We start from the raw sequence: 144,179 nt of genomic DNA, 5'->3' as shown, positions 1-144,179 counted from the left end.
TAAAGGGGAAATAGAATAATAGATTAAGTTAGGTAAACACTTTGTCAATTTGATGGGGATATATAATCGATGACAATTAGAATCGGCATCTATTTAACTAAAATATATAAATATAATATGAATGTATCATAATTCTTATAATAGTAAATAACTTAATTTAAAATAATAAATATTAATATTTATTTAAACTGTTAATTAATTTTTTAAGACAACAAAAATTTTAAATTATAAATAATATATTTAATTAATTATAGGTAATTATTTTTGTGTTCGATGTTATACGATGTTAATACTGTTTTTCATACTTGATCGATTTCTGAAATCAAAATTCTAATTTTGCAAATAACCTTTTTAAATGGTTCTATTAATATTTATTTTATGATAAGTATTGGTGTGCAACTGCATAATTTTTTTTGCCATAGTAATATTTGGCTGCTTTTTCCAGCACTTCTTCTGGCACCTCCATAAATTTCATAATTCTACAAATGTCTTAATGTAAAAAATCTAAAAAGCATGAGGCATTGGTTTTGATTGTGGAGGTGTGGAGATGTGGAACTGTTGGTGAGTGATGAGAGTATGAGTGTTGAAGACGCTAGTAGTTGTTGTTTTCGTGGATTGTGTTGGCAGTGGTTCATGATAATCTACGTGAGTTTTTTATGTTGTATTTTTTGTCTGTGTTTTATTGGTACATTTATGTATGTATTTTGGATTGGGTATTCTGGTAAATCTCCGACTTAAACAATCTGTAATCAAATTTAAAGATACTTGTTCTTTGAATTTAATTATGGATTATATAATTTAGTATATGTTTTATGAAAAATATTGATTTTTTACCAATCCAAATGAACAAAACTCCAAAGTTTCAGTATTTAGTTCTAATCGATTGACATGTGCGAAATGCATTAAGATAAGAAAAAGATTAAGAAGTTTTAACACTAAGAAAACACTAAATAATATATTTTTAATTATAATTCAAAGATTAATATTGTCCATTAATAATAAACTCATGATAAACGTATAAATAGTCACAATCTTTCGAGAAGAATGGATTTCATTATCGCACATTAATTATATCAAACACCGAATACAAAATACTTACTTGAGTGTCAGAGCACTTTTTCCAGGTATCCTTCGAAAACCCACAAAGAAAATGAGAAATTCACTGAAGTGAAGAAACGAGAATAAAGGAGGAAAAAGTGAAGGAGTTTGACTCATTCAAATACAAAAAAAAGAAGTAAACCAACTAAACGAGAACATCACACCACTTTTATATGAGAACAATTTCAAATCACATAATCCAGTATTCAATCCCAGTTCAGATTTATCTTCCGATTTACATAATTCAAAAACTTTTTTGAAAAAATAAAAAACACAACAGCGAAATAAACATTCAACCCCACAATTCAAGAGAACAATAATCAACATCTTCAACCACACAATCACAAACATGCCGAATATTTGTCAAGAACCACACAAAAATTCCTTCAACCAAAGCAAATGCAAGCTTCGCGGGTACTTGGGGTGCCTCGCGGTGAGAGAAGAGAGAAGAAAGAGTAAGGTAAAATCTATTTTAGGGTTTTAAATTTTCAATTATTCACCAAAGAAAAAACAGTAATTTCATATATAGTGTGGGGGTGCTGAAGAAGATATGGGTTGCAGGAAGAAGCAACCGTAATATTCTAGTCTGGGAAGTCGTGATTAAAGATACTTCTTTATTTCGAAATAGTCTATTAAATATTTTCTCTTTGTTAAAAGAAAAGAAGTAAACCCCAAGAAAACATTGATTAACAGAAAATTAATAACAAAGATATAATAAATTTAAAAAAGAATTTAATTAAGGTAAATTTTGATATCATTTTAATAAATAAATGTATCTCTAATTTACTTTTATAGAACTAATTTATAAAATAGTATTTATAGACACATTTTAAAGTTTATTTGTCTTTTATGTGGAAAGTTTATTTTATGTTGTGAAATAACATTATTATATGTGACACAACTGTCATGCAGAACCGCGTGCCATGCACCACCTGCGGGCCATACCACCGCGAAAGCGCAACCTGTGAGCACTACAGATTATGACTACCACCACCGTCGCCACCAACATCGCTGCCAGTACGTCCTCTTGCATTGCGTCCTCCTTTTGTTTCCGGTGCTTTTGCCACTCCTGCTAACACCTCCTCTTGTTCCACCTGTTACCAATGCTCCTGCCATCCTTTTTCAATAATTTTAATTTAACTAATATAATTTATAGAAATATATTACAAATATCTCTTAATAGAAACACAGATTTTTATATTAGATGGAATATATATTAAAAATTATATCTTAAATTAGAATTCAAGCTTCATTCAACTATTTATTAAAATTCAAGCTAAAATTGAAATGATACAAGCATATTTAAATTTTGGCCAAATTATTTGCCAATATAATGTGTATTTTTATCACTTTTTAAAGTAAAAAGCTATGCAACATAGAAAAATAAGTATTGTAACTATACGAGAAGTTGCATAAAAATAAGAAAAACAATTAATGTTATATGGAGTGCATTAAATGCTTTTCAACATCCAAGCTCATTACTTCTTCATGAGTCTATTTAAGAATATTTCTTAATAAGAATACAAAGAACATACCAATTTCTTACAAGTGCCAAAACTTTACTGAAGTTTTCCCTTTCCTAAAAAATCTTTGTAAGAACATTGTTGTGTCTGTTTTAGTAAACTAGTAGAGAAAACTTAAATATTGGGTACGTTGAAAGACATTACCCTTTCTAGTGAGTCCAAATTGTGACCGTTTGATTACAAAGGTGTTGTACTTGTTTTGAGTCTGGAGTGACTTATCAAAATAATACTTAGTTGAGCCAAAAGTGTGTTGGGTATGAAGTCAGGACCAATTGGGTTGGGCTGACAAGACACCATGTTTAGTGAGTGAGCTTAATCATTGTATCCCTTTATAATTTCTATTTAAAGAGATCATTGTACTTGTAATTGGTGTACAATAGGACAGAATGAAAACCTAATAGTTATCCGTGTGGAAGTAGGTTGCAATTGGCGATCGAACTACGTTAAATCCCTGTGTTGTTTATTTTCTGCAGTTCATTCATGATTATGGGTGTTACTTCCGTGTGCGTTTTTTTCCCATCAAGTGGCATCAGAGCTTGATTCCTTTACACACTAGAGATTCGATCAACAAAAATTAATCGACGAGACGTGAAAATTGCGGTTGTAGTGGCGTCCCAAAACTAGGGTTTTGTAGGGGCGGCAACTGCGTCCCAAAGTTAGGGTTTCGCAGAGGCGGCAACAACGTCCCAGAACTAGGGTTTCGCAAGGGCTACAGCGGCGAACCAAAGTTAGGGTTTCACAGTGGCCCAAGAGTGGTGGGTCGCGACGTGCAGTGGTGTGGGTCGCGATAGGAGTGGTGACAGCTCGCGACGTGTGTAGGTGACTTGCTCGTAGTAGGGTCGTGTCCAGGCAGTGCGGCGGAGTGCGCCAGTGCGGCGAACAGGTGTAGGTGCTTGCGGTGAGCGAGACGGCACAAAGGTGCAGTGCGATGGCAGTGACGAAAGACGCAGGGTGGCGCATGCATTTTTTTGCTGGTGCAGCAGTGACGGTGCGGTGGTAGGCGCGGGGTGTGGCTGTTTTTCGCTGCGGCACGTAGTTATGACAATTCAGTTACTGAGCACATCAATATTCGATCTTAGCCAGACTTACGTCAATGGGCATTAAGTTCGATGATGAAGTTCAAGCTTTACTATTGCTATTGTCTTTGCCTGACAGTTGATCCGGAACGGTTACTGCAGTTACCAGTTCAGCGGGATCCGATGGATTCACTTTTGAGAAGATTCGTGATCTCATTCTTGGCGAGGATGTTCGAAGAAGGAGTTCTGGGGAATTATCTAGTGAATCGCTATATGTCATCAGAGGTAAGAAAAATATCAGAGATAGTGGGAGCAAGAACAAAAGAAGGAGTCACTTAAAGACTCGGGATTGCTCAAGTGTAACATGTTGGAACTGCAAGGAGGTGAGACATTTCAGGAATCAATGCCTAAATGATAAACAAGTCAACATTGTAGAAGACTTCGCGGACGATGACCTTTTAGTCTGTTGCGCGGATAGTAGTGTGGATTCCTAGGTCATGGATTATGGTGCTTCATTTCATGCTACCCACAACAATGAAGCATTACAGAATCTAGTTATTGGAGACTTTGGAAAGGTAAGACTAGCAGACAACATAACTCTTGATGTTACAGACATGAGTGACATAGTGTTGAAGACACCAGTTGGTTTCTGGACTTTGAAGGATGTCAGAGTTGTTCCAAGTTTGACGAAAAGTTTGATTTCTGTTAGGCAGTTGGACGAACATGGACATGAAGTAAAGTTCGGAAATCAGCAGAGGAAGGTCGTCAAGTGAAATCTTGTCATGGCCTGTGGAAGAAAGAGAGGTTCGTTGTATATGGTCGGATTACCGTCTGAGGGAGTGACCATCCCAGTTCAGAAGATAAACAAAGTCTGGTTCACAGTGAGTGGGCTTAATCATTGTGTCACCTTTATAATTTCTATTTAAAGAGATCATTGCACTTGTAATTGGTGTGCAACAGGACATAATGAAAACCTAATAGTTGCCCGTGTGGATGTAGGTTGTAGTTGGCGACCGAACCACATTAAATCATGTGTTGTTTATTTTCTGCAGTTGATTCGTGATTATGTGTGTTGCTTTCGCGTGCATTTTTCTCCATCAAAGTGGCTTGTGAAAAGAATACTTGTATGAGGTGAGCCAGTAGTGTTTGAGAGCTGAAACAATACTTGGGTTGAGCTAGTAGTGACTTGTTGAAAGAATACTTGGTTGAATTAAAAATGACTTGTTGAAATAATACTTGAATGTGGTAAGCCAAAAGTGGTTGAAAAAGAATACTTGATTGGTTGGTCAAGAATTGAACGTAATTTGGTTGATCAAACGAACTAGTATAAAAATATTGAGCATCTTTTCTTTCCTTAACTAAATTCAAATCGTTTGACTCAACATACTTAGATGATATAAGTGAAAAACTATGAAAATTTAAACATACAATTCAAATATTCCTTCTTGTGTTAGTTCTTGTTCTTCACATGCAATGTCTTAAATGTTAACACCATTTCATCTTCACATAATCTATATTGAATTTATCCTAAGGTATTTAATTTTTCCTTTAAACTACTATAATCATTCTTATAAGTTTTTCATTAATTAACTTTAACTAAATTTCATATATTAATACAATAGGCAATAAATAAGATTTGAGTGCCGACACCATCATACATTAGACGCGGACCATAACTCGAGTCAATATTGCTGATTCTCGAAAATTGTAATAAAATACTTTTAAGTATTATAAAAAAACTTATTTTTGGTTTGATATGTGATATCATAAAAAAAATCTAATATTTATTCTCTATTACAACTTTTTACCCATAACTAATCATTGGGTTCAAATACAATGGAAGAAATTTGTCACAATTAGACAAGATATTTTTTACATATGAAAAATTAGTATTTGTCTTTAGAATAATGTGATATTTAGAGAAAGTGTTTTGATCTAGTTAATTTAGCTTTTATTAATGGTTAGTTTATATGATTTGATCTATGAAAATTTTGATGTTAATGTAGTTAAGTAAACGTTGATATTTAAGTAGATTTTTAGTATTTATTACTCTAAATGAATCCCACATTTTACTTTTTCACAATCTATTATGACTGCTTCAAATTATTTGTGATTACATATTAAAATCATATAAATCATGCTGTTATTTATAAAAAAACATTATATTTGCCATCTATTATGACTAAAATCGATATAATATCTTACAAATGAAAAAAAAAAACTTGATAAAAGATATATTACATTAGTATTTTAAGGTAACCAATGTAATATACCTTTCATCAAGTTTTTTTTTTTCAATTTACAAGGTACATATTACATATATTATCTCAAGGAATCTATATTATATATTGTTCTTACAACAAGGACTAAGAACACTAAAATTAGGTTGACAAGATTAACTCTTATACAAATCTTTCGAACTTTGGGCTGGACTCTCTCGGTCTCTTCTCACATTGGGTGCTCTAGACTTCTCCTCAAGGTAGATGCTCTCGGCTTCTCTTTCGGCTAAGTGCTCTCGGCTTCTCCTTCGGCTAAGAGCTCTCGGCTTCTCTTTCGGCTAAGTGCTCTCGGCTTCTCCTTCGGCTAAGAGCTCTCGGCTTCTCCTTCAGCTAGGTGCTCTCGGCTTCTCCTTCACCTAGGTGCTCTCGGCTTTTCCTTCAGCTAGGTGATCTCGGCTTCTTCTCGGGTTGGGCTCTCGGCTTCTTCTCCTCACAGGTGGGTGTGTGTACCTGCAAGGCGCTCCGATGCCAAAGTCAGATATAGTTTTTTGCTTATCAGATCAATTGAAATTCTCCTTACCTTTTGAGCTGAACCTCTATTTATAAGGCTCTCTTATTGGGCTTAAGAGTTACTTAGGTCTTTTCTTTTTGCACCTAACATTTTGAAAACACACACCTATATATTTGGGCCCATCTTATGGGCTTTGCTATAATCACTAATTTAATTTTACGCACAACCTTTCGGTCGGTCGAGACTTTCGGTTGACCTTTCGGCCGCACAACCTCTCGGTCGGTCAAGACTTTCAGTTGACCTTTCGGCGTCAGAGCCTCACGGTCGGTCGAGACTTTCAGTTGACCTTTCGGCGTCGAGACTTTCGATTGACCTTTCGGCCGTACAACCTTTCGGTCGGTCGAGACTTTCAGTTGACCTTTCGGCCTAGACAGTACATATACCTTCAACACATTTTTTTATTTCATTTAGAAAGTACATACTACATCATATATGATAATAACTGTTAGTATTACTGGATGTTGCATTATTAATTCAATAATCAATATAAAAACTATTAAACTTACTATCCCAGTGACATATATATCAGATCTAAAATCGATATAAATACTTATAAATAATTATGATAAAATATTATTTTTAGAGTAGTCAATATTTTAAAATAATTATATAATATGACTTAAAAATAAAAATATAATTCTAATTGTATCATAAATTTGGAAAGATGGTAATCATAAGTAACATTATGTGAAAAATGTGAGTATATTACCAGAGTCTTTTAGTTTTATTATTTCAATAAATATTTTAAGAACACTCACAATTTTTTTCTCCTCTAAAGCTTTCTACAACTTCAATCATAATCAATTTTTTTTTTCAAGTTAAATGAGATTGTTATACAAAATGATCAGGAAGAAGGTATCAATCCAAGACTCGAGGACGTGAAAAAGAAGGAAAATAAAGTTTTGCATTAGTACTACAAGTTGGAATCAAATTTGCAAGAAAATTTTGAAGAAAAATGATTTTGTAAAATTTTATTTTATGTTTGGTGGCCCAAAACAACTTTAGATAAAAGTTAATTAGTTTTAAAGCTTATGTTTAAAAATATTTACTTTATAAACATATTGTTATAAATTATATTTAGTTTTTTTTTTTAGTTTTTGTTTTGATCAGCATTTAGTTTAAAATATAATATTTATTTTATAAATCACTGTCACATGACATAAGTTTAATTACTCGTTCAAGGTTTAAGGGAAGTAGCTGAGGGCTAAAGATTATCTTCGACTTCACGGTGGATGCTAACATTTTGACTTCAAGTTCAAGAGATAGTATTGTTAGAATCAATCACCGCATTCAATGCCGTTTGAAGGTTGGTGATCCGTCATGATTTTATCCTTAAAAAATGTTTTGATGAGTGGAGGTGGAGGAACTATATAAGAATATATATATATATATATATAAAAGAATTGGTTAACCAAATGAGTTGGATCAAAGGTAATGATTCTCCCTTTATAGGTGCAGGAGCAATGTACCATAATATTATCAGCGATATGTACCATTGTTTGCATGTTCTGTTATTCTCCCAATGAGAGTTAGTGGCATCGTGCCTGCATGCTCAAGTTATAGCTGGATTACCAACCCTTTACGTTATTTCAAAGTGTAAAACGTAAAAATGCACTTACATTAAAATAAAATATTTTAATAAAATAACATTAGTATTTTTTTTTTTTAAATTTTAGATAAATATTTATTTTCTTTATATTTTCAATAGATGACATCTCTTTTTATATTTATAAACGACAATGACATTTTTGGAGGATTTTATGATATTTTTTTGGCTATATATAGTTCTATTGGTGAGGGTGTTTTTCGGGATTTGGAGTGGTTTTCAAGTTTTTATGTCCTTTTTCACATAAAAACAAAATAATCATGCCCATGTCCTTTTCTTTCTTGACAAAACAAATTTTTTTATTTTATTTAAATTAACTAAAACTTGAATAAAAGAATTAGGAAAATTAAAATTCCAAATTTAAAAACATAAAAATTATAAAAAGGAAATTGACTGATTAAATTATAGAAAGATTAATATCCTTTTAAAGAACTTTCACCTGTTTGTGTTGTGAGATGGGAAATTCGTTTTTCAATTTTCATATGGAAATTATTAACAATATTCCTTTGTATACGAAACTTAACAATATTCCTTCTTATCTGGAAATAAAAATTACCAAAAACTCTACTTATAATTAAAGCAGCATTTGATTACAAATTATTTTTATTATATATATAATACATTTGTTAACATTTTTTAAGAAACATTCTTATTGATTTAAATTCATTAAAAAATATAAATATATATATATATATATATGTGAATAAGCTTATACCTTTTGATTTTGCAATTTTCATAAATTTTATCTCATAAAAAATAGTTAAAAGGTGTGATGCTGGTCCTCTGAGTCAAATATTAGTAAAAGTTTGATGGAGACAAAAAAGTTACTGCAGTGGAAATGTTGAAAAAGTAAATAATGGTAAAACATAGGAAGTGTCGGTGTCGGTGGATACTGGACTATTCGAAACGGTGGTGAGTGGTGGTGACAACGGGATTTCGGAGTTTGTCCAACGTTCATACGCAAGGTAAAGGGTATTAATGTAATTTGCAAATTCTTCCTCATCGCAGTGACCAGCTCTCTAAGGAAAGTGAAACAAAACCAACCATAGATATTTAAACGTGCAATATCTGCTGCACAGTCTACATTGCTTGCTTTTGCATTTCATCCAATCCGATTCTTCGCCCTTCCTCTGCAGCGCGTGAAGAAAATATTCATTTCTTTCATGCGCTCAGACTTTCAATCCACACGCCACTTTGTCTGTGCATGAGGTCAGTGATATCAAATTTTAATTTTTCATATTTGTTTTTGTTCATCTTTGTTTCTTCCATTATCAAATCCGTATTGCCATTATCTTTTCTGTTGTGTAGTGTACTATTTTGTATCTTGCCATACAATTCCCATTATCTTTTCTACTGTGTAGTTTATCTTATCTGCATTTTTTTTTTCGCTCATTGCTATATCTGGGTCTGTCAGATCTGGCACAAATCCCTGTGAATCTTGCAAAGATGGAATATTTTGCGCAATTTGGGTTGTGGGTGATCTTGATCTTGTGCTCATTTCAAATTCAACCCAATTATGGGTTCTACCTTCCGGGTAGTTATCCCCAGAAGCATGGTGTCACGGATGAGTTGTGGGTGAAAGTGAATTCCCTTACTTCCATTGACACAGAGATGCCATTTAGCTATTACAGTTTGCCCTTTTGCAAGCCCGAGGGAGGTATCAAGGACAGTGCTGAGAATCTTGGGGAACTCCTCATGGGGGACAAAATAGAGAACTCTCCTTACAGGTTTAAGATGCGCAACAATGAATCTGAGATTTACTTGTGCCAGGTGGAGGCATTGTCCGGGGATCAGTTAAAGATCTTGAAGGAGAGGATTGACGAGATGTATCAGGTTAATTTGCTTCTTGATAATTTACCTGCTATTAGGTTCACACAGAAAGAAGGGTACTTTATGAGATGGACGGGGTACCCTGTTGGTGTTAAGATTGAGGATGCTTATTATCTGTTTAACCATCTCAAGTTCAATGTTCTTGTCCACAAGTATGAGGAGAATGTGGCTCGAGTAATGGGGACCGGCGAAGGCGTAGAACTGATCCCAGTTGGCAAGGAGGGATCTTCTGAGAAGCCTGGATACATGGTTGTTGGGTTCGAGGTGATTCCTTGCAGTATCATGCATAGTGCTAATTTGGTTAAAAACTTGAAGATGTATGACAAGTATCCGTCGTCTATCCGATGCGATCCGGCCACTGTGGCAATGCCTATCAAAGAGGGTCAGCCTCTTGTTTTCACTTACGAGGTCACCTTTGAGGAGAGTGATATCAAGTGGCCATCTAGATGGGATGCCTACTTAAAGATGGAGGGAGCTAAAGTGCATTGGTTCTCTATCCTTAATTCGCTTATGGTGATCACTTTTCTTGCTGGTATTGTTCTTGTGATCTTCCTGAGGACTGTTAGGAGAGATCTGACCCGTTATGAGGAGCTGGACAAGGAGGCTCAAGCACAGATGAATGAAGAGTTATCTGGTTGGAAGCTTGTTGTGGGAGATGTTTTCCGTGCTCCATCAAATCCTTCTTTGTTGTGTGTGATGGTTGGGGATGGGGTTCAGATTCTTGGTATGTCTATTGTGACAATTTTGTTTGCCGCACTAGGATTCATGTCACCAGCATCTCGCGGAACACTGATCACCGGTATGCTGTTTTTCTACATGATACTTGGTATTGCGGCTGGTTATGTCTCAGTTCGGATGTGGAGGACAATTGGGTTTGGTGATCAGAAGGGCTGGGTTTCGATCGCATGGAAGACTGCGTGTTTCTTCCCAGGAATTTCCTTTTTGATCCTCACAACCTTGAACTTCCTTTTGTGGGGAAGCCACAGCACTGGCGCCATTCCATTTTCACTCTTTGTAATACTAATCTTGCTTTGGTTCAGCATATCTGTTCCCCTTACCCTTGTTGGTGGGTACTTTGGAGCCAAGGCACCCCACATTGAGTATCCAGTCCGAACCAACCAAATTCCTCGTGAAATTCCCGAGCAGAAGTACCCATCATGGCTGTTAGTTCTTGGTGCTGGCACCCTTCCATTTGGCACTTTGTTCATTGAGCTCTTTTTTATCATGTCTAGCATTTGGATGGGTCGAGTTTACTATGTCTTCGGGTTTCTCTTCGTTGTTCTGATCCTTCTTGTGCTGGTTTGTGCTGAGGTATCTCTAGTTCTTACTTACATGCACCTGTGTGTGGAGGATTGGAAATGGTGGTGGAAATCTTTCTTTGCCTCCGGTTCTGTTGCCATGTACATCTTTTTGTACTCCGTTAACTATCTTGTGTTTGATCTCAAGAGTTTGAGTGGTCCTGTGTCTGCAACTCTGTACTTGGGATACTCACTCTTCATGGTCCTAGCAATCATGCTCGCTACAGGCACAGTTGGGTTCCTCTCTTCATTCTGGTTCGTGCATTACTTGTTCTCTTCAGTCAAGTTGGATTGAAGACTTAACTCGCTCACAAATTACCCCTACAGAGATAAGTTTTTATCAAGAGGACCCTTTGAATTGTTCAATTTTATGTTACTTTATTTCAGTTCATTTTGTTAGGGAACATAGTAAATTAGTGCAGCTATTTCATTCTGTTTTGCTTAACTCTTTGCCAGATATAAAAAAATATATTCATTGCATGATGTAGTTAGCAATTGATAAGTTTCTTGGCATTCTGAAGCATGTAATTTTGTTGTTGGTAGTTGATGTTTGGGAATGTAATTCATATCTGCATGGCAGTTGCCTGCTTTGAATAAAGTGCAGCAAGTTGCGATTAACACCTAGGTAAGAATAAGATCTCTGAGCACTCGTGGACGTAATAAAAAAACTACAGTCGTTTTATGTTTAAAGTAATATAACAAAGCTGAGAAATATATAGCTTCGCAATCACATTATTCGGATCAGAACCGTTTTCTTACGAAAATGGTGTAACTAAATGGATAGATATGCAGGAAATTTACAAATTTCTTAGATATGCACCTTGACACGATTTTATTTCATGACCACTTTTAATCAGAAGAAAGTGGTGCATATTGAATACGACTTTGCTAGAGAAAAGGAAAGCAAAGTCGTTGATTTGTAATGCCGGTTTTGAAATTCAAGATACTAAGTTTATTTAAATTTTATAATATAGAAAACAATCCAATTTTATAATCTAAATCGATTCTTAGAAGACACGTGTATATTGTATTTAATTTTAAAAATTATTCCGTACAAATTAAAATTGGGGATTAGGGATTTGTTACAATAAAACACAAATTAAACTCAAAATGTAACAAAAATTAAGATGAAAAGTTCAATTCACATGTTCAAGAACTAAGTATTTCTTCCTCTTATCACAATTAACTAAAAATTAACCAAAGATTCAAATTTAAGATTAAACAATTAATTGATTCAATTAATTTTAAATTGATTATACAAATCAAATGAGAGTATCATTCAATCTAATTTATATTTAATCATCAAATTAAGATTCAATCCATTCTTAATTTAAATTCTAAAATTAGAAACGCAAATTGTAATCACAAAATACAAAACTGAAATTACAGGGAGAATAACAAACCTAAACAATCAATGCAAGACTCAATTCGGCTTGTTTGATCTTTGATTGGTTGAATTGATACTCAAGAATTAGTTTTCCATTGATGAAGAACACAAAATGCATATGAAAAAAGAGAAAGAGTCCCAACAAAAATTGAGAGAAAAGGAGATGAAGAGACAATTTCTAAAACTAAAAAATTAATCAAATGATTTACGTCTACAAGTTTAGAAAAAATTAAAGCTATTTTAATGCTATGAAATTTGAGCTAAACACTGCACCTAAATAGAGACTCTAATTACACCTATACAGAGGTTCTAACTAGATCATAAGCTTAATTACAAAAATCTAAACTAAAACCAAGAGAATTGAATATTTTTTTTTTATCAGCAAGAGAATTGAATATGCAAGAGTTATTTTACAAAGATTCTTCAAATTTGCCTCCACTTCTTAAAATCGTAGAAATAGCAGGGAGCTCCAAATCCAACAAATCATATGTTCATTTTGAAATTCTAAAAAATTATAGTCCGATGCAACTAGAATAAGCTAAGAGTAATATCTATATAAAATTTATGGTTGAAATAATGAGCAAATGTTAAATCAAAATTGCAAAATTAAAGCAAATATGTACAATAAACCCAGTTTATTACTATTGAAAAGAAATAAGTTAAAAATTGAAAATAAATCATATGGAAGTGTTTTCCGTGTACAATAAAGCATATGAAAATTATTTGGAATGTAATAGTTTCCGATTAAACAATCCAAAGTATTTTTTGAAATTTAACCGCTCTTAGCTAAACTTGAATGTTGTTTGAAAGTAGTCACTCCTAAATAAGGGTTTTGCAAAGAGAGAGAGTGATGTATAAGATCAAAGGTTTTTCTTAGAGTAGAGAAATGTGTCTTTCAATGAATTACTAGTTTCTAAATGAATATGAACAATGTTCTTGTGAAGTTTGGGGAACTAAAAGCTTTGAACAATGATATTGACTACATTTTATAGCTCTTGATCACTTTGTTCTGTTCTTTAATAAGGATATATGGAGTTGCGAAAAGAGCCGTTGCAAATCTTTTTCTGCCGGTTAAAAAACTTAACTTTAAAACTCCCTTCATCTAGACATACATGAATGTCAAGATGCACTAAATGTACTCCATACAGCATTAGATGTTTATGTCTTTTTTAAAAAAATATATTGATAATTGGCATGACTAATCATATCTCGTTAGAAAGCTTTCAACCTAGGAGTGGCAATGCGAACTACCTCGCGCTCTGCATTTGACCGACAAAATGCATTGTATATTAAAATTGTATATTATATAATTATTATCATATTTATAATGTCAACTTTATCTTGTGTTCATAATGAATTACTCTTATATTTAAAAACTATAACAAAAATTTGTCGTTTTTATTGATAAATATAAATATTAATAAATATAAATTGTTGGTGTAGAGTGATGATACGTTGCATCAGATTATGACGAAAAAGAAAAATACTTTTTTTACTGTAGAACAATTTTAAAAATTGAATTAAGCAAATCAAATTTATTATCTGTTAAAATAACATTTTTTTAAAATTCTACAATAAAAGTAATAGTGGCATTTGTGAGAGGGTGTAGTGAGTGCTGTGAACCACTCAACTAATTCGAGTGAGTGGCTCATCATCGCAAACGAAAGCAGACAATGATAAACTCCACACCCACCTCCTTCCACCGCACCACCACCTTCCACCGCACCACCACCTTCACAACCTCTCATTCTCTTCCGTTCACTCCCCTTCGCCGCCATTCATGTCTACACCTCTGCCATTTCTCTTTCTGCACACAGCCTCTTCGTTTAAGCAACCTCCGCTGCCACACGCTATCGCGGTTAACAACCAAGGTTACATTTATTTATCATCATTTACTAATTTATTCCTAATTTTCTTACACCACGCAAGGATCCTTACATCTCTCATTATCTTTAACAAGACGCTCAAAGTGAATTGTTCCATCAGCGATCCTCTGAAGGTGATGATATCAGGTGCACCTGCATCCGGCAAAGGCACGCAATGTGAATTAATTGTCCAAAAGGTTCGTTGCTTCCACATGTTACGTGCCATCCCTTTTCAATTAATAAATGCCTCACTGTTTTTCTGGAAGTAATTTAATGAAGAAAAGCAAGAAGAATTAAGGTTTGTTTGCACGGAAAATATAAAAAGTATTAAAAGTAATTTTTCACTGTTAAAATTTTTGTATATATTATTTTTTTTAAGAAATAATTTTTAAACTAATTTTAACTTGCAATTTGTTTTTCTTTAGAAATATTTGGTAGAAAATTAGTCCAAAAATGACTAAAATTAGTAAATAAATAAATTATGTAATTGATGTTGTAATAAATAAATGAATAAATTGTTTGTTTGTTTTCTGCTGTGCAGTTTGGATTGGTGCACATATCAACAGGGGATTTGCTAAGAGCAGAAGTGGCAGCTGGGACTGAAATTGGAAATAAAGCAAAGGAGTTCATGAACGCGGGTCAACTGGTTCCTGATGAAATTGTGACAGCTGTATAATATTGTCAAACCTAGCCTTTCTGCCATGAAAATAAAATGCATGGTTTGGTTAATGTATGTTCTTTTGTAGATGGTGGCAGCACGATTGTCTCGCGAAGATGCTAAGCAAAAAGGGTGGCTTCTTGATGGGTACCCTCGGAGTTTGGGCCAGTCCCAGAATCTGGAGAAAATGCAGATACGACCTGATGTGTATATAGTATTGGATGTATGTCAAACGTTTATTTTATTTTGTTTTTTTCCCCTTTCCAAAAACTCCACCTGCTAAATTTGCAGTTGTTTATGGGATTGTTTTTAAAAAATGGTTGTCAATTTGAAGGCTTTTGGGGTCTCGCAAACCACAATCATAGCATAAAATATTGAAAAGAAATTTCATATGATTGCAATGGCAATTTAAAATCCCGTTTAAGGTTAATAGGATTTTATTTGTTTTTTTAAAGTTTTTCATGGTTGGTGCAAATGTGACCTGTTTGTAAAGAGAAATGGGACATACACCTCATCTTTTGGTGCTTGAGGGATGAGTTATAATGAATGAAGAAAAAGAAGAGGGACAGTGAAAAATGTGTGATAGATGAGATGAGTTGAGAAAGGAAAAAAATGAGATGAAAAGGAGATGGAAGTGAAAGTGTGTTGGAGACCCATATCTACTAGAAATTAAATTATTTTATAGTATATAAGTGGATGCAAACCTGATCATATAAATCAGTTTTATAAGGTTGGTTTAAAGTCCACTTCTTACTTAAAAATATGTGAATAATCTTGTTTATAATAGGCATAGGACATAGTATTTGGTGTTATTGACATGTTACATGTTATATACTTAAATAGAATCAGTAATCTTTAGATTCATCTTCCTCGCTAAGTTATTAAATTTCTAATACTCAGGTTCCTGATGAAATTCTGATCGACAGATGTGTTGGTAGAAGGCTTGACCCAGTGACAGGGAAGATATACCATCTAAATTTTTTTCCACCGGAGACTGAAGAAGTTAATGCAAGGGTGATAACTCGACCTGACGACACTGAGGAGAAGGTATATGCACTCCTTTTATTTGTTTATTTTTGCTCTCTTTGTGGGTATTTCACATAAGCTGCATCATTTGAAAATGTATTTGTTATTTATACTCATTGGAAGCTGGAAAAGATGGACTCTGAATGAAATGATTTCCTAAATACTTGTCGCCATTGATGAGATTTTGATTTTGTTAATGGCAAGTTTTATTACAATATTTATGAGAAGTTAAAGATCTTAATTATCATATAGTCATAGTGTGCTTTTAAGACTATTTTCAACTGAATCAACAAAGAAGTTTATCAGTCAGCATAATTGCATTATAATGATGGTGTCAATCATGTGCATAAACTGCTCAATGTGTGCTGCATATCAGATTTACATATAACTCTTTCAGATTTTTGTTTCTTTCTCTCCACATTTCTACAAGCAAGGTGTGGGTTAACCATAGCCATTAAAATTTTTCTTTTCTAGGAAGTAGTAACAGGATTCAGAGTCCGAAGTTATATGAAAGGTGAATTATCACTTATGTTAGTAAAGGGAGGAGTTCTAAAGGATCACTGCGTGTAATTTATTAAAATACTTAAATTCTACAGTGTGACATTGCATTAGCTTTTTTGTTTTATTTTATTTCAATGCTACTTTAGAAGTAGAAAATGTATCATGTAGTTATTATCTTAAAGGGAAAAAAACGTTTAGCGAGCTTCGGTCATATTGTTATTTAAGATTACGTGGATCTAACATCCTTGTGAAATACCTTGTGTATACTTATCTATTGCTTTTCAGGTCAAATCTCGCCTAAACATATATAAGCAAAATGCAGAAGCCGTATCTTCCTCTTACTCAAATATAACTCATAAGGTCATTGGAGACTATTAGCATTCTCATATGTCTATCTTTTGTCTTGACGTTCACTCACATTTAACTTATTTGTCATGCACAGGTTGATGGCAGCCATTCGAAAGAAGCAGTTTTCAAAGAAATTGAATCTTTGTTATCTCAATTGCAATATGATAAAGTAAAAATAATGAAATCTGGAGGTATGAAGCTTCAAGAGCATGTATTAAAACCATCAACCATTATATATTTGTTGGGAATTGTGAGTTTAGAGTCTATTCAGTTTCAAAAAAAAATCTACTTTTGTTCTTTTGACAATTAATTTGAAAAGAATCACATTGTTTCCAATTTTTTCGTTTTAAAAAATTTGTTTGAAAACTGTGAAAGCAGAGTGGTATATATGTAAATATAAAAAATGAGAAAAAATATTTTATTTGTTTATACAAAACGGCCCTTATATTTGGAAGTCAGGTAATTCATCAACTTATACGGGAGTGTATTCCAGATTCTTAACCTTCACATGATATTTAAGAAACAAATTTTAGGCTTGCATTTTTGTTCCTTGCACAGTAGCCAATGCACGATTTTGGTCATCTAATAATTCGTTGTTCGAACTTAACTCCCCAATTTTAAAAATTTTCAATCTAACTCTAGTAATATTGCATTACCTAAACCATCCACAACCTTGTTATCTGGTCAAATAATTAGGGGTTTTGGAAAAAATTGAAATAGAAAATTATGTAGATGTTCAAAATCCGGAAACTGGGTATAAATTTGAGGAAAAATCTTAATGAATTTTCTGACATAAGGTGTTTGTAGAAGGTGAATTTTGTGATTATTTTAGGTGAAATATAATGCTTTGAGGATTGGATTTTGAGGAAAAAGAGGGTTTTCCTTTCCATTATTCCATTATTCATGTTTTGTAAGTTCATTTACTAACTTCTTTTAACTCAGAAAAATCAATTCTTGATACAAAGAAAGGACGTACATCTTTGAGCCAGGTAGACAGTTGTGAGCATTTGTCTGTTTAGTTTTTAATACTTTACTCCTTTATGCACTATAAAAACCTCCTCGGTATATTGTTTCTTATTTTTCCTTAGCTTATTACAGGATAAGTGGAGAGGGATTCCTACTAGACTAAACAACATTCCCCATTCTCGAGAAATCAGGAAATATTTCTATGATGACGTGCTACAAGCTACTGAGAGGGCTATCAGTGATGGTAAAACTAGGTTGAAGGTAAGACACTACTACTGTCACAAGTCTGCAAACTGGTTAATGCTTTCAAATATTTGAGTGACTCTAAATCTGTGCAATATCTTTAACCATTGTCATTCTTACTTAGTTTGCCCCAAGAAAAATGTTGTATATTTAAATGTAAAAAATAAAGAAAGTTAATGTTGGGATCCCATGGATCCAATGGTGCCAGGGATTTTCCTATGTGACCTACGCCTTTGGTGGCAACTAACAATCAAGCTTCAAGCGAGCGGGATAAACCTTCGTATGTAAATTCCTTACACGGGTCCTATTTCAATGTCTCACAACTGCCTAAATTGTGTATGAAGGGTGATGAAAATTCTATAACAATTCCGAAGGAAGAATACCGGGATGGGTTAGCAAGTTGCCAACAAAACTTCATGTCACAAGTCCTATTATCCTATCAAAGGGAGAAAGACCCAAGAAGCTCATGGATTTCAGCTTAAGTTAGAAGGAACTTGGAAAATTAATGGATCTTGGTCCATTGTTCCCCTTGGTCGTGGATATTTTGAATTCTCTTTCTCTAATGATGAAGATTTAAAAACTATTCTGGCCGCAAGTACTAGGCAATTGAATCCAGGGATCTTGGGAATGTTTCTTTGGCCACCTGATTTCAATCCTTTGAGACAAAACTACCATTCCCATGTACAGGTTTGGGTGCGCATTCTAGGATTGTCTCTTCAGATTTTGGGGTCTCGTATATTAATTGCCATTGCTAATGGTATAGGTACACTGCTGGAACTATGTTAGGAAAAATAAAATGGGTAAGAAGGGAAAACAAAATACGTTGTAATGTTTTGAGCTGCAGTCAAGGAATCTGATATTTTATTGATCAACAATGGTTATATCTATAATGATTGAAAGATAAAAAATAACTATAGGAGACTAGCTTTAGAAGGAAGGTTGAATAGAGCCTAAAACTTTTTCGCAGATCACTAGACCGTCTAATGACTGATGGTCTATAGTCTATATACACACAAATATAACCGAATAAAGAATGAAGGGATTTATTCTGGTTCAACATAACTATGAGTTATATCCAATTTTTCCTTTAGACACTCTTAAAGGTATCTGCTACAATCAATCAGATTACAAAGACAAGTATTCTCAACTTCACTTCTTGCTGTAATGTGTACACCAAGCACTAGTGACTATCCTATCTTAATCTCCCACTGAGACTAAGCACACAAGTATTTTAACTACCAGTTTTGGATACAGATAATCAAGGTAGAATCCTCACTTTGGTATTGTTTTTTCTTTTTTATGAGATTTGTGGTGCTGCAATAGTGATGCAGCACTTCCTACTTTTAATAAAATAATCAACATTCTTATTGCACGCATAATATTCAATGATAAAGAGTAATGAAGGGTAGGAAGAACAGAAGGAAAAATATTAAGCTTTTACCATGTATGTTGAATGGTATTATATTTAATTCCCTTGGATCCTAGGCTAATATATGCTTTGTTTGTCATTCCAAATCAAACAGGTTGACATCAACATTCCTGAGCTGAACCCAGACATGGTATGGACATCTTTGTTCTTTATTTTATTTTTCTAGATGTATTGATTTGACCATATATTGTGGTTTACAGGATGTTTATCGAATAGGTACCTTGATGGAACTTGTTCGAGCTCTTGCCCTCTCTTTTGCGGATGATGGAAAACGGGTTAAGGTATATTTCATACTCCTTTTTTTCCAACATAGAATATTTTCATTGTTTGGGGAATAAAATGATGCTATTGTCTGTAAATGCTAGATGTAATTCTTTTTATTTAAATTATCTTCATCTTCATCGTGCAGGTTTGTATACAAGGGTCGATGGGAGAGGGTGCTCTTGCTGGAATGCCATTGCAGCTTGCTGGAACTCGTAAGATTTTAGAGTTCATGGACTGGGGTGATTATGGAGCAAAAGGAACCTTCATAAATATTGGTTCTATAGGTATATCAATTAGTTTTACTATGTATGGTTTGGCAGATGCAGCTTTTGATCCAATGCCCCTGATGTATTTACATATTGCACACCTTTTGGAGGGACTTGGTAGTCGGGAAGTTTTTTCCGTGCTTGGGAATCATGAATCCTGAGAGTTATGATTCCTAGAAATAAGTAAAATATGTTTGGTTAGTCATAAATATTCCTAAGAATACTTTTTTTTAAAAGTTTTCTGGTATAAAAAGTAACATTGGTATTTTTACTAGAAACTACTATTTATCACATTGGAACAATTTTGCAGAAAAGATACCTGGAAAAATTCCAAAGAAAACACTGTTTTCTAGGAATGTTATATTTTTAAAAAATAATCCAAATATGGGAAACAAGCTTTCCGAACTAGACTCACAGGAAACTGAAAATTCCCTGTGTACAAAAGGCCTCCTTATATTTTCGTATTCCAGATTCTAACTTAAGTCTTAATATCTAACTATACTTCTCTGTATTTGCTTTGTCATCCATTTCTCTAATTCTATTTCAAGTCAAGTTCAGATTCTTTTTGCAATTCCTACATTAAATGCTTACTTCACACACAGAATTAACTGCAGGCCATCATATATGTATGCCCTATAAATGTAAAAAAGAAAAACATTCATATGTGCAATCCGGATTGAAAGAGATCTTTGCTTCCTAACTTCATATTGAGAATATCTATCTAACTCTGCCTTTTTACAACAAATTAGTTTTGCTCCTGCTGTAATATATTTGGCATCTTATTTATGCATGAATTTCCAATCTCAGGTGCTGCTGAGGTTGAGGAGCAAGATGACATGTATATTTTGGTGGCTCCTCAAAATGCTGTTGGGAATTGTATTATTGATGTAAGTGAATACAGTGGGAGTTTTACAGATATATTTTAGAGATTTTTGTTGACCCTTTTTTCCCCTTTTTCATGAGGGATTATACATGCTTTTTCAACTTTCCCATGCTTTTCTCTCTTTTTTCTCTTTAATGTTTGAGGTTGTAAATACAGGATCTAAGAGCCATGACCAATGCAGCAGAACACAGACCAGTTATTCTAATCAATGCTAGGCTTAAGGTTAAGTTCCTAGTTCCTATATTATAGCTCAAAATTATTTAATGAAATAGTTGAATGATTTACAGCTTGTTGTTCAGATAGTCTTGACTTAGTGAAATGAAGATAACCTGAATCTGACACAGTTCTGTGTCATATAATCAGTTTATGCACCGAAAACTAATTGCCAAATAGTCTAGTCAGTACAATTGCATGCTGATAAATGATTTTGAATGATTTCTATCTTTTTGAATAATTGATTAGATATGTAAAACTGCTGAAAGGAACACTGGACGTGTCTTGATTAGAGGCTGTTAGACATACTATTAAGTGTGTGTAATGTTGTAAATAGTGGATTATTACAAAAAAAATATCCTCAATATTTCCATATTGATTAGGAGAAAATATTTTTAGAATCTTCCTGTTCATTTCAACATATTTTCATTTCCTTATGTTAGAGAGCTTGATTATTACTGTCATAGCTTGGACGATGACCAATGACTGATACAGTAAATAGTGGATTATTAGGATAAAATTATCCTCCATATCTTCCTATTGATTAGGGAAAAGTATCTTCAGAATTTTCCTATTCTTTTCCACTTATTTTTATTTCCTTATTTAGAGAGTTTGATCGCTAAAAATAGAGGTCATGGTTGCTGATACAAAACTAATTTCTAGAGTAGTTATTTTTATACACATAACTACCATAATTGTCATTGACTATCCGTTCCTATCATTACATTACTGACTGCCAAAAAATCTGCTTTCAGCTTGTTGGGCCTTTAACCCATGTTTATAAGAGGAGTGATAATTGTTTCAATTGTGTTCAATTTTCAAAGAAAATCTATGTTTCTCTTCTAATGTGGTATAGGGTCAACCTAGGTCGAATCTTAGAGAAAACATGTTGATTGAATTCATTGTGTAATGTTTTTTTCTTTACAAGTTAAATGGGGAGATTTTGAATTTGGGTTTTTGAAACGTAAATGATCCGAAGGTAAGACAAAGTTTAGAATATATTGCCTAATGAAACAAATAGACCGCCTACCAACACTTGAAATGTAAAGAATTGAAAAGTAAAGGGCAAATTATAATCCACTGGAATTAGCTAATATTCTGAACTGGAAACGTGAACAAAATGAATAGAAACAGAAATTGTAGTAAATGACTGAAACAGAAAATGTATTAGACACTTAAAAACCCTGTACCAAATGACTGTGAGAATCTAAATCAAATTGAAATTAAACCTACTCTAAAAACAAAAGAGCAATATGAATGAAGGTATGTGAAGAAAAAGATTAAGTACAACTATTAGACCATCTAGGTGACTATCGTCTACTAGACTATCTAGTAGTTATACAAAAGATGAAAAGTGAAAAGAGAACGTCTAATAAAGAACAAACTAAATTGTAGAAAAGTAAAATGACTTGTAGAAAAGAAACCAAGTACAACTGTTAGACTTTTTAGTTAGCAATTGCTTATTAGACTGTCTAATGGCTTTACTTAGAAAGTGTGACAGAAAAAGAAAGGGATAATGTCTAAAAGTAAATTGCGAGAACTGTAAATGGATGAAAAATAAATTGCAGGAAATGTAAATGACTGCAAATGTAAAGGGCAGAAAAATAAATTGTAAATTACAGAAACGTAAAGACTATGAATGTAGAATAGAGCATGATGAAAATGTAAATTGAAATTGATTTAAGATGGACAGAAAGCCAATGAGAATTGTAAACTGAAAATGTAAATTGCAGAAATGTAAACAAGCTCAAATTGAATGGAAATACAAAAGAGAAAAGTGAAACCTAATCCAGGAACATAGAGCAGGGACCGCAACGATGGTTCAGTAATCTTCAACTTCGAATGCTAGGGACCCAAATCTGGATTCATTGATAATGAAGAAACCCACTTTCAATCAAAATTTAAATTCTAAAATGAATTTTAGAGAAAAAAAACTAAAACAGAGCATCGTCTAATATGGTTTTCGGATCACTGTTACCCAATTCCAGAATCAAAGTTCAATTATAAAGATAGACTGAGACAATGCGAAAAGTTCAATTATAATCTTGTTTCCTCTTAAATTAAATATTCTGTTGTGTACCTCTATATGTTAAATGTAAATATTCTTTCCTGATTTTCAACAAAAAGCTTGCACCTGATGCTTAATTTGAGGTTGCAACCCACCCTAAAAACAACCCAAATATTGTTCCATAGGCAAACGATTAGCTTGTGATGAGAGAAATTGAAAATGATTCAATAAAGATTCCCTCCTGTTTCAACTAGCCAGTTCTTGAAAAAGATTTTCATATTGTTCAGCCCCCCAAACCTTGTCACATATCCTGCTTCAACTTCTCCTGCAGAAGTCCACCTTCTATTTTTCTAAATAAATTAACCGATTGGTAGTGGAATCCTTCATGATTAACTTAGCTAATATTCTGAACTTCAAAATAAGTTTCTTCCCTAGATGGCAGTTCAACCACCTTAACTTCCTCACAAAATTAACATGTAGTAGTTATTTTCTACAGATCAGTGATTTTTGTTGGAGTTTCTGGAACAAACTATTTTCTAAAGTAGTTATTCTCCACAAATAATTTCTATAAATGTCCATAACTATCAATTTCTATCAAAATGGAGCCCAAAGTCAAAAAACATTGAGAGGAAGTTCGGTTGTTAGAGTTGTTACAGCTATGTGCTCCTACAAATAGGAGTATGTTCGGGCAAAGGGAGTTATTTTTGGATAAGAAACATTTGGTTGTCAGTGAGAGAAAGCTTTCAAAGTTGAATACCTGAGTAATGCCTTTTATCTTCTTTAGGAACCCACTATTTCAAAGAAGGGGTACATTGAAGTAAATGATTCTCTGTATCTTTGTATTATGTTAGTATGGTTGCTAACTTAGGCTCTTGGGCTATCTTGGATTTCAATTCTTAGATGTTAAGATTCATCGTTAAATAGCTGACTTCTTTGTAGAGCAATGTGTAGCACCACTTGATGCACATTTGGGTCTTTGTATTAAATTAAAACATCTATTTTAGTAAAATTGAGTAAATTACATCTTGCTACTTTTCTACAAATATGCTTTACACTATTAACGTTTTAAGGTGATGAAACCAGCAAATAAACTAACGTTACAAGTATAGAATATATTCAGATTGTTTAGTTTTCTTAAATTATCTTTGGTTGCATGGTCCTTGGTTAATTTTATGTTTATACTGCAACCCGTCTTTAAATGATATTTTTGCATTTTATTTTGCTCATTTATTAAATTGACAAATTTCTATGAATTCAGGATTTGCCCGGTTCTAGTGGTGTAATGCAAGTGAGTACTAAATCACCCAGTTGAAGATAACAAATTATTCTTGTAATAGTATGCTTATAACTTTGCCTTCTTAATCACTAGACGATAGGGAGGGACAAGAGACTCAAGTATGCAGCATCTTTTGAAAGTTGCTACTTCTTTCGACTTCTGTATTATGCAGGAACCCAGTATCCCATAATGGGAGCTATCAGGTTAGACAATACCATATTTGCATCATTAAGTTTTTCTATAAATCTAATGTTTCATTGCTCGACTTCAAGAAGAAAAGGAGACATAGTGTACTATGACAGATAAACATGCATGTCTGGGCTTGCTCATTGAGTAGCCTCTCAAAACATCCAATGAGATTGTCTGATCAGCAGAAAGGATTTTTAGGAACTGTAGGAAAGTTAAAGATATGTTCATAAAAACCAATCAAATTGATTCATGTTTATTCTGGCTGGTGCTATCAGAAAACATTATCATGTTCTCTTCCTTCTATAAATGGGTAACTAGATGATGGAATTGACAATGTTGTTAAATATTTGCTTTATGTATTGCACATGACTATATTTTTGTTTTAGTTTGATGAGCAACTAAATTCGTAATAGTCTGACATTTTTACTTGAGGAACAAGTCTGTCAGTTACCACTTTTACTTGAGGAGCAAGTCTATTAGTTATTGATAATTATATCTTTTAATTTGTTAGTCTATATTTTGTCTCTTTCTATAATTATAAATGTAAATATTGTTGATCAATAAAATATTAAATTACTTGCTTTTAGCTCAAAATATACCAACATATTTTGTTTCCCCTTCTACCCTATTTTATTTTTCTCTGCCATAGTTCCAACAAAGAGACATAGAGCCCTCTTCTTACTAGACCTCTAAAATAGAATGGGAAAAACGATGACCTTTGGGCAATTTATGAGGAGGCATTTGATTTTTTGGAAACTGTGGAAGAGAATTATGAAATACTCCTACTGTCGCATAATCATACCACAGCCCAAATCAAAGTCATAAGGATAGAAAAAAAAAAAAAGGTAAAAACAAAGTCATGTTTTTTTTTTCTAGTGTTTTTGAGACCATCTTCACAAGAATTATGGATTTCAAAATAACAAATGAAATTTGGGATTATTTCAAGGAGGAATATGTCTGACATGAAGGGGTACTAAGCACGCGGGTGCTTTTTTGAGTTGCAAAGATGAAAGAGTCTTAGAGAATAAAGGAATATTCAAACAAATTAGATAATTATATCTTTGATATGCTCAAAATACAAAGATATTTTTTTATCTTCTGCCAGTACGCACCATATGGTACTGTAAATTAACTTCTTGTGATGTAGAATGACTTATCCAAACCAATATGAACTCTACAAGAGGGTGGATGAATCACCTGGGAAGGAGAACTATGTTATTTTATCTACATTTCCACAGAGGCCTAGTACAGATGAAATTAACGATACTATCCAAGGAAAACCAAGGTAATTGATTTCTAATTTTTTGTGCTGAAAGCTACAAACGCTGTCCGTCTTATCTGACTTTCTTATGTAGCATCTATGCTTGTCAAAATAGAATTGAACATTTTGTGTGATAATTTTGCAGAAATGAATCTAAGAAAACCTCAGGGATTTGGTTAGTAACTTTATCCTCAGTCCAATATTTTCATACTGATCCCGTAATGGTAAGTTATGTCAAACATTTTTTGTTTATTGGTGCATCTATTTCTTGCAGGGGCTTCTTGAGTGGCATACTCTGAGCAGATTGGAAAGCAATGGCAAAGTGCTTAAGTCTTTGATTATAATTGAAGAACGATAGCAACTAGCTGTTTGATTGTAGGAAAGTATCAGAGTCCGTTTGTAGGTCAACTTGCTGGTTGTCTAGCAGCATTTGTATAAAAATTGAAAGCAAGTGAAGATGATAGGGAAATGAAGATTGAAAATACATCAATTGTAAAGTATGTAGGATTTTTAATTATTGTTTATAAACATCTACATTAATATATATATATATATATATATTTATATACGTACATATGTATATTATATGGAGCTCAAAAAATATCAATTGTATTGACCTTTTGTAGTTATGAATCAATTATTATTCTTGTGGATACGTGAAGGGTAAGGTATATGCACGAGTATTTTAATTTCTGAATTGTTAAATACACAATTTAATACAAGTTGCTTTCCAGCTGGGTGGCTTGGTTGAGCTCTCTGAATCTTCTTGGTAATGAAATCCCTTGACTAGGCAAATAGCAAATAGTATTAATCCATGACAGAGATTGCACATCCTATAAAAAGAAATTATTTGTTTCTTTAAGGCGTGTAACCCCTTTCACTTTCTGTTGTTCTTCTCTTTAAATCCATGCTGTTTTTCCTTTCTTTATAATAATGACAATTATTTACGTGTTTATGAGTAATGATTTGAAGGGAAAGTAAGTACAGAGAATCAGCATATTCTGCTCAGCGTATGAGGGATAGAGTCGTTTTTGGTTTCTTTCTCATTGGCAAGAAAAGTTTTCATTTAAGTAAAGCTAGTGTTTTAATCATCCTTTCCAATCATGGCTTAAAGTTTTTATCATTGGCTTTAGAGCAAATCACAGTCCATGGTCATTGGTCACTAATTACAAACTTCATTTAAATCCTCAATAATATTAGTAATCATAGGAAATATTTTACTGCTATATAGTTTTAAATAATTAATTTTTTTATTGTTATTCAACATTTATTTGGCAGTTTAAAAAATAGCTTAATAAAGTATTGTTTTACTGTAAAAGGAAAATACTTCATTGTACTTGTTGAATAGTAAATAAACTTTTTTTTAAGACGGAAGTGCTAAAGTATCATTATATTACTATCGTATACTCAAAATGATCGTTTTCCAGCACCCCAAGTAAGTTAGGAAAGTACCAAAAAACCTATTAAAAAACCAATGGTAATATCTTAGCAACATGGAACACTGTCAGGTACGAAACACAATCTTTCATAACAATTATGGGATGAAAAAATTAACCTTTTTTTTCCTTCAAATATTCATTCCAACAATATTTTAAGTAGAAGATTATCAAAACTAAAACAATATTCGTTTTTCAAATTATAGATATCAAAATAATCAATTTTAAATTTAAATACTGAAAATAAAAATGATCCCATATTTAAGTTTTTTGAGGAAAAAAACTCTAAGTATTGCAATAGTTTATTATTTGGTTTTTAAAAAGAAATAAATACATCTCTCTCTTCTCTCAAATCCTCATGTGATTACATATTACATACACTCCTAGAGTTTGTTCATCTTTCCTCTTCTTTTTTCCATGCTTGTTCCATCTTCAACATCTACATATATTGTCTTCAATGCATGACCTATGTTTTGGGATCTTCCTGTGGTGAGTTTTTTTAGTTTGGTCTTAAATACAAGACACTTCATAAGAGAAAAAACTTCTTTCTAAGAGAGTTTATAATTTGTATAAAATAATATATTTATCTTTCTTATTTGTTCCTATTAAATATTATGAGTATATATGTTTTTTTATTAAGAAATAATGATAGAATAATTTAAAAGGCATTAACAGAATAAAGTTAGCACATTAGTAATGTTGTTCCAAACATTCAACCATATCAATTGGGTTAATTATTTGTTTTGATTTATGTGATTATATTAGAAATATCTTATATTAACGACATAAAAAAATATTATTTATTAATTGATTGGCTAATTTGGGTTTTAATCATAATAATTAGTATGGCGAATCAGTTCAAAACATGTATGAAATCTAAGTGTTTATTTGGTTTCACTGATTTAAGAAAGGGAATAGAAGTGAAGGAAGATTTATCAGTTTGCTATCAGTGAAATGGCATAAAAATAAAAAAATATTTTGGCACGAAACCATGCACAATAATTTTTAAACAAAACATAGAGGTAAGTCAGAAAAATATGGGGAAAGAATAAAAAATTTATCACTCTCTCTCTCTTGCAATTCGGTAATAACATCACTTACATTCACTTAACATCTAAATAAATTATTATTTTATTATAATATAATATTTTATTCTATAAAATAATTATTTTATTATTATTATTTATAATGTCAAACAAACTTTAAATTAATGATATTCGTCAACAGAGTTGTATTCTTGAAAAGTGTTGTGTTTAAATTTTCTGGATTTTATGTGATGTTGCTTTCTTTTTATGTATATACTGATTTGATATTTTAAAATATATAATATATTAAAATCAGTGTCAACGCATCATCCACTAGTTTTGTAAATCTCATTCGTTTGAATATTCAATTGTGTAGTTGTCTTCACTTTGCATGTGTTGTTTTGGAGAACTTATCGGAAAAGTAGATTAAAACACAAGTAGGATTGAGAAAACATATTCAACTATGGAAGTAAGTATACATAATCAATAATGTTTGAGTGATTGAAACGTATACTTTTCCAATAAAGTAAATAAAACTAAATTATAAATTAATTATTCCTTCATTATATATTTAGTTGTTAAAAAATGATAGTTAACAGTTCATGTAGTTGGTTAGAATTTTTGGATTTGTGTTTAGGTTTGATAAAGTTTAATTTATTACTCAAATTATATCCTTGTAATAGTAATCATGATTAGGCTTTGATTGATGATATAATTAGAATGTAAGATGTATACTTTGGTTAATTGGTTATCATAGAAAACAATTATGTTATAAATGTTAATAAGGTTGTGCTTTTTGTTGCTGATAGTTAGTGTAGTCTAAAGGAAAAGAGATATTTCAATTTTCTTTGCTTTATTAGTGGCTGAAAACATCTTACGTACACTCAATTAGAATAATTTTTATGCAAATAAGGTTTTTGTTTAAATTTTAAATATGATAGAGAACATTTTGTGAAGTAAATATTGCCAAGTAATAACCATGTTTATGACAGAGAAATATTAAAAAAGGTAGCTTCGTATTTTACAGAGTGATATTTAGTATATTAGTATAATTAAAAACTATCATTTTAAAATATAAATTTTATATATTTTTAGGATGTTTGAAATGTGTCCTTAAACTATGAGTAATTTTTCTTTTGAAGAGATGGGTAAACATAGATAGTAACGAGCTTGATCTAGAGAGAGAATAATTCACTAATAATGTAATGGGAATGAAGACACAAATAATAATTCATGCTAACCAGAAACTGTAAACATGAACCATGTAATTGAATAAAGTTGGTTTGACTTCTTTTTTTTCTCACTTCTACTTTGCAACCCTTTTTAAAAATAAAATATTACATTCAACTAATAAAAATAAATATAAATAAAATAATAATATTATTAGTTGTTAAATGAGAGTGTGAAAAAAAATAAGAATATACATTAATAGTATTTATTGAGTGTGATGTCAAAAAGGCATATGAATATAAGAGAGTTTGGTTGAAAGAGAGAAAATGAGTCTCAAGCTAATAAAACTAATGAGATTTATTGATAGAGAATATTTTTTCATTGTTATAATAGGTTTTTATCTTGTCTTTTCTTAGAATTCTTTATGAATACGTATAGTTTATTTATGTATTGTTTTTGTTAATATATGAGTTTCGGTCTAATTCCTCCGTATTTTTGTATTTTTTTTTCTTTTTTAATAATACTTTTTTTCATGCGATAACAAATGTTGTTAATTGAGATGTCAACCTAACTAAGATCTTAAGTTGCATAGTGATGTCTAATATGAAAACTTTTATTTTAAAAAAATAACGTATGTTTTATAACAGTGAAAGGTGTGGTTTATGTCATAATTTAAGAGACAAATAAGATCTACCATGAAGAAGGAAAGTGGCAAAACTTTTAGTTATCACAAATGATAAAGTAAAAGATAAAAGTATTTATTTATTTTTCACTCAATGAGATTATTATTCAATATTTTTATATGTTACATGTTATTTAGAGGATGAAAGTTTAGTGCAACCTTTTGGCAGTAATTGAAAATTGAAAATTATAGTTGTATAAAATATTATTAGAATAGTTAAGATATAAATAACCTATTATATCATGTAATATATTGTGAAAGTGATTATTCATAATTTTATTAGATCGATGAAAGAAGAAAGAAGTAGTATTCTATTTTTCATGATGGCCTATAATATGTAAAAATTGTTATTTGATTCCTCATGATGGTCATTTGCTATACCAAGAAGGATAGTGATTTGTGTTTAAAAAACCTTTTGAATATTAAAATGGTTTCATTTTAAACATTATAGTTTTTAAAAATCTCTTTAAAAAACAAAAAACAAATAAACAACAATGTTTTTATAATAATTTATCTGCACCACTGAGACTACGTCTAATTCATAGTATAGTCACCAAGTTTCACCAATATTTACAATTAACTACAAGTATTTTTCATTAATCACGTGACTTAGTATTTTTTTTCACTCATTTCTCTAAAAATACCCACTAATTCTTTAGAGTAACATCCTCAATATTTAACACTATAAAATTGGGTATTGATTAAACTATTCATAATGTCTACATAAGACATATATGAATATTTTCACTTAGGCTAGGATCTCACATATAATAGAATATAATGCATCACAAATAATAACAAAAAATGTTTTTTGTTTTTTGTTTTTGGACTAGAATCTCTTTTCTTTTCATGTTTCTAGTCACTCTTCTAAAAAATGATGTGATCTTGTTATTTTCTTCTTCCTCATTCATGCATTCATCATTTTTTAAAAGAATTCATATTCAAAATTCAAAACTTACATTAAAGAAAATTATATCACTCACATCAAATATAGTACTAATAATATAATCATTAAATATAGTACTAATAATATTATCATGTAATAGATATAACCTTGACAAAAATAGAAAAAGAAGAAGAGATGAGACTTACCTCTTGTGGTGGCTCTTGGTTTAGTCGGAAAAAGTTAAGGAAAAAATGACATAGGAGTGAGCTTTATTTATAGTGAGGGTTGGTTCTTCAAAGTACAAAAGTTGATAAGGAAAAAAAAAAACTTCTAAAAAGAACCCCATTGTTGTTGCACAAAAGAGAAGAAACAAGTGTTCTATGGTCATGCTTCTATAAAATCAATGAATAGGAACTTGATTGACTAAAACTCCTACTTCCAACAATATTGAGGAGATGGGTTTAGTTATTTTTCTTTTTTTAATGAAATTATTTTAGTTTAAGAAGACCCAACAAAAAATTTAGCTTATTTTACACCTTTACATAACTTCATTTATAAATTAATTATCGGGAAAGTTTTAAGTGATTAATATATTTCTTTTTATGTGACTATTTTCAAGTTTTTTTTTAAGTTTTCCATATTTAAATTATTATTTTCACATAGTTATAGTTAAACTTTTAAGTTTACCTTAAAATAAAGAAATAAAATTTGTAAGACAACATGAGAATAAAAAACAGAACATTCAAGTAATTAAATAAAACCTATATTTATAATTACAATAAAAAAATATGATGTTACACTTAGTTCTAAAAATAATATTTTATTAAAATTATAAAATATGTCTCATTAATATTATTTAAAATATATAGGTTTAAGATAAATTTATTATTCTTAATTAATTTATTTAATTTTAATAAAGTCAATTGAATATTATTAAAAATAGTCGAGGGATCATTATTGATTTCATAAAAATGTATATGCTAATATTAATGAAAGTATATTTTTTTACTATAATATTGATAGAAATTATTTATTGTCCTTAAGGAACGATTATAAACACGATATTAATATAAAATTAGATATATATATATATATATATATATATGTAATCTAATTTGATTTGAAATATATGATAATACTAATTAAAAAAATTAACCACAGTATTTATATGAATTATTTATTGTTGTTAGAAAAAATATAATATTGTTAGATAATTAAAAGTATACTTATATTTCATTTAATTTAAAATATTTTGTAATATCGATTAAAAAATTGGTTATGACCAAATATAGGTTACTCCACAACTTCTTACCTATTTTAAAAAACAAAGGGTTTTCAAATTGGGTTCTTGGTAAAAGGGATGCCTTTGATAGAGTAGAAGAAATAGAGAGAAGAGAAATGGATAGGTAAAAGAAAAATAAATGAAAAATATAGTGAAAATAAAAATTATTCGTTTAAAGAGATATAAAATAAAGATATTTTTATATTAAAAAATTAATTATAATTAAAAAAAATATTCATTTTATTAATAACTAGATGTATATCTGCATTTTTAAATATTTTAAAATTTTATTGTGTTTTATATATATATATATATATATATATATATATAAACATGAAAATGATAATTTAGAGAGCATGATAGTTTTATAATTTGTAATAATAATAAACTTTTTCTCAAATAGGAGACAAAAAACTAATATTTATTATATTTTAATATTATAAAGGATAAAATTGAAAAAAAAGTAAAAAAAAAAATCTGTTATAGATATTATTTTCATTATAAGATGTGCTTCATCTTTTACACTTGACAAACTAATTTTTTAACATTTTGTTTTCGCTATTATTTTTTAGAGTACACTTATTTTTATTTTAAAATATCAACATTTTTTATTCTAAAAAAAGTTCAATGTTTTTTTTCTAAAAAAAGATACTGCGGAAAAGAAGATTCTATCGTTATCACACTGACACACATATGTGGACAAATCAGTGACAACCCCAACTCTTTAACATTACACTAAAGTCTGATATTATAAAGTGTTATGAAAACCCAAAAAGAGAAATCAAAAGATACTGAACTCAAGCTTCGGAAAATAATGATTACGTGCACATTCACTCCACCATACAAAATTACAAAATTACTTCAACTTATTAAATGTTTACACACTTTCAAATCTCTCAAACAATATTACATAATACCATAAAGTTGTCCTTTTCTTATTTACTAAAGTAAGATTCTTTTATACATAATAACTATATTATTTTAATACTTCTGTTAAAATATATAATCACTATTTTCATAAATACATTAATTTAAAAATAATTAATTTAAATAGATCATAACACATTTAAGTATATTTTTGTTATAACACAGATCATTTTTATACCTACAGTCCTAAATCCTAAACATAAATTCATAATATTTTCATTGTACAACTTACGTTATTATTTTTAATTATTCACACATTTAAATATGTAAAAAAAGTAAATATTTATAATTTATATCATCACAACTTTTTAAAAAAATTCAATATTTATAATTTATGTCACCACAAATTTTTAACATAGCTTTTTTAAAGAAAAATTATCAAAATATTCAACATCATATTTCACTTTTAAAAAATAATTAACAGTGTTTCTAAAGTTAATTAAAATCGTGCGTAAGCAAAACTTTTTTGGAAATTTGTTTAACTCAAAATCATGAGACTAGATGATAACTTGTAACTCTCTTGCTTCCATGATAATCGTCTAAGTGGATGACGCTTTAAAAGAATAAATTCGTATCCTTGAAACAAAATTTATCCAATTTTATAATATTTTTTAAAAACTATAAATTCTCCTAAAATTAGTGTAAAATTACAACATTTTAGTAAAATTTCACCTCATCATATTTCATACTTGTTAGGGTAAAAGTAGTATCATGATTATTATTATTTTGAAGAGTTGAGAAGAAAGAAATAAGAAAGGGGAGTAGGGAATCGAAGACCGAGTCTTCTATTTGCCAAATAAAATAAATAACGTACGACAAAATTTTGACAAATCTTAACCAAACCCTATGTTAGTTCCATTGTTATTCATGTAAAAGGCGCATCACATTTCTCAATCTTTGTGTTGGAGACTGAAAGAAAAAATAACTTCATCCTTCAATTGAGTTACTGCAGATAAAACTTGGTTTAACAAACACGTGTAGTTTTTTTCGAAGTGTTTTTGATGTCGAAGTGTGCTACATGTGCAAAAAAAAAACCTAAAAGTATTTATTACATTGCAGTTTCTGTCACATGGTCTAACAGAATGGTTTTTCTACTTTGTTGAACAAATGGGTTGGTGGTAGGACTTGTATAAATTCTGAGGTGTATGAGAATGACAAAAAAATCACTCTTTTGAGGTTGGTGTAGTTTGAGAAAGTAGAATTCAGGAGATGGCAGGTGGGTCTTTCACAACCGGTGCTGTGAGCAAGGAGAGAGCAGAACAATACAAGGGAAGGGTCACCCCTTATGTAATCATCGCTTGTATTGTTGCTGCCACTGGGGGGTCTCTCTTTGGCTATGATATTGGAATTTCAGGTTCTTCCATAATCCACACTTTCAATCATAATTTTCATGATTTCTTCTTTTCTGTGTTCTGGTTTATTTATGCCTATTAGTGTTATTAAAGGTTGTTGTGAAGAACACTCACAAGATAGGTGCTGAACTGTGAATTGCATATCTGACAAGAGATTCTGCTCTACAAATTCATGATTTTGAGAATTTTGGTTTGTTCTGTGTACAATCTTGACCCTCTTTAGTGTTTCTAGAAGATGTGATTCCCAATTATCATCTCAAACTGACATGCAGGATAATTAGAAAAGGTTCCGGGTAGTTTTCTCTTTCCAAAACCTTAGATACAGATTCCTTAGCTCTAGTGATAAAGACATCACCAAAGTCCCAACAGTGAATTATCTCATCAACCACTAATGCAAATTCAATCACTTCCCTTCCTATCAGTAAGTGACAATATAATCCCTTCTTATTGCCCAATTCTCGTTGAGATAACAAGTTTTGTGAATCAAGTTCGATTTACATTCTTTAACAGAGCAGTTGTGGCTCTTCAGTTCCAAATTCAGATTCTTAGGTCAAACATTGAAAAGAAAAAACCCACTTAATTAAACTGTCTTTGAACATATCATGCACATTACATCTCTTATGCTTGCTAATAGAGATAATTATCCTCATATGTGCTAATGAAGTCACCTACACTTAATGGATCCGGTGACAAAGGGCTCTTTTTTTAAGGTTTTGAATTCCACTTTAGTGAAAGGAGAAAATAGTTGTTTGGAGAGATTTAAGTAAGTTCATCCTAATCAACTTGGATTAGTCAATGTTTGAACATGTCATTTTGCCATACCAAAGATCTCAAAAAAAAATTCTTTCTCATATTCTGTTTTCACTTTTAAGTTATAAAAGTGTCACTTTATTCTTTACTTTGTCTGCTATTTTCAAAAGTATATATAAGAAACAGTGAAAAAAGAAATGACAAACAAATACATGGTTTTACTATTTCCTGTACTAAACCTCTTAAAAACATGAAACAAGGAGAATAAAGTGCTACTTTTGAAATTTAAGTAAAAAAATACTTTTCTCAAATTAAATGGTCACAATCACAAACTAACCCAAAACCTTAAGACTTGTTCTTTGCGGCTCTTTTCTTCTTACGTGTTACTCAACTCTTTCATTCTTATTTAAAGTGATCACTTATATTTAAAGTAAGACTCTCAACTCATATAAGTATGAAGTCCATATCTACAGTGTATTGTCAAATATGCTTGAGAACATAGATTGGATAGTTCTTGTGCTTGAGAACTCATGTTGTGAGGAACAGAAAAGGTGGGGTTAGAGACTTATTAAAGTTCAGAAATTTTCTCATGCATGTTTTATGGTTAATAGGTGGGGTTACATCCATGGATGACTTCCTTAAAGAGTTCTTCCCAGCAGTATACAGACAGAAATTGCATGCACATGAAAATAACTACTGCAAGTACGACAATCAGGGTCTTGCCACATTTACCTCTTCTCTGTACATTGCTGGTTTGATTGCGTCCTTGATGGCATCTCCTGTGACAAGAAAGTATGGTCGTCGAGCAAGTATCATAGGTGGTGGTATCAGCTTTCTGATTGGATCAGCCCTGAATGCTTCAGCTATGAACCTGACAATGCTGATATTAGGCCGGGTCATGCTTGGTGTTGGCATTGGATTTGGAAATCAGGTAGTTGCATATTTCTTTAATCTATGACCAATCCTTATGCAGAAACAAACTTTGTTTTTCTTTTTAGGTGAAATATGTTAGGATATTTATATGAAAGGAGAAACCAACTTTTCTCCCCTTTGTTTAAAGCCTAGCTTTTGATTACCCTAACAAGTATCAGATGCTTTGAAAGGTGAGTTTTAAGAACATTGAGGTAAATGTTAACATGTGTTTATAAAATTTACAGGGAAAAATTTAGTAATATGATTGAAAGAGTCTATGTAGAGGTAGAAGATAATCCAGTTATACCTTGAAAGTTGAAAAATTCTCCTCCTGGTTATTGTTTTGAAGGCTATTCCACTTTATTTGTCAGAGATGGCACCAACACACCTTCGAGGTGGCCTGAACATGTTGTTTCAAGTTGCAACCACTCTTGGGATTTTCACAGCTAACATGGTCAATTATGGAACACAAAAGATCAAGCCTTGGGGTTGGAGACTGTCCCTAGGATTGGCTGCAGTGCCAGCTATTTTGATGACCGTGGGAGGGATACTTCTTCCTGACACTCCAAATAGCTTAATCGAACGAGGAATGGTGGAAAAGGGAAGGAAGCTGCTAGAAAAAATCAGAGGAACCAACGAGGTTGATGCCGAGTTTCAAGATATGGTTGATGCAAGCGAGTTGGCAAACTCAATAAAGCATCCATTTCGGAACATCCTTGAAAGAAGGTACAGGCCAGAGTTGGTGATGGCAATCTTCATGCCTACCTTTCAGATTCTCACTGGCATAAATTCCATTCTCTTCTATGCTCCAGTGCTGTTTCAAAGCATGGGATTTGGAGGAGATGCATCACTCATCTCTTCAGCATTGACTGGTGGAGTTCTTGCTGCTTCAACATTCATTTCCATAGCAACAGTAGATAAGTTAGGCAGGAGAGTTCTTCTTGTCAGTGGTGGAGTACAAATGATTACATGCCAGGTAAGGAAAACTGTCTCATAAAAATTCTAATCATGCTTAATATATCCATGCTGGTGGGAAACAATGGTAGAAGCCAGACCAAAACACCAATCTGTTGTATGATGTTTCACTTCAGAACTCATGTCAGATAAAGGTCAAAGGTGGGGTTATCTTATAAGCTGCAAAATGTTATCCAATTTTACTGGAATAGACAAAACTATCAGAATAAACAATTTACTATGAGTTATAGATTCTCTTATTTTGTCACATTTCAACTTAAAACTAATTGCCAATAGAAGAAACTGTTCAACACAAATATAAGCTAGACTCCAAGAATTAAGATACAACATATAGTTATTATACTTTGCAAAAGTCAAGATTCTTGCAAATTGCAAAGTAGTATCTAAGAAGAGGTGCAGTTTACTTTATTTTGCAGAGCAATTAATTTTACTTTCACTCTTCTTATGAGCAGGTTGTAGTGGCCATTATTTTAGGGGTGAAGTTTGGAGCAGACCAAGAATTGTCAAAAGGGTTTTCAATTTTGGTGGTTGTGGTGATTTGCCTGTTTGTTGTTGCTTTTGGGTGGTCATGGGGTCCACTTGGGTGGACAGTCCCTAGTGAGATATTTCCATTGGAAATCCGGTCAGCAGGGCAGGGCATCACAGTTGCAGTAAACCTTCTGTTCACTTTCATAATTGCCCAGGCCTTCCTTGCCCTTCTCTGCTCATTCAAGTTTGGGATCTTCCTCTTCTTTGCTGGGTGGATTACCATCATGACCATATTTGTTTATCTGTTTCTACCAGAAACCAAGGGGATTCCCATTGAAGAGATGTCGTTTATGTGGAGAAAGCACTGGTTCTGGAAAAGAATATGCCTCAACTGATGTTAATATCTGAATTACTTCACAGAGATTCATATCAATAAAAAATATGATTTTACTAAGGAGGTCTCGTGTATGTTAAAAATAAAAATAATACATAAATAATTACGTAATATATCCCTCTTTAGACTTAATAACAAAAATCAAGAGAAAGCTAGCTAGATCAAAATTTGTGAGGGATGTGATGATTGAGAGGAAATTTTAAATGTTTTTTTAAAGGTGTAAAATATAAGTTTTACAAATTTATCATTGTCTTTAAAAATATTTAAATAATGAAATATGAAGTATTTTTGTAAAAATTTGAGTTAACTGAAATTTTGTAAATTATTTCTAATATTGTTGAATAATTATTTTTAAAAAAAACATGAGTTTCTTGTCACTCTTGAAACATGAAATTACCTTTGGCTAGTTGTCGCCTCGTCTTTTCATTTTCTTCCCAGATGATCCATATCTCCTCCCCATTCTTCTAGTGTATCTCAGTCATTTCCCTTTACAGGGTTAGGAGTAAGGTCATCTGCTCGACTTCCCATATCCTCTCACTTGCCATGTTTCTTGTTGATACCATTTGCTTTTGTGATCTTCAGTACTCTTGACCCCACGATGAGTGCCATTTGTTTAAGGGGCTAAAACAATAATGGTAACCAGTTGAATAATTGATTCTTTCTTTTCGGTCATCCTTTGCTTCTTCCTTCATTTGTTCTTAAGTCTCAAGTTTCGACCCTCAGTTGGCAATGTACCTACAAAAGGTACTTCAATACTCTAGCAAATATTTATTATTTAGTGTGTAATAAGTATTATATTAATTACATACCTATTGATTTATTTATTTATTTATACAATTTATCGTAAACTATATTATTAATAAACTATATTTAATATATATAATCATAAAAACTAAAATACCTAATTTATCAGATATTTCCTTTTACTTTAACAATTCCTGATGCGATAGGTATAACACAATTGTCACATACTATGAAGCATAGACACATACACGACATGGATACGGATATAGGGATACCGCTAAATTGAAAAATATAGGATACAGGACATGTCATATATATATATATATAATATTGTTAAAATATATTAATATACTTCCTAATCTAAAAAAATTAAAAAATATATATATATTTATAAAAAAAATCTAACAAAAGATAAACATATTTAAATTATAATGTTTGAATTTTACATTTGTTCATCGTTATTGAAAAATACAACTTCTAATTCTGGTTGATTAAGAGGTAAATTAGCAATCTCAAGAATTCCATTTTCATCTAATGAAAAAGCATAAATATTTATCATTAAGTGATTATATTTACATAATCATATTTAGGTTATTATATTTAAATAAGTATAAATATTTATCCTTAAGTCGTTATATTTATATAACAATAAATATTTATCATGAAGTGGTTATATCTACATAAGTACAAATGCTTATCATTAAGTGGTTATATTTACATAATCATAATTAAGTCATTATATTTAAATAAACATAAATATTTATCATTAATTAAGTAAGTATATTTACATAATTATAAAAATATTTATCATAATAACTATCAAAATATTTATCATTAATTAGTTATATTTATATAATCATATAGATATTTATTTTTAAGTGTTTATATTTATATAATTATAAAAATATTTATCATTAACTATAATCATAAAAATAATTATGTCATTACATTTATATTATCATATAAATATTTATCAAATAAGTAGTAGTTAATAACTAGTTATATTTATTTAAAAATATTTAAAGTATTATAATTAAATATAAAATATTGTGATTTAAAATATTTTATTTCTTTTGAAGTTAAAGTTTAATATTATAATATTAATATTTAATAAAATATTAATATTTAATAAAATATTAATATTTAATAAAATATTAATATTTAATAAAATATTACTATTTAAAAATTAATTTAAACTATAAAAAGTAATTTTATGACAAACACCAAAGCACCGTGTCACTGTCACACTCAAAATAAATACAGTATAGAAAAACAGACACATGTCATGTCAGTAATATAATAAATTAATAAATATCAATTTTCTATTCTCTTCATCTTTTTAAAAAAAAATTCTTAAAGCTTTATCTTCTTTCTTTCATTAGTTCATAGTTTTCGTCCCTCCTTCATCTTCTTTGTTCTCCTCTGCATTTAAAAGTATTCATCACATGTCCACAATTTGGATTATGTCCAACCCAACTCACTACATTCAACACGGTATCGACTTCGTGTCCACCAAATATCTATGTTCAGTACGCATCCGACGCACAAAAGCGACTATCACCAGCCATGTCGAACCTTCATGATCACATATAATAAAACTAACACAACTAATGCATAACAAATTTATCCTCCAAACTACATACACATGACAACCTACTAAATCAGTCTAACTGACTAGTTACTTTACACTTGAATACTCACTTTATATCTTATATTATAATTATATATATTTTATTCTCTAATTGATATAAGTGTGAGAATATAATTAATAAATGGATCTGCATTAGATACTCACTCATACCTTGTATATAGATTTTTTCTCTCATTAAAAATGCATCTGATTAAAATCCACAACTTGAGTTATAAAATTTAAATGATGAACTTTATCAATAGATCGATCAAAGACGTTCAACGCTGCCACCTATTCATGATACGTAAAAGCACATATTAGGAAAACCGAAGCAATAAAAAATAACTAAGAATTTATCCGAAAAATCAAAATCTTTTTTCTTTTAATCTATTTTTAGTCAATCGAATAAGTTAGTTTGTGTACCTGTATGGATATTGGGGACTGAGTAATGTTGGTCCACGTCGATACAAGGTGTCTGCTCCAGTCTTAGTTGTCTTGTCCTTCGAGTTTCCTTCTTCCTCGCGTGCCTCGGTCGGCCGGTGGGGGTACCTGCGATTGTGCTCCGACGCTCAAGTCAGTAATCTCTCTCAGTGAGAATCCTTGATAATTTGAAAAACATACCTCTCTCTCTTTCTTTCTCTTCTTTTGTATGTCCTTTGGGCTTGGGCCCCCTGGGTCATTAGTGGTTTGCGACGTGTTTTGTGGTCCTTGGGTCGTGTTAGATGGTTTCCTGGGATCTAGGGGTGTTCCCGAAAATCCAGGGAGTGCTCATGTGTGTTTGTTACTCAGTGGGAATTGTAACCGTTTATCCCACGTGTAACCATGTTCCTTGCTTAATTAGATAATTTAATTCGGACAACGCGGTCGTCCGGTACCGACCGGTACAGTTTGAAAATCAAGAACCAGACTAAATCAGATCGAATTAAGCCAAGTCTTTTTTTATTTATTTAAATATGATGTCATAAATTTAAAGTTAATTAGCGACTAGCAGATATATATACGAGTACTAAGTCAAACTAAGTCCTTTATTGTATTTAAATATAATATCAAACATTTAGTGTCAATTAACAACTAGTAGATATATATGTTTCTTAAATATTATTTTTAGAATTTAATTGGATTATACTTAAAATATATTTACATTTATTAAAATATGAAAATAATTTTTATTGAAGTTTTTATCTATGAATTTATTTAGTTTTTTTATAAATATGAAATAAATTAAAATTTTAAATAAAAAAAGTTACGTAAAAAAGACAAAAAGATATAATATTTTTTTGCAATAAAACGTTTAACAATATTTTTAAGAAAATGTAACAATTGTATGATAACAAAGTCTATCTAAATTAAACTCTAAAGATTAATTTGATGTAGTTGGAATTTTATATTAAATTAAAACCAAATTTAGATGGCGTTTGAATTTTATGTTACTTTCAAATGAATGTTTAATCAAATTTGGATAAAACCACCCCCAATACTGGTGATACATATTGCACATGGCAAAAGTTAACAGGAGATGAGATGAAAGTCAAGTGAGCCAAACAGACTTACAAGTATTTATGGCAATATATGAATTTTTTTAATTAGGTCAAACTCAACTTAATTCATAGGATTCAATCTTCTATAAATTTGGATAATTATTTTTAAAATTTCATTGAATTTCAAAAACTATTATTGTATAACGATTAAAAAAATTAATAGAAACAACTTAAGCATAGAACACTAATTCATCCTCACCTACTTTATATGTTATATATATTAGTGGAAACACAGGTGTATAAGTATCTGTGTGTCCGCATTTTTTATTTTTATCATTAACATTTTCAAAGTCATAATATTACTACAACAATAAAGAAAAAACGATTCAATATTTTATATTTATTAATAATTCTCAAATTAATGGAATGAATAAATAAAAGAAAATGAAAGAATAAGGTATGGTTGCGAAAGGCATGTATGTATATTCGTGTGAGTAGATCTAAAATAAAAAATAAAAATATTAAAAATAGAAAATTATTCAATTATTAGTTATATGATGGATGCGCACGTAGGTGTTATATATATATATTCGTGCGAGTAGATATATAATATGATAATTATTTATTTTTATAATTAATTTAATTAACACATATGCATTATGTGCATTAATGTATATGTATTATGTGTATTAATATATATGCACTAGTGCATTTGTGCGAGTTGACGAGGTCACAGTCGCCATTCATTCATATTTTTTTTTTCAAAGAAATAATAAGAAAACAAATGATAAGAAGGTATAAACAAGTATAATTTTTAGGAGAGATGAAGATATGAGAAAAAAACTATTCCACACAAAAATTTTAATAATTGCTTTTTATAATATGATAAAATATTAGTTTTAAAAATAAAAAAGAAAAACAGTTTCCAATTAATTATAAGAATAATTAGTTATTTGTTAAATAATTTAAAAATAATGAAATAATTGAAATGTCCAAGATAAAATAATAAAATAAATATTAATATAAGAATAAAATAGATAAACACAAAAAAAAGCCATTATAGAAGAAAATATTTTTTATATATAAGTATAGATAATAAAAAATTAAGATTGGAATCAAATAAAAAATAAACCCTACCATGCACACAAAGAAAAATTTGCAAAATCAGATATAAAGACTTAAAAAAAGGAAAAGAAATCCAAAATGAAAACTACACAAAAATTTCAACATATCACCGTAAATCCACCAACTATTAAAATATTAATATTTTTCGAAAGTTGTAGCACGACTGTGAAAATATGGTAACTTTATGTATTAAAAGGAAAAGATAGAATATGATAAATCTCTTGTATATATTGAACACATAAGGTTATGTTTATATTGGAAAAGAAACATATGGACTAAGCCTATTACATAAATAGAAATATTTAGTAATATCTCATAATATCTAATTATATCTAATAATATCTAACACTCTTCCTCAAGCTGGTGCATATAGTCATATGTACTAGTTTGTTACAAATATAATCAATCCGAGAAGGATTTAGTAAAAATATCTGCTAATTGATTATTTGAATTAACAAACTCAGTCTTGATATATCTCGATATAATTTTTCTCGAATGAAATGACAATCAATCTCAATATGTTTTGTGCTTTCATGAAAAATTGGAATTGAGCTAATATGAAGAGCAACCTGATTATCACATACAAGTGTCATTTGAGTGACCTCTCCAAATTGCAATACTTTAAGAAACTGTTTAAGCCAAATAAGCTCACAAGTAGTTGAGGTCATACCTCTATATTCTGCTTCTGCACTAGATCTCACCACAACACTTTGTTTCTGGCTCTTCCAAGAGATCAAGTTATCACCAATGGAGACACAATAACCGGAAGTTGATCTTCTATCAGATGGAGATCCTGCTCAATCAGCATCTTAATAACAAACGACTTTAGTATGGTTATTATGACCATACAACAAACCTTTTCCAGAAGAGGCTTTAATGTACTTTAGTATACGAATGACTGCATTCAATTGATCTTCACATGGAGAATTAAGAAATTGACTCACCCCATTGACTGCAAAGGAAATATCAGGACGAGTAACAGTGAGATAGTTCAATTTTCTAACTAATCTCCTGTACTTCTCAAGATCTGAAAGAGGCTCCCCCTGATTGGGTAGAAGCTTAACATTGGGATCCATGAGAGTATCAACAGATTTCGAATTCATCAACATAATTTCCTCCAAAATATCCAATGCATATTTTCTTTGAGAGATAACAATATTAGTATTGGATTGTGCTACCTCAATCCTCAAGAAATATCTGAGCTTGCCAAGATCTTTGGTCTGGAAGTTTTGACAAAGGTGTTGTTTTACTTGTGAGATGCCATGGTGATCACTGCCTGTAAGAACAATGTCATCAACATATACTACAAGATAGATACACCCAACACTCGAGTGACGATAAAAAAAACTGAATAATCTGCTTCACTGCGAGTCATACCAAACTGTTGAACAACATTACTAAATTTTCCAAACCAAGCCCTAGGAGACTGCTTGAGGCCATATAAGGATTTGTGAAGACGACATACCCATCCAGAAGACTCCCCCTGAGCAACAAAACCGGGAGGTTGCTCCATATAAATTTCTTCCTGCAAATCCCCATTAAGGAAAGACATTTTTGACAACCAATTGATAAAGAAGCCATTGTTGAAGAGCAACCATGACTATGAATAAGCGAACAAAAGCCATCTTTTCCACTGGAGAAAAAGTATCACCATAGTGTAAACCAAAAATTTGGGTATAACCCTTAGCCACAAGACGAGCTTTGAGACGATCAATAGTACCATCAAGACCAACTTTGATAGCAAAAATCCACCTACAACCAACAAAAAATTTTCCCAGATGGTAAAGGAACAAGTTCCCAAGTTCCATTATTCTGAAGCGCATTCATTTCATCAAGCATGGTTTGATGCCAACCAGGATGAGTTAAGGCATCACCTATAGATTTTGGAATGGATACAGACAAAATAGATGAAAGGCAAGTATAAAAGGGTTGAGATAGTCTATGGTAACTCAAAGCAATATAATGTGGAGAGGGATTATGGGTAGAACGTATACATTTACGGATAACAATAGGAAAATCAGGTTCAACTGTTAGAGGTTCAACTGTCGGAGCCGGAGGGGGATGAGGTGTTGGCACTAGAAAAGAGTCATCTGATGAACGATGAGATGTTTGATGACGACTATACACCTGAAGAGTTGGTGGCGATGGTGAATCATTAGGTGCACTAGGCACAACAAGAGGAATATTAACTTGATTAGATGAAGAAATAGAAGGAAAAGGACAAGACTTAAAGTAAAGGGAAGATTCACTAAAGGTGACATCCGTTGAAATAAAATAACGGTTTAGAGAAGGTGAGAAACATTTATATCCTTTTTGTGATCTAGTGAACCCTAAAAAGACACATTTGTGTGCCTTAGGAGATAATTTATCAAGACCAGGACTAAAATTATGAACAAAGCATGTGGACCCAAAAACTTTGGGAGGTAAAAAATGGAGAGGGTCATGTGGAAATAAAATAGAATGAGGAATTTTGTTATCTAAAACTGAAGATGGCATGCGATTAATGAGATAACATGCATTAAGAACAACATCACCCCAAAAACGCTGAGGAACATCACCATGAATTAAAATAGTACGAGTTGTTTCAACAAAATGTCTATTCTTGCGCTCAGCTACCCCATTTTGTTGAGGTGTATAAGCTCATGAAGTTTGATGAAGAATACCATGAGAAGCCATACAATTTTTAAAATAATGAGAAAGATACTCTCGTCCATTATCACTGTGCAAAATGCGAATGGAAATTCCAAATTGATTTTTAATTTCATTGTAAAATATTTGAAATATTGAAAACAACTCATAACGGTTTTTCATTAAAAACACCCAAGTACATCTTGAATAATCATCAATAAAAGTAACAAAATACTGAAATCCTAAATTAGATTTAATACGACTTGGTCCCCAAATGTCAGAGTGAACTAAGGCAAAAGGAGATGAAGCTCGTTGTGAGATACTACTAGGAAAAGAACTACGAATGTGTTTCCCTAACTGACACGACTCACACGATAAACTAGACACATTAGACAAACTAGGAACAAACTGCTGCATCTTGGCAAGACTAGGATGACCCAACCGAGCATGAATGAGAGATGGAGAATCCATAATCACGCCAACATGTGCAGAGATCTGTAATTGATAAAGTCCATGAGACTCACATCCGATGTCAATCATCTGTCCCAAACTCTGGTCCTGTAAAGAAACAAAATATTTGGTAAAAGAAATAACACAATCAAGGGAACGAGTGAGACGACTAATGGATAATAAGTTAAATGGAGACCCAGGGACATAAAGAACATTATCAATAGATAAAGAAGGAAAATGGTTAATAGTACCAACACCATGTGATGGTACCTTATATCCATTGGCAATGGTAACTGAAGGTAAATAACCCGTAATAGATGGGGAAGAGAAAAAAGATTGATTACCAGTAATGTGATCTGTGGCACCTGAATCTAGAACCCAAGGGCCAAGGGAAGTAGAGTGAGTGAGGCCAACAAAAGATATACCTGAATGTGCAACAAAAGTTGTGGAACTAGAGTTCTAACGATCCTCATACCATTTAAGAAATTCATTGAAAATAGCAGGTTGGCCTAGGGTATCAATTGAAGTATGGTCCATAGTAGAAGGTTGCACAAAAGCAGTTTAAGAAATTAATTGAAAATGGCAGGTAAACACACCATTGATATAACGTCTCATGTTGATGACTCTTCTGCTTTAGTCTCTCATCATAATGATCGTACTCACCTTCACAAGTCGGGCAAAGGGCGTCACAAGTGTGACCATTGTGGCAAACTTGGTCACAAAATTGACAGATGTTATGCCTTACATGGTCGTCCTCCTAAATCTGTTATGGTTGCTCAAACTGTCCATGTGCAACCTTCTACTGTGGACCATACTAGAATTAATACCCCAGGCCAGCTTGCTATTTCAATGAATTTCTTATATGGTATCTAGAACATAAGGTTAAGGTTCAATTTTTATTGGTGAACCCACTATTCACTAGAATTGTTCAACCACCGCCTTGCCGGAGTCGTCATCAGACCCTCGTCGGAGCAGTCGCCAAACCCTCGCTCAAGCAGCCGTCGGACCCTCGCCGGAGCAGCTGCCAAAATCGTTGCCGAAGCCTTCATCTTTGCTGTTGCCGCCAATTAACTAGTCACTGGATTTGTTCTTATCCTCTATGGCTTCTTCCGTTTCCGCTGCCATTATGCCTTCTTCCACTGCTGCTACCACTGTAGCTTCTTCCGCAGTCATTATGTCAGATCCATCTATTTATACTAATTACGTCAATGCTCATCTTTCCATTGAGAAATTGGATGGAACCAATTATGACACAAGAGATTTATCCTAATTTTTTTTCTCTATCATCATTCTATAATATTTTTTCCTGTCATTATTCATCTCTCCTTAACTACTACAACAATGATCAACAACCAAGAAATATACCACACTCTTTCAGCTCTTGTGCCATTGTATGTGCCCATGATTTTAGCCTATGGCTCGGTTCGGTGGTGGAAGATCATTACGCCCCAGAACAGTGTTCTGGCATAAATCGCTTCGTGACATTTTTCTCAATTCCTTTCCTTAACTTCTATTTCCTAGCTACCAACATCCCTTACACTATAAACTTGGGATTCATAGCCCCACACACACTTCAGAAATTGGTGATTCTACACGCTCTTTTTTTCTATGGTAACAACCATGTACAGAGATTCATAGTATTATTATAACAATAAAAAAATTTAATATTTTATATTTATTAATAATTCTTAATTTAATGGAAAAAAATAAAAGGAAAGAAAAGAATAATGTTTTGTTGCAAGTAGATCTAAAATATAAAATTAAAATATTAAAAATAAATAATTATTTAATTATTAGTTATATGTATGTATGAATGAGCGTGTATGTATTATATATATATATATATATATTTTGGTGCGAGTAAATATATAATATGATAATTATTATTTTTATAATTAATTTAATTAGTATATATATGTATTATGTGCATTAATGTATATGTAGTATGTGTATTAATGTATATGCATCAGTGCATTCTTGCGAATTGACGGAGGTTACAATTGCGGCTGCCATTCATTCATATTAAGAAATCAAATGATAAGTAGAAATAACAACTATAAACTATAAATTTTAAGAGGTGAGATATGAAAAAAAAAAATTATTCACATACAAAACTTTTAATAAACTGTTGTACATTCAAAACTTTAAATTAGTAACAACTTTTTATAAAATAATAAAATATTAGTTTTACTAATATTTAAAAGTAAGAAAGATAAACAGTTATTAATTACTTATAACAATAATTAGTTATTAATTAAATGTTTAAAAAATAATGAAATGATTGAAATGTCTAAAATAAATATTTATATAAGGATAAAATTAATAAAGACAAAATAATAAAGAAGAGTTAAAGAGGAAAATATTTTTATATATAAGTATAGATATTGATTATTTAATATTATTTTTATTCAAATTATATATTTATATTAAAATATAAAAAATAGTAATATTTTTTTATCTAAATAATTACATAGTATTAAAATTAATATAAATATTAAATTTTAGTTTATTATAATTAAACAGAATACAAACCATAAATGTATTGTATATTAAGTTTTTAAATTATTAAATAATGTAATCTACTGTTTTAAAATATTTCAAAATTAGAAATCTAGACTATGAAGAAGATCATTCGATATTTTCTTTTAATCAAACAATTTTATTCCCGAAAAGTAATTTATTTATTTAAAATGATTATATATACTTATTGAAAAATATATATGAATTAAAAACTTAACTTATTCAGAATTTTTATTTTATTTCATTGATAGATTTATTGAAACTCTAATGAGGATTGTAAACCAACCCTAGTGATGTGATGAAATGGAAGATGAGAATCCCTCCCGCCCTTTATATTCCATTCCAAGCAAGCATCCGTGTCCATCAGACTCAGTTTTTGTTGAAGAAACAGTTTCATTTCTCTTCATTTTGCAAATATGGGAACCTCTCTTCTTCTTCGCTCCCACGATTGTCTTCAAGCCCGTGATGCTTTGCCCCTTACTTCATCTTCCATTAGATCACAAACAAACCCTAATCCCAACCCCAACCCTTGCCAGAATCGCCGCCGGAGGCTCTACGACGGAAATCGCTCCGGCATGGTGGTGAAGGCCCCCGTCGCAAACCTCGTAATGGGCCAAGTCAAGATCCTCAAGAGAGGCGAGAAGCTGAGCCCTGAAAACATCGGTTCCAGCGATGATGGTTTTGATCTGGCTTTGGGATCCACGAACCGGTTGGGTCCGGATCCGAGTTCTGTTCCGGTTCCGGGGTTCCTCTCTCTGAGGCGGTTATGATGATGAATTGGTTGATTGTATTGTTAGATTTCGGCGTCGATTGAGCGCACGTGAGACCTGACGTGAGAAGTGGTTGTTCGGAACTTTCTTGATCATTTGATCTGATTGCATGGTCTCGACGAGCGAATGATTTGATTAATTTTTTTTCGAGACTCATGGTCCTTGGGTGCAAGGCAATGAAGATAAAATCGAAGGCGAAAGGGGAAAACTTTTGGTCCCGCGAAGCTTTAGGTCACCGTTGAAGACAAGATAATAGGTTATCCTATTGTAAATTCCCATAGTGTTGTTATTTAAGTATACCACATTAATCTAGTAATATGTGTGTGTGGGTGTTGTGTTGTTCTGAAACTTAATAGAATAAACTTTCTGGTATTGGTGGCAGTGTATGACTGAGATAGATATCTCCTCATGACTTGAATTGAACCTGCAATGTTCTTTGGGGAGGAGCAATTGATTGGATACAATTGGTGATTTCTTTGGGAAGATTGTGAATTGCGAAATTGGTGCGTCTTATCAAACCTACCAATATTGTGATGCTTGTTTTGGTTGATTTGATGAACTAGTTCATACATGTTAAAGTGGCCAATTGTAAATTGATATTATTTCCAGTTGTTGAGGTGCAAGTGCTATTCGGGCTTGGGTCTGATCAAAACCCAGTTACATGTGAGAGAAAAAAATGTGGGTGTGCGTGTTACTCTTACCTTGTCTGGCTCTTTTAAACTAGCGAAGGATTATGTATTAAATTAGATTCCTAGCTAAAAAGCATATGCTTTTTCGTTGGTATTGCAGAATGACCACGAAATCCTTTTCTTGTGTTGCTTACATCATTGACACCGACTACACTAACACGATGACGGTAGTTTGTGGCCACTGGCCAGATGGGCCAATGTTGTTTGTGGCACAAGTCTTAGTGAATAATAGTATCTCTAATTTGATTGCACACTTTATTGACAAGGACCAGAAGCTTCTAAAGAAAACACTCCATTTTACTCTAATATTAGAACATGCGGGAGAAATCATTGCTAAAAGTATAGAGACTTGTTTAAATAATTGGGAATTGAAGGAGTTCTTAGTGTTATTGTAGATTAGATCAAAGGATATTATCATGGAATTACTTGTCTTGAAGGGAGAATAATTAAACATTTGAAGTCATCACTAACAAGGTTAACTAGGTTCAAGGCATGTGTGGAGCAAGAGAAATATTATTACAAAGGTCATCTCTGTCTTTGACGATGAAAATATGTGAAATTCAACTTATCTAATAGAGATGACCTTGAAATTTAAATCCGCCTTTGATTTGTTTTATATTTAAAGACAAGAAATTTGGTGTTGAATGTCCAAAAACAATGGTAGTGTGTCGTTAGAAGATTGAAACCATGTTAGGTTGGTTATACCATGCTAAGATTGAAATACAAAACACAAAAAAAAATATTTCTGAACTTAAAGATATGTTTACTCAATTCTTAAGACCCTAAACAAACCTTGGAATAAACATGGAGAAGGGTTTAATAATAGAAGATAACATTATAGAGAACCTTATTTTCAGAGTGAAGGGCCTTGAGTAGTCACCATAATGTGAACTACTACCAATAGCCCTTGGCCTAGATATAAAAGTTTTTTCCAAAGAACTTAAGGTAGACATTCCTTTCTTCTTGACTAGAGAAAATGTAAAAGAATATTTAGACTGAAAAATGAAGATATAACGAACATTTGAATGCCACTAAGTCAACCATGAGAGGAGAATGTCCATAGCAACATTGAGCTTTCAGGGATTAACCATGTACTGGTGAACAACCTTAATTAGAGACCTGCATAATAACCTCCAAATTCGCTACTGGAATGAACTTAGGGCAAACCTTGAGGAAGCGCCATGTACCTTCATACTATGATAGGGAGTTGATGTACCAACTCCGTAAACTCCAACATAATGATAGAACTATAGAGAAATATAGGCAACAAATGAAGTTACCATGAGGGCAAAAATAAGAGAAGAACCAAGAATAACCATGACGAGGTTCTAGAGTGACCTTAATCATGAAATCTAGGATAAGGTTGAACTTCTATCTTATAATGATGATCTAAATGATTTGGTTCAACTTTGTGGGAGGATAATGTTGAGGGGGATGTGATATGACACTTAAAGATTTTCACAAATATCAATTTATCTTTAAAAAACAATAATCTTAATTGATTGATTATAAAAAACCACATGTTAAAACTTTGATCAGGAAGTCAGTTAGAAATAGTTAGTTCACACTTTTTCAAGAGCTACATCCAATTACAACATCACACGAAATAGTTTTCACTAAAAACACAATATAGTACAAAGATCACACAAGAACACATATCTAGAAAGAACTCTACAAGATCAGTTGTACCTGTGTAACACCATGTTGCACTGTAATTGTACTGGACAGAGCGCTCAGGGCTCAGTGTTCGGTGGTTGGATCTCGATGCATGGCACAGACAGGTCAGCTCGGCTGTTGAGCCAGTATAGTGGACCACGTGATTGGGCCCAATTTGGTTGGTAAACCCATTATGGCGTAAGTTAACCTTTAATATGGTCACTGGTAAAAGGTATTTTTGGACCTAGGGGTACGCATAACACATATGGTGACTAGGTTAAGTAAATGTTTTCTTTAGCTTAAGTCCACATGTCCTAGGGCGCTTAGGGGCTAAGTTGCATGCTTGATAAAAGTTAATGTTGCACCATGAGCAGGTTGCCCACATAGATAATGTTGCGCCATGAGTAGGGTGCCCCGTAAGAAGAATATCCCCTCATGTTGGCGCATAAGTTGGTGCCCCGTTGACAGATGGTTGTTTTGTTATTATTTTATCACTCCTTAGAGATAAGATTCTTTTATGTTGTAGCACCTTGAGAGAAGGCGTCCATAAAAAGAATGTTCTCTTGTTGAATATGCTTTCAGTTGAGATTAGATTCTCGTGAGAGAAAGCTGTTACAAAAGATAAGCTATAAAAAGGACTTGAAACCCCATGTAAAGGTATGTTGTTTTTGAGACTGAAACTGAATACTTCTTTATATTTAATAAGCCATTTACTGACTTGATCGTCGGAGTGCAATCAACAAGTAGGACTCCCTCTGCTTCAACGAAGCCATGTTCCAGTGCAACCAAACGCAAAACATATTCTAGAAGAGGCAGATCGAGGCTAGAATTTGTTGTCAAGGTCAACCGGCGAGGAAGTCAATCGGCAAGAACATTTGGCGTCCACCGTGGGGCTTGATAAAACTCGATCCCACCCACAATTGTGATTAAGCCCTCTTATGTAATGAGAAACACAAGGCAAGGTCCATTGGGATCTGAGGGGAACGACACCCGCACTCTACAACAGCTTATGGAAACCGTGAGGGCTCTCCAGGAAGTTAACGAACAGTACAAGTGAGAGTAGGAGCGGATACAACGAGAGGCCAGAACCGAACAGGAAAGGCTAGTGGTAGAAGAAGTGGCAGAAGCAATGGTGGTGGCCAAAGCTAAAATGGAAAAACTCATGGCAGAAGCTTGAGCTGAGCAGCTGCTTAGGCAAGATCAGCTGATGGCAGAGATAGACGTTTCACAAGTAAGCAGTGAGGAGTTGCACAAGGCCAACGAGGAATTGCACAAGAACTTACAACAACTTGATGAATTCTCTACAGTGGAGCGGGGCCCGATTGCTCAGCTAAGAGCTCGCCCCAAGCCATTCTCGCAGGCGATTATGGGCGCTCTCATACCAGCTAACTACATAACACCCAAGATTGTTTTTATGGGCGTAGAAGACCCTGAGAGCCATCTTACGACGTTTAATGACCAAATGATCATTTTGGGAGGAACAAACTCCATCCATTGCAAGATGTTCATGGGGACATTCACATGCACAACTATGTAGTGGTTCAGTGGCCTTCCTGACGGCCACATCACCTCATTCGACCAGTTTTTTGAGTTATTCAAGGAATAATTCATTGTTAATTGAGCCCAACCACTGGTTCCCTTTGACATTTTTAGCATGAAGCAGAGGCAAGGTGAGTCTCTGAAGAATTATTTGAATAGGTTTAGGGTGTTCACAGTGAAGCTCCAGACCCAGGATGAGCCCTTGATGGTCCACGCCTTTAGGCAGGGGTTGACGACGGGATCGTTTAGCGACTCATTAATAAGGAATCCAGCAAGGACGTTTGGGGAGATACGATGTCAAGTTGTCGCTCACATCGGTGCATAAGAAGCAGTATCTATGAAGCACAATAGCATACACCCAAAGCAAGCCAAGCCCAAAGAAGGTAGCCGAGCCCGACCTCTGAGGGTCCATGAAGTCGTGATGGAGAAAATGTCAAATGCAAGGCGAGCGCCATACTCAGTTGGGAAGAACCAGCCTAGGACGAAGGCAAAGGAAGACCTGGCATTTTGATCAAGGTTCTAAATGACCTACAATGAGTTGTTGAATATACCGGGGGTGGTGGATAAACTGAAATTCCCCCAAAAGTATGATAGGAACTTAAGACCACAAAAGGAGACCTGGAGCAAGTTCCACAAGGGATTTGGGCATGATGTGGAGCATTGTATAGCTATGGGCTATCAGTTAGCAGGCCTGGTGAAAGATGGATTCTTGAAGGAATATCTGGAAGGGAACCAGGAAGGGTCAAAAGAAGAGATCGCTTTAGGGGACCACATGCATGAGGAACTAGTCCATGGTGAGCTGAACGCCATCTTGGGAGGATTCTCTCAAAGCGTAAGAAGTACACGAGAGAGGTGATGGCAGTAGAGGCAAGGAGGTCTGACCAATCGGCAGAGCCCGACCTGTGCTGACCTGGGAGACATAGTCTTGTATGAGGATGATCTGGTGGTGATATCTGTTGTCATCGTGGAAATAAGAGTACACCGAGTTCTCGTCGATCAGGGGAGCTTAGCTGATGTGATGTTCTGAGTAACATTTAATAATTAGCGGTTGTCACCTGACCAATTAAGGTCATATGATGGTTGTTTGTTTGGCTTCACGGAAGATCAGGTGGATGTGTGTAGGCATGTGGAGCTGAGGACAACTTTCTCAGATGACACCTTAGCTCACACGATCAACATTAGGTATACAGTAGTTAATGTTGTCTCGACCTATAATTTGCTTTTGGGAAGACCCTCCTTGAACAGGTTAGGCGTGGTGGCTTCGACGAGGCACATGAAGATGAAATTGTCCTCCCTTGATGGAGGGGTGATCGTTATCAAGTCAGACCAGAAGGCAGCTTGGAAGTGCTATGAGAATAGTCTGAAGAGCATGAGAGAGTATGTTCGATCACGGTTCAGGCACGAGAGTCAGAGGTGATCTGATATTTTTGGACTTAGGGGTACGCATAACACATATGGTGACTAGGTTAAGTAAATGTTTTCTTTAGCTTAAATCCGCGTGTACTAGGGTACGTAGAGGCTAAGTTGCATGCTTGGTAAAAGTTAATGTTACACCATGAGCAGGGTGCCCACGTAGATAACGTTGCACCATGAGTAGGGTGCCCCGTAAGCAGAATATCCAGTTGGCGTATAAGTTGGTGCCCTATTGACAGATGGTTGTTATGTTATTATTTTATGCACTCCTTAGAGTAATTCAATTTTTTTACGTGTTAAAAACTCTACTTGCAAAACTCAATTTATCAAGCACATTAAAACACAACTTTTAACACATTAAAACTTAACAAAAAAACACCAAAAACTTCACAAGTGTTTTTAGTTAGATGGTTTATGAAAATAACAAATTAAAAACTGACTTTTATAAAACCTTTTCAAAAACAGTTTCAAAAATATTTTAACCATTTTTCTCAAATTCATCATCTCATAATGCAAAAGATAAATTATGGACAAAAGACATTATACTAAGAAAAGACTTAGACATACTAGGCTTAATCAAACACAAATTGGACTTCAGATGTCCAACAAAATCCCTAGGCAAACAATCCAACACCTTATCTTTTGGAGTGCATAGTGGAAACAACAAACAACACAAAAAAATCAGAAGAAAAAGTTCTTCATCTTGGAGAAGATTTTTCAGATTAACCCTAAAGTCGCTTAGTTGTTGTTTCAGCCACAAAATATGTGCACAACAACTCCTTGTAGCAATGTATTTAGTTTCTGTAGTTGACAATGCCACACATGCTTGCTTCTTATAGTGCCATGAAATTAGACTAAATCCAAGTAGATGACCGGTGTCACTTGTACTCTTCCTATCCAACTTACAACCAATCAAATTAGAATTTGTGTAACCAACCAGATTCAAAGGTACATGGCTGAGATACCATAATCTTACATCCTTTGTCCCTTGTAAATATTTCAAAATTCTTATGGCTGCTGAAAGGTGTGATTTCTTTGGAAAATATTGAAATCTGGCACACGTACACACAACAAACATAGTCAAATACAAAAGAGAACCAATCAAACTTCTATACTTTGTTTGATAAATGAATATGTCATTCTTGAGTTTACAGTCCCAAAAAGTAGGTTAGCTCATCCATCATATATATGCCAATTTCACTTTTCATGGTATCTACAAATGTTTTTCTTCATGTTGATGAAGAGAGCCTTGTCTATCTCACCTCTTTCATTGGTGCTTGAGATAACAGACACCAACTTAACTTTTCATACCATTGTCGATGAGCTTGCTTTAAGTCATACAAGGCTTTCTTGAGTTTGTACACATGGTTTGAAAATTTATGGTCATCAAACTCAAGTGGTTGTGATAGAAAAACAATTTACAGAAAATACTAGAAACTTCATAAGTGTTTTTAATTTGTTGTTTAAGTGTTTTTAATCAGTTGTCTTATGAAAACAACAAATTAAAAACTTAAATTGTGGACACAAGACATATATACTGTGATATCGTGTGCGGAAGCGTGACAATTTCAACCAAAGATTATGAGAAATTAAAGTAACAAGTAAAGTGAGAATGATACTAGATTTTTTAGGTGGAAACCCCCTTTAAATAGAGGTAAAAAAACCACCGGCGAGAGAGCCAAAACTTTCACTATAATGATACTGGGAGTACAATGAATTCCTCTCAGACTAATAGATAAATAGCCCTAAAACAAATCCTCTCTATATGGGTTAAACACTTACACCCAAGAACAAAAATAGAGAGTATATGAAAAGAGAGAGGAAGCAAGTGTGTGTTGCTTGTTTGTAGTGTGTTACATTGCTTGAAGGAAGCCACTATATATAGTGGTTCTAGGAGACAACAATAATAAATACAATTAATGATAATTAACCTCCCATTGATTGCAATTGATTGCGGCAATTAATCTCCCATTGATTGCAATTGATTGTGGCAATTAACCTCCCAATTATGACAAGAAAACGGAAAGGTGAGTCATAAACCCACAAATCTCCACCTTGACTTGCCTTTGACTGGAACACTCTCTCGCCATGAAGCCTTGATTAAGTATGGATAATACCAGCTAAGTTCAGGCAATGATCGAACTTAGCCGATGGAAGTGGCTTGGTCAACATGTCTGCAGGATTTTCGGTCGTATGAATTTTTTCAACAATTATATCTCCTGTATCAACAATGTCTCGGATAAAATGGTGTTTAATTTCAATGTGCTTGGTCCTTGAGTGATACTTACTGTTCATGGTCAAGTGGACAACACTCTGACTATCACAAAATATAACATGAACATCTTGTTGAAGACCAAGTTCACTTACCAAGCCTCGAAGCCATATAGCCTCTTTCATACCTTCTGTAGCAGCGATATATTCTGCTTCAGTGGTGGACAAAACCGCAATGGCTTGAAGTGAAGAATACCAGTTGATAGCAGACCCACATAGGGTAAAGATGTAAGCTGAAAGTGACCTTCTCCGATCTAAATCACCACCATAGTCAGCATCAACATAGCCAACTGCTCCTCCGGGATCGGCTCTATGTTGATCAAATATCAAACCAAGATCTGGAGAACCTTTTAGATAACGAAGTATCCATTTAACGGCTTCCCAGTGTGCCTTGACTGGATTATGCATGAACTTGCTAACAACATAAGCTAAATCAGGTTTAGTACATACCATAACATACATGAGACTTCCAATTGCATTTGAATACGGGACATGTGACATGCGTCTTTTGTCCTCGTCTGATTTTGGACACTGATCTGATGACAACTTGAAGTGGGCGGCAATTGGAGTATTAACAGCTTTGCAATCTCGCATTCCAAATTTGTCAAGCATCTTAAGAACATACTTCTTTTGTGATAGAAAAAGTTTTCCAGCTTGTCGATCTCTGTTGATCTCCATTCCCAAAATTTTCTTGGCAGGACCTAAGTCCTTCATATCAAATTCACTGCTAAGCTGGACCTTTAACTTGTTAACTAAAGATTTATCTCTTGCAGCAATCAACATGTCATCAACATATAACAACAAGTATATAAATGACCCATCAGATGTCTTTTGAAAATAAACACAATTATCATAGCTACTTCTGGAGTATCCATGTCCAACCATAAAAGAATCAAACCTCTTATACTATTGTCTTGGTGATTGCTTCAAGCCGTAGAGAGATTTCTTCAAACGACATACATGGTCCTCCTTTCCAGGAACAACGAACCCTTCAGGCTGCTGAATGTAAATCTCTTCCTCAAGATTACCATGAAGAAAAGCAGTTTTCACATCTAACTGTTCCAGCTCTAAATCATACAAGGCAACTAAAGCAAGTAATATACGTATTGAAGTATGACGAACAACAGGAGTAAATACTTCATTAAAGTCAATTCCTTTCTCTTGATCAAAACCTCTTACAACAAATCTTGCTTTATTCCTTGTACTCTCAACACCAGGGATCCCTTCTTTTCTCTTAAAGATCCACTTGCAACTAATGACTCGTTTTCCTTCTGGTAACTTCACCAATTCCCATGTTTCGTTTTTTAGAAGACTCTCAACTTCTTCTTGCATAGCAGCAATCCACTTTGTTGAGTCGTCACCAGAGATAGCTTCAGAGTAATTCTTGGGTTCACCTTCTTCACCCATCTCTTGTGCAATAGTTAAAGCATAAGCAATGTTGGCTGATTCTGCAATTAATCTGAGTCGGTTTTCTTGGTCTCTGTTGTGAAAGTTCTTGAGCCATAGACCATGGTTGTGGTAATCCTCGTCGTTTAGGTGGACATTGCTCATGTGGACTCAAATGTTCATTTGTACCATCAATAACAGTGACTTGATCACCTTGAGTACTGGAGGAATTAGGAACGTCTTCCTCATGAGCGGGTGTTTTAATCTCAAACTCCACCTTCTCTCGAGCATCTTTCTGGTCACCTGTATCAATTGAGGAAATAACAATATCTTTTATAGAAGAAAGCATAGCATTTTCATTAAAGGTCACATTTCGACTGTGAATTATTTTGTGAGATTCTGGGTCATATAAACGATAGCCTTTAACCCCTAAGCCATAACCCAAGAAAATGCACTTCTTAGCACGAGGTTCTAATTTTCCCTCGTTTACATGAGAATAAGCAGGGCAACCAAATATTTTAATATTAGAATAATCAACAGGGTTACCTGACCAAACTTCTTCTGGAATGTTGCAATCAATGGATCTGTTAGGAGAGCGGTTTATCAGATAACATGCCGTTGAAGCCGCTTCAGCCCAAAAAGATTTGCTCAAACCAGAATGGGAGAACATGCAACAAACTCTCTCCAGGATAGTTCTATTCATTCTTTCTGCAACCCCGTTATGTTGTGGAGTACTTGGGATGGTGAAGTGTCTGGAAATGCCTTCCTTCTTGCAAAAATCATTGAATTCATTCGAACAGAACTCAAGGCCATTGTCTGTCCTTAACCTTTTTATCTTCTTGCCAATCTGATTCTCAATCAATAATTTCCACTCTTTAAAAGTGGAAAATGCTTCATTCTTATGTTTAAGGAAATACACCCATACTTTTCGTGAGAAGTCATCAATAATTGTCATCATATAACAACATTTACCTTTGGAGGGAACTTTTGACGGACCCCAAAGATTCGAGTGAATGTAATCCAAGGTACCTTTGGTTCTGTGTATGGCTTTAGAAAAACTAACCTTTTTCTGCTTACCAAAAATGCAATGTTCATAGAAATCAACCTTTCTAGTACAGTGGTTACCAAGGTGACCCTTCTTCTTGAGGATTAGAATTCCCTTCTCACTCATGTGGCCTAATCTCATATGCCACAACTTGGTGTTATCTTTGTTGGGTGAGGTAACAGCTGCAGAACCTGTAACAGTTGAACCTTGCATCACATACAAACTATCACATCGAATTGCCTTTAGTAACACAAGAGTTCCTTTAGACACTTTTAAAACTCCACCTTCAGCTGAGTATCTACACCCATGAGATTCAAGGGTGCCTAAGGAAATGAGATTCCGTTTCAACTCAGGGACATATCTGACACCTGTTAAAGTTCTAACAATTCCATCATGTGTCTTGATTTTGATTGTTCCTTCACCAACAACTTTGCATTGAGCATCGTTTCCCATCAAAACAAGACCATTATAAATTGGTTCATATGTGGTAAACCAATCTTTATTGTAAGACATGTGAAAAGTACAACCAGAATCAAGAATCCATTCATTTTTAGACCTTTGTTCAGTGTTGGAAGCTACAAAACAATCCCCATCAGATTCAGTTTCAACAATACTAGCTTCGGCAAATTTTTCTGGTTGTTTACCATTTCCCTTATCTTCTCTATCTTGCTTATTTTTCAATTTATAACATTCAGAGATCTCGTGTCCCTTTTTCTTGCAATAACGACAATATTTGGAGTTCTTGCCTCTAGATTTTGACCTAGATTTATGCTTATTGTTCCTAACTTTCTCTTGGTTTCTCCCTCTAACTACTAATCCTTCACCAGAACTTTCAGAATGAATTTGAGTATCAAATTTTTCTTTGGCTAGTAAATTAGTCTTGACATCATCAAAGCTTAAGGTAAGATAATTACTGTATAACATAATTTCTTTGAATTGTCGATGCGAGGGTGGTAGAGAAACAATAAGTAGAACGACTTTATCCTCATCATCAATTTTAACATCCAAATTTTCAAATCAATTATGATGGAATTAAATTCATCAAGGTGAGATTGGATGGGAGTACCTTCGGACATTCGGAGTGTAAAGAGTCGCTCCTTTAACCGGAGTTTGTTTGCAAGACTTTTGGTCATGTATAGAGACTCCAATTTACCCCATATGCCTGTTGTACTTTTCTCGTTGATGACCTCACGCAACACCTCACGGGACAAGCATAACTGGATTGCAGACAATGCCTTTTCATCCATCTCATCCCACTGCTCCTCCGTCATAGTGGATGGTCTCATCATTTTACTTGCCAGAACTTTCTTTAAACCATTCTGGGTGAGAACAGCTAGCATCTGGACTCGCCAGATAGCAAAGCTAATTTTACCATCAAATTTCTCAATATCCAATTTCGACATTATTGAACAACAGATCCTGGTTGAATTATCGAAAAGCTCTGATGCCAATTTGTAGTGATATCGTGTGCGGAAACGTGATAATTTCAACCAAAGATTATGAGAAATTAAAGTAACAAGTAAAGTGAGAATGATACCAGAATTTTTAGGTGGAAAACCCCTTTAAATAGAGGTAAAAAAAACCACCGGCGAGAGAGCCAAAACTTTCACTATAATGATACTGGGAGTACAATGAATTCCTCTCAGACTAATAGATAAATAGCCCTAAAACAAATCCTCTCTATATGGGTTAAACACTTACACCCAAGAACAGAAATAGAGAGTATATGAAAAGAGAGAGGAAGCAAGTGTGTGTTGCTTGTTTGTAGTGTGTTACATTGCTTGAAGGAAACCACTATATATAGTGGTTCTAGGAGACAACAATAATAAATACAATTAATGGTAATTAACCTCCCATTGATTACAATTGATTGCAACAATTAATCTCCCATTGATTGCAATTGATTGTGGCAATTAACCTCCCAATTATAACAAGAAAACGGAAAGGTGAGTCATAAACCCACATATACTAAATTAAAGGAAGGCTTAAACATATTAGACTTCAAACGCAACTTGGACGTAAGATGTGGAATACTAAACTAAAGGAAGGCTTAAACATATTAGACTTCAAACGCAACTTGGACGTAAGATGTGGAACAGGTAGAACAACAACATAAAAGAAAATCTAAGAGTTGGAAAGATTAAATACATCCTCTTAAATTTACCATCTCAAAAGGAAAGTCAACAACGTGAAATAGGTTGGTGGAACGTTAAGAGGCATATTACAATCCTCTTAAAGGATATTGGAGAGAAATAGATTTTTGAAGGGCAAATCCAATGGTATGTTCTTATGATATGTTAAGAAATTTGGAGATAAGACCGTGTTTATATATTTAAAGTATTTAAATTTAGGGAAAAACATATGGACTTAGTGACAAGAATACTAGGGTATTTAAAGTATTTACCAGGAAGTGGGTTGTTATACTCGAAAAACAATCATTTAGAAGTAGGAGGCTACTCATAACCATAAGTCCACGACAGTTATCTCACTCTAGTGGGTGGAAACTTGGAGGAGAAAAAAGTAAAAGAAAGTCTCAAGATTGAGCACTGAAGCTGAATGGAGAGGCATGGCAAATGGGATTTGTGAATTACTATGGATTACAAGATTAATGACATAATTGGGATACAAACCAAGGCCAACCATGAAGCTACATTATGATAACCAATTAGCTATTGAAATATCTGAAAATCTCATACAACATGAGAAAACGAAGCATCTTGATGTGGATATAAATTTCATCAAGTAAAGCCTAGATCATAAGATTATTAGCATCCCATATATCAAATCTGAAAATCAATTGCTTGATATATTAAACAAGGCAGTATTCAGAAGGATGGACATGGGTTGTGCTACTTCATTTCTATATTTTGTTATGCGGATTAAAAGAATTATCTTTAATTTTTTTTTCAATTTTTGAGATTAAATATATTTTTTTCTTTAAATTATTAAATAAATATGTTTGAAAATTATTAAATAAAAAGAATACCGTGAATCAAATGCCCCAGCGCAGGTGACATCTGAATATGTATAGAGGCGTGATGAGCCTCCACAACCCGACCGTAGCATTCACAACGCCACCCAACTACGCGGCGAGACTCTCCAACCTACTCAGCCTCAGCGCCTACACTCCCCTCTGGTGCCCCACGCTCCTCATCCAACCCCTTCCCTCCACCCTCGCCCCCTTCCTCTCCCCTCACTCCCTCCACCGCTTCTCCGCCATCGCCTTCACTTCCCGAACCGCAATCCAAGCCTTCCTCCAAGCTGCCACCTCTCTCTCTCACCCTCCGCTCCCTCCCGAGGGCTCCACCTTCACCCTTGCTGCCCTCGGCAAAGACGCCGACCTCATCGACGCCCAATTCCTCTCCGCATTCTGCAGCAACTCCAACAGACTCTGCGTCCTTGTGCCGCCCACAGCCACGCCGAGTGCCCTGGCAGCTGCCCTCGGGGACGGCTGCGGCCGGGGGGTGTTGTGTCCGGTCCCACGGGTTATCGGCGTGAACGAGCCGCCGGTGGTGCCGGGTTTCCTCGAAGAGCTTCGGCGCGGCCGGTGGGTCCCTGTTCGAGTGGAGGCTTACGAGACGCGGTGGGCCGGGCCTGGGTGCGCGGAGGGCATTGTGAGGGCGAGCGAGGAGGGAGGATTGGATGCGGTGGTGTTCACCAGTACCGCTGAGGTGGAGGGCCTGCTCCAGAGCTTGAAAGACTTTGGACTGGGCTTTGCTGACTTGAGACGGAGGTGCCCAAGATTGGTTGTTGCAGCCCATGGGCCTGTTACTGCGGCTGGTGCCCAGAGACTTGGAGTGGAGGTTGATGTGGTGAGTTCGAGGTTTGGTAGCTTTGATGGAGTTATTGATGTTCTTAATGTTACATTCTCAAGATTTTAGAGTTTAGACTCCTAATTAAAGCTCTATTTCTTTTTGAAATGGATTGTGTATATGTGCTTAATATAGCTATAAATTCTACAAAACCTTCAATGCCTTTTGGAACTTGGAACTTGTATCAATGGCGTATGATGAGATTTTCATTATGTTTCACTACAAGTGGACAAGTTTGGCTCGATTCGATTAGTTGTTCAATGATGTGTTAGGGATTATATTTAACATATATAGAAATTTTCACCCCAAAGCCACACATGCCATTTTTGTGGATTTTGTCCCAAAATTATCTGGAATTCGGTATCCACAAATCGATTCTGAAGTAATTTTTTTTCTCATTTAAATTTAAAAATAAAGGAAGAAGTAAAATTAGAGAAAATAAATTAAGTATCAATGATTTAAAATATAAATAGTTGAGAAAAGTGTAGAAATATAAATATCTTTTCAAATTAAATTCAGAAAGGTATTATATTGAGTAATAATGTATAAATGTAATTTTAGTAAGATATAATAATTTACAAATAAAATTGGAGTGATACAGGACACGTGTAATCACGTTTTTGGAGTGATATATATGCATGCACAATATCACATTTTTGTTACTTGTCAGTGTTATATATTTAATTTATTTGTAAATTATTATTTCTTATTAAAATTATTTTTATACATGGAATAATCACTGACTTTTTATTTGTGTGAAGAATGAAAAAAAAAAATTCACCATCTCTTCTATCCATTCCCCCACTCTCAAAATTCGAAACAAACACAAGAATCATCGACTTCCTCATTGCACATATCCAGAAACAAAACATTAGGGAGGTGTTTGTAAGTGTGTTTGCTGCAACTATTTAGTCTGGTACCTCCGGTTATAATTCTGTGGCATTTGCGTTTAGGCAAAGTGAATGTACGAGATTTGGATATCTTATCCAAACAGGGGCTATTGGGTAACTATAAGGGGGAAGGTTTTCTGTTTTGTTAGCATTGCGTGTTTTGAAAGAATCATGCAGATTTTTTGGACAGGATTGCACAAAACCAAGGCCACTTTGGATTATGTTCCTGCTCATTATTGGGGTTGTTAAAAGTTTCACCGTTAGGACATGTCAAGTATTTTCTCTCAGTCATCAACGATTCTTCAAGGCTTACTTGGTGTTCATGATGAAACAAAAATCAGAAGCCTTTGAAAAGTTCAAGCACTGGACACTGAATTAAATTGAAGAAGGTCCAGCTTTCAAAAGATTGACAATGATTTGAAGTTTTGCTCTAGGAAGTTTAATAACTTCTGTGAAGACGAATGAATTGCAAGACCTTTGATTGTTCATTATACTCCACAATAAAATGAATCTACTGAAAGGATGAATAGAATCGTGTTGGAGAGAGTAAAGTGTATGTTATCATTTCTAGTTTGGTAGAGGATAATAGGCCGAAGCGATAAGTAGAACATGTTTCATAATGAATCAATCTCTGTCAACAACAATTGAATTCAAGGTTTGGAAAAACACCTGACTTCTCAATGTTAAAGGTGTTTTAGTGTCCTCTAATGAATGTAAGTTTGAATGAACCCACATAAAATAAGAAGTGTTTGAGGATTATGTGAATTGAGTGAAAGGTTTCATGGTATGATCACAAGTCTGAGTAACAGGTTATTCCTAGAAATTATAAAATTTCATATCCAAACACAGATAAACTAAACTCAAACTTTGTGATCAGTTAAGTTATTCGGCAAGTATTAGTCATTAACAAAGGCGCGTAGAAACTTTATTTAAACAATATAGTGACTATCAACAAAATAGCATGACAATTAAACTCAAATTTATCTGATCTATTGGTAAGAAGTAAAAGCTTCAGATTTAATAAAATAGCATGGCGATAGAAGATGACACTCAATATTAAGAATTCAAATGAATTCCTTTTCAAATAAAAAATGTTTTATGAAGTAGACTGAGAGAAAGTGGGACAGAAATGTGTAGCACACTGAAATAATGAACATATCAATTATACAAGCTGCAAACTCCTTTAATTACATACTTGCAAACTTGTTGTCTAAGCAATTACTATATGTTTCCAATGGTTTTGAATGCGGTGACTAATGAAATTTTATTGCTCTTCTTTCGAAGTTCTGCCATCATCTATATGCTTTAGCCCTGACAGATGCTTGAGAACATCTTCCATTGATGGCTGATCTGATGACCTGCTTCTGGTGCAAAACATAGCAACCTCAAGAACCAGTTTAATCTCATGCAATGAACTTGCGGAGCTTGCTTCGTTCTCATTATAAATTTCTCTCAAGAGATCCTCCCATGGTGTGCTGTGTATGCTGGCTCCTGCATTTGTCAACCTTCCGCCACTTAAAATTTCTAGAATCATCTCCCCAAAATTGTAGATATCCATGCGCAGTTCTTCTTTTGTGACCTCATCGTATTCTGTCACCAAAAAATAAACATGAACCAGTGCGGGATATAGTTCTCTGCTATGAACCTAAGGTATATGCTTCGACTGGATCAGTGGATCCAACTATAGATCACTTGAATATTCCAAAAGCATGAAGTATTAAATGGGAACATTTTATAGTACATGTGTGATACAGATTTGTTGTGTTTATATGACAAGGAAAGGACAATAATTTAGTTTTAATTTTCTTACAGTAAAATCTTTCGCAATGACAACCAATTATTCCAAGTTGTATAAAAAAACAAATTATTCCTAGTACTACTGTTGAAGTAAATGTTATATAGGACAGTCTTGCAATACATGTCTGTCTATAAAAGATTCTAATCAAATTCAATATTTGAATGATGTACCAAATTAATGCATATGCATATTGTACATACTTGTTCATCATACCTGCTTCCCACTTAGTTATGGTAGGTGATGAGTCTTTGCTCAACCTCAAAACCTGTTTGAACCCAAATTCTGCCAAATGGGGTTCCATATTTTCGTCAAATACAACATTGCTAGGCTTCAAGTCTCCGTGGGGTATTGCTGGGTAACATTCATGGTGAAGAAAGCATAGACCCCTTGCTATTCCAACCACTGTTCTGAATTTTGCTGACCAATCCCATTTCATTTTCATTTTCTCAGCCAAATTCCCATTGGGCAAGTAATCATACAAAAGATAGACTAAATGCTGGTTGTGGCAAAACCCCAGTAGTCTGATTAAATTCTTGTGCCTTGAATTTCCCAGTCTCATTATAAATTCTGACACAACCTTGATGCTCCTAGCTTCCCATTCTGTCTTCTTGACCAAAACTGTTATTCCTGTAGGCAGAACAGCCTTTGCAACTGCTGGTGATGGTGATGTAACTTCTGTTGGTTTTGTAGCAGTGAGGCTCGTCAAAACATCATTTGCTGTGAATTGAGGGAGACCAGCGTAGGAGATCATCTTCCATTGACTTTTTATCCCCCTTCTCAAATAAAATATTCCAAAAGTAAGTCCTAGAAGAACTATCAGCAACCCTACAGAGAGTAGCACAATATGTGTAATCTTCCACGTGCCTTTTCTGCCCAATATTCCAACTGAATTAGGACATGATCTCAGGGGTGCTCCACATAGCTCTGAATTTCCGATAAATGCACTTTTTCCCATCAATTTGAATGTCTTTCCTGTGGGTATTGAACCAGAGATATTGTTAAAAGACACATTCAGAAGTTGTAAACTTGAACAACTACCAAACTCAGCAGGTATGAGGCCATTGAACTTGTTGTTTGATAGGTCCACCACAACAAGAACCGGAATACTTGCAAGCTCATCAGGTATATGACCTGTTAAGTTATTGTTGGATAGGTTGATTCTCTCAAGAACTCGACATTTGGAAGCACTGTTTGGGATGATTCCAGATAAGTTATTGCTATCTAGATCAATAACTGAAATTGATTTGCAGGACTCAAATAGGGGAAGACCACCAGAAATAGCACAAGAAGATGCTGAAAAATTTTGAAGTTGGGGCAAAGACCACGTTTGTGCAGGGATGGTACCTCCTAATTGCGGATTATAAGAGACATTAAAATACTCTAGTTGAGTGGCTTGAGAAATATCTGAGGGAATGCCACCAACAAAGTTGTTCCGGGAGAGATCGAAGTATAAGATATGAGGAAGATGGATGAATTTCAAAGTGATTTCTCCTGAAAATGAATTATCTTCTAGGCGAAGGCGAACGAGTGAAGAACAATTGGAGATTGATGAGAGCTGACCAGTGAAGTTGTTTGAAAACAGTATTAGCTTAAATAGTACTCCATTCACACAGATGTCTGGTGGTATGCTGCCAACTAAGTTGTTTGTGGAAGCATCCACCCACTTGAGTTTGGAGTTCCTCCCTAAGCTCTGCGGAAGTGACCCAGAGAAGCGATTGTTCCAAATGAGAAGAGTTTCCAAGGATTTGAGTTGCGCAATTCCTTCAGGAACAGTGCCACTCATGTCATTGTACATGAGGCTGAGTAGTCTTAGGTTCTCCAGGGCTGAGAAGCTTTCGGGAATGGACCCTGAGAGGAAGTTATCAGAGAGATCTAAATCTGCCAGGGATTGAATGTTACTGAGCTCACTAGGCACTGTTCCTGTGAGCTGGTTCCTGAACAGGAAAAGTGATTGCAAACTGGTGAGGTTGGAGAGTTGGTTTGGTATATGACCTGATAGATTTGCTCCTGCTATGTCAAGATACTGAAGCTGACTCATGTTACCTAGTTCGGGTGGTATAAAACTCTGGTATAGGTTGTACCCAATCTCCATATGGGTCACTGTTTTGAGGTTACCCAGTTCTGGAGGTATACTTCCTGAAAGAGAATTTCCGGCAAGATGAAGAAACTGAAGGCTTTTAAAAGAACCATATTCAGATGGAATTGAATTTCTGAAGTAGCTCCCAGCTAGATTGAGAACTTTAAGGTTTGCTAGCTGTGAAAATTCAGCAGGCAACGACCCTGAAAAACTGTTGCTAAAGGCATCAAGTACAACCAAATTTTGGAGCCTAGTAATTCCACCAGGGAAGGAACCAGAAAAGTTGTTTCTGCTGATGTCCAAGCTTGTTAGGCTGGTGAGGTTGAAAATCTCTGCTGGAAGCTGTCCTGAGAAGAAATTGTAGCTGAGGTTGAGATTAGTGAGGTTTGTGAAGATGCTGAATTGCTTCCCAGACAATACACCTCCCAGTTTCTTCATGGAAAGATCTATAGAAGTCACAGTGGTTGAGTCATTGTTACACTTGACACCTGACCAAGAACACGCATAGTATTTCCCAGTTAATTTTTCTCCTGAGGAGGGTACCACCCAGTTGCGCAAGCTGTTATCATCATCTACAAGTTCATGTTTTAGGCTGAGGAGTGCTTCTGAGTAAGGGTCGATTGCTAGAACTGCTGATAACATGAAGGTAGCAAGAAGATTGATGTAGAAGCAGTTGAAAATCTCCATTGGAACTTGAATAGCACAAGGGAGAGGGACAACTGTATGTACCCTAAGCAAAAGGCAAAAGCAATGGTGTCAGAATAAAATAAGAGTGTGCATATTTTTTGTTTGTTGCATTAGGAATGCATGGGGAATAGAGAAAAGGAAAAGAGACTGTAGATATGGAAGAAGAGAATGAGTAGTGTGATTGATGAGTTGGTTTAAGAATAATATTATTGGGTTACTTTGGGGGAGCCAGTGGACCCTGCTGTGTTTATTTATTTGGATGGTGTTTGCCATTAGGGAATAAAGCCTTCAAATCTGAAATTATCTTTTTCTAACTTTTTCATTTCGAGGGAATCCCATAGGTAAGAGACGTCATGGCTAATTCAAATACTTTAATCGTTACTCTGTGCTCTGTGGGACATGGACATGGATAAACTTCGTCCATATCCCTCTCTTTGTATATATGGAGATCATAAAAGTCCGTTGCATGCTCTTTTTCGGCTCCACACACAAAGCCACATTTCTTAATTCAGTAACATGGCTATCTCTTGCATGACCAAGATGTGACAACAAAATTGTCATGTACTACAGTACTTGTTTAGAATTACCTCATCCTCCACTGCTAATCAATGCATCCATTTTTTGTAAAATTTTTAAATATATGACTATGGTTTTCCTTGTTAAGTGAGACCAGAGTGACATGTAAACTCATTTTTTTACAAACGCCCTTCTTACAGTCTACCACCTTCAATAAAATAAAGAATAAGATTAAATAGATTTTTAGTTTATGTGACATAACATTGATTTTCGTTTATGTGAAAATATTGATTTTCGTATATGTGACACAACATTGATTTTCATCTTCAAATTTTATACCAGATGTGAATTTTTGTAGTATGAAAATTATTGAAATAAATATTTTTATATGTAAAATTGATTCAATTTAAGGTTTTATTTCATCAACTTATTAAAAATAGTTATAATGGATATCAATCTCAATCAAAACAACAAATTTTTAAAAAATTATCAATTTTTAAAAAAAAACTAACCATATAAATACATTAACGGTAAGTTTAAACTAAAAACAAAAATCAATAGGAGGAAAAAAAATATTTAACTCTAAAAAATAATTTTTTTTGTATTTCAGGCAACTATAAGACATTCTTATTCTTATTACTACTGTTTTACTTGTTGGTTAGGTTTGGTTTATAAATAAAATAATTTTAGATATAGTATTAGTAATACACCTTTTAATACAATATTTATAGTATTTAAATTTAAGTAATAACAAACTTTACAGTTAATTATTTTTGTTAAAATAATTTTTTATCAAAATAATAAGTAACAAGTAATGAGTAATAACAAGTTTCAATATAAATCTATTAATCTTTGTTCTACCTGTGGTGTTTGTAGTTTACAGGCTGAAAGTCCTCAATATTTCTTGGCTGTCAAGTTTTGAACTTTGGTTGTACTAAACTTTTTAGTTCAACCTTTCTTAATAATTTGGATATTTTAAATTTTTTGGTTGGAGCTAAAGAATAATATATTCTAGTATTGAGATTTATAAGTCTATTTTTCATTTTCTCTGGACAAAAACCTTAACTTAAAATTATATTAACATGAACTTTTATTTATTTTTTGTCCAGGACAACAGCAAGAAGAGATTCACATTATTGTTTAGAAGTTAATGGGTAATACAATTACAGATTAAAATTTAAGAGAAAATTTTCAGACCAAAATCTAAAACAATATAATCTATTTTTTTTTAAGAATAACGGACATTAAAACCTAACATTCTCTTTCAATGGTTGTTGGAATATCTGTCTTTTACAACAAAAAAATCACTAAAGACAACCTAAAATTATTGAATTCTGCATGAAAATTTTCTGAAAAAAAGACAGTGAACCGATACAAAAACCTACTTAATTGGTGCCTTTTTCACGAGAGTCAGAACCCTGCAGCAGCTAATCTCACAGAGCTCTCGTGACTTTGGAGAAATATATAATGAATATTGCATTTGCATGCTATATTCTTGTGATAATTTTCTGAAATGAAATTTGCAGATATTTATCTGAGAAAAAAAAAGGAAATTTCAAAAAATAAGAAATGACTATTCTGCTTTTAATACTAGGTAAGGACATTTTTGCACCTCAATGCACTAAGTGGTCCATAGAAGGGGACATGAACCCTTTGAGTTTAAATTTTATTTTAAATTTTTTTAAACATTAAATTATGTTTTCAATTGACGAACCAGACTTCATTATGTTGATTGAAACTATAGATTTCATTAAATATAATAAACCATTTTTTTAATACAAATAAGTTATTATTATTACAAAACTGGTTAATACTACACATCTATAACAAGGTTATATATATATATATATATATATATATATATATATACTATCAGATAACTATTCTACACTAACTAACCATGTAAACAGAGAGATTCACTTACTAATACATTTATGTTAAAATTTTATTTGACAAGAGATGTGAATATTGTTTGTAGTAGGAATAGTTTCTCTAATGTAGTATTGCATATTATTTTTTTATTTTTAGACTTGTTTCAAATATTGTGAGTTGTATCTTTTTTCTTTTCCTATGATGCAATAAGGAAAGAAATTTTTTAAGCAAATTTGTGCCGAATAACAAGAGTTATGAATGAAAACTTTGATATATTATTTTTAAATATAAATTAGTAAATCAATATTTTCTTTGCATCAAGCATTGTCATATGCAAATTTTGGTTTGGTCACTTCGACATTCATCCTAAAAATCTTAATGTTATTATTGAGAGATTGGATGAATAGTATAATTTTGTTATCATTAAGATTAATAAAAGCAATTTGGATTTTTTTACACGAAAGAGTTGAAGTGCTTCTACATCCAACACATTTGTAAAATATTTTTCTAAAAAAAGTTATTAATGTTCTTTCTCTCTATTTGAGATAATATCAATAATTTAATCTTAATCTCAATTCTAATTCACTTTCAAATCATTAAAAATAATTATCCCAATTTTTAGAAAAACATTTTGGTTGAAGTAATTTAAATAATGGTGATTTTATGGTTATGGTTGTCATAATCATAACTGTAAAACCATCACTATTATCATTATGATTAACATTATCTTCCTCCTTCTCATTTGTTCTATCAAGATTTTACTTCTTAACATATCCATAATTCAACTCAGTCTCTACAACAATTCAATGAACAAACTGCTAACAATACCAATTGATATCTTCATTCTAAATTTCTTTACACGTAATAAGCAATCCTCAAAACATTCAATTGGTTGGTCCTTTTGAAGCTTCATACCAAATTTACATTGATAATGATTAAGATTTGCCTAAATTATTGTGGTTTCTCATTCTTTATATCTCCGCATGATCCTAATATTATTTTGTCTTTAAATCATTTTCTTCATATGTTTCTTTCACCACAATTTTTTTAATCAATATTAATAAATTTATTAAAAATAATAGTGTTCATTTAGGATTTCATGACACTTTCTGTATTGTCAAATCTCAAGTATGAAGTCTTAATGTAAGCATTATTGAGTCTAAATGGGATATATTGTTTTTGGAATCTCAAAATGTACTTTTCATCATTGAGTTTTGTTTCTTGTCTAATTTTCCATTCTATTCCTGATATTATTTCTGTAACTTCTTGTAAAATATAGATAGGTATTCAACAATTTCGCATAACAAACTTGGTTATGGTTATGTGAGATGTGCGCTTAAAAAAATATAAATATAAGAGAAAAAAAAAATCACAAGCAGAAAGCTTAGTCTGCTATTATAAGAGAAATTAGGAAACAAATCCAGTTTATAAAATCTTAGAAGACTTTAGAATATTTTAAAATGTTTTAGAAGTTTCTAGAAAAATAAACGAATGGACATCTAAATAGAATAAAGAAATAGAAAGGCAGAAGAAGTTGTTCTCGCCAAATTAGAAGTCGGGAGCTTAGAGATAATCTTCGAAATGATTCCCTTGTAATTGGAGTCTTTGAATGTCTGAAAATCACAATAAGATGAGAGGAACTCCAGTTGACAATATCCTGATGATCAAATCAACGAAAAACATAAAATATCGGTATAGTATGTATTGGATAAAATAATATTTCTTTTTATTTTTTGGGATCATCTTCTATTTACATAATTTTTCATCAGAATAATATCCCAACAAATTAAATAATGAAATGTACAAATTAATTTTTAAATTGGTCTAATTAGTTACTAAAATTTATAAATTAATTTCTAAATTATTATCTAATTAGTTATAAAAATATTATATAATAAATTTATGATAATAAACTACGCATATCTTGAAAAAATGAACTTTTATGATTAGAATCTTACAACAACACATATTGTAAAACAAACTATTGGGGGTGCTTGGCACATAGGGTTCTACTACTCTACTTTCTACCTAAATTTATAGTTTTACCTACTTTTCAACGAGGAAAATAGAAATAGTATTCCTGTTAAATTCCCCATTCATATTTTTGCCCTAATTGGATGAAAAGTGAATATGCCATGAGGTGATTTGAATAAAAGAAAAGAGAGGCACAGTGTTAATAATAGTAAGTGAGCGTGTGGCCTAGGGCTTCACAATTACTCTGCTTTTGAGAAAGAAGAAAAGTAGGATTGAGTTGGACTAGATTCCCACTTGGGTCAAAAGTGTTGCACCTCATTGCATCTGATTTGGTGCCACTTTTTTTTATCAATTCTCTTAAGTTTTAAGAAAAGTTTAGACAGCTGAATTATTAACAACAAAATTGCCAGATATAGAACCCTTTTCCTTTTGTTCATAAAATGATGATGGGTGCAAAGCATCTACTCTAAAAACATTAACTACAATTAGGTGATGACTTTAGGATCATCAATTATTGGTAATCTTAACCCAATTAGGTCTCTTTTAGGATCTTCAATTTCTCATCAACTCCAGATAATGGGACTTTCTGTAGAAAGAACAACAGTGACCTAATAACAAAATTGAAGCATAGGTGTTTTTAGTAGGAGATTTCAAAGCAATGTCTTCACAAGTTTTTCAATTTCTACATATTAATTATTGTAGAATAGCCATTTTTACATTCATTATTGCTGTAACGAATATATAAAAAGTAGATTTTATTTTAATATGTAATTTATTTTAGGAGAATTCTTAATTTGTAAAATGCAAAAACGAATTAACATCTTCAATTGTCTAAGTAAGCAATGATTTAGTTTCTCTAAATAATTGCAACACGAATTAAATTGTGAATGAAGGTACTTAATTATATTATATTCACTCCAAACAAGTTGTACAAAGAGAATGAAGGTTTCAGTGCATATAGCTTACATGATCTCTTTCGTCAATAAATTTATATGTATATTTGGCTTTTGTTTTTTTTATGTTACATTAAATATGTTATTCATCTTGGTACGACTTCTGCCCTGTCATACTGAAGTCGTGTCAACTTGACACGACTTCTGCTCCGTCATACTGAAGTCGTGCCAACTTTGCACGACTTCTGCCACGTCATAATTGTCCGCACAGACAAGCTTAATAATAAAATTCAATTCAAGTTTGATTATTAATTTCCTCATTTTTTTATCTATGTATTTATTACTTCATAACACTCATAGAACATTCATTTTCTTTATCTATGTATTTATTCATTCAATTCAAACATGATCCATACACAATTATCCAATTTTTTGTTCCTTAAAACTAACACTCTTAGAAAATTATGTATCAAATTAATTTTTAACATTACATAACTTACTACCCAATATATAATAAACAATAAAATTAAAAAAATAATGACGTGGCAGAAGTCGTGTCAAGTTGGCACGACTTCAGTATGATAGGGCAGAAGTCGTGTCAAGTAGGCACGACTTCAATAAGACAGGGCAGAAATCGTGCCAAGTTGGCACGACTTCATTATGACAGGGCAGAAGTCGTGCCAAGTTGGCACGACTTTAGTATGACAAGGCAGAAGTCGTGCCTAATTGGGACAACTTCTGCATATGAAGTTGTGTCGAATTGCAACGACTTGCCTAAATTTGTAATTTTTTTAAACGAACCCATTTTGGTAAAAACCAAAAAAAATAACCCCATCATGGTCAAAAAACCATTTTTAGCCTTGTTCAATAATTGGTTATGCTTGATTTTTTTGGATAATCGATTATCCTTTGTTTGTAACATATGGGATAATCGATTATGTTATAATTTTTTGTGAGCTTTATGAAATTTTCTGGGTTGCTTAATTTGCTTAATTTCCTTAATTTCCAGGCATTCTTCTGGTGTGTTCTTCATCTCTATTGTGCTTCCTATTGTGTTGTTCTTTAGTGTTGTTCTTCAGGTTTTTTAATTTTTTATGTTAACTTTTTGTTTTATATTTATGGTTTTGTAATATAATTTGTTTAGGGTTTAGTTTAGTTAATTATGTTAATGAGTTAGTAAATTAATGTTATTTCTAATTCCTTTATTTGATTTATTTTTTTAATTTTTGTAGATAGTTATTATTTTTTTAACATTTAAAAAAAATATTTATTTGTATAAAATGAATTATTTACAGAATGGAAATAGAAATTTGTAAATTTTAGTTTTTTTTTTATTTAACATAAATTATTAATGTTATAATTAAAACAATTAAAAAATGTTGTAGTAATTAAAGAAAACTGAAAAAAGTTTAGATAAATATTGTTTATATTTTTAATAATAAATGTAGATAGTTATTTTTTTTAACATAAGAGAATAGATTTATTTATTTAAAATGAATATTTGTATTCTGTAGAGTTATTTTTTATTTTACATAAATTATTCATGTTAAAATTAAATGTTATAAAAAATGTTATAGTAATTTAAAAAGGCAGAAAAAGTTTAGAGAAGAAATTTGAATTTGTAATAATAAATGTAGATAGTTATTAGTTTTTAAAAATTAAATTGTTTATAAGAAATAGTTTTTTATTTGTAAATAATATTTTTACTGGAAATAAAATTTATAATGTTTAGTTAATATTTTTTTAGATTTGACATAAATTATTAATGTTATCATTAAAAACATTAAAAAAAATGTTTTAGTAATTTTTTTATAAGATTTAATTGTTTATAAGAAAAAAATTTATTTATTTAAAATGAATATTTTTACAAGTGAAAATAGAAATTTGTAATTTGTATGGTTTTTTTTTTATCTAACATAAATTATAAATTGTTAATGTTATAATTAAAAACTTTATAAAAAATGTTGTATTAATTAAAAAAACCAGTAAAACTTTTGAGAAGAAATCTGATATTTTAATAATAAATGTAGAAATTAATTATTTATTTAAAATTGAATTGTTTATAAAATATATTTAAAAAAATTATTTTTGACAGAATGGAATTCAAAATTTATAACGTTTAGGGTTTTTATTTTTGTAGATTTAACATAATTCATTAAATGTTATAATTAAAAACATTATAAAAATGTTGTAGTAATTAAAAAAAGCAGTAAAAGTTTAGAGTAGAAATATGATTTTTACTTTTATTTATTTAAATTTGAATTCTTTTTTAAAAAAATGAATTTTTTATTTATAAATAAAATTTTGACAGAATGGAAATTTCTAATGTTTGAGGGTGAGGGTGTCATCCTTGTTTGCTTCTATGAGACTTGTACCGGTACGGGGGAGAGATCGGGACCCACCCGGCTGCCCGATGCCGTGTCAGCCTGACCGAGATCATGAGAACCTGGCCAAGACCTTTGAAGACTTGGCCGACCGGCCGGGGGCCGGAACCTTTGAAGACTTGGCCGACCGGCCTTGGGCCGAAACCTTTGAAAACTTGTGCCGAGAGGCCGAAGCCTTTGAAGACTTGTGCCGAGAGGCCGAAGCCTTTGAAGACTTGCGCCGAGAGGCCGAAGCCTTTGAAGACTTGCGCCGAGAGGCCGAAGCCTTTGAAGACTTATGCCGAGAGGCCGAAGCCTTTGAAGACTTATGCCGAGAGGCCGAGACCTTAGAAGGCTTGGCCGAAACCGCCAAAGACCACAGGGATTTGGCCGATGGCAGACTCGCACCGTGGGAATTTGGCCGATGGCCGAACCCCATTACAATTAACGCTCAGACCGAGATTAGTGAAGTTAATCCATCATCAAGAATTAGGTAATGCAACCCTAAGCGGTATCCACCTCGATAAACGGGCCCAACAATGTAGGCCCACTAGAATAATATAAATAGCACGCATTTCAAGGAGTAAGGTATGTCATTATTACTGTTCACCTACCTGAGAGCTGACCACCCGCTTTACTGACTTGAGCGTCGGAGTGCCTTCGCAGGTACCCCCACCATCCGGTGTTCACCCGACGACCGAGTCCCGAGTGCCGAAAGATAAGCAGAAGGAAGAGAAGGATCCCAGTTCATCACTCAGCCACCTGCCCGACCGAAGGAAGGAGAAGAAGACTTCAACAGTTCCCTAGGTCCCATCTCCCTAGCAGGAACAAGACTGAATGGAAAGTTGAGGGTATTTAGGATCCTCTCATAATTGAAGAGAGATGAGGGTGAAATGAGATGAAAAGACCATGATGCCCTTATTTTTTCTTACAATAATATTAATAATGGAAATTATTATTAATAATAATTTTATGTGTATATATATAACATAATTAAAATAATCATAAATAGTATTAAAATTATCTAAATAAATTCACATAAGCAACAAAATTAATTTAAATTAATAAAATGAAAAATAATAAAATTATACTTACATTTAAAATTATATTTAATTATTTTAATTACATTTTTTTACATTTTCTTTGAATTTTACATTTTTTTTCTTTTATTTATAAATGAAACTTTAAATTATTTTAATTAACTAAAATATGCACAAAATTAATAATTATTTATTCTTTTTTATATATAAGGATAAATTTGTAATCTTACAATTTATACTATTCAAAATAATTTAAAATATTCTTACAACCATCACATCACTCATGTATCTCAATAAACTTTCTTCACACATCCACTCTAACATACCATAATCCAAACACACTCACTTTTTTCACACTTTCTTCTCACACTCTCACTCTCCCACACCCTCAACTTTTCACTCCCCAATCCAAACAAAGCCTTTAAGTATATTAGAACTAACCAAACAAATATATGATTTGATAAACAGTAAAGGATACATAAATATGATATGAGATTATGTATATACAAATAGTGAACTAGATTATATGTTTATTTAAGATGATAAAGTAATGTTAAATGGGACATTAACTATATTTGGTTGCTAGTGTAATTTAAATAATAAAGTTAAGATGTAATTACATGGTCCAAAATTGAAATAAATGACTTTTTAAGATGAAAAAACAATATTAAATGGGACATTAATGTTAGATTTAATGGTCTAAACAAGAGAGGATGAATTGTTTGTCAAGAGATTTTCGCAAAGATTGGATAAAAATGAAGTTTTAACAACAATCACAGAAAGAGTAATCAAGGAAACCAATCAAACAAAGTAATTGAAACTATTTGCAGAAAATCAATCGGTTGAAACTTCATTTTAACCAGTTATTTATGGCAGCATAAATAACAAAATCAAATCAAACAGTCCCCAGAACAACCACTGTTTTTTCCACTAGCAATTAATCACAGATTACACACACTCAAAGCCACAAAGAGGTGATCTTGATAACCCAAGAACACTCACCCTCTTTTCCTTTCACACAACCACAGTCAGAACATCCTCTTACCTTACAGGTTTACAAACTTTACAAGTATAGAAAAGTAACAATTACAAGAATAAAAAAGGAACAAATTACACGTGATATTTCAGGAATCACAGAGCTCCTAAGATAGAGTCCTTGAACCAATGCACAACCTTTAGGCAATCTTGCAAAACTTTGAATCAAACATCTTCTAAAAAACGTTCTCAATCTCACTTTCTGTGTGTTTTTTAATACAAAGAGAAACCATATTTATAGCTCTTAAATCTAGCCTTTTTTTTGCAGTTAATCATGAGTCAAATCAATTTTGATTCAACTGAAAACAGATTTAACAGGTTCTTGAAAAGTTGTTAAGAAATGTGACAATCAACCGGTTGAAATATCGTTTTAACCGGTTGAATTGGTTTTGACAGTTAGTCAACCAAGTCAAAAACAGTTTTGAAAACCTTCAAATAGGCTAAGTGTAAAACAACCAATTATATCGTGAATTCAACTGGTTGTTTTTCTCTTGCTTAGAAAAACATTTTTCTCTTTTAAAATAGATTGATTCAGCTTGTGCATAGGATTAAGAATGATCTTTACAAGAATTCTAAACACCCTAGAACTAAGCTTCAATCAAAGCAACAAAGCATCAACCCTTCATCACAGATTTGGTTCATCAAAGCTTCCATGTTCTACAATTAACTATAATAATGTTTAGTGATAAACATAAACGATCTAAATCAAAGTCTAATTATGAAAATTTGTAAGTGTTTAGATGTTAACAAACACATAAGTTTTGACATACTATTGTTCCAACAAGAATTTATCAAGAAGAATAATAAAGAGAAATACTCAGAAGAAACAAGTAGAACATCATCATTAGCCATACGACCTTATAATATTTACAACTTATTAGACTAGATGAATCTAGTTATAGCTTGAACCACCCTTTAACTACCAGTCTAGTCTTGTTTCTTACAATCGTACCTTTATCATTAAGCTAACTCTTGAAGACCGACTCACTTTGTTGTTATTATAGATTTATCTTTTTGTAGAATAACGAGTTTCTAAACATTATTCTTTATCTTTTTTGTAGAATAACAAGTTTCCAAACATTATTCTTTTGAAACTGATCAAGTTATATTTTTATAGCCTTGACATGACTTTCATTGTGTAATGCTTTATTGATTTTCTTTAACTTTATATCTGAGATAAATTTTGACTAATATTTGTCGAGTGATGATTTTACTTTTACTCCTTATTTTGCATCACCTAATATAACATTAGTCGGGTGATTCATCATCATGTGTGAATTTTGTCTTATAGGCTCAGGTTCTTGTGTTAGACCTTATTCCAACTTGTTAAATGCTTCCTATTGATCTTTTTTCTCATAGTTTGGTTTTGCAAATATATATCTACAAAAGCTTCATATAACTAATAAATCCTTTTTAGACTTATAGCCATTCAATCTTACATGAATGGTTTCCTCAATTGTAAACACTATAGTGTTATAGACTATATAAGTTATAGATGTTTCAAAATATCCAAGTAAAATTCCTTTATCATATCATATATGGAGTAAAAATTTCCAAGACTTTCTTTGGTGTTCAAAATAAAAACATCGACATCTAAAAGGATGGAAATAATATGTTGGACTTTCTACTTTTCACTATTCATTAGAAATCCATTCTACAATCTAATATATATTTACTCTGTAAATAGCAACTTGTATTCATTACTTCATCTTAGAAGTGTTTAGGAGATGTGTTAGCATTTAACATTGTTATAACCATTTATTGTAAAATTGATTTTTTCTGTTGAGGTGTTCTTAGAGTTGAAAGTTATGGTTAATAAGATAGTTTTTTGCAAAAGATTAGAAAAATTTCCTTTTGAAATTCATCTCCATGGTCAGTTTTGATTGAAACAATACATGGGTATTTTTTTGTTTTGTTTTGAACATCCTTACATAATTTACAAAAGACTTTTGAAAAACTAATCCTTGTACATTAAAAATTTCACCTATGTTCATCTAGTATAATAATCTACTATAACTAGACTCCTTACCATTTACAAGTTATAGATGCAATTCTAGTATGATCAAATTGTTAAATTGTTGAAGGAATAATAATATTTAATGAATCCAAAGACAAAATTTTTTTTTTGAAGACTTGAAGTTATTTTTAGTCTGTATTTTTATACAATAGTAACCATTATAACATAGATTTAAGCATCTTATACAAAATTTCTCTTGAATGCTGAGATCGCTAAACATGTTGTTAAACTAATTTTCTAAGTCTTACAACTAATTACACATTATTACTTAAGAAATTATATCCATTAATTTCACATATTCAAAGCATAATTTTTTTTCTTAAACATTGCCTCTATAAAAAAAATGGTGTCTGCATAAACAATGTCAATCGTTTGTTCAAAAGGTAAATCTTATTAAGCAACGTTGCTCAACTTTAAGCAACCTTTTATAATCAACTGTAATGGAGATATCGTTAATGGTTTAATGAAAATAAAATACCAACCTTATTGTACGTGTGTTGTTTTTCTCATACTTTTGCTGTTAAAAACATTAATTTCTTTCATTTTATCTTAGCAAGGAAGACTCAACTAATATAGATACAATTAAGTGGCTTGTACAATGTTAAGTGTTTTAACCTTTGACAGCTGCAGCAAGTTGGAAGAGACCAGTTTACAACTGATTTGATTAATACAATTTTAAAATTGTTTTATATCAACAAAAAGTTATTTTTCTTTTCAATTATAATATAGTATATAGTTGCAACATATCAACACTAGTAACTATAAACATTTGAACCAAGTAAAAGAGAAGAGGCAAACTATTTAATAGTTTTGGCTGAACACCTCAAACCCCCAACGGCACAGCAGATTCAGGTTTTAAGCGGTTTAATCGGACAGTTCCAAGTAAGTACTCTGGCAGCTCTGCTTCTTCTTTTGCCTGCGACCATGGTATCACTAAATATAAGAATTACGTAAGAAGCTTGATGAATCATACAGGAGTTTATTCATTGTTGGCCAAGCAGATGTTGACATGCTTTATGCAAGGAATCAAACACATACACACTACGTTGCCATTGTCTCTCTTGTTTTTCCCTGTATGCCATGATATCTATGTACTTTATATTATAGAAGGGATCCCTCATCTTGTAAATCAGAAGTAGGATGCCTCTAGTATGTGTTAGGTTGTTAAGGAAGACACCAAAGATATTTGATACCAATAAATTATAAACAAACTCATAAGAGAGTACGACACCACTTTCTTTCAATATAAAATTTGAAGAGATTGAGTTTGCAGGTCTTCCTCGTGCTCGAATATGCACCAAGTTGTACAATCTGTGTATCAGTCAATTTCCATAACAAATGTATTGATAAACACTCTTGACCTAAAACATATGAGCATTCTACTCCCAAGAAAATACACCAAAGAAATCACATAATTGCACATTTTTTATAGAATCACAAGTCTACTTGAAGGAGCATGGAAAAAACGGATAGTTTATCCATAATATTATGATCAAAAGGAACAAACCTCTATCAAAATTGCAAGGTCAACGACTAGGCTTGTGACATATCCCAGAACAAGGCCAATGACACTCCTAGCTACAGAAGATGATCCAATATCTACATCTATCTGCATAATAAGGAAAACACTATCAAAGTAGAATCTACCATACAAATTATGACAATGGCAAAAAAGTTCCAAACTATTGCACCCAATTTTAAGAATGCGGAAAAGGGGATTTCAATGATTGTCAAGCTAAACATTCAAACTTATTTCCAAATAAATGTTAAGTTTCCACATGAAAGAACAAGTTGTTGTTGATGAGATGTGGGCTTGAAATTTACAGAAGTAAATCCTACGAAAGTTGTTAAAACTGAACCAGCATTAAAACAATGCAGAGATTATAGTGTAGTTCAAGACAACTATCACCGGAGCTAGTAGCCTTAAGGAGAGTGGACTGGCTACAGGACTCCTATTTGTATAATTATTCCCAAATGGTAAACCAAGATGGGAGTTAGCCTTTAGGAAGAGTTAAAATGTGAAGAGTTGTGTTACTACTACAATAAATAGAGGAGAGGGTCCTGTGAAGAGATACATGCATTCAATAAATAAGATGTTGACAACATATTTCTCAAATAAAATGTAATAAATTATTTAAATATGCAGAGATGTTCAGTATAAGTTTCAAGCATAAAATTGCACAAGAATTTGATAGGCAAATATGAACCAAAACATCATCGAAAAATACAATACTCTAAAACTCCAGATAATACTCGCAGAACAGGCTCTACCATGCATTAATCAAAAACTTCAAAATCTGTTGCATAATATTTCAGAGCCAATATAAACTAGACTTTATACTTCTTAATTTGCTACTTCAGCTTTACCTCAAAAAAATTATCTTGTTTAAAGTATTTACAAGTGACAGCTTTGCCCAGCAGGCAAGCTTTTGTTCCGACAGCTCGCTTGACCATCCAATATCCCTGTATCCATTGAAAACAATTGGCTGGCTGATACCATCAAGCATAAAATAAGAGCATATCAAACATCATTGAGAATCACACACCTCAACTATGCTAGGAATTAGTTTGAATCTTGTGTCACGAAACGTGTCATCTCCATCCAAAAACTTAGCCAATAGAGAATCTTTACTTACAGCTCTGTCAGATGCATAATATAAAACCAAGCTGTAGTTTGGTTTAGCTGGAACCTGAGATTGATGGCCAAAATAAAAATCTACCTTGATAAAGATCCATTACTATGAGCATTGAATAAATTTCCGTTTTGAATCAATTTTTGTGTACATAGTTACATATATGTATTCGCTCAATTTCTATCTTATACCTACTAATTGCAGTTATGGGGCTAAGATACTTGACAAATTTAACAAACAGAATATGGTCCACTTGGCTCTTTGGGACTCATCCTTATTTCTTTTAAAATATACTTCCATAGTTGGTTCCTAGTTGAGTTGTAGGTAATAGAGGCTAACTGGCTAACCTCTATGCTTAAATAAGAGAACTGTACATAGAAAATACCAATTGGTCAACTATTCTCTGGTTCCATCTTAAAGAAACATCTAATAATATCAAAGACAACCAAAGGATGGGTTTTGTAATACCAACATGTTTATTAAACTTCACCTTGCAGTAAGTTAACATATAAGATAGACAATATCAATAATATCCTTACCTGTAGATTGAATACAAGGACAAATGGAAGTTTTTTCCCAGCTTCTGACTGCAATTTAGAAAGTAAGGATTATTATGCAGTATATCGACTTTATATAAAACAATTAAGAGATGTCCAGTTTAAGGTTTCCCCAGAATAGTCAGGTAACATGCATGCATATTTTGGACCACAAGTTTTAAGCTCACAGCAAGCATAGGAAAAAAAAGATAACAAGCTAGAGCATTATTTTTAAAAATTTACAGAAAAGGTATGACTGAAAAAATGATAATCTGGAACATACATATGGCAACCCAATGGAAAAAAATGTAGCGCAGAATCTGAGGGGGGGCACAACCATACATATGGTATTATACGTAATTGGAAAATAAACATGAAGCTATAGAAAAATTAAGCTCACAGAACCTATTGTCAACAAATAAATATCTGACAATGAAGAGTGATCTGTAAAAGCTCCATTTAAATAAGGATTGGATGAGGATCCATATCAGAGAAACACTACTAATGAGGAAACTAATATCCGTAAAGTCTAATGAGAAATTTAAAGCATGAATTGACTAATGGTTTTAGAGAAAATCATTGTGTCGAATCCAAATTGATCATATTTTCTCCAACCTTAATTCATGAACTCAAAAACAGCTTTACAGATAAAATCTTCTAGTATAATAAACTTTACCTGAACTAGATTTCTATGATGCAGTGCAATTCTGTCTGCAGTTTTGTCAACTTTTAACCAATCTACTGCTATGAGCTTGAGAAGAGGATCTCCTCCAGCTACCTGCATGAGAATTTTCTTATCTACGATATTCAGCCAGAACACAAAGGGATATAGTATACAAAGCACTTTGCCAGCATGTTACTTTTTCTATAGCCTAAAAGCTAGTTCTTAGAAAAAAATTAAGTTTGAATTACCAATATGCCTGAAATGCCGTAATGGCAATTTTGGGAACTAAATTAATGGGTAAACCGGAACCCATGTATTACTAATGCTATACTTAATTTTGAAAAAGAAACAAAGTTTACTACCCTTTTCTTTTACACTTAACTATTTCAATCACAAATGTCAGTCCAAACAATTAGAAATACTCATTGATCTGAATATGGGATAAGTTTTCAAATCTGTTGGTATCATTATCATTTGTCCAGAAAAGCAAAACCCACCTAATCTGTTCTGTGATTCCAACATATACTTAATGGACCATGATGGTTAACTCACCTTAGAATTATCTTTCAGATAGTTCTTTCCTCTAATCATAAATCCTTCACCACTAGGAGAAGTCCAACAGTCTGTTTCCTTATCATCCTCACCTCTGCGCAACGAGCCGTGCATGTCACTCACATCAATTGTGACAGAACTTGCATTGGGATCTAATTCTTTCCTTACATCTTGAGCTGCAAGCAGATTGACAGAATTTTAGACAAAAAATTTGAATGGTAAAAAGAATAAAAAGAGAATTAAGAAATTAATAGGCTCAAGTGACATTAATCTTCCTTGTCCTTTGTAATTCACAGCTATCCTAAGCTATCATTTTTCTTCTTTCAAGGTAATAATGAATTACCTGGCCACTACACATGCAATTAGATGATTAAGGTGTATTACATGAATAAAAGAGCTAAAAATGACTGCAGTAAGATCCCTTTTTTTATCAGTTATAGTTGAAAGTATCAAAGGAAGATAAGAAGACTATGCTCAAAGGACTTAAGGGAGAAATAAAAACCAAAAAAAGACAATAAAACATTACGGTGACTACAGCATCTCTTTGAATTCAATAGCATATAATAGCTGGTATTATTGCATGTTACACCTCCTACGTGATTTTATTTAAATTCTCTGAAGTATATGGTCTCATAGTGCCAAAAAGAATCAGATGCAGAAATCAATGTAATTTTTGAAGTTAGAATAAAGCAGTTGCTGTATTTAAAAATTGAATAATGTAAATAAATTAACTGGACAAAGAAAGCTACACTGGTTTTAAGCCCTTTATCCCATGCAAATAACAAGAAACAAGGCTGACCTGCAGGTCGCTTCAAAGCTACGTTTGAAATGGCCCAAGAAACATTCTTTAATTTGACTTTGTGCTCCTGACAAATTGGGTAAGGATTAAATTATATAACATAACAGAAGAAGTAAGTTTTCTTTGTTTCAAACCTCTCAAACACATATAATATCCAATTCTATTGAAAATTTTGTTGTAGTTGATACACAGATTGAAGAAGGAAACCTCATCAGACCCTTTATCGTCATCACTTTCATCATCTGACGACACTGGCTCGGCAGCGATTGCATCATAAAACTCATCCTGTAGCTCTGCAAAGTCAGAACCGGTCATAGAAGGGTTGGAGCCATGCGAACGAACAGCAGTAGTGGAATATTGTTGGAGGAGTGCTGGATTGGCTCCAATATATTCCTTTAGACCTGTCATTATTTAACATGACGTATTCAATGTCACAGACATCACAGCATAGAACATGCAAGCAAACAAAATACAAACCTTTTTCTCCATTTTTCCTATTTCACCATTATTTTTATGATATGTTTTTTAAGATTTTCTGCTATATTTGTGAATAGTTTATGCCTCATATCATACTTTTCATGATTTGACATGTCAACATTTCCATAGCCAAGATATTCTACCACAGATTTTGGTTGAAACTATACAAGATGAAAACAAAAGTTCAATTTACTTGACCTGCCACTTGGCACAACAACGCATATGGGACGCTCTTCTCAAATTTTGTGCACTGCTGGCTGTTCTTCCACCGATACCAAGATGCTGAGTTTATCTCTAAAGTGTGGGACACTAAACATCTTGGTCTATCTGCTCCCATAGGTGTGTTCAAATTTCTGATTTCCCAGGTAGATGCTGCGGCCACAACAAAATACATTCAGGGTAAAAGTTCAACAAATGTCATAAACAAGTTCATAGTAATTATTTTATTCATTTATTCAGATGAGTGTACTTAAATATATGGATTTATTGGAAGGCTTAGGATTCTAGACAGTTTATGCCACAAGCATTAGCAACAACTAGTTGAAGTATTGCAATCAAGCAAGCACACTGAAACATTTTAAGGTAGCACAGATTACACATTGCCAGAAAATGTTTGAGTGCAAGACAATGAGTGCATAAATGCACGAATAAGAAGCGAAAATATCTTTTAATACCTTGTCATCAAAATTACTCCTTGTATTTTTAATAAAATAAGAAATTCAACATAGACAAAGACTTAGAAGTGTAAGTGATAAAGAAAACCAGTAACAGGAAACAACAGAAAGAAGCAAAGCTATGCTACCCTCGACATATTAGATCATGTGGGTGGCAATGCACCGCACGGACCGACCCGTAGCCTGCAAGAAATAACGCAGGGCGGATTCCCTCATTTGACCCGCTAACTCACTTAAGCCCGCCGCGCACCCCGTGCGGGCTAACGGCGGGGCGGGCTGGCCCGTTAGCCCGCATAAAGCCCGCATAAAAAATCCCATCCATATATATCTTCTCAGTTTCTATAGCAAGCCCGCTGCTGCCTCTTTCTTTTATCATCATATTCATTTTCAATCCCTAAAAGAAATAGACCTATGTGCCGCCATCTGCCGATTCCCTCCACAGCCAACACCACCATCTGCCACCGCTCTCCACCGCCGTCTTCTTCCAGGTTCTATCCCTGTTTCTTTTAATGTATTTTTGGGTTGTGGAGTGGGAGTGGGGTTGTTTAAGTTTTAAGTGTACTTTGCTGCCTCTGTTTTTGCAAATCTAAAAATTGAAACTCTTTCCAACTATGCAGTGCAGCGAAGCGAACATAGAACATTGCTTTGATTCATTGAAAGGTAAAAGCCTCCACGTGAAACGTGTTCTTGTTTATTCCTTGTTTTTTCTTTTGGATTCTCTTTTTCTTCTTCATAATTCCTCTCTGCTTGACCTTGTTCACATCTTTTGCTGAATGTAGTTCTTTGTGTGTTAATATTTTATATCACGGTCTATTTGTAGGAGCTTAGAATGTAAACCTTTTGTGTGTTTAGTAACATAAATTTTTGTCTGCTTACACTTATTTTTATAAAAATGAAAGATCAATAATTTGGAGGAGAAAAAAAAAAGGGAAGAAAATGGCATAATTTGTAATGTAGAGATTGATTCACTGTAAGATTGGGTTTATAATTTAATATTTTATAATGAATCTGAAATGTTACTCTGTGTGGATTAAAAATATTAAAGTTCCAACTAATGTTTCCGCAATAACATTCTAAAAGAATAGTTTTAATATAATGAAGGTGGGTTGCAAAAAATTAACAAATGAAAATCCACTGACCATTAAATTTTAATGGCAAACAGTATATATACGCAATGATTTGCCACGAATTACTGTATAATACATATAGGTCAAATTCAATTACTTTGCTGAGTTGAGAAGATGGATGAGCAGACTTGATTAGTTTGTGGAAAAAGAACTCTGAAGCACTTTTTGAGTCCAAAGAAAAACTTACATATGAATTACAATTTTGTGGTACATTTTTGTTTATATTTTTTTCGCTATTTATTTTCTCTTTTGGATAAAATCTCATAGGCAACTTTTCGAGTCCCCCCAAAATTGCATATGTTGCTATATTTTTCTTGTAATATATAAGACTAATAAATGATATTTAAATCTATTAATAACATGATTAATTCATAATAAATTATCATTACACCCCATTGTATATAATAAACATAATATAATTATATTGATTATATGTTTAGATAGTTTCTTATTTATGTTTATGTTGTTCTTATGTTTATGGTATTAATCAGGATCTTAATTTAGAAATTGGAATGGATGAAGAGGATATTAATATGCTTCTTTGTGAAAATGAAATTGAGGAAGATGATTTTGAAAAATAATCCGAAATTATTGAAGCTGACAAAAAGAAAAGGGATAAGACTACCACATCTGATTGTTGGAGGTATTTTACTGAGATTGAGGTCGGTAAGGATGGAAAAGAAAGGGAAAGTTGCAATAGAATATATGCAACTGGTGGAAGAAAATATGGCACTTCTCATTTAAATCATCATGTTATGAAGTGTGATAAAAGAAAAACTGAAGATGTGGGTCAAATGATTTTAGATATGCAGGGAAAGTTGAAAGGAAAAAAGATAGATCAAGTTGTACATCGTGAATTGTTGTCTAATCTAATTATTAGACATAATTTGCCTTATAAATTTGTTGAGTATCCCGAACTTAGGACTTGGATAAACTACTTGTGTCCTGATGCAATTATGGGTTCTACAAACACGGTTAAGACTGATATTGGGAAAATGTATATCAAAGAAAAGACAGTGCTTAAGGAATTGCTTGTTTCAATTCCTAATAGGATATGCTTAACTTCTAATTTATGGACATCTATTAATACTGAGGGTTTCATATCATTGACTGCCCATTTTGTTGACCTAAATTGGAAGTTAAATAGCAAGCTACTCAACTTTTGTCATATGTCTCCCCATCATACAGGTTTTGAGTTGTCTAAGAAAATTTACAAATTTTTACAAGATTGGGGATTGGAGAAAAAAATATTTTCTATCACTTTGGATAATGCTTCTTCTAATGATGTTCTCCAAAATACTCTAAGAAGTCAACTTCTTTTACAAAATGGTTTGATATGTGGTGGTGAATTCTTTCACGTTCGTTGTTGTGCACATATATTAAATTTAATTGTTCAAGAAAGATTAAAGGTGTTTGGTGAGGCTTTGAACCAAATTAGAAATAGCATCAAATATGTGAGGGGTTCAGAGAGTAGAATGGTGAAATTCAAACAATGTCTTGAAAAGTTTAGTGATATTGATGCATCATGTGGATTGTGTATGGATGTCCCTACAAGTTGGAACTCAACTTACTTGATGCTTAAAAATGCTCTTAAATACCAACGTGTTTTTGGAAGCTTGCACTTGGTTGATGAGTCTTATAAATATTGCCCTTCAGAGGAAGATTGGAGAGAGCAGACAAAATTTGTAAGTTCTTGTTACCCTTTTATGATATCACTACCTTGATTTCTGCTACAAGTTATCCAACTTCCAACTTGTATTTTTTACAAGTTTGGAAAATTCAATGTTTGTTGATGGAAAATGTGAAAGATGAAGATGCACTAATTAAGAATATGGCTGAATTGATGATAGTCAAATTTGAAAAATATTGGGATGAATATAGTGTTGTACTTGCATTTGGTGTAATTTTAGACCCAAGGATGAAGTTAGAAACATTGAGTTTTTGCTTTGAAAAAATTGATTCACTAACTTGGGAGCTGAAATTGGAAAACATCAAGCAAAAATTATACAAACTTTTTGCCGAATATTCTAGCAAAGGTTTGACAACATCATCAAATACTCTAAAGCGTGAGCAAGGACAATCTTCATCCTCCTCTACTTCTAAACCAAGTCTTTTTTATGTAAGTTGTTTACTTGAATGTACTTCAATTAATTTTTTAGTTTTTGTTGTATTTTCCCATTATATATGTTACTAACTTATTGCATCTATAATAGGAATTAAAAATGTTCAAGCTTCAAGTAGCTAATCAAACTGGAAGAACACAACTTGACACTTATTTGAATGAGCCAACTTTGGATTTTGATCTTTTTGAGCATATGGATGTGTTAGAGTGGTGGAAAAATAATAGTCAACGTTTTTCGCAGCTTGCTTTAATGGCTAGAGATTTGTTGAGTATTCCTATAACTACAGGTGCATCAGAATCTTCATTTAGCATTGGTTCTCGAATTCTTAACAAGTATAGGAATTCTCTTTTGCCTGAAAATGTGGAAGCACTTATTTGTACTTCTAGTTGGAAGCATGGATTTTCTGAGGGTAATTTAATTATTTTAACCAATCCTATTGTTATTGTATTACTTTTGTTTTAAATTCATTCTTTCATTGTCTTTGTTCAAATGTATGCAGATGATGAAAAAGATTATAATTATCAAAAAGTGGAAGATGAAAGTTCTTCTAAGACTGCATCTAATGTTCTTGAAGTGGAAGAAGATGATATAATAGTAACTGCATAACAAGTGTTTGATGTGGTAACTACTTTTGATTGTTAATTGATGTCAATTGCTTATTCAGTGTTCTTTTTTACTTCATCAAAACTTTTGTAACTATTGATGATGTGTACTATGAATGATTTTTGGTCATCTTGTCTAAGCAATTTCAGAATTTATGAGGTGTATTTGTTTGCCTTAATTTCTTGTACACCAGAGGCTTGATTCATTCATAATTTCATATTGCATCAATTTCCACAAACTTGATTTATTTATATGATAGTCCATTGTAGAAGTTATGTGAATCGACTCGCAAGCCCGCGGATCCACCTTAATGTGCATGAAAATCAGTCTGCATTATTTATGTGGGACAGGTCAACCCGGCCCATATTTTGCGGGCCTATGCGGGGCGGGACAACCCGTATTGTCACCCTTGATGTTAGAATACCAGTTAAAATAACAAAATGGGATTTCTCTATTCTACCACCCATTTTTGTTAAATCATACTAAGCCAAAACTTAGTGCGTTAGGCTCAAATATAACCTTGCATCTTTGTGGGATGTCTTGTTGAATCATCAGCTAATTTTAAAGAAAAAACAAGCATGATCTTGTTTTGGGTGTTTTCCTAAAAAGTATGTAGAGATTGAGTAGCCTTTTCTGGTTTGTGTATTCTTTTTACACAATAGGGGATCCATTACAATACAAAATCTAAGTAATTAACTTTTTTTCTTACTTTTCAAAAAAAAGAAAATTATTGTTTTTTATGACGGTTTGAATACCTCAGCAATGATGTTTTAGTATAACATAAGGTGTAAAGTCCTCATTGCATGACTTTCCTTTTGATTTGAATTACTTTTATGTTCAGCTTTGCATTTCAAGTATGCATGTGATAGGAGGTGAAGAGTTGTTTAAAAAGTTGAAAGCTAGTGCTCCAACGATTAATATGAATTACTTATGATAATAAAATATCTTACGATTAATTTTTGTACGACGATATCCTGATCTTGGAGGCTTTTTCTTATGAATAGATGGAAATTGCAAGATAGCTGCAACAATAAAACGTAAGTATGTGAGCATAATCAACCTGGTCATAGTACAACATAATTTGAAGTAAAGCCACAAACATGCAATCTTTTTTTATGATAACTTAAGTTTTGGGGAGTTATTTCAGTAGAGAAATTTTCAACAGAAAAAAGAGAGTGAAATAAAAATATATATTCTCACTGTATGTTCCATCTTGTGCTCGAAACCATTGCCTAGAGAAGATAAAATCACGCTTTGAATGCCACCTGGAGAAGGTTTTAGAGCAAATTTACGGATACAAATTTTTAAAAGTAAAACATGGATTAAGTCATTACAACAAAATTTGCTACGAATTCACAAAATGCAAATATAAATGAATAAAGCAATGAAAGAAAAAGAAGATAATCAATTATATATAAATTACTTGGCAACTAAATTGCATCATAAAGAGTTATACCATGGATAGAGGCACAAATATAACAAAACCTATAATACATCTCTAGTAATAGAACTTTGTAGGATAGAGATTAATCAATTGGTCAAATTGATAGACTATGCAAATCTTGGGTGAAATATGTGTTCAACACAATGAGTATTGGAACATTTCTTTTTTAATACAATAAGTTTAATTCTGTTAGTTTTCTTTCAACTCCGTTAAGAATTCAGCTAAATTGAACACAAGGAAATACTTTACCAAAATCCACGTGTTTTTTTTGTTTTTATTACGTAAAAACTAACGCAAAAAATTATTATACATTTATTTTGTAAATTTAAAATACTATTAAGCGTCGTTTTGGGGAAGAAAGAGAGTTGTGATCAAGGATTGAAGAAAAAAACAGAATATTGCACAACCAAGACTAATGATGAACCATTGCGGTGCTTCTGGTCCCTCAGCAAGAAAAAAGTAACATGATTTCTCTCCATACAATACAATTCCTGTAAAAAAAATATACTAACCATTTCACAAATAAATTAATAAAATATTTAAGGATGTTTTCTACACCCTACATTTTACTTCCCGCAGCCCATCAGAAATGGCAATTGACAAAATTAACCCTGGAAGTTTTTAAGAACCCAAGAACGTCTCCTTCTTCTATGCTATTTCCATTGCACTATTCAAAACAAGCGACTGGACGATTTTGATGATTTTAGTGCGCTTTTAGATAAACATGTGTACTTTTTCGATGACATTGTAGAGGTTAGTGGATGGTGTTGGAATTGGAGAAAAAAGACAAGGTTCGTTTTTGTTGTGTTTTTGGAATTGGTAATCTGTAATATTTACATTACGGAAATGAAAAATTCATAATGAAATGGAAGAGTGTATGCATATTACATCCCAAACAGGGCACTTAGTAACCTGTTCCTAGAAAGGACAATTCGTAAACATTTTGGAATATCTTTTCCAAAACATATTTTACGAATTTTAAATTTACCATTTTGAAAATCAAAAATATGTTCAAAAAAAAATATTCTAAAATAACTTTTTTGTCTTCTGAATTTCCTATTCCAGAAACACCTTTGCTTATAGAACACTTATTTCAGAACCATCCAAAACTGTTAAAGGTAATTTGGATATTTCAAAAAATATAGGTTGCAGAGAGAAAAATGTAGAGGTGTAAGGAAGAAACACCCAATATTTAAATAATAGTAAGGGAATGACACTTTGTTGGTTGTAGGATTTGCAGCAGAGGTAATAGATGATAAGTTCTTTGACTGTGAGGTGGAATCTAAATCCTGGGGGAAGTGAAGTTGTGGTGCGGCCATTGATGGTGTTGAGAGATTATGAAAGTTATGCAATGGCAGCATTTGGACGTTATGGCGTGAGGAAAGGGTAGGTTGAGGTTGGGATGGTAAAGGAGAAAGGGCACGTGTGGTGTGTGTATGTCCAGAAGAAGTTGCTTTAATTTTTATGTAATAATGACACATGAATTCTGGTAAATTACTTCTTACTAAGTTGAAATGAAAACTGTTCATCTTCTTTTTATTGTAATAAAAAAGAAATGTTCCAATAGTTGTATTGAATTCCCAAATGCAAACATAAACTAACAAAGTAACGGAAGATAAAGCAGATAATCAATCATATATAATTACTTGGCAGCTATAAATTTCATAGACAGAGGAACAATGGAGATCAATCAATTTGGTCAAGTTGACAGAGGATGCAAAGCTTTATCAATTATATATCAATTCACACTTAAAATTGATAAACTCTCGAGCTATTTGAAGAAGAATACATAAAAGAATTTAAAATTGTGAATATGATGCAGTTGCAATAATATCAGTAAGTGTGATCTATCTTTGTTTATCGACTCACGTAATGTTGTGGTTCATATTCTTGTGTATGTAATTAAATCATTGTCACTTGCAACCATTTTCAGTACATTTAGTTATTTCAAAACTTCACCTAGCATTTTCCCTTGAAGATCTTCGTGATCTTGATTAGTTTTTGGTGTTAAAGTTAAAAATCAATCAGATAGATCTCTTGTTCTCACTCAAAGCAAATACATTTGTGATATTCTATCTTAGCCTAGTATTGATGTAGCCAAACCTATCTCTTCTCCCATGGTGGCTGCAAATTATCCAAAGATGGCTTAAATTCCCTTCTTGATGCCACCCAATAGAAGTATGTGGTTGGTGCTTTGCAATATGCATTAGGTCTGAAATTAGCTACTCTATAAATGATGTTTGTTAGTTAATGTCCTATCCTATGGAGCTTCATTGGTAAGGTTTCAAACGCATTTTATAGTGACCACTTTTACCTTCATGGTTTCCACGACCTCCTCTTCCAAATAGAACACTATTGTAAAGGACTTCGATATCTCAAATTTCCACCCTTTGTCAAGCTAGAAACAAAAGAGTTGAGTTTTGAGTTTTTTTCGTGAAAGGAACCTCTTGACTAGTCAGAATTTTATCACAAGTGCATTCTTCAAACCATAAAAAGATTGCACCATATTCAACTTGTCAAGCTTCTTTTTTATTTTTTCTAATGAATCAACTGCTACATGTGGTATCAATTGTCCTGCAGTGGATATCATGTGGATCAAGTTACAATCAAATCATGGTGTTTGGACTACTATGTTCTTAAATAGAAAGAGTTGTTCTCTAACTATCAACTATAGTTTTTGACCTAGCGGTAAACACTCGCTCTAACATCAACATCTAGAAGTTTTCTCAATTCTTCCACAATGGATTGGGCTGGAGTGACATATGAGATAATATCAATAAATGTGATTGCAATTGTGATGGTAATATACTCACAAATATCCCTAAAACCATGACATTGCAATTGAAATCATTGTTACAAACAAATTTTAAGACTTTAGCAACATTGGCAATTGGAGCCATGTGATGATCAATAAGTGAGGTTTATGCACATGTGAAACTAAGGTTGAATGAGGCACTGTAACCGTGGAAAAGGGATTAGAATTAACATAATCAAACCCAAAACTATAGACACCAAACTAGGTTAGGTAACCGTGTCTAATATAGAACCCATATTCATCTTCACAAAAGTAAGGCACAACAATATAACATAATAAATGCTAATCAAATCCTAGTAACATGTACATGTATGGAACTAACTTAAGCATTTCCTACATGTGTTAAATGTTCTACATCTAGCAAATTGTACACGGTGAAACATTGTTGTGCCACCTATTGAGTAAAATATAACAAAAAATAGTTAAGGTGGTTTAGAGATTTTGCAAAAAGGCCATCAAAGGTATCCCTTAGAAGAATATATCATATGATTCTTGTCATACGACAAAGGGGGATAGAGGGAAACTAAGAAAATTACTAAACAAGATCTGATGGTGAATATATGTGAAATTGGTTTTTGATAATTCAAGCTCAGCTCCATTATGTGATTCACCTAGCTTCAAGATTTCGAAGCGATCTAGCTTAGGCTTATGGCGTTTTGTTTTTTCTATCTGATTTTTGGATGGGTTCTGGTTCTTTTTTCTTTGCTTTATGGGAAAGTGTAGTTTTCGAAGGTCTTTTGAGGGGACAAGACTTCAACAAATAATGTTATTCTTTGTTGGCTTTTTTGTTTTCATCCTCTGTTATTTCTTTTTGTGTACAAGGTTGAAACACTGTTTCCTTATTTATAAAATTCTTTGTTGCTGATAAAAAGAAATGTGATTCACCTAGCTGACCTCATCTAATGGAATTGCTGTTATGTTGTTATTTACTAAGCTATCAAGTGTGCACTAATTATTGATAAGATAAGAACTTAATATGATTATATCCTTTTCCGTTTTTTTCTTGCTCTCTTATTGGCTTATCCTATACATTCTTATCTTGACCAACAAATGATCCTTACAAGTTCTGAAAATGTTAACATCCATTGATTACCGAGTAAGATATTTAGGATCATATGTTCCATAAACAACATCATAATTACTATCATAAGTCTCTACCAACTCCAGGTCACCCATCAACATATCCCACCTGAAAAAGTAATTATAGGAAAGAATAAGTTACCCAATATGATATCAAGAATCAAGACTCTAAACACTTTTTATAGGTAACTTACTCATATCTTTTCTGTCGCTCAGTGTTTAAAAACACTTCAAACACACTGTCTGCAGTTGCATCAATAACACCAACAGACTTAACAAGGACGCCCTTACCAGTCTACAAAGATATAAAAGGAATGTCAAAGCAGTTTCAAAGACAAAAGAAATATATAGGACAACAAAAGTAAGCATGCATTCAATTTTTACGTTATATAGTCAGGTATTGTACTTTTATTACAGTAACATACATACATGAACTCAAAGCTAATTAGTTTTGAAGATAAATGGTGAGAATCAATTTACCCATGAGTCCCAAATCTTATGTGCATATACATACCTTGTGATCGGAAACATCCTCAAAGATTCTAATGCCTGAAACCGCAAAAAAAAACATCTAGAAAAATAAGGATACATCCAACTATAAGCTTTTCAATCATGACAAATGAAAGCAAGAATTACAAGTACAAGAGTCATATGAGCAAGAACATCATTTATGCTGAATAATCTGAAAGGCAAATGAGGCCCAAAGGAAAAGCACAGTAGATAACTTCTTAGATAAAAGATTAAATTCGAATAGAGATATGTAATTTTCTATATTTGTTCTATTCAAAACAAAAATAGGAAAGGGGTCAATCCATTCATGTATGATCCAAGAGAGCAGAATTTACAAGCTGTAAACAAAATCCTTTAATATTTGTAGACAAGACCAAGAAGGGGTTATTATTTAAGAAGAATGGAAAGTTAAATATGGAAGTATACACTTATGAAGTTTATGTAGGATCTCTTACTAACAGGAGGTCAGCCTTAGGATATTGTATCTTCTTAGGTAGAAAATTGGTGACTTGGAGAAGTAAGAAACAAAATGTAATTACAAGGTCTAGTGCCGATGCTAAATTCCAAGCTTTGGCACAAGAAGTGTGTGAAATATTATAGCTGAAGATTTTCTTGAATGATCAAAAGTGAAATGTGAAGAACCTATGATTCCCCTTAGCATTGACATTGCTGAGAATCCAATTCAACATGATTAAACCATAAATATAGACTAACATTTCAATGAATAAAAATTAGATAATGGCCCTATTACTATTTCCTATGTCTCATCCTGACTTTAGCTGGCAAATTTGTTTAGAAAAGGCTTTCCCATAGAATAGTTGCATAATCTCACATGCAAAGTGGAAATGATAATGATAGATATTCATTCATCAGCTTGACGGGTAATATTGAGTTATTAGGAAATATTTTGTTGAGTTATTAATAATCATTTTTTATTATTTCATTTGAAATATAGTAGGGATTCAAGAAATTAGTACATGCATTACTTAGGAATGGCATATATATACACTTTTGCACTGATTTACAATGAATCGGTTAAAATCAAATATTTTTATCCTCTCATACTTCTTTTCAGATGAACTAATAAAAGATGAAAGTTTATACCTTCCCCCACTTTTTGAAAAAATTAAATATTTTTGTGGTTTATGTTGTCTTTTGTCTTTTTTTAAAGGATTTCTTATCCTCAACTATTTGTAGTTCTCTAGTTCGCTTTTCTCAGCAATAAGTATCTTCTTCCATCAAAAAGAAAATACAACCTTTATATAAACATGGTAGAAATGAGCATTTGTTAAGTTTAATAAGTATTAGGAAAAAGGTGCTGAAGCAACAATATTGATTTGCATTGACTGTAAGATTGTGTATGGCGGAAGAAAAGTACCAGACATGGTACGAACACATTTCCATTGATGTTCATCAAATACATCTCCAGTTTCCCCTTCAAAGCCTTCTGAATTACCAAAAAACTTTGAGGATAGACGTAAGAGTGTCTCTGGGCCTTTAAAATGAAAAAGAAAAAGTAATATTAATTAGTATATAAAGAGAGAGAGATAACAAGCTCAACAAACATATAATTTAGAAACAAATATAAGATTCCCGAAAAAGGTAGAAATGATAATTCAGATTCACATTTTCACAACTATCTCCCCGCAAATGTTTTGGTCATATCAATAATGTAAGCCTATCCCTCCTTTCAAAATAGGAAACAAACCATCACACTACTAAAATACAAAAATAATAGATTATCTTACCCAAACTATAACATATGATTACATGGTATAATAACAAGTCAAAGTTACAATTCTTTTATGCATGTTAAGACCAAAAAGCCTTATAGATTGAACAATGTGAATCATATTACCTTGGCCAATTTTTTTTAGCTTCTTGAACCCAGAGGCATATCGTTTCATTTTATGTCGATTTCCTTGTAGATCGATCCTTTCATACCAAAAAGGGAAATGATATGTTAGTTTACAATAAGTTATCTAATAAAAGGATGACTTCTAAGAAACAATTTGATAATGATATCAACAATCACACATGTCATTCATTACACCAAAAACATCAAACACTACAAGAAAATCATCAAATAAAAACCAATTTTAGAGACAAAAAATAATTAGTTGTTATAGTACCTAAATTAGAGACCATTTTAAAGATTAAAAAAAATTGGTTTCTAAATTAGTTTCTATTATTGTTAAATGGTTTCTAAATTGGTATATAATTAGCTACCAACGTTTTTGCTACCAAATTTAGAATCTAAATAATTGATAGTTAAAACCTTAGTAGCTAATTAGATACCAATTTAGAAACTATTTAACAATAATTGAAACTAATATAGAAACCAAAAAAAAAATTAGTCTTTAAAATGGTCTCTAATTTAGTCACTATATCAATTAATTATTTTTGGTCTCTAAAATTGGTTTCTATTTCATGATTTCCTTGTAGTGAAAATATGAGTAAAATTTTAAGGAAAAACATATTCTTTGAAAATATTATTAAAAGATCAGTATTACTAAAGTTTATTTTATAAAAATTAAAAAATATAAGAAATTGAAAGACAATTGAGTTTGATATTATCAAAAGCATAAAAGCCTTCAAATACATATGAAGCACAAATACTCTCCAAAACTAGTGTGTCCACGTGTCCAACACTGACACCTGTTCACACGTGTTGCACACTACACTAAAGGGTAAAAGTGTCATTGGGTCTAGTGTCTGTCAGTCATTGGGTCTAGTGTCAGTGTTAAAGTTAGAGGCAGAGTCTATGCTTCATAAATTGTCAAAAAAGATTGCTCAAGAAATGCTAATCTATCATATATTTGCTAAAGTGAGTTCTAGGTGAAGTAAAAAAACACACACATACTCCATATCCAGCATTAGTTTATCTCTGGCATTACTTTCTGTTAATAGCTCGTGCTCAGCCTGCAAAAGAGGTTATGTTAAATAAATTCAAAATAAGCATATCATGCTACATATGATGGAGATAGTTTTGTGACATCCCATAGTTATTTAAATACAACGAAAAATAAATATTCACATAATATTTAAATACAATGAAAGCCTATGCTGTTTAAAAATTCTATTAGATAACCCATAGTTATTCAAGTATAATTAGGAAGAGGCATGTTACATATAAATAAGAAAAATGTTGAGAGGAAGGCGACTTTAGAGAATTAGAAATGTTGTAAATAGAATTAAATCTTCTACCATGTTTAAAGTATATTTGTATTTATGTGAATAGATATTTTTCCTTCCTAGTTTCCCTTTATGTTTAGTTTCCTACTTCCTTTAACAAGTTTAGCTTATAAAAAGGGATTGAGTTTGTATTTCAAACACACAAATATATTTAGTTTTCTTTACACTTTGTGAGCTCTTTTCTTTCAAGTAGAAAGTTTGTGACAAGGTGGTCACTTAAACATCTGGAGCGTTGTATCATCCTTGCTAAAACATTTTTCCTTATTATTACTATCAATAAAATTTTATCTTTCTCACTACTTCGATAACATATCTATCAACTAGTATCACATAAGTTTAACTAGAAATTGTGGGTTGATTTGCAATGGATTCTAGAAGCATTCCTGGCCAGAACCGTGGAGGGTTCATCATTGTATTCAACTAAAAGCTTCAAGCCAAAATTAGAAATATTTAACCCCCAATATAACGAGGTACAACACTTGAACAAGGTGCATCTTGCAACAGTAAGAAAAGGAAGACAATATATGGAAATAATGATGAAAGAATTGTTAGGAAAAGGAAGTACAACCTAGTTAGAGAGGCTATTTCTTTTGTTTTCTGTTTCCAGAGTTGCTACAACTAATCTTTCCTTTGTTGTGCTTTTAACCATATATATATAATTCCTTAGTAATTTTCTATAATTTTCTTTTAGTAATGAAATACATTCCTTAGTTTTAATATGGTATCTAGAGCCAATTCATCTTTTTCCTTTTATTGTCTTTTGTCAGTTCTTTTTCTTGTTGTTTCTGTGGCTTCTATAGATCCTTTAGATCCACCTCCAACCCCTCCTCCTCTCACCAGTACTCATTCCTCTACACTAACACAAGTTCCTATCAGTTTTTCACATCAAATTACTGAGAAGCTTAATGACAAGAACTTTCTGTTGTGGCATCAGCAGGTTGAACCTGTTATTATGGTGCATCATTTTGTTGTTGATCCACAAGTACCATCACGTTTTCTAACAAATCAAAACTGTGATGTAAATCATGTTAATCCATAATATCCTTCTTAGGAACAACAAGATCAAATACTTCTTGCCTGGCTTTAGTCCTCTCTTTCCATTGATATCTGTTCCTCTATTCTTGGATGTGTTCACTCATATGAAGTATAGATACATGCCTATTTTTTCGTCAAAATCAAACTAAGGCAAGGCAGCTTTGCTCTGATTTAAGAAACTTTGGATAATCGCACAGTTAGTCTTTTTCTTTTTGTTCGGTTGGTGATGTGATTTCTTTAATAAACATTTGGATTCAATTCTTGAAGGTCTTCCTCAAGAATATGATTTTATTGTTGCTCTTGTTAAAAGCAAAGTTGATAGTATCACTATTGAGGAAGTTGAGGAAATAACCTCTCTTAATTCTTGCTCAAGAACTGTATCTACAAAATTATGGAAAGAAATAATTAAATTCTACTTTTTCACTCATATTTCCCAGAATTCATTTATTCCTTCTGCACAAGTTCTTGATCAATAAGTCCAATATAACAATACTGCCAAAATGACATTTGTGGGGTTAGACGAGGTTACAAATGACATTTTGGTCATGCTGGAATGGGCCGTTCAAATTGCGATTCTAAGCAATGTCAAGTTTGCTTTAAATATCTTCACACTGCTATGTTCTGGTATCACAAATTTAATTCTTAATATCACCCTTTTTCTTTTCCTCATTCATGTCGCTCCATCTTGGGATACTCTCCAAACTATACCAGATCTTGGGTATGTTTCAACATCACAGTGGCCTCCACAGCTTATTAAAAGACTGAACCTACTCAATCACATGCTATGATAATAAACATTGCACCCACTTCATCTTGAACCTAATTACCAAATTCAGATGCTTCTTTCGTGTAACAAATTTCACTCAAAAATATACAACAAACACTGCTTTTGAAAGGCCTAATTAGATTTTTTATGGCAATGGGCAAGCTTTTTTATACATTATTTTGGTTCTACTACTTTCGTTTCACCTTTCAACCTAAAGATACACTTAACTCTTAACAATATTTTACATGTTCCTTCAATTACCAAGAATCTAATTAGTGTAAGGAAGTTTACATAATAATGTTTATTTTGAATACTGACCATTGTTTTGTCAAATCTCTGGAATCCAATGACATTCTTCTTTGCGGATGTGTTGGATCTGATGGCTTATATCAGTTTTCAGGTCTCCCTTTTATGCCTAAACATTTTTCTAATAGTTCTATTAACTTTTGTAACAATGCTACAATTTCCAATACTTTTACTACTAGTAATGCTTATACTTGGAATCTTAGATTAAGACATCCTAATATCAATCTTATACATATTGCTCTTCAAAATTGTAATATACCATTTTCTACCAAAATTTTTATGCCATTGTGTTTTGTTTGTTGCATGGGCAAGGCCCATGAACTTTCTTCTCAACCTTTTTTAACTGTCTGTCAACCTTATAGAGGCTTGTATGGACATTCACCTGTTTCTTCATCTACTGATTTTTCTTACTATGTTTCTTTTGTGAATGCCTACTCTCATCTTACTAGGATATATTTTCTTAAAACAAGAATTTCAAGCTCTTTCTATTTTTCAGAACTTTAAATTTATGGTTGGAAAAAGAACTCCATTTACTACAGAAATGGAAAGATCTTTGGTGCAAGAACAGGAGGGGTCGGTCCATATCATCTTGATTTCATTCAGATTTCTCTACTTTTTAAGAGAATCGAGTTGCATTCTTCTTTCTGCCAATTGGTTTTAAATGAAATTTGACAATGTATCAGGTATCTTATCCTGGTAGTAATTATTGGGAGTGTGGTTTATATATCTAGTGGGCAACTTCACTTAATTTCAATTGGTTTTAAGATGAAATTTGACATGACAACTATTGGGAAATTTCGTATCATTAACTCACCAGTAGTTTTCTATAATAGGAATTATCTACAACACTTCACTTGGTTACACTTCATAGAACTCTCCATTGGTTAAACCTTTCATCGGTCAAAACCCTTCTAGGTAGCCTTTCTGAGATAACGACAACTAGCTATGATACCAATTGATAAGTATCCAAGAATTTGAGAAACCCACCCTCAAAAGCTAACTATTAAGGAAGAAGAATCAAGCACTTAAATTATCCATTTAGCATCTCATACTACTGGATCCGGAACTTAGGCACCCTATAATACCCAAGTTCCTGTCACTTTCTTCCTAGTTTATTTCAATAAAATGCCCATTCTTTCATAATGTGATTAAAAATCATGTTTGCATTGTTATGCTACAAGTTCTTTAGATTGCATATCATAAACTTTGATCAAAATCGCTTGCCCCATAAGCACACTTTCTATAAAAACCAGGCTTAGTTGTGTAACAATTATTAACATGAGTAATATACTGAAAAAATTATTTACATTATAAAAGAAATCTTACTGCTATTTTTACATACCTGGTGCTTGGCATGAAGAAACGCTTCCATCCATCTCTGGGCTTCCTCAGCTGTGGCACAAGCAATCTTGAAAAAAAAATTATGTAAAAACTCACTTCTATACTGAATAAAAAAAAGAAAAAAAAACGCATGGCACCCATGAAACAAAAGGGTTTGTTCAATTTCAAATAAATAAGTTCTTTAGTACAGACACTCGAGAATTTTGTTGGATCAAGAGACTATAACTGAAACTAATAAAAAACTTAAACATAATTTTATTGTAGAAATCTAGTTTGAAGCATTTTGGTGCCACCCTATTAAGGATGCTAACAAATAAGGAAAATACTAGATAAGCATAACTTTTGTAATTATGTACTCTGTACCATTTAATCTTGATAGCATATCAATAATATATTCAATTGTACATTATTATGATTAAAAATAATAGCACATAAACAACATAAACCAGTAAGATTAAAGAAACTAAAAGTAATATTTTTTGTATAGAAAGCATTACTTCTAAATGTCAGCACTATAATGAAGCAATACAAAAGCATAAAGTAGATAATATATTTATCTACCATACATAGAATTCAGGCTAGGTCGATGAAATGGAGAAAAGCTTTCATGCACAAAATAACTATCGAACTCAAGAAAATTCTACCCCACAGCTACAAGACTAGCAAAGAATGTTTGGAACTGACGTGACAATAAGAACCAACAGTAAGTGTAGCAGAGATGAGAACACTAAGGTGTATGAATTGACAGACAAGAAAGGAAATTCAACTGAATACATGTATCCAGAAGAGGGTTGCAGCAGCACTACTAAGGAAGATATTCCCATTAACCATACACGGGATAGATGAACAAATAAGCCAACTTAGCAAGGTTTTAAATAAAAAATAATCCAAATAGTTTTTCACTAGTTCAATTTATGTCATATGTTAAAAGTTGGAAGCTTGAACTATGATTTTAAACTTGGTGACGTGTAGGAACAAGTACTAAGATGCTACCTTGAATTCTTTATGAACTGATACACCAGTTAAAAGCAAGTATATGTCAAGCAGCTTTCTATCAACAATTATTGAAAAGAAACAGTTCAGAACTATAACTTACTTCTCCCCTTCTGCCCTCCTCTTGTCGACTGTAGAATCGTATTACATAAAGATCCTGGAGAAGCAAATAAAACATATTTAGTTAGGTACCAAGAACTGTACAAGATGACACTCACACACACACATATAATCACAAGTCAAAAAGCTAGTTGTAACTTATATCTTGTACCAGTAGAGTATATACCATCAACTAAATGCAAAATCAGTAAATTTGATAAATACAAGAAATGAAAACATTTGTGTTTTACCCCATTGTTGACCTTCCGACATCCTAGCTCCTCCACCATTAGTGTGGCACCTATGACTCCCTGTCTAATGGGTTTCTGAATAAAGGATAAAAGTTTTAATGAGATATATCTAAGCAATATAAAAGCTACAAATGCAATATTACTGAAGAAAAGAAACGCATATGCTCAAAAGTGATTACAACTCACATTAAAAATAAAATTAAATCAGGGAAACCCTAAAATTATACAAACATTGTGAGCAAAAATATACACCGAGGACATTGGAAGATGTTAATTACTTGTATCATCCACAAGTAATTATAAATTTATTCAGTTTTTAAAAATTATAATTGTTACATATGTAGAAAATCATCAAGCAAGATTAAAATTCCAGCAAAGTTGATCAATTTAGTAAATTTTAACTAGTAAAAAGTATTCTCCAGAACAAATCTTTGATTTTCTCATATTTAAAATGAATAAGCTCCACACAAATGCATATAAACACATGTATATGAGAGAGAATTTGAGACTAAAATGTATAATTCAAATTAAATGCACTAATTAATATATATAACGTGACATTGATTGAACATATTAATTAACTAGACAGACATAGAAAGTGATGATAATGATATGGATTGAGAGTTGAAAATGGTTTATATGAAGATGAGATAAAAATTATAATTGGATGTGGTGGGGAATGAAGTGAAAAGAAAGAGGAAAGGATAAGAGAGATACAATGCCAGGGTTCTGGTGAGGGTCACGCTTGTACATGGCAACGCACTTGCCCCTGACCAAGAGGAATCGGAGGTGGCAGTACTCGCGGCCAACGGAATTGACGCCAATGTGATAAACCCAACCAAAGTATTGGAATATCCCTTTCTCTTCGCCGCGCTCAGAACCTTCTCCGCTCGACGACGCATCCATCTTCTTCTTCTTGTTCTTGTTCCTGTGTTTCGTTGCGTTACGCGAGATTGAATTGAATGAGATGACAGAGCAACGAAATGATAGGCCTCTTCGCCTCTAATATACGTTCCCTCTTTGCACACGTAGATCTATTACCTGGGTCCCACTTCTTTTCTCTTCTCTTCTCTTTCTTTCTTTTTTCAACTGCTCACGATCTTCACCTCTTCTCCCATCATTAACTTTCTATTTCTTCTTCTTCCTATTTTTATGTTTTTTTTTTCTGCTCTCAACCAAATTTAGACCCTTGTAGATCAACGACACACAGACAAATTTCGGAACTAGCATTGTCACCCTCTATCAAATTATCTACCAATAAAACATTAAATAAAAATAATTAAAGATAAAATATAACTTATAATAAAGTGATAAATTTTCTGGGTGGAATTCAAAATTTTATATATATTTTTCCAAAACTATATACAACTATAATATAAGATATGTCAAATATAATTTTCATTTTATATAATAGTTTCTTTAAGAGATAAGTTATGCTCTGCATCACTCCTCCTGACATCTTTTTTTTTTTTTTTTAATCATCTTCTTTGGATTTAATTTTTGCCGTTGATCATTTTTTTGGACAAATCTTAATGTCTCTTCTGCTTTTGAAAGCATCTCTTATTTTACAATTCTTGAGATGATTTTATCATTTCTTCTTTTTTTTTCTTCTCATACATAATTTAGCACAATTTTTTTTTTCAAGCCACTTTTTATATATGTGTACTTACAAAAAGTCATAAGTAAAAGTGTTATCCTCCTTTAAACTAAACTGATATTGATTCTAGTTGAGAATTGATTCTAGTTGAGAATGCAGTGTGATTTTTGACCTTCGATTAGTATGCAAAAAAGGTAATTTAAAACTTAAGTCAATACTCAAAATAAATAATATCATGATAGATCTTTGATACTAGATCGATATTGAGGTGGATTATCAGATTAATTTTTGGTTTTTAGGTAAAATTTCATAGTGTAGTTATGTTTAATAATTGTGTTAAAGAAATTTTATGAAGATTATATCAATCATGTCATTTAAGGATATTCAATTGAGATCTTTCATAACTGTACAGTACACTATGGAATTTACATTAGTTATGAAAAATTATCTAAATTAATTCATAAAGTATAGTAAGTTGCAATATTGAATCATTATATTCATTTATTGACATAAGGATTACTCGTGTTATCAGCACAATCAGCTTGTTCTTCATTTTCTTCATCAAAATCTAAAGAGCATAATGCTTCCACACAAAAAAAAAAAAAATTATCTCTGCTTTGGTTTTTCCTTTAAGATTTAGTTGAACTTGGGAACTTATAACGTTTTTCTTTTGAAGCTTTTAGGATTAGGAGTAAATGACTTGCTTGATTTTTCCTAAACTTTCTTTCTAAGAATGCTACTTGAAATTTCTTTCACCAAATAACTTTACTTTTCTAGAAAAGGATGGATTTTAAGAAAGGAGAGACTTTGGGTTGATGGTATTGAAGGACACATATTATTGACTTGGTTGACTTTTTCCAATAGAACCACTCTTTGAAAGCATGATGATAAATGAAATGGTAACAAATTTTTAAAATTGATATACTCAAAGTTTGCTTCTAACAATATCTTATACCAAGCCTCTTAATAATCAAATAATCATATGAAAGAATGTCAAAAGGCTTAAAAATTTCACAAGTTAAAAATATCATAAACAATATTATTTTTTCTTTTTATAAATTTTATTTCAATATCAAAATAAGATAATAAGCTTCTCTTTCCATATGGAAAAAAATATGTTTTGAAACAATATTTTTAACATCATTTTCTAATTTCTCTTTCGTTGATTTACAATCAATTCTTAAAAGAACTTTTTTATTAAACTGTTTTAAAATTTGGTAATAATTAAAATTATAAATCATTTTTTTTAAATATACTATATTTACTTTGTGTGTCATTACAGGTCTTAAATGATGCCTTGTATTTTTTAGTTTTCTATTTTTCTAATATCCCTCCAAATCTTAAATTTGATACATGAGCTAGTGTCAAAGTATTTTCTAGATTGTGAATTATATGAGAGACTTTTCACTTATCCTTTTCTTTTGAAGACGGTAAGTTAATTCTTCTACTAAGGGTTTTAGATTTTCTTTCAAAGTCTATTAAATAATGGTTTAGTTGTTGTTTATTATAAAAAAATATTTTTAATGACTATTAAATTTAGTCGCTAAAAGTATCAAAATTGGTTGTTAAAATATTTGTGATCGAAATAACAATCAAATAAAGATAACAATAAAAAACTAGTCACAGTATTTAGTGACTGATATCGCAATTTAGTGACTGAAATTTCAAAATTTCGGTCGCAAAAAGTTTAATCACCACAATTCCAAATGATCAAATTAGCAATCCACTTTTGATGGGAAAATCGGTCGCTAAAGTAAAAGAAGATAAAAATCATAGTTTTCGGTTACTAATGGATTGAAATAATTAATTAAAAATTAAATTAAATAAATTTCAATGACTAAATTTGAGACCTATAATGACCAAATTCCTTTTGGTGGCTAAATAATATTTTTTATAACGACTGTTCTTTTGCCTAAAACTACAAAAATGACACTGTCTCTTTTATAATGATTGTTCTTTACTAACCGTCTTTATAGAAAGTTGTAGAATTCATATTTTGTACTAGTGTAGGTTGGTCGAGATTTAACAAAAATAAAAAAGATAGAGTATTAAATTTTAAAATTCAAAACTAAGTATAAAACAAAGGCTAGGATTTAACTTCATGTTGGTGTCACACTTTCCATACTTTTTGTCACATACTCCATGTTAAACTCACTTGTTTTTTACCTTTGTTTTATTTAGGTTTAAAGTCATATTCCTTCGAGTTGGACTTCAAAGATTGTCAATTTCTTCTTACTTGTTTGTATTTCTTTGGTCGTATCCTTTAGATTCTTTTGCATAAAACTAAACTAGACCGTTTATCATATAACCAACATAAACAACACAAATAAATTTTATATTGGTTCAACCAAACTCACAAACTATCTCAAATTCTTCCTTAAGAAAATTGTTCAAGAGGTTTCACTAATCAAATTAATGATTATACAAGTACACAAACAACTTCTAGTTACAATGAGTACACAAACCACTTTTGGTTATACTGTCTTAACCTCTTCCTGAGATTAAGATATCATAGAAAGAAATAAGAACACTCTCAAGAGAGATTGATTAAGCTTACAATGATTAGTTTTTTTTTTTTTAAATAAAAGCTTCCATGTTAGGTATCACTATGCAACTTAAGATCTCAGCTAGGCTGACACCTCAAGTTACAACAATCATTTACCATCACATGAAAAAAATATTATTGAACAAAAGAAAAATAAAAAAAAAATAAAAAATACAAAAATACAATGATTAGTTCACTATAAGAAGAATTTCAAAAAATTTGCACACCTCCAAATAACACTTAACACTATATGATCACTAAAAGATGGAAAAAATTGTAGTTTGTAGTTGTGTGTGTTCTTCTTCTTCATCTTGAATCATTTATATAATTGGCTAGATAATTGTTGCAACACTTCCTTTAACTAAGATATGATCTTTACTTAATATTCATCATTTACTCAAAATCTTCTATATATTTCCTTGATATACTAGAAGCTTCATATAGAAAGCCTTCCTATGTTTCTTTATTTGCTCTTCTAGCTTTAATTGTTTTACAAACAATTAATTTTTTATTTTCATATCTAACCATTAATCGCTGTTAATTCATTTTGCTCAAATATATTGTTTCTAAAATTATGAAATCTCTTGATAGTTTCTCGTATAAAAGCTTTCCAAATTTAAATATATAAACATTGAAGGTATAGTTTCCAATAAGTTAAAAAAACAATTATCTTTATATCTATTTTTTTATTGATACCACTTAATTATAGATTTAATTCCTTCCAAGAACATATGAAAACTGTAAGACCATCTGTCATGATTTTGGTGATACTGCTATAGATCCTTCACCTAGAAAAAAAAAAACAAATTAAAGTGTTTAGATAGTAAATTCATTTTAAACAAGTTACGTTTTATATTTATTATCATAAAAAAAATGAATGGTCTGATTAGATTTTACCATATGATTAGACTATATAGATTAGTAGTTAGAAATCCAATCAAGATACCTTAAAGTTTGAATAAATTTGGACTTCTTCAAACTCTCAATGTCATTTGATTTTTGTAGTTACTTCTAGTGCAGATATTCAACATGTTTGTTTTACTAGTTTTTTACCTTCAATTGTAAAATCTTTTAAAATATCATTTTTTTAATTTTTAATTAAAATTTTCAATTATCCACAATGATTTATAATTATGTGGTTTTCTGTTTGATTATTATTTTATTTTAATGAAATAGGGAACTAATAATCATAAAAAAAATTATAAATAATTTGGAACAACAGAAAACTAAAATTAAAATATCATTCATAACTTTCAAAGCGAATAACACCAAAATTCTTCTAAATCTAAATATTTAATAAAACACAATTATACCAAATATAAAAACATGAAATTAAGAACTGTTGTTTGATAAAATAAATCCTAGAAGTAACTAAGCAGGAAAGTATGAATATCCATGATTTTGTGGCTCGTGTCTATTGTAGAGGAAGAACATTTTACTTTTGCCGGTGAATCTAAACCTTTAACAAGCAACTATAAGATAAAAATAAAATAAAATATTAGAACTTAGAAGGTACAAAACACATAAATTAAACGAAAAATAAATAAATTATCCAATAGTACATAATTAAATGCATAAAATTATTATATAGTTGACAAAAATACAAAAAAGCAAATCTCAATTTTAGGTGTGTGGAGCAAAACTTTTAGTTACAATTAGCCCCTTAAATTCACATTTTTCCAACATTTCAAAGTTCCTCATAGAGATGCAATATTTGCTTCATATAATAATGACAAAAATACTCAAATATTTAGTTCTATGCTAGTATTCTTCAAATATTTCTTTTAATTTTATTTATTTTTTATTGATAAAAAAAATAATTGCAAAAATATTTATTTTATGTTAAAAAAAATTATGAATAAAACATATAAGTCTAATGATTAAATATTTTTAAACAGAGTCTCAATTGTGAATCCAAATCCTATATGTTGATATTAAAGTAATCAAATTTAAAGAGGTAAAAAAATAATTATTTACTAACTAATTTAGATACTATTCTAAAAATTAAAAAATTATTAATATCTAAACTGGTTTCTATTATTAATAAAAGTTTATAAAATAATTTTTAAATTAACATTTAAATTAACTATTCATGTTTCAGCTATTAATATTTTTAATATTCTAAATTAGTCTATGAAAATTGATCAAGACTAATTTATAATATAAGATAGTTAGTAATTAAAATCTTGGTAACTAATGGTTAGATACTAATTTAAAAATTACTTTATAATTTTTTTATTAATAATAAAAACTATATTAGATACTAATAATTTTTTAATTTATAAAATAATTTCTAATTTAATTAATATAATAATTAATTATTTTAGTGTTGTAAATTAATTTTTATTTAATGATTTTTTTTTATAAAAACTTTCATACATCATTATGCAACAAAAATAAAATAAAAATTATTTAATGATTATCTTACGACATATGTTAATATATATATATATATATATATATATATATAATCTTGACACAATCACATAGGTAACACATAATCTTGACATATATGTGTAGGAAAACTTTAACAGTTAGAAAATTACTTGAAGAAAATAATTATGTGTCGTTTCGTGAAATTGTTTTTAGTGTGAATTTCTAGGACATGATTTTTTGTCAAAAATTGTCACTTAAGTGCAACATTATGGTAAACTTGAGATGCTAAGTAAAAATGATATGTATGAAATTTTTACTGTAATATACCCACTTTTATTTTCTTCTTCTGTTGCTTCCAAAAAAAGGAGTTAATTGAGTCCAAGCAGCACGTAGTATAATATTGTAACGGGCAACGAAATCACCGTTCCAAATATAACCCTGCCAATTTACAAAATTCTCTTTAAGAATTTATGTTTCATTTGTTGTATTCATAAGGCACAAAATAGTTTTGTAAAATAGCTATAAATTTAAAAATATAGGCTCTTACGCAGTGCTTATTATGTCTGTGTGGTGATTGTACTCTTTGGCATATACAAAAGAGAGGACAGATTGGGGAAGAGCAGCCTGCAAAATTATAAATGGTTATTTGTTGTGCACAAACACGATACAAACACAGATACAGAGATACGTATAATTTCTAAAATATAAAATACGGGAATACAAATCTATATTATATAATTATGAATTGTATAATTTAAATATAAATATTTATGTGCACAAGTATGTTTCAGATTTTTTTGAAAGCATAAAAATGTTTTTCATGACTAATTTAAAAGAATTTGTTCCTTATTTTTATAATTATAATAAAAATTTATACAATAAATTTGAGATTTTAAAAAATTATTATATTTATCATTTTTAAAATTGTATTAGAATCGTGTTAGAATTTTCAGAAATCCAACAAATATTTTTTAAATTGAACACTTCACCGATAAGTATCCTACGAGTGTCGTACAAATATCGACACCGATACATGTGTCTGATATGGACACGCCATTTAAAAGAAGTGTCTGAGTCTCATAGATTATATGGTTTTTAATATATATAAAATTGGGAATTGAAATGTGTAAAAATAAGTGAGAACTTGTTATTGATAATTAAATAATAAATTCAAAGGAGTTAATGGAATAAAAAAATATTAAGATTTGAGTGTATCATATTCTTAAAAAAAAACAAAAGTAATATTTTCCAATTTTTGGCTTACTTGAACAATGGCAATTCGTAAAAGATCTCCTCGGACACCGATGGCTATGGCGGCTATAGCAATCACTGTTGGACCAACCACGAATCGAGCCACCATAGATACTGTTGCCCAAGTGTTTCCACAAGCTACGATTTTGGTTTGTAATGCCATGAATAAACCTATGCCAACCCACTAAATATATCAATACACAAAACAACAATAATCACAAATGTTAACAAATTATAAATATTAATTTTTTTATAGGATAAGAAAAAAAATATTTTTGTAATTTCTTTTAGTATATTAAAAAATTGTTAATATTTATTTTAAGTTTAATTTAATTTTATTATTGATTTTTAATATAATTTTTTAAAAATAAAATTGTTAATTTGTGTGTGAAATTATATAATGAATGGTCCAATAACAAATGATCTTATTAGCTAAAAACTTATGAATATAATACACTCTAAATAACTTATTTATCAAAAATGAATTTTTAATTTAATTCATAAAATGTGAAATACCTAACAATAATCGTTAAATAATTTTTACTCTTCAACCTCATTATAAAATTATTAAAAACTAAGTATACAAAGAGATTTATATACGCGGTAAATCTTAAAAGGTGTCAAATTTTAGTTACTATTATTTTAAAGTTATTAATATATATGGTTTATGACAATGGATAGTTAAATCGCATGCTTAAAAAAAATTAAGTACATTATCTTTTTAATTTTAAATTCACCCTATTTTCTTTTCCTCATAGTTAAGAATTTTAAATTACACTAACTTTTTTTCCAAAATTTTAAATGCTTTTGTGTCCGCGTGTTGTTTCATGGTTATGCTAGTGTAAGGAAGAAAAAAAAAATGAATTTGCAGATGTTGGCCTAATAATTTAATATTGCATCTGTAGAATGAGAATAGTTGAACATGACACTGCCATCATAAATGAATCTAAAAAATATTTTTTTTACACATTTTAAAAATTATTTTAATATATTACATTTTGTTTATATTTTTTTAAAACTTTTTTTAATATTTTTGTAAAGGTAAAGAGCAAGTGTCAAAATATATAACTCATAAATTTAATAATAATCTATAAATTTAATAATGTTTAAGACTATACCCATACTGAACATGGCCGTTCCTGTCCCAGTTTTTGCCAATATTAGAATGGAACCATCTATCATCAACGGAAATTTTATATTCCACCTGCCAATAAACACAACAACCATTTTTATCAAGACAAGTAATAATAATATATAAAAGTGATACAATTTTTACAATTATCTTTTTATATATTTTTATTTTATTTTACTATTATATAAATAATTAATAATTGTAAGACTATTGAATATTATATTTGCTTCCAATTTCATATTAAGAATCATATCCTAAACGGATTCAATATTCTAAAACTCAATAAGAGGGAACCATATAATAAATTATCTTTTATAAACTTGTGGTAATTGTTGTTTTTGATATTTTATTAAGTAACAAAAAATGAGAAAACATATCACAAATTGTTTCTAATTAATTTGTTGTCGATAAAAAGTATCACAAATTACTTTTAAAAATAGACTGCTTCTTCCTGCACCTCTATACCTTCTTCTCTCACCTCCATAATTTTTCAAATTTTTGAAAATACTCCTCTATAATATTTTGGATTACGTAATCTGGAAGTCATTTTTTAAATTTGTAATTACCTTCCGGATTATATAATCCGGTAGCCTTTTTTCATATACATGATTACTTTCTGGATTTAATCTGGAAGTCTTATTTAGCTTTTGGATTATGTAATCCGGAAGTCTTTTTTCAAATGAGTTTCCGAATTACATAATCCGGAAACTACTCTATGAAGGTGACACAAGAAGGAGAAAAATGTATTTTCATGTTATGTATGGAGGTGGGAGAAGAAGATATGGAGGTGCAGGAAGAAATAGTCTTAAAAATACCTGAATGATATGAGAGACCATGCGAGTCCAGTAGCACAAGCATAGGTATTAGGGTTTCTAACTAGATTCCTCCAAACCATGGTTAGAACAAGCCTTGTTACCACACTAGTTGCTGGCATTTGCTGCTTTTTACTGTATGCACCTCCTTCTTCATTTTTCACCTCTTTTTTGCCCTCGCTTAAAGGATGTTTTATTCTATCCACATTCTCAACCTCTGTGTCTCCCATTGCTTTAAGATTCACAATAAATTCATTTTTCACTGCATCTAAAATAACATATAGTTTATAAAAAGTTAATATATATGTTTTTCTCCACGAAATATTATACTTTTTTACTCCAATTGTTTTTGGATTTTTGTCGTTGAAATTTTTAAAATGTTGATTTTACTATTTATCATTTATGTTAACATAATTGAGGATTAAAAGTAATAGAAAAATAATTTGTTCATAACTCGTTTTTCTTTTTTAAGTAGTTAATATGAAATGACAAGAGTGTTAAAAATCATTCTTGAAACCAATAACAATATATTCACAAAGACTACAAACAAAAGTAATAAATTTACAAAAGCTAAAGACTAAAAGAAACTAAATACCAAATATATCTACAAAATTTAGAGTTTACTAAGAATAAGAGATTTGGAACTATTTTTTGTCATTTTGATAAATAAAGAAGAAAGAAAAAATGAAGATATAAAAAAAATTTCATCACATTTTTAGGAAAAAAAACGTTAATATGTAAAGCACAAAAACATATTTATTTGTATATGAATTTTTTTTGTTAAATTAAGAAAAATACAAAGTCTTGATGAAAAAATAGAATTTTTATATTAAATAAATTAAATAAATTTTCTAACAAAAAATGATTATCAATAAAATCAATAAATATTTTTGCATTACAACACTGTGAAAAGTAATTGAAAATATAAATCACTCACAATTATTTTGCTATAATGTTTTATTGCACCAGGAAAAGTGGCTTTCTTCCTTGATTTTTTTAATTAAATATTAAGAAATATGGAGACGAACTCTTCCATAACAAAAACATTTAAGATATAAAAAAACAAATGAATATTTTCATAAATTAAGTATTAGTTAACTTATAAAAACTTTTAGATAATTTATTTAACTGTTTTAATATGAAACCATAAATACTGAGAAGAAAATAAACCTTGGTTTGGTTCATAGATCTTGGACATTCCTCTTTCAGAACCCTGGTCTCGGAGATCACGTGTGGTGTTAAAACTCATAGATCTTCGAATGGAGAAAATATCTGTTGCAGAACGATTGGAAGATGAACAGTTACAAGAGTTGTTGAAGGAAGGGCTCTTCAGCACCACATGAACCTCTCCGTTTTCTCCCGTTTCGGCTTCAGTTTGCAGAGGCTCGTTCTCGCTGAGCGAGATAACGTCAGAGTCAACGGTGAAGGAGGCGATGGAGCCTCCGTTTTGAGGGAACTGCTTCGAAATAAGGTTTCTGGCGCTTCTGTATTCGTACAAGAACAGCATGAGCGTGAACCAGACCACACCCTGCATGACGAAAATGTGACTCATGAGGCTGGTTGTTGAGTCTCCGTACATGGCCGTTAGAAGCGGCACACCCACGACCACCGTGTTGGGCAGCGTGGAAAGTGAGAAGAGGGTGATGGTCCAGTCGATGCTGCCACCTTTTATGAAGGCAGACCATAGAAAAAGAGCACTGAGAATCACCAATTTCTGAAGCGTGTCTGCGGCTATGAATCCCAAGTTTATAGTGTAAGGGTTGTTGGTGGCTAGGAAATAGAAGTTAAGGAAAGGAGCTGAGAAAAATGCCACGAAGCGGTTTATGCCAGTGCACTGTTCCGGCGTGATGATCTTCCACCACCGGACCGAGCCATAGGCCAGAATCATGGGCACATACAGTGGCACAAGAGCTGAAAGAGTGTTGTATATATCTTGGCTGTTGATCATCGTTGTAGTAGTTAAGGAGAGATGAACAATGACAGAAAAAAAAATTGCAGAATGATGACAGAGAAAAAAAGACTGCAGAATGATGGTATTTATCAGGAATGAGGAATAAAGAATGGGTAATGATATTTCACACTGCTCCACCTTAAATTAACATTTTATTTATTTTTATTTTATTTTTAATTCAAAATATTATTATATTATTATAAGTATTTGTTAAATATATGTTTTTTTAACGTAGAAAGTTTTCTCTATTACTTTTAACTATAAAGTAATAGGTCTAATAAAAAATAACATAAAAATATAAAATGTATTATTTAAAACGAAAGCTAGAACATATGCTCGGTTAATTTATCAAAACAAAATCAACTCAAAACTCAATTTTAAACTACCACCAATGCTTAACCTTTTACATTATTACGCAGGAATATTCAGACTTCCATTTCTAATAAACTATAAAATTCAAGTCAATAACTAATCATAAGCACAATTCAAAATTCCAAATAAGGAAACATGTCTATGATATTTTAATTTCATTTACACACCAAAATTATATACTTCAATTTCACTATATTCCTCATAATGAGAATTTAGTTTCCTAACTTGATTATATTAAATTATCCAAGTTTAATAAATTCTTTGTTTAATTTTGATTATATGCATAAACAAACTAAGTGTAAAATCATGTCAAACTTTACATTTAGTACTAACTCAAATTGTGTGGTTAGAGATTGTTTAATATAAGTTTCCTTTTAACGAATGTAAATGTTTTTGGTTTGATAAGATTTTGTTTGAATAGTGGCAAAGTTAGTATATTAAGCTTTTGTTTAGATAGACATAAGTATAATTTATTGCTTATTAGACATATTTTTTTAAATCACTTTATCAAAAGATTTTGTTCTCACATTTCGAATCATGTCCTATAATTCATTGTTTAATGTGAAATCAATAAACTCCGAAGTTTCGTGTATATTTGGCAAGTGTAATAATTTATCATGTCACGTCTATGTTGTATAATTTTTAAAAAAATTATCATCCAAAAGATGTTCTCTAATTTTGGAAACATTCAATATCCTTCCATTCAAACAATTCACATAAGGACAACTTATTCTTATTCTGTTATGATTACTAACAACATTACGTTGTGCAAACTGCATGAATTCTTCCACCATATCTCGTATGCATCACTCATATGTGACATATTAATCCAACTCTGATCCATAGAACTAGTAAACTAAGAAAATATAAATCAAAATTGTTGAAGGTCGGACATCCCCGAACTCAACATCAACACATTTAATACATATAAAGACTATCTAATTTATTATAAAACTAAATCAAAAGTGTTGAAGGTCAAACACTCTCAAACTCAGCATCAATGCATTCAATATATAAAAATACTATATAATTAATTATAAAACTAAATCAAAATTGTCTAAGGTCAGACATCCTCTAGACTCAGCATCAACATGTTTAATATGTATAAAGACTATCTAATTCATTATAAAACTAAATCAAAATTGTCGAAGGTAGGAAATCTTCATATTCATAATCAACACATACATAAACACATTTATTATAAAATTAAACAGTAAATAAAACACTAACCTCAAATGTGAGTTTTTAAGCTTTCGTGACAAGGAAGAAAGTTTTCGGAGATAATGATGCGGTGGTCATGGTGGCTCGCCGAGGCTAGTGGAGGAGGAATCACCGAAACATGTGCAGAGGCAAGCAAGAGCGCGAAGGAGGGCTCACGACAAGGTTGAACATCGGAGGAGGAGGAAGAAGGTCGTCAGAGGAAGAAGGTCGCGACAGTTGCACCCTCTACAAGGAAATGACAATTTAGTCACTGAATTTAGCGACCGAAAATTAGTGGTAGCAATTTGCAACCGAAATAGCCACTAAATACCCGTAGTGTCAAATCTGCGACCGACTGAATTATTAATCATGTTAGTTAGTTTTGCGACCGAATCCGCGACCGAACATGAGAATGACAAAACCATTGGTCGCTAAAGTGGTGGCTGTTTCGAATAAATTGGGAAAAATATATCTGCGACCGAATTAGGGACCGAATATGTTTATTTTTTACCCACCGATTTTATTTTAGTCGCTAAGTTTTATTGTTTTTTTCTGCCACCGAATTAGCCACCAAATATGTTTACTTTTTAGCCACCGATTTTCTTTTGGTCGCTAAATATAAATGTTTACTTTTGTCACCGAATCAGCCACCAAATTTATTTATGTTTTAGCCACCGATTTTGTTTCGATCGCTAAATATAATTGTTTATTTTTACCACTGAATCAACCACCAAATACGTTTATTTTTTAACCACCGAATTTCTTTTGGTCGCTAAATATAATTGTTTATTTTACTACTACTATTAATAATAATACTAATAATTCATTTTTATTTTAAAAAACTATACAAGGATCACACTTTGAATATTAATGAGTAGTCATCCGTTTAAAAAATAATTAATTGTATTACTGGTTTCTTTTTCTATTTAAAAAATATGTGTCAATTATATTTGTAGTTTCTTAAATTTAAATAAAATTTATTAAATATTTTTTTTAAAATATCAGCTCAAATAAAAATTCTAAAAAAAATATTATTATTAATAAAATTAATTCCTTTAAAAAAAAGTAAATTACGCTACATAATTAAATTTAAATAAAATGATCTCTTTAAAATAACTTTAATTTTATATAAATAAATAAATTTTCAGAATTAAATTGTAAATAATTTTTATTTTTTTTTATAAATAACAGTTTTATCACTTGTTTCTAATTTTTTTTTAATTAAAAATTATTAACAGAGGTAAGTTCTGCCAGTTAGAAATCATGAAATGTATTAGTATGAAAAATAATTAATTGATTAAAATATCCACATTTACTATCATGGATATTTAAATACTTATTTAATATTTATTTTTTAATTTTATATAAATGCTATATTTTTAATATTGTTTATAAAGAGGTGGTAGAACGTGACAATTTTAATACAACATGCATACTTATTTATTCATTGGCAATAATAAATAATGTAATTAGATAAAACATTGGGATTTGTTTTTGTTAAGCTTCAGAGTTATTTGGAAGTTGCAGGTAGCTTTTAGAGCACCAAATACCCAAAACAGAGTTATTGGTCGTGGTGTGAACAAAGGTGTGAAGGAAGCTGCCGGCGGTGGTTGGAGGAGGAGGAAGTTGCGGGTGGTGGTCATGGTGCGAACGGAGGTACGAACAGAGGCGAATGGAGGTGTGAGTGGAGGTGAGCAGAGACGAACGAAGGTGAGAACGGAGGCGAACGGAGATGCGATAGGAGGTGTGAACGGAGGTATTTGATTGCTTGCATTAATTTTAACCTCAATCCTTTTGTCTAGGCTTGCGAAAGATGGTTTATTGTTAAACGATCAAACAAGTTATCGTTGTAGGCATTAGTTTTTCTTGTTTCTTCTGTAATATTGTTTGAAGGTCTCTGAGCATTGCAATCACACAAGGGTTTATGTTTGATGGGGTTCCAATGTGAGTTGAACATAGTGTTTTGCACTGATTCTACTAACGGAGCTATTATGTTAGTGTTTGCAACTGAATAATTTTCACGTTTGGAAGATAGGGGATTCTTTTTAGTGTTTTTAGGCATGTGATTGATTTGGGTTTAACTGGTTAGTTTTGTAAACTTTTTGGTGTTTGAGCAAAGACCTTTTAAAAATAATTATTGCATTTTAATTATTGGTGATAAATAAAATGCTGGTAAAATTATCTGGAAGACAAGTTTTGGAGCAACCTACTAAAAAAAAGTATGCGTTCAGGACATAGGCAATTATGTGTTTCAGAAAACTATTTTTGATATTTGTCATCAGTGATCCACCTTTCTGAAAGCACTCGTGTGATCTCTGTAGATATGGCATAGCAACATGCCATACTCAGATTGTGAGTTCCACTGTCCAGAGCTTCCACTTGATGGACCTAAATCTTCACCTTTAAGGCCAACCTAAATTTACAAAAATACAGATGGTGTATTCTGTCTGTGCATGACTTCAATAAAAAGAGGAAAACCGAAGTCCAATTTACTAGTTCAGTTGTATCTATCCAATTAATTGAGTAAACAATACTCAAAATAGGAAAGAAAATAACTAGCTTTAGTTAAGCTGAGACTAACCTGATACTCAAAGGCACATTTATCTTTTTATGTTTTGGAGCTAGTAGCATTACTCTTGTGATTACTTGTTTATATGGGATGCAATGTTCCTACTCCAATGGTGGGATGGTAGTTTACTTTAATATGAGGATTATTTTTTGTTTTTATTCCCCTGAATTCCCCTTGGCTGCATTTTTAAATTGTTTGGGGTTCATGTTCCCACCTGATTTAGGAACATTATATGTGAGATCAATGGGTGTTGAACGAGTTTGATAGCTACTAGTTGACTTAAACTATGTATTTGAAGTTCATTCGTATTTAGCTTGATTGAATTTTGAGTATCTATAAGCAAGTTTGAATTTTTTTTATAAAATGGTTAAAATACCATTTTAAATAGGTATGAACAATACATATAAAAATAGCCACCGAAACCGATTTGGTGGCTATATTTACAAAAAAAAAAATTAGCTACCGAAATAGAATCGATCGCTGTAATTAAGAAAAATATTTAGCCATCGAAATCAAATAAGTCGTTAAAGGGGTCTCCATTTAGCCACTGAATTAGTCTCCAAAAGTGTTTTTTAATTAATTATTTTGATCCATTAGCAACCGAAAATGGTGGTCGCTATCACCTCTATTTCAACCACCGATTTAGCCACCAATTTTTTATAAAAGTTTTGTCGCTAATTTGGTTTTTGAATTTTGGTGACCAAATTTTCTGCGACCGATTTAGCCACCGAAATTTCAGTTGCTAATTTGGTTTCTAAACTTTGGTGACCAAATTCGGTCGCTAAAGGCTTTGCAACTAGGGTTTTCGCTTCCATCTTTATTTGGTGATTGTTTCGGTCGCAGATCCATTTAGCGACCGATTATAGTACTGTTAGCGACCAAATTTGGTAGTCGCTAAAAGTGATTTTTTTTGTAGTGACCCAACAGAGGAGGCCCATGGTGGAGGCGCTCATAGAAGAGCAATTGTGCTGCGCGGACGAGTTCAGTGGTGCGCACGCTCGCTGCGACGCATACGGATCGCGTGGTGCAGCGCGAAAGAGCAACTGTGTGGGGCATACGGGCTTGGTGATGCAGCGTGCGATGCAGTGGTGCATCGATTTTGTGAAAATGGCATGCGATTCTGTGCAAATAGTGTGTGAGAGGTAGTGCAGTTTCAGATTTAGTAAGACTTTTGATGAATGTTGATATAGTGATTGTCGTCATGTGAACCTCCAAAACAACTTTTACAATGGTTCAACTCAAAATCGCCGTTGTATGTCTTTCAAAATCACTTTTAACAAAAGTTGATGTAGAAACTATCGTTAAAACATTCAATTATTTACAAAATTGTCATTACCTTTTATTATGCAATAGTTTAAAAATAAATATTTTTTTTAAGTCATGATTTTAATATTTTGTACTACTCGAATTAAAATATTTCATTTCAATATCTAGCTCTATTTCAACATTTCACTAATAAAAATTTTAAGTACAAACACTCCTAACTTGTGACAAGTAATTTTATGTCATACCAAACAACCTACCATCTTAATCTAAGATTGACAATGTAGTCTTTAAAATTTACTCTTGACATTCATAGCTTCATCTAATTAATTATGATTCTCAATCTACTATTATTTTTGCGGAATACCTACCTTATTGTGGAATAAGGAAAAAAAAAAGTAAGACTAATTATTTTGTTTGTTCACCTCTACTTCTAAGAACTTTTTATAAAAGTAAATAAATTTATTAAACAGAACAATGCTTTTATCAAATAATAGTATAAAACATTACATTACCTTTACGTAGGCCTTTTTTCTTTCAAATTTTATATTATTTTTTTAATATCATTATCAAACCATTAAATCTTGAAATGTTTTTTTATCAGTTCACTGGTGGGTCAAATTTTAAAAATGTTGTTTTAGAAGTTTAAATTAGTAAACTATTTTATTTTTTATACACAAAATTTTTTTCCCTTTAACTTTCCATTGTCATTATATTCAATGCATATTTTTATGTAAACTTTTATGTGATTTCTGACAGAGTTTTTGTTTTAAAATTAGTAATATCAGAATTTACTTTAATCTAATGAACAATATTTTTATTAACTATGACTAAACACCATTTTACTTAACCTGCAAAATTGATCTTAATTACAACTTTATTTGGGAAGAACTTTAGTCAAAGACTAAGAATATGTGTTCATTGAACAATTTTTTACTTCATTACAATTTCTATTGCCTAACTCATCTCATTCAAAGCACCATAAAGAAGCAAAACCTACATTTCCACCAATTAGTTTTATGTCAAGATCATATACCTCCACACCCAACTACATAGACAAATACTTTTTTGTAAGAATATTTAGTAAAACAATTATGATAAAAAAAATTAGTTTATTCATAACATAAAATTGTTTATACTTACCAAGATCGTTCATATAACTTGTCTTTTAATTTTGTGTATAAATTAATTTTAGTTTATAAATTTTATTTTATTTTCTTTTAAAAATCCTCAAGGAGAAAGAATTCCAAACAATACTTTTGCCTACTATTATGTGATTGGTAATGAGAGTGAAAGGGAAGTAAAAGAAGTAGTGAGATGTTTATAGTATTTAATCTCAAATTAACTAATTAAATGAGAGATAGAGTAACCTAAAAAAGAGGGTAAACAATTTAGAAAGTGAAATCTTTCTCTCACGCCATATTTAGAAATTTTGATTATTTTTTTTTCCTTTTTAGGAGAAGTCATTCCATGTGTAACGATTTGTCTCTTTTTTGTTGGTTTTAATTTTACTAGTTTTAAGTAAAAATCCAACTAGCTTTAACTTATTAAGTTTTTTTAAATTATAAAAATATTAATTAAAACTTTATAATAAAATAATTTCAATATGTATATATATGTTATTGGCAAGGATAAAATATAAAAATGAAAAAAAATGTATAACTACTATTAATTGGGTTACTATTTCTTCTTCCTCTTGAAAATTGAGGTTTGAAAATTATTAACCTTTACCATGAAAATAATGCATATCTTCTTAAGTTTGCTTGAAACTTTGTTTATAACAATAGACTTTGGTCTTTCCTCACTGCAAGAAAATCACCAAATAGAAACCAATTTTTAGAGACCAAAATAATTAGTTGCAATAGTAACTAAATTAGAGACCATTTTAGAAACTAAAATAAAAAGGTTTTTAAATTAGTTTATATTATTGTGAAATATTTTTTAAATTAGTATCTAATTAGCTACCCAGGTTTTAACTACCAATTATTTAGATTCTAAATTTGGTAGCAAAAACCTTAGTTGCTAATTAGATACCAATTTAAAAATCATTTAACAATAGTATAAACTAATTTAGAAACCAAAAATTTATTTAGTCCCTAAAATGGTCTCTAATTTAATCACTATAACAACTAATTATTTTTTTGTCTCTAAAATTGATTTTTATTTCATGATTTTCTTGTAGTGACTCTTAAAAGTAAGAGTTGTTAAATCAAAATACGAGTTTCGAATGGTTTATAGATCCTCATCTCTTTGACCTAAATTAAGCAGTTTTATTCTACTATACTTGATTATACTTCTTGGACCGTTGATACAGGAGGTTCTTTTACTAATTTTTGGAATGATAAATGGTGTGGTACTACTTCTTTAACGAATATTGTATGACTATCTAATGGTGCTAACATTCTGGATACAGTCTCTCAATTTTGGATAATCATATTTTGGATAAGTGGTGATTGAAAGATTTCATTGTCTTTACAGCATATGAGAAGTAGAGAAATCTTAAAAAAGTATTGAGATGTTGATAGTATTTAATCTCAAATTAACTTAAATGAGAGGTAGAGTAACCTAAAAAAAGAGGGTAAACCATTTAGAAAGTGAAATCTTTCTGTCACGCCATATTTAGAAATTTTGATTATTTTTTTTCCTTTTTAGAAGAAGTCATCCCATGTGTAACGATAGGTCTCTTTTCTGTTGGTTATAATTTTACTAGTTTTAAGTAAAAATTCAACTAGAATTACACCATTTTGATATTTTTTTTCTTAATTTTATGATTAAAAAATACCATAGTAGAAGTGTAAATTAAATAAACGTTCCTACGAAATTATTTATTCAAATTAAACCACAAGTTTGTACCTTGACATTTTAAGATAGTAAAAAATTTACTTTTTAAAATTTAAAATAATTAATAATTAAAATTTTAATAATTAATGTGAGATATCAATTTAAAAAATAGTTTATAAATTTTATTAATAATAAAAATTAATTTTAGATACTAATAATTTTTTTTAATCTCTAAAATAATTTTTAATTCAAATTAATATAGTAATTAATTATTTTTTGTCTCTTAAATTAATTTTTATATAATATTTTTTAGTATATATATATATATATATATTTAGTTATGTTACATACTAAATAATTATAGATATACTAAAAATATCGTGTTTATTATTATCAAAATATAAGTATTTTTTATATTACTTTTAGACTAAAACTTGTTTTTTTACTATTTCTTGACTTGCTAATGCTTAATGTATAAAATGATGATGATGAGAAGATTTTTATATTATAAATTATGATAGTAGATTTTAACAAAAAAGTTTAGAATTTAAGTGTATAAGTTTATAGTTGAAAGGGAAATTTTGATATTTGAATAATTTGTAATGTATTATTTTAAAAATTTATTATTACTTTTGTAATTTTAAATTTTATTAATTTTTTACAATTTAATCATGAGTGTAAATTATGTTGTTATTTTGGGATTACACTATAGACACATAAGCAAGATCTTCAAGAATTTTAGAGCAGATAAAAGGTTTTTTAAGAAAAAAAAATGGAAAGAAGTAGAAAAAATATATTTAGAGTAAATACAAACCCAAAAACACTTAAGAGTAGTGTTTAGTGAGAAGTTTATCAAATTTTGATTCATATTTGAATTCGATTACCTGCTTATTGTTCAAATAATAGGATTTCCATTTACACTAGTTTTGATTCCTTAATTTTTTTGAAAATGTATCACGCTAATGTAGTTGTTTTGGACGAAATATGCAAAAAGGTCAAGTTCCTTTTTTGAATCAAAATAGAAAACAAAATCTGAGGACAAGAAGGTGAAAATAAAATCTACAATGTCACATAAACAAAAATGGAAACAAATTTTCTGCAAAATACAAGAATTCTGAAAGGTTGGAAACTATTAACAAAATCTAAACTACAATATTTTTTTAAGATCTTTCGAGCAGACAAACCTATAAAAAGACACAGGTATCAAGAAGAAAGGGGAAACTTCATAAAGTTTTCTTAGTTTATTTTCTTCTTTGTAACTCTTTTGTTTTGTCCACATGAAAGATAATCCTTTTTGGTTGATTCCTTTGTAATTTCCCATTGAGTTTTGAGGTTTTGATCAATAAAAGTTGAGTTTTTTAGTTCTCTACAACAATTGTTTTAATATTCTAATCTCATAGAAAACTGGGTTTTGTGAGAGGATGTACTTAAACGCATGATTAAGAGTCTTTCTTATCTTAAACTTTGATTTTTTAGTTAGTTCGCACATGATTAAGAGAGGAGATAAGCATTCTCATGGAGTATTCGCATAGAACAAAGTGAGTACATATTAAACTAGTAGACGCATGCTTTACAGGTGAGTTTCAGTTGAATTATATTGAGGCGTGTTCAATCTAGTCTAGCTCTGTTTGAGGATTGAGTAAGGAATAATCTTTAGAGAACTTGTGAGGAATTCACTTATGGAAGAACTTATGGATCAACCGCTTTTTAATTGTTATTTTAATCTCTTTTATATGTTCTACAATTATTTCAACCCCTTTTATCTTTATTGTTATTGCTAACTTTTATTGTTTGTAGATGGATTCTAAACAGTGATTTACCAATTTCAATATTGGATTCGTTGGGATACAACTTGGGGTCATGTGACCACAATTATATTATCATCTCTCTAACTTTAAACAGATCTACGCTAGAATTATCAATTTGACAGCAAAATGACACCTATCAAATATAAAATATAAATTGGTTACCATAACACCGATTCACACAATTGCTAACTTTAGTATCTCTTAATCTAGTTGTCTAAATTTCAAATTATGTTTAGGGATGAGATAAATGAGGTTAAGTATTAATTATTGCATCCAACTAGTATCAATACTATAATTATAAAATTAAACTTTTCAATTTTAAAATAAATTAGTGTGTCGTACAAGATTATTTTGATTAAACAAGGTTCTAACCTATAGAAACAAGCTATAGTCACTTTTAACACACACACACATATATATATATATATATATATATATATATATATGTGACGTGTTTACACATAAGCTAACTATTAATTAACAAAACGAAGGGTAGGTACCTAAAACTTGTTTTCCACCTCACATAAATATGCTTGAATAAGGTGAAAAGTGATATAATTCGGCCTAACAAAATAAATAAATAAATTAACTTTTTCTTACAATATCAACTTTTCTTTTTCTTCTATTCACATTTTTATTTTTATATTATACAAACGAAGGGTGCCGTCAAACTTAAATTACAGTTTTATTATTTCTTGTTAAATTAAAAAATAATAAGTTATTTTTTATCCAAATTCTAGTCTTATTGTTAATTCAATTTACTGTTCAATTTAAAGAGAACTTGAATAATATTTATTCAATTTATAAATTAAATATATTAGCTAGTATTTTATTATTATTATTATTGAATTTGAGTTTTAATGTCAACTCGGACATTCAAAATTCAATATTTGTTTTTAATTTTTTTTCTCTACTATCCCACACACATTTTCTCTCTTTTTTCTCTTCAAGATATTTCCAAGCTATTTTCAAATTATTTCAAAGCTATTTTCAATTATTGATTGAAAACATCAATATATACCAAAATTTAAAGCGCATCCACACACTTATTTATAATCCATTATCAAAATAATTTGAAAGCTCCTTTAATCCCCAATGTTTGAGTGCATCATGATTTTCCACTTAAGCTTGTAATGAACTGCAAAATAATCAAGAAAAAGTTTAGATATACTCAAAGGGGTTACAAATGAAATCAATGAAAGATGAAGTAAGGCCTAAATCATATTTGAAACTTGTAAATATGAATAATGAAAATAAGGTTGCTCCGAAAGATTCTAAAACAATTAAAAGTCCATTGACAAGTATGCAAAGCAAGTATAAAAAGCAACTAAGAATACTCCCACAACATAAAAATTCACATTGCCCTTAGTTAAATAAAGGTAAAAGATAACGAGACAAATACAAATAAAAGAGTGGGGATGAAGAAAAATGAATGAAATAGGAGAATATGTAGGCATTTTTATGAAAAAAGCTAAAATTATAAGAACGGATAGTTAATTTGTATTTTAAGATTTTTTCAAAAACTTTTTTACGAAGTTTCATCTAACAAATAAAATTTAATATTGAAAAAACATACTTTCAAACAAGTTTTTTTTTTAAGAATTGTGTTTGATGAAAAGTTGTCATACTCAAACTTCAAGCTCACAAATGTTTTCTCTAAACAAATTCTTTCAAAAGATCATTTTCATAAATATGACCTTTAAAGATTAATTACATATCAATAACATATAATCTAAAAAATATATAGGGGATTAGAGATTTTTATATAAGATATTTTTATATTGTTTTATTTGTTAAACTCATATTATGCCTAGTTCTTCATCAACATGATCACTTTTCACTAAGACGGACTATTATTGCAAGATAAAAGTATTATTTGGACCCAACCAATTTGTTGCTAAATAACGAATATTCTTTGGACACAATCACTCCTAGCTAAATCTGAGTATTCTTTGGACCTAAACATTCTTTGACTAAACCTGTGTATTCTTTGGATTCAACCACTCCTATCTAAAACCACATATTATTTGGACACAACCACTTCTGGTTACGCATTATTATTCTTTGAATCGCAATCTGGATAAGACTTGAGTATTCTTTGGACCCAACAATTATTTGCTACACCTTTAGATTATAAGGGGTTTCTACAAGATGACATGTTTCACTAACTAATAATGATAAACATCCTTGGATGGATACAAGGTGATAAACAATATTTTAGGTTACTCTCGAACATGAAAAGTATTATTCTTCACAAATACAAGCAAATTCCTTTGAAGTCATTGTGAAGTATACGAGTCTTTCATCCCCGTTGGCTATCATCTAACCACGTTCAAGCACGTAGTCACATAAATGTTCTTCATGCAACATTAAATGCATGTGGTTTTTGTACATAACGTTTTTGGTACACGATATGGCTTATCAAGCCCAGACATGGAGCTTCTTTCTTCTTTGGTGTAAAACGTAGGCCCTAACATTATTGGATGACTCTACAAAACTAACATTTCACCTATTTAAAAAAGCTTGTTTGTGTGGTTCAAGTTTAAGCACACACTTCAAGATATAATAATGATGTTGAGATCCTTTTGAGAGAAATGAAGAGTCAAATATTCTATGCATAAAGATAATAGGTGTTTATAAGTCTTTGTTCTGTATCATTGTGAAAAATAGGAAAAACACAACAAGAGGGGGTTCAATTGTGCTTTAAATTTTTTTGTAATTTTTCACAAGTATTGTTTAATGATGAACATTCATACAAAAAAATTTCAACATGATAGATGATTTGTCAAAGACTTTTCAAAAGGTATTGCATCTGATGAGGAAATCATACGCAAATTCAAGTTTGACAAATGCACTATATAAGAACACTTTTCAAAACATGTTTTCTCAAATAATCTCCTTCAAAGATTAGTTATATTTAAATAACATGCAATATAAAGAGATAAGGGATGGAAATGATTTACATTGTGATTTTTATACTAGTTCACTTGATAGTGCAGACTACATCTAATTCTTGACCAACTAGTCAAGTTCTACTAAGTAGACTAATGTTGCGAAGTACAAGACGAGAATTCTTTGGACCTCGACCACTCCTAACTAAAAAACTCAAGTATTACTTAACACTCAACCACTCTTAGCTAAAAACTTTGAGTATTATTTGGAACACAACCACTCCTAGCTAAAAACCCCGAGTATTATTTGGAATTCAGTCACTCCCTGACTAACTCACGAAGTATTGTTTAGATCAAGTCACTATTGACTAAATTGAGTATTTTTTTTAACCCAACTACTCCTGGTTAAATTGAGTATTCTTTGAACTTAACCACTCCTAGCTAAACTAAGTATTCTTTGACTCCAATCAGTCATGTCTAAACGAGTATTCACTTGTGGCTAAATCAAGTATTATTTAAACCCTACCACTCATGGCTAAAATGGATATTATTTAAATTCAACCACTCCTAATTAAACGAAGCATTATTTTAAATTAACAACTCCTAGCTAAATAGAGTATTCTTTGGACACAAGTACTCTTGACGAAAATCAAACAGGTTTACAAAATAAATTGATCTAACATATCAATGGGTTTTCTCACTAGAAAGAGGGGTAGTGTCTTTCGACTTGTACAATGGTTAAGCTCTCTTTTAGATTTTTATATGAATATGAACCTTAGTTTTTCTCACAACTACAAGGCTTGGAAACTTGAGATCTTGTGTGCACTTTTGTAGTAAGTCTTTCATCATGGTTGCCAACCTTCCTTATTCAAAGAGACCTTTTATATATAAAGCTTGGAAGAAAAAAGAGTTGTGGCACTTCATTTGTAACCATTGAGAGGAACTTCAGAGATAGTCTATTTTTTTTTCTATCACCTATCCACATTTTGATGGAAAGATGCATTAAATGCTCTTCCAATAACATTGAATGTTCATCCCATCTTCAAGCAACATCCTAAAAAACTGGCACGATTAGCTAGGTCAAAGATTCTACACAAATGCTTATTAGCGTGAAACAAATTTAAACGCGTCTTTAATAAAGATATTTGATGTTGACGTGAGCTTTTGAGATCTTCTTGTGAGACAAAGATATTCTCTACAAACACATATAAGCATAGGATATTCGACAAGAATGTTTGCTTAAAAAATGTGTTTGTATCATTTGATAAATACTTCTACTTATTAGACGAAGCAAAGACAACAAAATGTTATATCGTTTGACAGAAAATCACTTGTATCTTACATGTTTGTATGCTTAACAAGAAGTTTGCCTTTGATAGATGAAACATTATCATGTTTTGAACTATGACAAACAAGTATTAAAAAGAAAATTATTTATGAAAAGTGAATTTTTTTTTTTTAAAATGATTTATGACCTCTTTAATCAATTATGTTTTTGAATAATTGATTAAATTATTCTTAATAAGATTTAGAACATGATAATTGGTTATCTCTTTTTTAATATATTAAACTAGAGAGTTGGAAAACTATATCTCAAGATTATAACCGACTAACATGTATCATAATCGATTAAAACAAAAAACATTGTAAGTGATTTTCAAAATTTAATTGAGAATAATCGATTAACACCTTGCATAATCATTTAAATACGTAGTAACATTTTTTAATCAGCACTTTGTAAACTTAATAAATAAAGCATTTGACTCAATGTTTTGAATAATTACACATCTTATCAAAAACAATTTGAATTGATTTCTTCTTTGCATTTTCATAACAAGATTTGATAATCAAGGTTGTCTTGTGTTGAACCTTGTATGTGCTTTACTCTAATCAATTTGTAACATTTTTTTTCTTTGTATTTTGTTGTTGTTGGAGTGTTTCGGTGGTTGTTTCTTGTTGATCAAGAGTTAATAAGGTTGAGGTCCTCTTGGTATCAAGAATAATTTTGGTTGATATTCTCTTGAAGGTGTTCAAGAGTTTATTGGTTTGTAAAAACTTCTTAAAGATAGTGGAACCAACTATTCTAAGGTTGAATAATTCAGACTAAATGTAGGATCTTGTTAATCTGAACCAATATAATATTTCTTGTACAATCTTTCTTTTCTTGTATTTTTTTTATTGTCCTGCAATCCAATTTTGTTTCAAATTTAATTGCATTATGTTTTTAATCTGAAAATGAGTTTTAAAAGAACTTCAAGAAAGATAATTTTTTCTAAAAAGGTTTTAATAACAATTCAACCCTTCTTGGTTTATACAAGCCATTCATTATTTTCTAACACATATAAGGGTTTACCTTGCTTTGTTATTCAATTGCATGGGTTGAACTCCTCTCCCTCCTAGTCTTTTTTAGGAGCTTTTACCATAATATATCTTCATTGGTTATGATTTGTCATAATTGATAGTGTGTGAACTTTCGGTACATTTTCATTCTATCTTTTCAGTAAGAAAAATGTTCATCCAAAAATCTTGAAGGTCTTGTGAATGCTCCTTCATCTATAAGTTATTGTTCCATCTATAATTTTTTATTAATAATAAAAATTATTTTAGATATCAATAATTTTTTAATTTATAAAATAGTTTCTAATTTAGTCAATATAATAATTAATTATTTTTTGTTTCTAAAATTTATTTCTATTTAATAATTTTTGTGTGTGTTAATCTTGTGATTTTCTGCATGAAGTTGTTGTAAAAGTCTAAAATGTTAAAGCTTTAGATTTTTTTTATTGCCAAATTCAACATCTCATAAATTGCACAACTCAATACATTTGTAAATCAGAAAATACATCTTAGATTTAGTGTTTTAAAAATGTATTTGGATTATATAAGAATACATTTTAAGATACGAAAATATATTATAAATTTCTAAATTACAAATCCAAAATACATTTTTATATTACATAATCCAAAAACGTAAATATATTTCCAAATTTATAGATTACGAATCCAAAATGCATTTTCATATTACATATAAAAAACGTAAATACATTTTCAAATTATACAATTTAAAATATTTACTAACCATAAATAATTTATTTTTTTTGCAAATAAAAATAGGTGAATAAAGTGTGAGGTGCTAAAAGTAATTTTCTCTGCAATATTGTTTTAAGAAAAAGTTAGCAAGTTGGCATGAGATGCCGAGATTGTGAAAATTACGTTTTCTTTCCTTTCATATTCTCCTTCCTAACAAATGCTTCGTGTAATTATACACTAGCCTAAATCAGTTAATGTAGGTCCAATATTAAAAGTTAAATAATTCGAAAACATTTTTCTTCATTTTTTATTCATAAATTTTATTTTCCGGTTCATTTTATAAGTTTATCTTCCTTACGAAAATAAAAGTGAAAAGAAAATATGATAATTATAAAAAATAAAATCATCAAGGTAATTTTTTTTTTTTAAAAAAAGAGGATGATATGATCTCAAGAGGTCAATATAATTTTTATTGTATTTTATTTAAGAGTATCAAAAGTTTCACTTAAAAGAATAAAGGAATAAAGAAAATAAATAGATTTGCATACTAGCTCATGAAAATACATCATATAGTATTATTTTTTGCATGTTAGATGAAAACAAACTCAAATTTAACTTAACATATGACAACTCCAAATTTATCTATATTTATCGACCGAAGTAATCAGGCTAAATAATTTTTTAAGCTCATTTTCTTCATTGCTAATGTAACTTTTGTATATAAAGTTATTTAAATATTTCACATGTCTTTTAAGAAGATTTACGTCTGTTTAATAAATAAGATATATAAATTTTGAAATAATTTTTTTTTATAAGAACTTTATAAAACTTTGAATTATAAGAATCTAAATTTAATTTTATATTACGATAAGTTATGACGATAATTTATAGAGAATTCTGTGGGAGTAAGATTGAAACTATAGTTGTTTTCATAACTTGTCACCCTAAATATAAAAATAAACTTAGGATTTCACAAGAATGTTTGTTTCATGTTGAATTTGCTTACAAGAGAACTATAAAATAAGAAATAAAGGAAAGAAAAAGGTGTATAAAATAATGACTTTAATTAAGATTTGAAACCATAGCCTCAAACTTAATTAAAGAAGGTTTTAAATCACGGCATTCATTAAAAGTAAATGAATAGTACGGAGTATTAATTAAAGTTAACAAACATAAGTTAAATAATATATACATTTTAAGGAGAAATTAGTTGAATATAAGACCTAAGGAACTATGCAAGGATAAAAAATAAAGAACTATCATCAAGCTCAATCATATATTCTAATCTTTTGTATTTTATTTCCGAATTTTTATTTTATTTTATCACCTGATACACACTTTTTATTAACATGCAGTAAGAAATGCCATATGTTATTTAAATAAAACAATATACATAACATTTTATTTTTTACATGAAAAATTGAAACAAATATGATAATTGAAAGAAGGCCTAAAAAAAAGGACCACTCTGAATATGCAAAGGACAAATGGCGGCGGGTCTTCAATGGAGTTTTGACCGAAACTCGAGTTAACATCGTGGTGAAAAATTTAGCCTGATATAAAATAATTAAAATTAAGGTTTGATATAAAATTAGATTTAATCACTTTTATAGATATAGAGAGAGATGCACACACAAAGATAACAATCTTTGGATATAATAAGTATAAACATCAGTCACAAAAACAAGAAGATGTACACACATAATAGGACAAATAAAAAAAAAAAAAAAGGCAGATTGATACTCTTTCAATCATTTTTTTTCTATTTTTATTGTTGCTAAATTGTCTTGTTTCTTTATAAATGATTTTTCATTATATCATCTAATTTTTTTTTGACCGTCTTATTTATTTGAGTAAACTGTCTAACACTAGATTGTTTAGTCTGTTTGTTTTCACTATATCGTCTAGTTTATTCACAGATAATTTAGACTCTTTCAATCGATTATTGAGAAGACGTATTACATACTATGTTATTATATATGAATAAATAATTAGACAAATAGGTAAATAAACAAATGATAAATAGATAGATATGCATAGAATTAGAAAGATAGATAGAATAGATGGATAACTGATACCTATGTAAATAAACATATAGACACACAAACAAATCCAAAGAAGTATATATAGATAAATAAATAGACAAACAAGTAGGTAGATATGTAAACTTACAAAAAAATAAAAAAAATAAATAGACATATTAATAAAAAATAGATAAATAGATATACTATAAAAAAAATTGAATTTATCGATAAATATTTATTCGTCAGTAGTTCTAAATTACTGATTAATAAATAAATTATAATATCTATCAGTAATTTAAAGTCAATTTGTATTCATTGATAATACACATCAATAATCTCATGTTAATCAATATTCATTGGTAACTTTCTACAATAATAAATAATAATAAAAGTATTAATTAAGATAATAATAATAGTATAATAATATTAATAATAATAAAAATATCTATGACAAGATTAATAACAATAATCATAATTTTTCTTAATTTTAATAAAAAAAATATAATAATAATACTAGTATAATAATATTAATAATAATAATAATAATGTTGATAATAATAAAAATACCTATGAAAAAATTAATAACAATAATCATAATTTTTCTTAATTTTAATAAAAAAATTATAATAATAATACTAGTAATTTTATTTTATATACATACATAATAAAATAAAAATATTCATTTAATAATTTGATGTAAAAATAATAATAATTATAATAATTTATGGTAATAGTAATATTAATAATTTTTTTTATATTAATATATATTAAAATCAAAGTAGTAATTTAGTTATATGTAATAATAATAATAAGAATAATTATGATACTAATAATAAAAATAATAATAATTATGACAAAAAAAATATGATAATAATATTAATAATTTTCTTATTAATGATATTTTATGATAATAGTAATACTAATAATTTTATTTTGTATTAATACATATTAAAACGAAAATATTAATTTAATTGTTTGACATAATAATAATAATAATTAAGATAATAATAATATTAAAATAATTATGATGATTATTATAATAAGAATATTATTTATTTTATTGTTATTTATCATAATTGTAGTACGAATAATTTTATTTTATATTATTATATATTAAATAAAAATATTAATAATAATAATGATATAATAATAAGAATAATAAAAGTTATAAAATAATATAAAAAATAATTATTTTTTATTTATAGAAAGAAAACTATACATATAGACAAAAATAAATTTTTATTTATTTCATTCAAATTTTTTGACATCATGATACATGAATTAAAATACATAGATAGGTCAAAATATAGATAGATAAAAATTAAAGGAAATAAATCCAATAACAATTATAAATTTTATCAATATTATATAGTTGAATATCTTTTTATTGAATCATGCTTTTTAAACTTACAATTAAATTAAAAGTTTATTTCATTTAACATATGAAAACTTATATCAATACAAAATTATTCAATGTTGTAAAATAAAATGGACGTAATATTATAAAAAAATTATTAAATAAAAATAAATTTTAGATACTAGAATAATTAGTTATTATATTGATTAAATTAAAGATCATTTTATAAAACAAAAAATTATTATATCTAAAATAATTTCTATTATTTCTAAAATAATTTCTATTATTAGTAGGTTAGCCACTAAAGTTTTAGTTACAAACAACTTATATTCTAAATTAGTCATTATTAATCTTTTATAGACTAATTTAGAATCTAAAATATTAAAATTTAAAACTTTGGTAGTTAATTTATATACTAATTTAAAAATCATTTTATGATATTTTATTAATAATAGAAACCATATCAGATACTAATAACTTTTTAGTCTCTAAATTAGTATATAATTTAGTCAATATAGTGATTAATTATTTTTTATCTCTAAATTTAGTTACTATTTAATAATTTTCTTATAATATATATATTCTTTAAAATATATTAAAGTATAAAATTATTAATATTACCTTGTTTAGTTTAACAAAATTTAATATGAATAATTATGATAATATAAAATTATAATTTAAAAGTTCTAATAATTCATTTTTATATAAAATATTCACCACATATATAGATTGGTAATATTGGACAGAAGTAGAATGTATTATTAATTTCCTATAGGGATACCTAATATTATTAATGGATAAATTTTAAGTTTTGTGTTAAATTTGATAGATTTTGATGTTAAAGTGTAAACAAAGGGACGAAAAGGCAGAAGATGATAACTTATGAATATAATTTTAATGTGTATGCATTAAGAATTAAAATAAAATATCATTATATATGTAAGGATCTAGAAAATTACTTTAGAGTAGAAGTGGTATATTTTAAATAACTCTTTTAAATGAAAAGGGCATATAAATAGAAATTTAGTTATTCAGGTTTCATTTTAAAAAGAACCACCATCTCTCTAGAAAGTTCTTTTCTTTTCCTCTTCCTTCTCTCTACCATTCTGACTTCCTCGTTCATCGGTTCGACAATCAGAGTCCACCATCAGACTCGTGGCAGTGAGTACTACAAGACTGCCCGATCAGAATATTTTTGCTCTTCTCTTTGAGTCAAATTTGGAACTTGTTAGGTTGTTTTTGTCCTTGCTTGCATGTGACCCTTTTAGCTTCAGGGTTAATCTCTGTTAGCTCAGGGCCCTAGTGATATAGTTGGATTTTTTATTAGGACTCTGTGATACAGGTTAAGTTACCTTTGGGTTCTTGGTGGTTTTGGAGCTCTTAGTGTATATCTTCTAATTTTCAGGTAAGGGAAGCTAGCCTTAATTTCCAATAAAACACTAGACTAGAAGATTTGAAGGTGAAATTGGATATATGGTTGCTGTTATACAATTATAATGTTGTTGAGTATTGGTGGTTGATGTTGATTAGAGTAATTTAGCTATAGCAGGGACATTGTTAATTTGGGTGCTCTCTGGTGTGATTTCGATCAACGTAAAATATTTTTGTTCAAACCAAAATTTTGTATACATATATGAATATTGCTATTTTTATTATTTTAGCATAGTTTATTTTAGATTACTATTGTTAAATAACTTTTTGGATATATTTGGATTGTTAGAAAGTTTAAATTATATATTATGATTGAATGGTGTATTGATGTGATAAATGAAGTGTGCAATGATTTGAAAGTGTGATCAAGACATAATATTTTCAGGAAAAGAAATACCGTGTTGAGATGGTTGTTAGGGTGTATTGATCTGTCAGGCCCGTAATGAGACATCCTGACTCTACTGATATAATGGAATCACATAGATGAAGTTATTCAGTTGGTGAGAGTCGATGGAGGTTCATATGACTTTGTCTGGGGTTTGAAATATAATCTGGTCTTTTAGGTCATATGAATTTACCCTGTCATACAAGATGATGAGATATTGAGATGTTTATGCGCATGGTTGTGTGGATTCACAACGAGTAGTATGATAGGTGCAGGTCTCAGGATTCTAATTTCAATACACGAGTCTTCTGGAAGTAGAGTCAAGTGTCTACGTTATATGAGTCAGTGGAAGTCTGACATGTGAAAGATGAATATAGAATTTGTATGACACTTGATGATTTGAGAATTTGTATGAGACTTATGATTTATGTTTTAGTAATTTCAGAGTGAAATTTTATAGAATTTTGTTTTATATGGCTAGCTTACCCTGTTATTTGGTTGTGTTGTTTCTCTAACTGTGATGATCGTGTATTTACACGGGAGCAGATGAGATTGCAGGAAATAGAGATCCTCAGCAGCAGAAGGATTAGATAGGTGTAAATTGAATGTTTTGCTTTGTTTTTGTTTTTTTTTAAATTTTTTGATGTATATATTAAATCCCTATGAAGAGGGATATCTTTTGTTTTGAGATACAAATATGAGAAAACAATATATGTTTATCTGTTAATTAGATATTACATGCATAACATATTAACAAATATGAGTAAAATTAGGGATGTTACAAAATATATATATATATATATATATATATATATATATTTCACACTTTTAAAAAAACTATCAGCTTAAAAATTAAGAGTAAAATAAAAGTATAAAATGTAAGAAGAATTATTTTTTTATTATATTTTTATAGATGATAATATTTTAAAGATTTTATTATTACTATTATATTAATTAAAACATATTTTTATTGTATTTTAAATATGTAGCACAGACACTCATACGACACGGACACGAACACGAAGATACGTATAATATAAAAATATGTAGGACCCGGGGATACAAATCTATATATTATATAATTATGAATTATATAAATTGACAATAAAGATTTATGTGCACAAGTATGTTCCATATTATTTTTTGGAGCAGAAAAATGTTTTTCATGACTGGTTTAAAAAGATTTGTTTCTTATTTTTGTAATCATAATAAAAATTGATACAGTAAGTTTGAGTTTTTAGAAAATTAATGTATTTTTCCTTTTTAAAATTGTGTTAGAACCATACTAAAATTGTCAGAAATACAACAAATACTTATTGAATTAGACATTTCACGAATATATGTTTTATAAGTGTCATACAAGTGTCAGTATCCGATATTAGTATCTGACACTGACACGCTATTTAAGATAAGTGTCTAAACTTCATCAAAACATATTTATTTTGAGTGAGATACTGGGTTCATTGCTGGGTGACTGTGGTTCTGTAACCAAATCTTCAAGTGTTTGGTCAGCATCATGACCAAACTATGTTAAATGACCACTTGATAAGGGTGTTAGAATATAACAAATATTAATACCTCAATAAGTTTTAATTCAAATAAATATGCTATTTTTTCTCTCTAGAAAAACAAAAAAAATATTAATCTTATGTACTAATACACTTATTTCTTTATTATGCTTGTATAAAACAAACAAATGCTGTTTTTTTCTCTCTAAAATGTCACAAGCAATATGCAAAATCTTATATATAGTGTGTGTGAAGAGGGAGTTATAATGGTAAGTCGTAAACTTAAAAAAAACGAATGCTATAATAGTAAAAAAAGAGACAAGTCAATATAAAAGTGGTATTTATACAAAAGTTGTGTCATTCTTCCATTATTTTGGTTCAATTGTTGTAAGATTACCATAACTTTACTTCAAATTTTAATTTATGATTAATTTAAATTGTGTTACTCATATACGATTTTAGTGTAAAATAATATAATTGAAATTATATGATTTATATGCGACTTTAGTTATATTATTTTACATTGAAGTTATATCACTCATAAATGACTTCAACTTGTTAAGTGTAAAAAAAAATTCAAAATTAAAAGATTAAAAAGATAAGATTTGAAATTTAATTACTAGAGTTAAGGGTTAGAGGGAGTGGTTAGAATTTATGTTTTAAGGTTTAAGATTATGATTAATGTGTAGAATTTATGTGTAGTGTTTAAGGCTTATGTTTTAAGGTTCAAGGGTTTTAGGTATTGAGATTATGATTAGGAATTAGACTTGAGAGTTTAGGGTTTGAATCTTACATGGTACAGTGGATACTAATTGTACATACAAGTACAAGTATAAATAATGAAAATGGAAAAATTTAGATTTATAATAATGTGCTAGTTATAATTATTTGTATATTACAATATTAAGTCAGATTACAAAAATTCAAATTGACAAAAAATAATCGAATTGAATTCATTTATTTTTAGTTCAATCCATAGTGTACCAATCCAATTAACTCACTTTGACACCCATGTTCATGAATAAAGAAAACATTTATCTCATCATATTTAATAAATTAAATTTTATTTAACAATTTTACTATTGATTCATGAATTTTATCAAATAATTATTCTTCTATCTTAACATAACCTAAATACCGAAACAAAATAATCAATAATTAAAATCAATATACAAACCTTAACGATTCACCCTCTAGACCATTTTTCTTTGAATCACGAATCCAGAAAACCTAAACTTGAAGAAGTATATAACGTACTTTCGTATAATGGTAACTATTTTAAATTGTAATGAAGAATAAACTTTTACACAAACATTACTTACATTTTTGTTTATGGAAAAAATTATATCATAAAAAGTTTAAAAAATTTAAATATACAAATATATTGAATAATTAATTATATCTTTATTTATAATTTTATAATAGTTAATTTTATCAAACATTTTTATAGTAGATTATTTTTAATTATGAGCTAGTTTTTGAACACTTCTAACTACTTCTAACAGTTTGGCCTTGCATTCGGCTGGCAGAGAAAACAGCAGCTAAGATAAAGGAAGAGGCGGAAATGAAGAACCTCCACGTGTGGCCGAACCCTAGTGGCAGGATTTTCCCGTTCCGTTCGACATCTCCTACACTCAGCCATGTCCGTTTTGTTCCTCCTCCTTCTCCTTCTTCAGTTCGGTGCCATAGTTCTCTGACTCAGCACCCTTTCAGGTGCATCTTGCTTCAGTTGTCTCTTTCATCAATAAGCACACATCCATTTCCCTTTGTAAACATATTGGGTTAAAATATTGACTTCTGATTCTAATTTCCTCAGGTGTGCAGTGCTCGGTGCTGGATTCGCTGGCCTCTCTGTTGTTTGGCATTTGTTGAAGGTAACCTTTCACTAATATTGATGTATGCCTGCTAATATATGAAAAATAAGAGTATCTCCACTACAGAGTTCTTAAATTGAAGACTCTATAAGCTTATGAGATAGAGGTCTTGAAATTAAGAACTTTATCTTATAAAAGATTCAATGTCTTGACTATATAAAAGTAATATTTTTTAAAACCAACATCCATCTTCAGAATACCATTTTCAATTTATTAATAACTTCTCAGTTGTAAACAATTAAAGTTAAATAAAAAGTTATAAATTGTGGGTTCTTAAAATACCTTACCATTAGAATAAAACTATTAAATATAGTTTGAGTTGGTTAAAAATAATATAACACGATGATAATGAGACTCATTTAGAATAAAATAAGACACCATATAATTTTCTTATCAGACATTGTAGATGCATTAACATAACTTGGGACTTGTTTAAATAAATTTTTGATAATTACTTCTATGGTGAAAAATGAAGAAAGAAAATGAAGTTTCTTTCTCATATTAGTTTTTCTAAAAGATAAAAAGTTTTGTAAAACTTATTTTACTTTTCTTTCCTATATTCTTATGGGAGAAGAGATTATGGAGTCATAATTGTCTGTCAGCGGCTGATTTTGTTTCATTTTTTTTGTTGAAATATTATTTTGCAGCAAAGTCCTAAAGAGTTGAATCTGAGAGTTGATGTATACGATGAAGTGGGCATTGGGGGTGGTGCTTCTGGAATGTCCGGAGGTCTTCTTCACCCTTATTCCCCAAAAGGTTTCGCATTTTAATCTTGAGATGTCTTACTGTGGAGTGTAGATATAGTGGATTGTTGTTTTCCATGGTTGTCTTGTGTTATGATGTGGTGTCCTGTGGAATCTGCTGATGGATGAATGGTAATGTAGTTAAGCTTCTCTGGGAGGGTGCGCAGTGTTGGAAAGAGAGCATGGAGCTTTTGAGAGCTGCTGAAGAAGCTAGTGTCTGCAAAGATTACAGAACTGAAGAATCTGCTGAAGATATGGAAGCTTTTGTAGTTCACAAAAGGTTCTTTAGTTTTTTTTCCTTTTAGCAACTGAATATTGTCCCACCCCAATTCCCCAAGTCTTGTAAAGTTCTGTATTCTTCTTTCGAATAATTCTTTTTGCTGTGTTGTTTTTATACATTTTACACTCTCCATTGGAATCTTAAGTTGATTTACACTGCTGATGATCAGCTGACTTCAGGGGCATCTTAAGACCGGCAACAGATATGAAGAACATGATCAAATTGAATGAAGTAACCTCTCTGATCTAATAAATTTCAGAAACATTGGTTATTAGACTTGGATTTCAGATATGAATGATGTAACCTTTATGTGATTAGAATGTCAAGACTTGTCTTCCTAGCTGCAGAGTACAAACACTTAACAATGGAGAGGCTCAAAGTCTTTTACCTGGCGTATATTTACCATTTAACACAGCTTTCTATATGCCTGAAGCTCTAAATATCAATTCTCGCCACTATCTTCAGGTTTGGATCACTACTGCAAAAATTTCCGTTGTTTAATGTGTATGTTTTGCTTTTTTTCCCTTCTAGGAGTTTACTTTCACCCATTTTGATAATTCTATTAGGCACTTTTCCGAGGATGTGAAATTTTGGCAAAAGAATCATCAACTCTTGATTCTTCACAGAAACAGCTTAGTTTGCACAAAAGATCTGTTCATAGACTTTCTGAGTTTGAAGGTAATAATGCATTGCTATTCTTATGGACTCTTGTAGTTTCATTCAGTGTGCTGCTCTTTGCTTGTTAACTTGACAGTTTTGCAATGTCTGTCTGTCTCCTTTTTTCTTTTTTAAATTAAGTGAAAGTTACATTTATATTTTAGCATTTTTGTTCAAGAAGATGTAGCTCAATAAATAATGAGTAATTTTAAATGATATTGAATTCAGGACTTTACAGAAGATCTTTACTTCAACTATGTCAAACTATATGAATTGGTAATTATGGACTCATTAGCTTTAACGGGTAAACTAGTCAAAACATAACAAAAGAGGTTAAAGGATAATTGTGTCTTAAATCTTAGTAAAGGCCGAATCTCAAGTGCCTGTAACATGAGAAAAGTCATGAAAGTTTAGGTAATTTAAAGTTAGCGGAATATTTTTTTTTACTTAGGTAATTCATCATCCCTCGGAGATTGTGGCATCTAAATTTACCTTTTATCTTTCACTTGTGATTCTTTTATAATTTCATTTAGTAGTTCTGTTGTTGCATCTAAAAGGCATTGTTGGGCTGACTTGGTTCTATGAAATTTCTTTATGCATGTTAGTAGATGTTTATCTTTTTAAAATAGGGTCAATTTCAATGGTTTTCTTACCAGCGGCTTTGAAACACTTTTGTTTGTTTATTTTGTGATAGCTTTAGCTTATAAGTCACGATTGATAACAATAAAACAAAGGATGAAAATACATGGAAAATAAGAGGAATAGTTTTTTTTTATATTAGTCCTAATGGAGAGTCTAAGATACAAGACACAACAAAGATATAAATATAAAAATATGACAATACATAAAGACTAAACTACTCTTATATATATATATATATATATATAATCATCTAGCATCCCCCTCAAACTCAATGCATTAGCACAAAACATTTAGAGTAAAAAATTGAAATGCTTGATAGAGTGAGCTTTTATAAATAAATCAACAATCTGCATAGTTGAAAAAAATGAAAAACAATGTAATGGCTCCATGTTGAAGATGATGATGAGTGAAATGACAATTAGTTTCAATATGCTTTGTAAGCTCATGAAAGACTGAGTTATGAGCAATTTGAATAGCACTCTTGTTGTCACAATACATAGGGTTGGTCTAAAAAGAGAACACAAATGTCAGAAAGATGCCAATGCAACCAAACCACCTCAACGATGGTTAGAGCCATGATAGGATATTCAACTTCACTGGAGGAACGAGAAACAATATCTTGTTTCTTGCTCTGTAAGGTCACGAGCACAATTAGCATCAAAATAAAGACACAACTCCAAGGAAGATGATGAATGAAAGAAAAGGCTTTGAAATTGAGTACCACGAACATATCTTAGAGAGCAAAGAATAGTTGTCGAATGTATTATAGTAGGAGAAACAACAAACTGACTCACAACATGCACAACATAAGCAATATTAGGGAGAGTAATGGTGAGATATACTAGATTGCCAACAATAGTATAATACATAGTGGGATCAGATAGAGAGACACCATCAAAAGGAGTATATTTCACATTGAGCTCAATAGGGATGTTAGATATGCAAGTACCCGAGGATGATCATGTGCTAGAATAGTGATAATATACTTAGATTGAGAAAGGATAACCTTTAGGAGAATATGCAACTTCAATCTCCAGGAAATAATGAAGAGGACCCAAATCTTTCATTTCAAACTATTTTCCAATTGAATTTTAAGTCTATAATCTCATCTACATCATCTTCGGTGATAATCATGTCGTCAAGATATAAAGAGAGA

General features: G+C 31.1%; 10 protein-coding genes and 1 long non-coding RNA gene across 26 annotated transcripts in view; 7 read left to right on the top strand and 4 right to left on the bottom strand.

Annotated features, from left to right (window-relative positions):
• Nucleotides 1-8,753: 8,753 nt before the first annotated feature.
• Nucleotides 8,754-11,779, top strand: LOC137820297 (transmembrane 9 superfamily member 11). The gene is made up of 2 exons (XM_068624288.1): nt 8,754-9,242; nt 9,448-11,779. Exon 2 carries the CDS (start codon nt 9,480-9,482, stop codon nt 11,454-11,456), a length of 1,977 nt encoding a protein of 658 aa, XP_068480389.1. The 5' UTR covers nt 8,754-9,242; nt 9,448-9,479; the 3' UTR covers nt 11,457-11,779.
• Nucleotides 11,780-14,135: 2,356 nt separating this feature from the next.
• On the top strand, nt 14,136-26,597 carry LOC137820717 (adenylate kinase family protein). Of its 3 annotated transcripts, none has more exons than XM_068624932.2 (19): nt 14,136-14,419; nt 14,509-14,610; nt 14,955-15,083; nt 15,160-15,294; nt 15,972-16,118; nt 16,884-16,958; nt 17,041-17,137; nt 17,889-17,935; nt 18,045-18,173; nt 19,679-19,714; nt 19,785-19,865; nt 19,994-20,132; nt 20,922-21,001; nt 21,154-21,219; nt 24,477-24,506; nt 24,588-24,697; nt 25,831-25,968; nt 26,090-26,119; nt 26,219-26,597. In XM_068624932.2, the coding sequence occupies exons 1-19, from the start codon at nt 14,222-14,224 to the stop codon at nt 26,241-26,243; spliced, it is 1,794 nt and encodes a 597-aa protein (XP_068481033.1). In that variant the 5' UTR covers nt 14,136-14,221; the 3' UTR covers nt 26,244-26,597. The 3 variants fall into 3 exon arrangements, 2 of the variants coding, with proteins under 2 accessions (XP_068481033.1, XP_090151279.1); XM_090295153.1 differs by having other exon boundaries at nt 14,205-14,419; nt 15,998-16,118; XR_016515507.1 differs by lacking the exons at nt 20,922-21,001; nt 21,154-21,219; nt 24,477-24,506; ... (2 more) ...; nt 26,090-26,119; nt 26,219-26,597 and having other exon boundaries at nt 14,146-14,419; nt 18,035-18,173; nt 19,994-20,025.
• Nucleotides 19,508-23,221, bottom strand: LOC137820718 (uncharacterized). The gene is made up of 2 exons (XR_011082670.1): nt 22,995-23,221; nt 19,508-20,287 (listed from the first exon to the last, which is right to left on the bottom strand). It is a non-coding gene; the product is annotated as an uncharacterized LOC137820718 (long non-coding RNA).
• Nucleotides 26,598-34,198: 7,601 nt separating the features above from the next.
• On the top strand, nt 34,199-38,263 carry STP7 (sugar transporter protein 7). 2 transcript variants are annotated; one of them, XM_068626483.1, is made up of 4 exons: nt 34,199-34,706; nt 36,066-36,385; nt 36,716-37,342; nt 37,794-38,263. In XM_068626483.1, the coding sequence occupies exons 1-4, from the start codon at nt 34,562-34,564 to the stop codon at nt 38,202-38,204; spliced, it is 1,503 nt and encodes a 500-aa protein (XP_068482584.1). In that variant the 5' UTR covers nt 34,199-34,561; the 3' UTR covers nt 38,205-38,263. The 2 variants fall into 2 exon arrangements, with proteins under 2 accessions (XP_068482584.1, XP_090151278.1); XM_090295152.1 differs by having other exon boundaries at nt 34,432-34,706; nt 36,738-37,342.
• A 10,795-nt stretch (nt 38,264-49,058) lies between these two features.
• Nucleotides 49,059-50,370, top strand: LOC137820230 (uncharacterized). The gene is made up of 2 exons (XM_090295100.1): nt 49,059-49,804; nt 49,931-50,370. The coding sequence occupies exon 1, from the start codon at nt 49,195-49,197 to the stop codon at nt 49,546-49,548; it is 354 nt and encodes a 117-aa protein (XP_090151226.1). The 5' UTR covers nt 49,059-49,194; the 3' UTR covers nt 49,549-49,804; nt 49,931-50,370.
• Nucleotides 50,371-62,585: 12,215 nt separating this feature from the next.
• LOC150025272 (uncharacterized) lies at nt 62,586-63,428 on the top strand. Its single transcript, XM_090295699.1, has one exon. The coding sequence runs from the start codon at nt 62,586-62,588 to the stop codon at nt 63,426-63,428; it is 843 nt and encodes a 280-aa protein (XP_090151825.1).
• Nucleotides 63,429-65,305: 1,877 nt separating this feature from the next.
• On the bottom strand, nt 65,306-69,032 carry MOL1 (Leucine-rich repeat transmembrane protein kinase family protein). The gene is made up of 2 exons (XM_068624188.2): nt 66,261-69,032; nt 65,306-65,839 (listed from the first exon to the last, which is right to left on the bottom strand). The coding sequence occupies exons 1-2, from the start codon at nt 68,809-68,811 to the stop codon at nt 65,514-65,516; spliced, it is 2,877 nt and encodes a 958-aa protein (XP_068480289.2). The 5' UTR covers nt 68,812-69,032; the 3' UTR covers nt 65,306-65,513.
• Nucleotides 69,033-81,152: 12,120 nt separating this feature from the next.
• Nucleotides 81,153-105,645, bottom strand: LOC137821759 (protein ENHANCED DISEASE RESISTANCE 2). 3 transcript variants are annotated; one of them, XM_068626506.2, is made up of 22 exons: nt 105,262-105,645; nt 104,545-104,619; nt 104,298-104,351; nt 103,203-103,268; nt 99,422-99,480; nt 98,417-98,493; nt 97,937-98,053; nt 96,563-96,597; nt 96,243-96,343; nt 96,062-96,157; nt 91,910-91,974; nt 91,660-91,731; nt 86,381-86,554; nt 85,913-86,106; nt 85,706-85,772; nt 84,907-85,082; nt 84,367-84,468; nt 83,694-83,741; nt 83,068-83,211; nt 82,889-82,984; nt 82,029-82,130; nt 81,153-81,437 (listed from the first exon to the last, which is right to left on the bottom strand). In XM_068626506.2, the coding sequence occupies exons 1-22, from the start codon at nt 105,448-105,450 to the stop codon at nt 81,345-81,347; spliced, it is 2,202 nt and encodes a 733-aa protein (XP_068482607.1). In that variant the 5' UTR covers nt 105,451-105,645; the 3' UTR covers nt 81,153-81,344. The 3 variants fall into 3 exon arrangements, with proteins under 3 accessions (XP_068482607.1, XP_090151664.1, XP_090151665.1); XM_090295538.1 differs by lacking the exons at nt 91,660-91,731; nt 91,910-91,974; nt 96,062-96,157; ... (7 more) ...; nt 104,545-104,619; nt 105,262-105,645 and adding an exon at nt 87,266-87,405; XM_090295539.1 differs by lacking the exons at nt 91,660-91,731; nt 91,910-91,974; nt 96,062-96,157; ... (7 more) ...; nt 104,545-104,619; nt 105,262-105,645 and adding an exon at nt 86,985-87,125.
• On the top strand, nt 88,612-89,707 carry LOC150025271 (zinc finger BED domain-containing protein RICESLEEPER 2-like). Its single transcript, XM_090295540.1, has one exon. It carries the CDS (start codon nt 88,739-88,741, stop codon nt 89,705-89,707), a length of 969 nt encoding a protein of 322 aa, XP_090151666.1. The 5' UTR covers nt 88,612-88,738.
• Nucleotides 105,646-109,280: 3,635 nt separating the features above from the next.
• Nucleotides 109,281-116,298, bottom strand: LOC137820989 (auxin efflux carrier component 2). Of its 3 annotated transcripts, none has more exons than XM_068625367.2 (7): nt 115,428-116,298; nt 114,261-114,525; nt 113,432-113,517; nt 112,327-112,484; nt 111,610-111,686; nt 111,394-111,500; nt 109,281-109,474 (listed from the first exon to the last, which is right to left on the bottom strand). In XM_068625367.2, exons 1-6 carry the CDS (start codon nt 116,203-116,205, stop codon nt 111,431-111,433), a joined length of 1,434 nt encoding a protein of 477 aa, XP_068481468.1. In that variant the 5' UTR covers nt 116,206-116,298; the 3' UTR covers nt 109,281-109,474; nt 111,394-111,430. The 3 variants fall into 3 exon arrangements, with proteins under 3 accessions (XP_068481468.1, XP_068481467.1, XP_090152009.1); XM_068625366.2 differs by lacking the exon at nt 109,281-109,474 and adding an exon at nt 109,872-110,158; XM_090295883.1 differs by lacking the exons at nt 109,281-109,474; nt 111,394-111,500 and having other exon boundaries at nt 111,606-111,686.
• A 23,980-nt stretch (nt 116,299-140,278) lies between these two features.
• The window catches only part of LOC137821328 (FAD-dependent oxidoreductase family protein), a 7,957-nt gene continuing 4,056 nt past the window's right edge, over nt 140,279-144,179 (top strand). Inside the window, exons 1-7 of one of the 9 annotated variants that reach the window (XR_016515675.1) lie at nt 140,279-140,540; nt 140,644-140,701; nt 141,349-141,457; nt 141,586-141,724; nt 141,894-141,955; nt 142,072-142,189; nt 142,291-142,402. Coding sequence is in view for 4 of the 9 variants with exons in the window: in XM_068625876.2 (XP_068481977.1) it covers nt 140,392-140,540; nt 140,644-140,701; nt 141,349-141,457; nt 141,586-141,724; nt 141,904-141,955; nt 142,043-142,189; nt 142,291-142,402 (766 nt within the window). In the remaining 5 variants the exon portion in view is untranslated. Of the gene's footprint in view, nt 140,541-140,643; nt 140,702-141,348; nt 141,458-141,585; nt 141,725-141,823; nt 141,956-142,042; nt 142,190-142,290; nt 142,403-144,179 lie in introns of those variants that run through there. The other 8 variants (XR_016515676.1, XR_016515674.1, XR_016515673.1 and 5 more) reach the window with 8 other exon arrangements.

The sequence above is a fragment of the Phaseolus vulgaris genome, chromosome 9, assembly GCF_051622355.1.
Source record: "Phaseolus vulgaris cultivar YP4 chromosome 9, ASM5162235v1, whole genome shotgun sequence".
Lineage (NCBI taxonomy): Eukaryota > Viridiplantae > Streptophyta > Magnoliopsida > Fabales > Fabaceae > Phaseolus > Phaseolus vulgaris.
This window is presented reverse-complemented; position numbering and strand designations above follow the sequence as displayed.

Excerpts from the sequence above, each read along its gene's own strand:
- LOC137820297 (XM_068624288.1), top strand. The coding sequence starts at position 9,480 with ATGGAATATTTTGCGCAATTTGGGTTGTGGGTGATCTTGATCTTGTGC.
- LOC137820717 (XM_068624932.2), top strand. The coding sequence starts at position 14,222 with ATGATAAACTCCACACCCACCTCCTTCCACCGCACCACCACCTTCCAC. Across the intron at positions 20,133-20,921 it reads CATAAATATTGGTTCTATAG|GTGCTGCTGAGGTTGAGGAG; the intron begins GTATATCAATTA and ends TTCCAATCTCAG. Across the intron at positions 25,969-26,089 it reads ACTATCCAAGGAAAACCAAG|AAATGAATCTAAGAAAACCT; the intron begins GTAATTGATTTC and ends ATAATTTTGCAG.
- STP7 (XM_068626483.1), top strand. The coding sequence starts at position 34,562 with ATGGCAGGTGGGTCTTTCACAACCGGTGCTGTGAGCAAGGAGAGAGCA. Across the intron at positions 36,386-36,715 it reads GCATTGGATTTGGAAATCAG|GCTATTCCACTTTATTTGTC; the intron begins GTAGTTGCATAT and ends ATTGTTTTGAAG. Across the intron at positions 37,343-37,793 it reads TACAAATGATTACATGCCAG|GTTGTAGTGGCCATTATTTT; the intron begins GTAAGGAAAACT and ends TCTTATGAGCAG.
- LOC137820230 (XM_090295100.1), top strand. The coding sequence starts at position 49,195 with ATGGGAACCTCTCTTCTTCTTCGCTCCCACGATTGTCTTCAAGCCCGT.
- LOC150025272 (XM_090295699.1), top strand. The coding sequence starts at position 62,586 with ATGAGCCTCCACAACCCGACCGTAGCATTCACAACGCCACCCAACTAC.
- MOL1 (XM_068624188.2), bottom strand. The coding sequence starts at position 68,811 with ATGGAGATTTTCAACTGCTTCTACATCAATCTTCTTGCTACCTTCATG. Across the intron at positions 65,840-66,260 it reads CATAACTAAGTGGGAAGCAG|AATACGATGAGGTCACAAAA; the intron begins GTATGATGAACA and ends TTTTGGTGACAG.
- LOC150025271 (XM_090295540.1), top strand. The coding sequence starts at position 88,739 with ATGAAGTGTGATAAAAGAAAAACTGAAGATGTGGGTCAAATGATTTTA.
- LOC137821759 (XM_068626506.2), bottom strand. The coding sequence starts at position 105,450 with ATGGATGCGTCGTCGAGCGGAGAAGGTTCTGAGCGCGGCGAAGAGAAA. Across the intron at positions 98,054-98,416 it reads GCTAAAAAAAATTGGCCAAG|GCCCAGAGACACTCTTACGT; the intron begins GTAATATGATTC and ends TTCATTTTAAAG. Across the intron at positions 96,344-96,562 it reads AGGATGTTTCCGATCACAAG|ACTGGTAAGGGCGTCCTTGT; the intron begins GTATGTATATGC and ends ATATCTTTGTAG.
- LOC137820989 (XM_068625367.2), bottom strand. The coding sequence starts at position 116,205 with ATGATCAACAGCCAAGATATATACAACACTCTTTCAGCTCTTGTGCCA. Across the intron at positions 113,518-114,260 it reads TGGTCTCTCATATCATTCAG|GTGGAATATAAAATTTCCGT; the intron begins GTATTTTTAAGA and ends GTTTATTGGCAG. Across the intron at positions 112,485-113,431 it reads AACGGCCATGTTCAGTATGG|GTTTATTCATGGCATTACAA; the intron begins GTATAGTCTTAA and ends GGGTTGGCATAG.